General features: G+C 32.8%; 11 protein-coding genes and 1 long non-coding RNA gene across 16 annotated transcripts; 9 read left to right on the top strand and 3 right to left on the bottom strand.

The window, feature by feature from the left end:
• Window positions 1-30008: 30008 nt before the first annotated feature.
• LOC118039156 (phospholipase A1-Ibeta2, chloroplastic) lies at window positions 30009-31872 on the top strand. Its single transcript, XM_035045768.2, has one exon. It carries the CDS (start codon window positions 30105-30107, stop codon window positions 31641-31643), a length of 1539 nt encoding a protein of 512 aa, XP_034901659.1. The 5' UTR covers window positions 30009-30104; the 3' UTR covers window positions 31644-31872.
• Window positions 31873-43088: 11216 nt separating this feature from the next.
• Window positions 43089-47014, top strand: LOC118039155 (RGG repeats nuclear RNA binding protein A). Its single transcript, XM_035045767.2, has 7 exons — window positions 43089-43498; window positions 44183-44498; window positions 44615-44680; window positions 44788-44941; window positions 45957-46115; window positions 46193-46249; window positions 46491-47014. Exons 1-7 carry the CDS (start codon window positions 43315-43317, stop codon window positions 46659-46661), a joined length of 1107 nt encoding a protein of 368 aa, XP_034901658.1. The 5' UTR covers window positions 43089-43314; the 3' UTR covers window positions 46662-47014.
• Window positions 47015-49315: 2301 nt separating this feature from the next.
• Window positions 49316-51865, bottom strand: LOC118039154 (GTP-binding protein YPTM2). Its single transcript, XM_035045766.2, has 8 exons — window positions 51622-51865; window positions 51106-51178; window positions 50856-50903; window positions 50712-50759; window positions 50318-50389; window positions 50057-50212; window positions 49840-49943; window positions 49316-49643 (listed from the first exon to the last, which is right to left on the bottom strand). Exons 1-8 carry the CDS (start codon window positions 51633-51635, stop codon window positions 49547-49549), a joined length of 612 nt encoding a protein of 203 aa, XP_034901657.1. The 5' UTR covers window positions 51636-51865; the 3' UTR covers window positions 49316-49546.
• Window positions 51866-55712: 3847 nt separating this feature from the next.
• Window positions 55713-57426, top strand: LOC118039153 (uncharacterized). The gene is made up of 2 exons (XR_004685893.2): window positions 55713-56063; window positions 57026-57426. It is a non-coding gene; the product is annotated as an uncharacterized lncRNA (long non-coding RNA).
• Window positions 57427-60129: 2703 nt separating this feature from the next.
• Window positions 60130-63237, bottom strand: LOC118039152 (monooxygenase 3). The gene is made up of 6 exons (XM_035045763.2): window positions 62938-63237; window positions 62638-62784; window positions 61981-62046; window positions 61726-61888; window positions 61158-61386; window positions 60130-60851 (listed from the first exon to the last, which is right to left on the bottom strand). Exons 1-6 carry the CDS (start codon window positions 63189-63191, stop codon window positions 60310-60312), a joined length of 1401 nt encoding a protein of 466 aa, XP_034901654.1. The 5' UTR covers window positions 63192-63237; the 3' UTR covers window positions 60130-60309.
• Window positions 63238-77680: 14443 nt separating this feature from the next.
• LOC118039151 (uncharacterized) lies at window positions 77681-79123 on the top strand. Its single transcript, XM_035045762.2, has 2 exons — window positions 77681-78201; window positions 78312-79123. The coding sequence occupies exons 1-2, from the start codon at window positions 77731-77733 to the stop codon at window positions 78954-78956; spliced, it is 1116 nt and encodes a 371-aa protein (XP_034901653.1). The 5' UTR covers window positions 77681-77730; the 3' UTR covers window positions 78957-79123.
• Window positions 79124-96718: 17595 nt separating this feature from the next.
• Window positions 96719-97909, top strand: LOC140956139 (uncharacterized). Its single transcript, XM_073412607.1, has 2 exons — window positions 96719-97082; window positions 97179-97909. Exons 1-2 carry the CDS (start codon window positions 96719-96721, stop codon window positions 97907-97909), a joined length of 1095 nt encoding a protein of 364 aa, XP_073268708.1.
• Window positions 97910-101160: 3251 nt separating this feature from the next.
• On the bottom strand, window positions 101161-106035 carry LOC118039149 (putative glycerol-3-phosphate transporter 4). The gene is made up of 3 exons (XM_035045761.2): window positions 104588-106035; window positions 102755-103300; window positions 101161-101730 (listed from the first exon to the last, which is right to left on the bottom strand). The coding sequence occupies exons 1-3, from the start codon at window positions 105606-105608 to the stop codon at window positions 101693-101695; spliced, it is 1605 nt and encodes a 534-aa protein (XP_034901652.1). The 5' UTR covers window positions 105609-106035; the 3' UTR covers window positions 101161-101692.
• A 2028-nt stretch (window positions 106036-108063) lies between these two features.
• On the top strand, window positions 108064-110565 carry LOC118039148 (large ribosomal subunit protein bL19c). 4 transcript variants are annotated; one of them, XR_004685890.2, is made up of 6 exons: window positions 108064-108235; window positions 108328-108693; window positions 108794-108880; window positions 108986-109119; window positions 109791-109967; window positions 110115-110565. XR_004685890.2 is itself a non-coding variant. In XM_035045760.2 (5 exons), exons 1-5 carry the CDS (start codon window positions 108212-108214, stop codon window positions 109897-109899), a joined length of 720 nt encoding a protein of 239 aa, XP_034901651.1. In that variant the 5' UTR covers window positions 108064-108211; the 3' UTR covers window positions 109900-110060. The 4 variants fall into 4 exon arrangements, 1 of the variants encoding a protein (XP_034901651.1); XR_004685892.2 differs by having other exon boundaries at window positions 110070-110565; XR_004685891.2 differs by having other exon boundaries at window positions 110049-110214.
• Window positions 110566-113166: 2601 nt separating this feature from the next.
• LOC118039147 (vesicle-associated protein 2-1) lies at window positions 113167-119977 on the top strand. 2 transcript variants are annotated; one of them, XM_035045759.2, is made up of 8 exons: window positions 113167-113459; window positions 113626-113718; window positions 115172-115242; window positions 115333-115414; window positions 115774-115889; window positions 115989-116126; window positions 118259-118327; window positions 119613-119977. In XM_035045759.2, exons 2-8 carry the CDS (start codon window positions 113658-113660, stop codon window positions 119745-119747), a joined length of 672 nt encoding a protein of 223 aa, XP_034901650.1. In that variant the 5' UTR covers window positions 113167-113459; window positions 113626-113657; the 3' UTR covers window positions 119748-119977. The 2 variants fall into 2 exon arrangements, with proteins under 2 accessions (XP_034901650.1, XP_073267535.1); XM_073411434.1 differs by having other exon boundaries at window positions 113581-113718.
• A 5206-nt stretch (window positions 119978-125183) lies between these two features.
• Window positions 125184-129219, top strand: LOC118039146 (vesicle-associated protein 1-2). Its single transcript, XM_035045758.2, has 8 exons — window positions 125184-125422; window positions 125516-125586; window positions 125797-125878; window positions 125978-126093; window positions 126187-126351; window positions 126446-126496; window positions 127416-127493; window positions 128815-129219. Exons 1-8 carry the CDS (start codon window positions 125371-125373, stop codon window positions 128923-128925), a joined length of 726 nt encoding a protein of 241 aa, XP_034901649.1. The 5' UTR covers window positions 125184-125370; the 3' UTR covers window positions 128926-129219.
• Window positions 129220-131598: 2379 nt separating this feature from the next.
• On the top strand, window positions 131599-138486 carry LOC118039145 (uncharacterized). Its single transcript, XM_035045757.2, has 15 exons — window positions 131599-132130; window positions 132209-132270; window positions 132627-133517; window positions 133682-133748; window positions 133834-133896; window positions 134872-134935; window positions 135037-135130; window positions 135206-135289; window positions 135374-135463; window positions 135584-135611; window positions 136012-136506; window positions 136591-136652; window positions 137124-137233; window positions 137324-137411; window positions 137493-138486. The coding sequence occupies exons 1-15, from the start codon at window positions 131695-131697 to the stop codon at window positions 137805-137807; spliced, it is 2949 nt and encodes a 982-aa protein (XP_034901648.1). The 5' UTR covers window positions 131599-131694; the 3' UTR covers window positions 137808-138486.
• The last annotated feature ends 4426 nt before the right edge of the window (window positions 138487-142912 follow it).

The raw sequence follows: 142912 nt of genomic DNA, 5'->3' as shown, positions 1-142912 counted from the left end.
TGTGAGCACTATGTTATAAGTAAACAACATAGTTTGAAGTTTGGTACATCAACAACTAAGAGTAAATGCATCTTAAACCTGATTCACTCTGATGTTTGGCAAGCACCGGTTGTATCCTTAGGAGGAGCAAGATACTTTGTATCATTTATAAATAACTTCTCTGGGAGATGTTAGGTGTATTTAATTAGAAGGAAGGTAGATGTGTTCGCAATCTTTAAAACTTTCAAAGCGCGGGTAGAACTTGAATCTGAAAAGAAGATCAAGTATTTGAGGACTGACAATGAAGGAGAATATACTAGTGATGAATTTGATAACTTCTGTCAACATGAAGGTATCAAAAGGCAATTCACAATAGCATACACTCCACAACAAAATAGAGTGGCAGAGCAGATGAACAAAACTCTATTAGAAAGAACAAGAGCAATGCTGAAGGCTGCAGGTCTAAGAAAGTCATTCTGGGCAGAAGCAGTCAATATTGCATTTTATGTAATAAATTGATCTCCATCAACTGCAATTAAGCTGAAGACACCAATAGAGATGTGGACTGGAAAACCAGTTGATTATTCTCCATTGCATATATTTGAAAGTCATGTGTATGTGATGTACAATACTCAAGAAGTTAGTAAGCTAGATTCAAAATCCATAAAATATGTATTCTTGGGATATACTGATGGAGTGAAGGGGTATCGCTTGTGGGATCCCACTACCCACAAGGTAATCATCAAAGAGATGTCATATTTGTAGATGATAAAACGCAAATAGAAGAACATAATAACATTTTAAAGGAGACTACAACAGTCTAGATGGAAAATACTTAAAATCAAAATCATACTTCTTTTGAAGCTATATGACACGACCAAAATATTGATGTCTTCTCCCAAGTGCAGGAGTGTCGAAGTAATAAATAACCCGGCAAGACCGGGGTCGAACCACAGAGAGGTTAATTGTACAAATTATAAATAACAATACTACAACAACAACAACAACAACAATAATAATAATACAAAATAAAATAAACAAGAGGCGGTAATACCGGCCAAGTACTTCAGACAATAAATAATCAGTACGTGGCGTTGTTATACCTGAGAATGATCTAAAGATCGGGTCACAGGTTTCCAGCCTATATACTGAATTTATGAAAAGATGAAAAAGATATATTATATAATATAAAGAGAATGTAAATAATAACAATAATAATAGTAATAACAATAACAATAACAATAACAACAACAATAACAATAACAACAACAACAATAATAATAATAATAATAACAACAACAGTGATAATAATAATAATAATAATAAAAAGAGGAGGAAGAAATTAATGAGAACTTTGAGATGGAAGATTAATGTAAGGATTAAACAATAATAAAAACAAATGTCAAGCTTAGAGGATCCACCAATGATATTTCAAACAAGTATAATATAAACTCTTATTACTCAATTTGGAAACCACACACGAGGGAGGTTCCAATCAGATGATTTGTCATTAATAGCTCATTATAAATTATTAACATGATCATATTAATTATCTCATTTACATAACACCAAACTTTTAAATATTATCAGGAATTCATGATGTTAATTGATGTTAACAACAAATCAAGTACCTTTCATAGCCCAGGTGTAGGTAATACCATACGGTTGGGCTATGAGAGTGCCAAGCATTTGTTGTACCAAATATTATACAACACAAATTTAGATTAACCATTTAACAAGCAAGGTATTAAGAATTAGTAAGATAAAAAGATAAGACATGTTAATATTAAACATTAAGATTCATATTGAGTTTATACCATACTTGTTCTTACACCATTAGTGTAACCTTTTCAACTTGACATAATAAACTTAGCCAAACATAATGAAGAAGAGAAACATAAATAAACAAAATAAGAACATAAATAAAATACAAGTTAACTAAGGAAAGGAAAGGAAATGAAAAGCATAAACAAGAAATTAATGAAAGCAAAACTTAAGAATTACAAAAAATATAAAGAGAGAAATAAAGAGCATGAACTTGATCTGAACAACTAAGCCCCTAAATACATGGCAAATGCCTCCTTTTATAAGCCAAAATTCGGAATTATTGCTTTGATGACTCATTGTTGAGTGGGTGGCCAACTTTTGACTTAGTGAAAATCCTTATCATCTTGTCTAAATAAAACGAAAATGCTAGCATCAGAACTGGGTCCAGATGTCCAAATGAAAGTTCTAGGAAACTCTCTTAGCTTTCCAGGAAAAAAAATATGAGGTCATTTGGACTTCTAGAACTCAAGATATGGGCTGAACACTGAACAGTGTTGGGCTGCAGGACAGATTCGGACTTCTCCGTTGTTGCTATAATTTGGACTTGAAAACGGCCTTCTTAGATCTTGATGTCCAAATGAAAGTTGTAGGCCTATGTTTTATCAAATCTCTGTAAAACTTTCAGATCATTTGGATATCTAGAACTCGAGATATGACCCAATTACCGAACAGTGTTCCAGTTTGGACTGCACCAACGTCTCTTTTCTAAGCTTCACCCTTCTTTATCTTCAAAATTTCAGTAGTTGAATTCATCAATCAATCCTTTGATTTATGTGATATGCCTGCATTTAAGATGAACATTTACCATATATTAGGGTAATTTATAATATTAGACTTGTTATTATAAAACATGCTTTAGTTAAGGAGTTATTGATACTTTAAGTGCAAAATGATGATATAAACCCTTGATAAACATGCACTTTTAAGTACTAATCACACCCCCCAACCAGCTTATTACTAGTCCCTAGTAATCAAAGCGTTAAAATAGAAAAACAATTTGCAAGTTCCACAAAGCAAGGCATTCATCATTCAACTTTCATTAATCTATCCAGATAAACAAACTCTCATTTCTGCTTCATATTTCTTAAACAAGATATTAATAAACCTTCTTTTTATGTGCTCAATGTATGAAAACATATATGATGGGGCTATTGTTGGAAGAAAACAATATGATGTTCTAATGTTTAAGGTTAACTTCCTTGGGTTGAGATTATTTTTTTTTTTTTTTTTCTATTTACACATACAACTTAAAACACAATGCATCTTTAACCCATGTAACGAGCTTTAGGCTAATGACTCCCAGACTAGTTGGTCTTAGGGCATTAGGTGTTGAGACACCTCTACGAGCTTAGTAACTCGGGTTGCAGATACTGATACGTAGATAGTGCAATGTTTGATTCCCTTAAGCTTTTCTCCTTAACCCATGTAACAAGCTTTGGGCCAATAGCTCCCAAGTCAGTTGACTTTAGGGTATTAAGTGTTAAAACACCCCTTCGGGCTTAATTGCTTAGGTTAGGGAGGCTACGAAACCAAACTTATCTACGTTTTTATTCATCATTATTATCAAATTTTTTTTCTTTTGTTTTTCTTTTTTTTATGCAAATTATGTACTATCCCTTTCCCTTAGTTGTTACCTTTAACAAAAGAACATAAATAATGTAATAATCCAATGTGCAACCCACAATCATATGTTAAAGCGTGTGTGTGTGAAAATGAAGATTTAAGAATACTTGTTAAATGAGCATATGAGCAGAATCAAGTGTTAACAATATGAGAGTTTGTAAACTTAGATATTTCAAGAAGTATTCTGATAGACCTTGTTAAGAATGTTTACTAAGATGCGTCTCAAGAGTCACTTTAACAAAAGAACTCCTTTTACTCTGCCATCCTAGCAACAACAGTTTTGCAAATAGTTTATGAAATAGAAAACACAGTTTTTTTTTTTTTTAAACCCTTTCCCCCCAACCAAAATGAGACATTGTCCTCAATGTTTTAAGGTAGAAAGATAGAGTATAGAAGACATCACCTGAAATAACGAACACTGGCAAACCTGAAACACACTTAAACAAATAGAAGAAACAACAAAACACAATAATAAAACCAAAAGACACAAAGTTTTTACAAACGAAGGCTCAAATCCAATCTAAGCTTTTTATGGCTTTCCTGAGTTGACCAATTTATGCGACTCATTGAGGGATTAATTTCAGGGATGAAAGATTGTAGTTGGTCAATCAATTGTTCAGCAGTACCAGCAGAGATTATGATTTGTCGTGCTGAAGATGTTAGAAATTCTTGTTCCACAACATGATCAAGAAAAGACAACAACTTATCATAAAAACCATTAACATTTAACAAACCTATGGGTTTATGGTGAATGTGCAGTTGGGCCCAAGAGAAAATATGAAAGATTTCTTCCAATGTGCCCAGACCACCTGGTAAGGCAATGAAGGCATCAGCATGGTTAAACATTGCATTCAGTCGATCACACATTGTGGGGACTTGTAATTCCTCTCCAATTGTTTTTCCAATGATGTCCCCTTGTGCTAAAGCTTTGGGGACAACCCCCAAAACTTGACTACCTCCTAAAGATGCAGCTATTGACACTCCCCCCATTAACCCAAGGTTGCCTCCTCCATACACTAAATGAATCTTTCGCTCAGCTAGTACTTGACCAAGATGATTTGCTGATTCTAAAAACTCTTTTCTTTCCCGGGACTGGATCCACCAAAAACACAAATTTTGTTTATGTGATTACTTGAGGAACCTGCCATTTCTACACACGTCTGTATTTGATGAATGTATGGGTTGAGTAGAAATGAAGGGAAGGAAGAGAAGAATTTATAGATGAGAAATTGAAAATGCAATCATACCACCTATATGTAGGTCAGCTGTAGTCTCTCTCTCACACACACACACACTCTCTCTCTCTCTCTCTCTTTATTAATTATTTATTTTGAAAAAGCATATGTATGTACAGGTAGTTGTGATTATGGCTCACATCTTCCCTTGATTTTACGTCCAAGAACGGCTTAAACGCCCTCTATGGGTCGGGGATAGGCTTCCCATCCAGTTTTCTTATAAACTGGCAAACATGGTCTTTTTTAGTCAGATTCCCAAGACTAAGTCGAGCATGTTCTTTATGGAATTGGGGCCATAAATCATAAATTGCACGATGCACATCTCCACTAGGATGCGTCTCAAGAGTCAATAGAAGATTATCTAAAGACCCCTTACTCAGGCCATCCTTAATGAATTGTATTTTATCTTCACGGTTTACAGATACCATTCCTAAAGAACGACATGTCGCATTACAAGTCCATCTGGCACATCGGTGACAGACTTTCAGTCGTTTTGCACGACGTTTCTTCGCAAAAGTGCTTTTACCTGTTCCAGGCATGTATGAAATGAAAGAATTGGAGGACTCACCTGATAATCGGACCTTTGCTTCAATCAGCCAGCGAATATCTTCAGGAATTCCATGGTTCATTAACAACCTCAATCTTGCACATCTAACACGATAAATTTTTGTAATCGCATTCTGAGGCAGAGCGGGAAAATACTTTTTCAATTTTTCAAGAGTGGTGTCCATTTTCAACTGAGAATTGGGGGAGAGATTCAAAGAAAGAAGAAAGAGCAGAGAATTGCACAATTATATACACAGATATCAGTTATCATGGGAAACTGAAAGAACCGACTTAAAAGTCACGGAGTACCGTTATCCGCCATTTGACCGGGGTGAGAGAAACTAGCAAAACAAAAGATATACCAAAACAAACACAAAACAATATGAGAAAAAGAATCAATCTTTATATACAGGATCACTCAATTCAATAGAGTCATTTTCAACTGAAAAATTGTCAAAATAAACTTTCAACCGATGCCCATTTACCTTGAAAACATTGCCATTCTTTGGATTTTCGATATCACAGGCCCCATATGGATACACATATTTCACAATAAAAGGACCACTCCATCTTGATCTTAGTTTTCCAGGAAATAAATGGAGTCGAGAATTATAAAGCAAGACTTTTTGACCAACATTGAATGTTTTTCTCAGTATTTTCTTGTCATGAAACTCTTTGATTCTTGCTTTATGAATTCTTGAATTGTCATATGCATCATTTCTTATTTCCTCAGGCTCATTTATTTGCAATTTTCGCAGCTGACTAGCATCATCAATGTTTGAATTGAAAGCTTTGATAGCCCAATAAGCTTTATGTTCAATTTCCACAGGCAAATGACAAGGTTTTCCATAGACTAGTCTATAAGGTGACATACCTAATGATGTTTTATATGCAGTTCGATAAGCCCAAAGTGCATCATTAAGTCTTAAAGACCAGTCTTTCCGATTAGGGTTCACCGTTTTCTCCAAGATTTGTTTGATCTCCCTATTAGCAAGTTCTACATGTCCACTCGTCTGAGGGTGATAAGGGGTGGCAACTTTGTGTGTGATTCCATATTTCTTCATTAAAGATTCAAATGGCTTGTTGCAGAAATGTGTTCCACCATCACTTATCATGGCTCGAGGGATTCCGAATCGACTTAAAATGTTTTCTTTCAAAAAATTTATCACTATTTTGTGATCATTGGTTCTACTTGGAATTGCCTCTATCCATTTTGAAACATAATCTACTGCGACCAATATATACAAGAAACCAAATGATGGAGGAAATGGACTCATAAAATCTATACCCCAACAATCAAAGATCTCAATGACAAGAATAGGATTTAAAGGCATCATGTGACGTTTTGAAATAGATCCCAACTTTTGACAATTTTCACAAGTCTTGCAGAATGCATGTGAGTCTTTGAACATGGTGGGCCAGTAAAATCCACTTTGTAAGATTTTTGCAGTTGTCTTTCTTGATGAGAAATGACCCCCACATGCCTCAGAATGACAAAATTTAATGACACTACTTACCTCATTGTCAGGAATGCATCTTCGAAATATTTGATCAGGACAATATTTGAATAAATAAGGGTCATCCCAATAAAAGTTCTTCACTTCGTTCAAGAACTTTCTTTTGTCTTGGGTACTCCAATGAGCTGGCAATTGTCCTGAAACAAGAAAATTAACAATATTAGCAAACCAAGGCATCATAGAGATAGAAAATAAAGATTCATCAGGAAAGTAGTCATCGATTGGTGTGATGTCAGATCTCGAATCGGTTGTCAATCTTGACAAATGATCTGCGACAACATTTTCGGTGCCTTTCTTGTCTTTGATTGTGATATCAAATTCTTGAAGTAACAAAATCCACCGCACCAATCTAGCCTTAGAATCTTTCTTAGAGAGAAGATATTTCAATGCTGCATGATCACTAAAAACAACAACAGGTGAGCCAACAAGATAAGATCTGAACTTGTCACATGCAAATACTACTGCAAGTAATTCTTTTTCAGTGGTAGTGTAATTCATTTGAGCACTATTTAAAGTTTTACTTGCATAGTAAATCACATAAGGTTTCTTATCTTTTCTTTGTCCCAAGACAGCACCCACGGCATAATCACTAGCGTCACACATTATTTCAAATGGTAATGACCAATCAGGAGGTTGAATGACAGGAGCAGAAGTAAGCAAACTTTTAAGTTTAACAAAGGCTTTTTCACATTGTTCAGTCCATTCAAAAACAGTTTCCTTTGATAGAAGGTTACACAATGGTTTAGATATTACACTAAAATCTTTGATGAACCTTCTGTAAAAACCAGCATGTCCTAAGAATGATCTAACATCTTTAACAGATTTTGGTGTTGGTAAGTTGGCAATTAACTCGATTTTAGATTTGTCAACCTCAATTCCTGTCGATGAAACAATGTGACCAAGTACAATGCCATTTGTTACCATAAAGTGACATTTTTCCCAATTCAATACAAGATTCTTCTCTTCACACCTGTTCAAAACCTTTTCCAAGTTAGTTAAGCAATCATCAAATGAATCACCAAAAACAGAAAAATCATCCATAAAAATCTCAAGAACACGTTCAACCATATCACTGAATATGCTAAGCATGCATCTTTGAAACGTGGCTGGTGCATTACATAACCCAAAAGGCATTCTTCGATATGCAAAAGTACCAAATGGACAAGTGAAAGTAGTCTTCTCTTGGTCTTCCAATGCAATTTCAATTTGATTATAACCTGAATAGCCATCTAGGAAACAATAAAATTCATGACCTGCAACTCTTTCTAGGATTTGATCCATGAAAGGTAAAGGAAAATGATCTTTTCTAGTCATTAAATTAAGTTTTCTATAGTCAATGCACATGCGCCAACCAGTAATAGTCCGAGTTGGAATTAACTCATTTTTCTCATTTGTTATCACAGTGACTCCAGACTTTTTGGGTACAACTTGGGTAGGACTTACCCATTTGCTGTCAGAAATAGGATAAATGATTCCATTATCTAGAAGTTTAATGACTTCATTTTTCACTACTTCTTTCATATTAGGATTAAGTCTTCGTTGCATTTCTCTAGATGGTTTAGCATTTTCCTCCAAATAAATCTTGTGTGTGCAAATCAAAGGACTAATTCCTTTTATGTCAGCTATGGTCCATCCTAATGCATTTTTGTGCATTTTCAGAGTCTGTAGTAACTTACCTTCCTGATGTGCATTAAGTTTGGAAGAGATTATTACCGGAAAAGTTTCATTTTCTCCCAAAAATGAGTATTTGAGATTGACTGGTAACGGCTTCAAATCAAGTTTTGGTGGTTGAACACTTGAAGGTATAGACTCAATTGATCGTGATGGCAATTCTTCAATTTGTGGTCTCCAATTACATGCCTTTGCTTCTTCCTGAAAATAAACCATTTGCAACTCGTCAGGTTCATCAATCTTAGTTTCACTAGAAGTGGTTTGAAATTGATCATGAACTAATTTTTCAATAAAGTCCACTTCCTGTAAATCATTATCATCTCCAGGTTGCTTGCAAATGTTGAAAATATTCATCTCCAATGTCATGTTTCCAAATGATAGTTTCATTAGTCCATTCCTACAATTAATCAATGCATTAGAAGTTGCAAGAAATGGACGTCCTAAAATAACAGGAATTGAATTACATGCTTCAACAGGTTGTGTATCCAAGACAATAAAATCTACAGGGTAAATAAATTTATCAACTTGTACTAACACATCCTCAACTATTCCTCTAGGCACTTTTACAGATCTATCAGCAAGTAAAAGAGTTACAGAAGTTGGTTTTAACTCACCTAGATTGAGACTTTGAAAAACCGAATATGGAAGTAAATTCACACTAGCTCCAAGATCAAGTAAAGCTCTTTCAATTTTATGTTCTCCAATAAAGCAAGAAATTGTAGGACAACCAGGGTCTTTATATTTCAAAGCATTATTGTTCTGAAGAATAGCACTTACTTGTTCGGCTAAAAAGGCTTTCTTTTTCACATTCAGTTTTCTCTTCACAGTGCATAGATCTTTCAAAAATTTAGCATAGGAAGGTACATGTTTAATAGCATCCAACAAAGGTATATTGATCCTTACCTGTTTGAAAATTTCAAGGATTTCAGAATTGTGATTGACTTTTCTTTGTTTGGTCATGGCATGAGGAAATGGAAGTGCTGGTGGAGAATCAGTCTTTTCTTCACAATGTTCAAATTCAACCCCTTCCTTACCCTCAGAGATTGACTCATCATCTTTCTCACAAGGTTCAAGAGTGGGTTTTTCAATAACCTTACCACTGCGAAGAGTGATGACTGATTTGACTTGATCCATGTGTTGGCTTTCGGAACTACTTGCATTTGCATTGTATTGCCCCTTTGGATTTTGCTATGGTTGAGATGGAAACTTACCTTTCTCTTGAAAACTGAGAGCAGATGTGAATTTTGCAAGAGCATCTTTAAAATTTGTCATGCTTTGAGTAAGTTGAGTGTTGATTGTCTCTTGCTTTTCAATGAATGCATGCAATGTTTCCTCAAGATTTCTTCTAAGAGGTGGAGCATAAGGAGGTGCATATCCATGAGAATTTTGGAAATTATGGTGTGCTTGAAACGGTGGCTGTGAAGTTTGTGCATTATTGTTATCACTCTTCCAACTGAAATTTGGGTGATTTCTCCAACCAGAATTGTATGTTTGCGAGTATGGGTTATGATTGGGCCTTTGGAAACTGTTTGATGCATGAGCTTGTTCATGGAGACATTCCTTGAAAGAAGGCAAAGTTGGACAGTTATTGGTTGCATGTTCATTTGTTTCACAGATTTGACACACACTGTCTTGAACAGATTTTAATTGACCACTCTTTTTCAATTCTAGTGCCTCGACTTTTCTAGCTAAAGATGTAAACTTGGCTTGGAGGTCATGATCTTCCCTAAGGTTATACATACCTCCACTAGATGTATGAGGTTGGGTTTTACTTGGTGCCTCATAAGTGCCCTTAGTGTCCCAATTTTGCGCATTTTCAGCTAGCAAGTCTAAGTACTCCATTGCTTCATTAGGGTCTTTATCTTCAAAAGTTCCATTGCACATCAATTCAACCATTTGCCTATCTTTAGGTGTTAATCCTTCATAAAATTGTGAAACCAATCTCCATGTTTCAAAACCATGATGAGGGCAAGTATTAAGCAAGTCTCGATACCTATCCCAACATTGGTAAAATGTTTCACTTGGTTTTTGAGTGAAAGTGGTGATTTGTCTTTTGAAAGAGTTGGTTCTGTGAGATGGAAAAAACTTCTTTAAAAATTGTTGTTGCATTTCATCCCAAGCACGAATGGATCCTGACCTAAGATTTTGTAGCCATGTTTTAGCTTTATCTTTTAATGAAAAAGGAAAAAGCTTTAATCGAATGGTGTTCATGCTACAATTTAAGTCATTATAAGTGTTACAAACTTCTTCAAATTCTCTCAAATGCAAGTATGGATTTTCTAGATCTAAGCCATGAAAAGAAGGTAAAAGTTGAATAATGTCTGGCTTAAAATTAAAATGGGATGCATCAGGAGGGAAAACTATGCATGAGGGTGCACTTGTTCTTGTAGGATTCATGTGGTCTCTAAGTGTCCTAACACGGTTATTCTCATTATTCTCATTATGAAGTGACTGGTTATCTTCTTCGGCCATATTTTCTGAAAATGATGAGGATACCCTAGAAAGTCTACCACTTAATGTACGTGACCAAACACTCATGCACGTGTAGAAAGAGAATAAAAGGAAGAAGAAAACAAAAGAAAAAGAAACAAAAAAAAAAAAGAAAAAAAAAAAGAAACAAAGTTAGATACAAGAAAAGTGAAAAGAGAAAACAAAATAAATACTATGATTTGTACAAGAAATTACCTCCCCGGCAACGGCGCCAAAAACTTGACACGACCAAAATATTGATGTCTTCTCCCAAGTGCAGGAGTGTCGAAGTAATAAATAACCCGGCAAGACCGGGGTCGAACCACAGAGAGGTTAATTGTACAAATTATAAATAACAATACTACAACAACAACAATAACAATAATAATAATAATAATAATACAAAATAAAATAAACAAGAGGCGGTAATACCGGCCAAGTACTTCAGACAATAAATAATCAGTACGTGGCGTTGTTATACCTGAGAATGATCTAAAGATCGGGTTACAGGTTTCCAGCCTATATACTGAATTTATGAAAAGATGAAAAAGATATATTATATAATATAAACAGAATGTAAATAATAACAATAATAATAGTAATAACAATAACAATAACAATAACAACAACAATAACAATAACAACAACAACAACAATAATAATAATAATAACAACAACAGTGATAATAATAATAATAATAATAAAAAGAGGAGGAAGAAATTAATGAGAACTTTGAGATGGAAGATTAATGTAAGGATTAAACAATAATAAAAACAAATGTCAAGCTTAGAGGATCCACCAATGATATTTCAAACAAGTATAATATAAACTCTTATTACTCAATTTGGAAACCACACACGAGGGAGGTTCCAATCAGATGATTTGTCATTAATAGCTCATTATAAATTATTAACATGATCATATTAATTATCTCATTTACATAACACCAAACTTTTAAATATTATCAGGAATTCATGATGTTAATTGATGTTAACAACAAATCAAGTACCTTTCATAGCCCAGGTGTAGGTAATACCATACGGTTGGGCTATGAGAGTGCCAAGCATTTGTTGTACCAAATATTATACAACACAAATTTAGATTAACCATTTAACAAGCAAGGTATTAAGAATTAGTAAGATAAAAAGATAAGACATGTTAATATTAAACATTAAGATTCATATTGAGTTTATACCATACTTGTTCTTACACATTAGTGTAACCTTTTCACCTTGACATAATAAACTTAGCCAAACATAATGAAGAAGAGAAACATAAATAAACAAAATAAGAACATAAATAAAATACAAGTTAACTAAGGAAAGGAAAGGAAATGAAAAGCATAAACAAGAAATTAATGAAAGCAAAACTTAAGAATTACAAAAAATATAAAGAGAGAAATAAAGAGCATGAACTTGATCTGAACAACCAAGCCCCTAAATACATGGCAAATGCCTCCTTTTATAAGCCAAAATTCGGAATTATTGCTTTGATGACTCATTGTTGAGTGGGTGGCCAACTTTTGACTTAGTGAAAATCCTTATCATCTTGTCTAAATAAAACGAAAATGCTAGCATCAGAACTGGGTCCAGATGTCCAAATGAAAGTTCTAGGAAACTCTCTTAGCTTTCCAGGAAAAAAAATATGAGGTCATTTGGACTTCTAGAACTCAAGATATGGGCTGAACACTGAACAGTGTTGGGCTGCAGGACAGATTCGGACTTCTCCGTTGTTGCTATAATTTGGACTTGAAAACGGCCTTCTTAGATCTTGATGTCCAAATGAAAGTTGTAGGCCTATGTCTTATCAAATCTCTGTAAAAATTTCAGATCATTTGGATATCTAGAACTCGAGATATGACCCAATTACCGAACAGTGTTCCAGTTTGGACTGCACCAACGTCTCTTTTCTAAGCTTCACCCTTCTTTATCTTCAAAATTTCAGTAGTTGAATTCATCAATCAATCCTTTGATTTATGTGATATGCCTGCATTTAAGATGAACATTTACCATATATTAGGGTAATTTATAATATTAGACTTGTTATTATAAAACATGCTTTAGTTAAGGAGTTATTGATACTTTAAGTGCAAAATGATGATATAAACCCTTGATAAACATGCACTTTTAAGTACTAATCACTATACCAAAGCATGAAGAACAAGAACAAATAAAGTTTGAAACTCTTGAAGTTCGACGGTTAACTTGTGAAAGAAGACCACCGACTTGGCACTCAGAATATGTTACTAAAAGCAACATTGCATACTATTTTCTAACAGAGGATAGAGAGCCATCAACTTTCCATGAGGCTATCAAAAGCACAGATGTATCTATATGGATGACAACAATGCAAGAGGAGATCAAAGCTCTACACAAGAATAACACTTGGGATCTTGTTCCTCTACCATAAGGAATAAAGGCCATTGGCAACAAATGGGTTTACAAGATAAAATGTGATGGCAATGATCAAGTGGAGCAGTATCGTGCAAGATTGATGGTGAAAGGATATGCTCAAAAAGAAGAAATAGACTTTAATGAGATATTTTCTCCAATGGTATGACTTACTACATTCAGAGTAGTCTTGGCGATGGTGCTATATTTGATCTTCACTTAGAGCAGTTAGATGGAAAAACTGCAGTTCTTCATGGAGAAATTAAAGAAGAAATTTATATGCTCCAACCAGAGGGTTTTGCTAAAACAAGCAAGGGAACTTGGTTTGCAGGTTGAACAAATCTCTATACAATCTCAAACAGGCACCGAGGTGTTGGTACAAGAGATTTGATTCCTTCATAATTAGCCTTGGGTACATCAGACTTAGTTCAGACCATTGTACATATTACAAGAGGTTTGAACAAGATTTCATCATTTTGTTGTTGTACGTGGATGACATGTTGGTAATAGGCCCTAACAAAGATCGAGTCCAAGAATTAAAGGCACAATTGGCTAGAGAGTTTGATAAGAAAGACTTGGGACCAGCAAACAAGATTCTAGGGATGCAAATTCACCGAGACAGAAGTAAGAGGAAGATTTGGCTTTCCCAGAAGAATTATTTGAAGAAAATCTTATTACGTTTCAACATGCAAGATTGTAAGCCAATTTCCACCCCACTTCCTATTAACTTCAAATTATCCTCAAGTATGTCTTCTAGCAATGAAGCAGAGAGGATGGAGATGTCTCGAGTACCGTATGCAACAGCAGTGGGAACTTTAATGTTTGCCATGATATGTACAAGACCAAACATTGCACAAGTAGTGGGAGCAGATAGTCAATACATGGCAAATCATGGTAGAGAGCATTGGAATACTATTAAGAGGATCTTGAGATACATCAAGGGTACCTCAGATGCCGCATTATGTTATGGAGGATTAGAATTTACTATCAGAGGTTATGTTGATTCAGATTTTGCTAGTGACCTTGAGAAAAGAAAATCCACTACAGGCTATGTGTTTATAATTGCAGGAGCTGTAAGTTGGGTCTCTAAACTTCAGACTGTTGTAGCTTTATCCACAATAGAAGCTGAGTATATGACAGCTACACAAGCTTATAAAGAAGCAATATGGATGAAGAAACTTATGGAGGAGCTCGGGCACAAACAAAAAAAGATTCTTTTGTATTGTGATAGTTAGAGTGACTTGCATATTGCAAGGAATCCAGCGTTTCATTCAAGAATAAAACACATGGATGTTCAGTATCACTTTGTTCGCAAAGTGGTGGAAGATGGAGGTGTGGGTTTTCAGAAAGTTCGCACAAAGGAAAACCCAGCATATGATTTGACCAAACCAGTCAATACTGACAAGTATATATGGTGCAGATCCTCTTATGGCCTAACTGAAACGTAAGCAGCGTGAAAATGACAAGTATATAAAGGATAGAAGAATCATAAATGATCAAGTGTGAAGACTTGATTAAATCATCAAAGTCTTCAAGTGGGAGAATGTGAAGCCAGCTAGCTTGCTAGCTAGCAAGCATCAATTAGTGCCACTTGCAACACTAATTAGTGTCAATTATTTTGTCACTAATTGGTGCCACTTGCCACTCTTACTTGTGACTTGTCTTTTACATGGATGATTGCCTATAAATAGGCAATGCATCCAAGCTTATTAGACACACCATAAGAGAGAAATAAGAGAGAAGAAGAGGAGAGTGAGAGAGGGAAAGTAATCCCATAAAGTTGTGAGGTATTTATGAGGAGAGTAAGTGAGGTGTTTTTTCTCCTAGTAATAGAGAGATTTCAGTTGTTCTCCTATTAGTAAAGAGAGGTTGAAATTCTCACATTATTTAGTAAAATCCTTCTATACTTGCCCGTGGACGTAGCCAAATTGGGTGAACCACGTAAATTCTTGTGTGCCTCATTCCTCATTTTATCATATCTTTTACCTTTTATCTTGTCAGGTTTGCATGTCAGTATCCTAACATTAATCATGTGATCTATTAATTTCCATTGAATTTAAACCAGGGCATATCGAATTTTATCATACAACATTTCACCATAATTCTTTCGTTATTTATTTATCCCATTTGGTTTTAATTCACATTTATATGTTTTTATTATTTCAGTTATTTTTCACATAAACATTTTATTTTAACTTCTTTTATCTATCATCATCCCTATGAGTTAAATATTCCTTTTACACACTTAGCATAATATTTTCTTCATTAGTTAATTTTTTTTCCAAGGGTTTACAACTTGGATCAAGGGATTTACAGCTATCTTGCTTGTGATCTTGGTATACATCGATGGTGAATTTTGGAGTTGGTTTTTATGCTGATCATCAATTTAATCACAAAGTATCTTAACAAAGTGAGTTAATAGAGCGAAAGGAGATCATGTCTAGAAAATACGATGTTAGAGTTCAACATATATTTAAAGAGGCCAATACGACAGGAGATTGGTTAGCAAACTTTGGTTTGATAAAATGTCCATATAGTAAGGATAATTGGATTATAAATGGTCCAACCATGGTTTTATTTTCAATTTTGTATTATGATATTATTAAGTCTTATTAACTCAATTAATCTAATTCAGGGTGGTTAAGCCATGATATTCACACACACAAAAAAAATAGAGAAAAAGTAAAAGAAAAAATTAATGGTTTTTTTTTAAAAAAAAAAACACGCATAACAAGTTTTTAATTGGGCTAACGGGCTGGATCATAGATTTGAGCTTAAATTTTTGACTAAATTAAGTTAAGTCAATTATTTTTTTTTAATCTAAATTGATATAGGTCTCAGGTTGCAGCCATAATAAGTTTTATAACTTTACATTGGACTTTGTTCATGCTACTCGTCGAGCTACCAAAGCCTATAAGCCTTGGCCTTTCTTTCGTTTTCTTTCACTTTTCTCCTTGACCTATACTTCCAAAGTGCATTTAAAATTATCCCGACTCCTGAGCCGTGGGGGGGGGGGGGGGGGAATTGTGCTATGAATCTTTCACCGTACTGTTACTATAGTGTCTATTGACTTATTAATTTTTTAGGGCGTACGTAACACCCATTAAAATGTTATAGTGATCTGCTCCTTGTTCCTTCGGAAACAAGCAATGAAACATTGTTGATGATGCATTGGAGGCACCAGCAATTGCATGAGCAAAAGAGGAAAACTAATGTACTTTTGCTATCAACTCTAAATAAATAAAAATACAGGAAAAATATTAAAGATTTTGAATCATGGTACAGATCTTGTACTTCTGTTCTCACGGTGGCTTGGCCCTTCATTGTGTACGTGTTTTATTGTTGACATTGCCTCAATTCTCCACCAGTCCAATTCAATGCTTATGACTTGCCAGAGCAGCAACTTTGCGAATACTTTAGAAACCCTTTGTGGAAAGAATTTAATATTTTATTGATTTCTCTAAAAATTAGTTGGTTTGACTAGACTACGAATTGTCCATATTTCACATTGGGATTCTCTAATTCGTGCTCCGTTGTTAATATTTAGAAAGAAAAAAAGGGGGGTTCTATTTCCCTGTCGGGGAAATCATCAAATTACTTCATATAGGCTTTGTCATTTTCTTGATAAATATAACCTTTTTGTTTTGTTGGGGTTCCTCGACACTTCTTCGTGTCTAATGTGCTTACAAGTATGCGGTAATGTTTTCTATCGTGAACTAGTCGCTTTTGTTTTCTGTGCACGCAACATAAAAGAGAAATTAAGGAATAAACAGCTAAATGTGAAAGAGTGTACGTATCTTATTTTATTGACTTTTCCCTTTTGAATTTTGCACATTAATTTCCAATATATATCCTTAATTATAACATGGGAGGGGGGAAGGAAGAGTTGATTACTTGAAAAATCTTACTAAGATAGTAGAGAAGAAATTAAGGAAGATCAAAGCAGCATGCATGAAAACAAAAACGAAAAGAATAAAAGAATCCCTTGCCTATTTTTTTTTCACTGTCATGATTTTTGCCAAACTATGAAGATTGGAACAAGACAATTTTTATTTTCATTCGAAGAACATGATCCATCAAATAAGGATTCAGCAAGAGTAATGGTGCCTTTAAGTCATTGGAATTTCTTCTCTTACCAACTAAGATCTGTCTCTTTCATTTTATTTTGTTTGAAATGTATATGAATCGTCCTTTGATCTGAACACCTTCCCCTTTACAGCTTAGACTGGTGTGCCTTTTCCATCAAGATTTAATTACGCCAATCAGCTTGGACGGTGGAACTTCCTTTCTGACTAGCCATCCTCAGAGCACCTTCCCCGCAAGTCTCCACTTTTGCTGATCTTTTTAATTGCAGTGCTTGTTATCTACTGCATGCGTGCGGTGCAAATATAATTAATTTCTTTAGTCAATCCTGCAAAATTTCCTCAGCAGAGCCCTTCCTCGTATGTCCGTTGACTTAGCTACAAATTTTGAAAGGGAATTCAATGACCAGGACATGCAAAACACAAAAGAGAAAAAATAAAAGAAAAGAAAGAAGAAGAATACTTCTCGTGAGAGACACTAGCTATTTTCTTTTGCATGCACTTAATTTCATTCTATTGTATGGTATATATCGAATATCTATCTACTGCTTACCTTTACACATTTGACATTAATGCTATCCTACCCAATTGTCAAAATGGTTTTCTCACTGCTTGCCAGGTGCCCCCTCGCACTCAAGGAAACAGGCAGCATGTAGTGTGATTTCATAGGACAAAAGCCTGGCACCGACAGTCGACTAGATTGTCAACCAGCATGTCGTCTCTAGACAATCGCTATCTTGTAAGAAATACTATAAACTATGCGATGAAGGAGGACCAGATAAATCAAAGTAATTAACACTTGCCGGTTAAAGAAAGATTTTTCCTTATCTTTGAAGTCTTTTAATATAGGTATATATGGTAGCTGATTTTCAACCTGCAGTCACGTCATTTAATACAGTAGTGGATGTTAGTTGGCATTTCTAAGGGGAAGATAATCGTCTTCCTCCTCTTGTTCTAGTTGTTGTTGATTAATCCATTTCAAAATAATCCCTTAGACTCAGCCTTTTCAATGAAGTGCCCGTTCAATTCCATTTTCAATATCACGTATATAGACTCAGCCTTTTCAAGGAAACTCTGGGATGGAATATTTATACAACTTATATAACTAATGGATCAGAATTAAGGCTATTTTTTTCTGAGGAACTATTTAATTTCCATTGGCAAGGAACATTAATCCGTTGCCGACGAAATGTTTCCTTTGGTTTAAAAAAAAAAAAAAAAAAGGGTTCTCTTGTGAGGCACGTAAGATTGAAATAGTAATGGAGATTCTTGATACACGTATAAAGCGTAATTTACACTCCCTGAGAGGTTAAGTGTGATGTTGCTGGTATTTGGCTCATGATCATGCTGCTGTGCATGAGATCTGGTGCTGGCAAATTCAAAACCGACGTCACACTGATCCAATCTAATTAAATGCACCGGTAAACTTTGGGTCATGGGTGTAATATTTTCAACCCAAGACTTTTCAGTTGAGTCAGCCTTACCCATGGATAATTTCTCGGGTCGCTGATCCAATCTAATGTGTTTAATTACTTCATATAAATAAAATTATTTTTTAGTTTTATTTTAGATGAAATTGAAAAGATATATATTTGTAATTCATATATATGTATATAGATATTAGTTTACAATAACATTTCAATTCTTTCTTTTACCGCCGCCCCAATCTATGGGTCAGAATTTGAATAAAGAATATTAAAACAAAAACCAAAAAGATAAGAGATTCAATGTCCACCGAGACACAGTACATTTGAATACCTATTCAGGGAAAATTAATTTTTTTAATGGGATTTATCATTATCATATTAATCCCATATAAATCACTCTTTTAAAATTTTAGATGCACAGTAAAGTGATTTAAATAATTTTAAAATAAAAAAATAAAAATTATAGCCCAAGAGCTTTTCGATCATTTAATATTCTGATTGTAGAGTGAAATGACTTCATTACCCTTAAAGATAAAAATAAAAATGCCTAGGAGCTTTTGAATGTTTTAACACCTTGAAATTTACTTTGATTTGGATCATTTAATATTTTGAATGGGTTTTTTTTTTTAATTTTTATCATGATTTTTTTAGTTATAATCAATTTGGACGAGGAGAAAATAATCTCTTAACAAATATAAATATAATTAAAAAAAAAAGATGGTTGGCGTCTACTACATACTCACCAGCAAGTGAGAGGCCCACACACTTTTTAGGGGGGCATATGTGGTATCTTTCTATGGTCAAATATCACGTTCCATGACTACATTGAAAGATTCGTGTGGTCCTCTTTCCTGTGATCAGGCATGTGTGCTTGGTGTAGTGGTAGTTAGACTCCAGTTAATTTTTTTTCTTCATCTTTTTCTTTTTTTATTATTATAGATTTAATACCATTCATTTCAAAAATTAAACATGTTCTATTAGTTGATATTTTTCATTTTTTTCATGTTTCTTTTTTTATTATATATATATAGACACACACATAATAATTTCTATGAAAATGATAAATCAAGGAACGTTAGTATTTTTTATTTTTTTTTCGTAAAAAGCGAGGTTCATGTTTACGCGGAAGATTGGATAACACAATGCAACATGGAATCATATATATAATAATCTCTATAAAAATAAAAATAAAAACAGCGATGTTGTCTTCGAGCATAAAAAAGAATACTAATATACTCGCGCTCTCCTTTTATTCTTCATGAATTTGGGTACGAGCACGACTACCCACACACTCTATCTAACTTGGTGCTGCACGCTTTCCCCCCTGTTGGTGGTTCGTCAACCTGCATCTCATGTGATTCATACTTCTTTTTGTTAATTTTTCTTTGAAAAAATAATTTAAATAATAACAGGAGACAGCCCCTTTCTTTCATTGACAGATAGATGTGTCTCTGCAATAATTATTTCCCGAAATTCTGCACCAGACGACGTCAAGCACAAGCATGTTATCCATCAAGTCTTTCTCCCTTTCCATACAACGGCATGGTCGGTAGCCAGAACCCAGAGTTTTCCCTCTTACATCTCTATACCATTCTCTCGTCGTTAAAGTTTTTTCAAAGAAAGTAGGGCGTCGCTTTGCAATGGCCAATTGCTTGCTGTTCTAGCTAGCCAAGCAAATCAAAAATAAGTAGCATGCTGATGATATATTTAATGCAACTAGTAATTATTAACTAATTCTTGCCGTGTCCCACGTTTTCCGTCATACACTTAGATTTTATAAGCCCAAAAGGGTTGATGATTATCTCCGACCATGTATTACGTTAAACCCTGTCATCATTAAGAGCTAAGAAAGTTAGCTATTGTCAAATGGAGCACGATCAAAAGTCAGCAACAGGGGATCATGAGACACGCCAACAGGATTTACAGTAGAGGAGAGACCCGTAAAGAACGAGACATGATCATGTGTTTGTACTGATCTAAACGAGAAACTCATTTAACGTTCATGTGTTGTTTCTGTTCAAGAATTTACCCAGTTGCTTCGCTTATATAATTAACGCATTGATTGAATGGTTTACATATAAACTAGCTAGCTAGTTATATTTTATTTTCTTTTAGTCTGAATATTAATTATAATCAACATTATAATTCTAGAGATTCATAAGTTTCCCTTCAATAAAAATAAAATTCTCTAAACATAATATCATGATAATTACTCAATCATTCATATGTTCCAAAATTATGCAAACTCAGAATCATAATGGTATGAAATATATTGTTGTGCACCTTTCAACTTCAAAGATGAGGATATCGTAGCAAAACTTTACTTTAGCAGTATTTACTATGAACCCAAGCCATAATATTTGACTAGATTATTATATTTTGGTTGGTATACAATCTTTTTAAATGAGTTTGAGCTTGTCGTGTAGAACCATCTCTTTTAGGATTTTATCATATGTGATATCAAACACAACCTTTTAGTAACTACCATTTATATTTGTGCAATCAAACACCAACTCTAACAATCACTATTTCTTAATTTGTCAAAAATATTTTTCCCTTTCCTCTATCCCTAATATAATGAGATGGTAAATGTAGAAAACTTTCTCTTACCTTATCTTATAAGCATGACTGAAGCTTGCCTTTCCACTAATGGGTTCCATATAACATCAAATAAAATCACTCTTGAAGCACCAACAAGATTTATCCCATTAGAACAAGCCATAGTTAATGTGAGCAACATTTTTACCTCACTATTTAATTGCAATATTAAAATGTTTGATCAATGTATGACGTTCATCTACTTTAAGCTTTCCATGCTTATATAATACATCTCATTGGATATAATTGAACTTTGATTCATACTACTTGATTATCATGAAAAGGAGGATTCTAATTAAAAGTAGTTTAATTGATCTAGATATGATGTTTCATTGTTTAATAAAATTGAAATTGTATAAGATAATTGTTTATGCTTTATAATGCATCATCTTTACAATTTTTGGCCTATGTTTTATGTTTTTTAGAGATACGTTCCTTGTTTCAATAATTCTATAAGTGTTTTTTTTTTTATGGTTGTGGGTTTAATATGAGCAATTAATGGCTTGAAGATGTTTGGTGTTGTTTTATGTTTAAGTTGGCTAAGAGATTATAACAACTAATAAAAAAAATATCGATGGAATCATTGACAAACAGCTTTATTCTATTGGCAAAGTCACACCTCTATTATTGGAAAGTTGCAAAAGGTTTGGCCATTTTTTATGAAATTAATGATTAAAAACTCCATTGAAAATTAATTTTTTATAGACTTGCCGATTAAAAATTAGTTGTGAAATCTATTTTTTTAGCATGAATAACATTCTGACATAACATTAGCATTTCCATGGTATTTGAATTGTTGTCTAAGATGCCAATGGAACAACAATCCCCGACAAGCAATTTATCAATGACAGGTTTTCATTGAAAGTTGTATTGGTAACTAAAATATCATTGGAATCTTTTCCTAAACACCGATGAAATATTTTGTTAGTTTTTTTTTTTATTTTTTGGTATTGATTAGCTAATTAAAAATGTAAATAGATGTTAATTAAATATTGCTCACTAGTATGTAATTAGGAGGATTTATTGTAAGGATAAGGTGAGTTATCCTAAATAATAGGATTCATACAGTAAACCACAAGGCACTAACTTGAGTGTGACCAATAAGTAGTCACCCTTAAAAGGCATGCATTAAAGAAAATAAAAACAAAAGAGTTTTTTTGTAAGACTTTTGGTAAAATAATACAATTAAAAACTTATTTGTAAAAATAGTATAGTTAAATGAGACATATAGTTCTCACTTGTATAAAAACAAGACACAGAAGTTGTATATACACGACCATAAAACGCACATGTAAGACTTGTATGACCAATCAAATAAAAAATTAGGCAGAAATCTTTTTTTTTTCCTTTTATTTCTTTTTTCCTCCTTCTCCTTCCTTATATCACCTTTCTCTGCCCTTTCTTAATCTCTCTCTATCATGACAAACCATTCTCTCTCTCTCCCTCCTCACCATGACAGGGCACATCTCTCTCTTCACCATGTTCTTTCTCTCTCTCCTCACTCACAGTAACAATTATGATCGCCACCATCAGTGCCACTTTTGCATACCACCACCATTTACAACACCTCTCTCTCAAAAAATTTTGGTATACTGCCCCCCTTCACTATATCAATGTGATGTTTTTATTGTAATTATTTTTATTACATTAGGGTTAAGACTTTTTTGTTAGTTTAGGATTTTGTTGACTTTGGTTAAGTTAACTATATATTATGATAATTAGATTAAAATTACACTATTGAGTTGATAAATTATTTTATTTAAGGAGAGATTTTATGAATTATAGTTTTGTTAATTATGTTGGGGTTTAGGGTTTTTTTGTTAATTTAGGGTTTTGTTGATTAAAGTTTTATAAAAATTATGTAACTTGATGAGTTTATGATAATGATAACTTAACATTGAATTTTGTTGTGTTGTTTGACAAAATGTCTCAAAGCATGAGATTATTATGTTATTATAGTGATACTATTATTAATATTGATAATGATATTACTTACAATAGAGGCAGTAATGAGTTTCTTACTTGTAGATTAGACATGTCATTCTTTCAACTAAAAATAATAATTATGGAGGCATTGGATGGGGGTTTTTTAAAATTAAAGTTGAAATGGAAAATACAAGCTGGGACACATTCAAATTTTTATGTCCATGTGTCTATTTTTAATGATGCAAATTATAAAGAAACTCCTCTGGTATGGAACTCACTCAGGTTCCAAGTTATACTTAAGAATCACACAAACATCATATACAACTAGTATGTCTAGGATCGATAGTGATACAATGAACTTAACACCAATATGAGAAATTATAGAAATGAAAGCTGAGTTTTTCTGAAAATTGAAGTTGACACAAGTTAGGGCACATCTAAATTTTTTATATCGATGTGTCTATTTTTAATGATAGAAGTTTAAATTCAATGGTTAGGTTCACCATTGAAAATAAAATGGAAATTTTAAATCTTTACTTGAACCTAAACAAAGAAACTCCTTCGGTATGAAGTTCACTTGAGTTTCAGTATGAAGTTCACTCGAGTTCTAAGTTATACTTAAATGACCACACAAACATCACATACAGCTAGTATGTTTACGATTAATAGTGATACAATGTACCTAACTCTGATATGAGAAATTATATAAATGAAAGCTTAGTTAGGTATAATAATTGCTCCATATTGTTATAACACTAAACCAAATGATAAGGAAGACAACCATTATGTTGATGAAGCAATTGAGAAAAATGAGTTAGTTGGGTCAATAAGTTAATTCATATGACCTTTTATTCCTAGATTTAAGGATATTAGTGGGCCGAATCAAATGATATGCAATTTACTAGGCTTTGAGTTGTAAAAATTTAGAATTAATTATTGAATTGGAGGTTAGACAAACCTTTCAATCCAAGTTTAAATTAATTATTGTAGTTAAGTGGTGGCATACAAGGAATTCATTATATCATAATGTGCAACACTCAACCATAATTTATATGTAGTTACAGTGTATGTATGAGCCAATTTATTAATGGTATTTGTGTAGTGTATATCACAATAATTCTAATTCATTTGAGATCTTAAAATTGAAAGAACTACACATATTTGAATCCAATGATTATGCAAAGCCACCATCAGATTGATTCGGATTTTATCATTAATGTAATGTTGACCATTGTCAAAGCTAAAATAAGTATTAAAATAGCAATCATTCAAGCTACCATATATAAGGATTTTATTATATGATGTCTCATATCATAAGGTATTGGTAGCTAAACAAAAACTATTTGAGCAATTATTTGGTTTGCAAGAGTCCTTTTAAACATTTTCTACAATTATAAAAATATTTTTAATAAATTATTTTTTAGCATGTTACATATATAATTACATACAGAATTGAGTTAACTTTGTGATGTTACCGATGATGTTGTGTGTGCCACTCTCTTCACTTGGTTCTCATCATGTTATTTTGGACTTGATCAGGCTTGGAAGGTTTGATCCTCTAGACATTGAAATAGAAGAGGATGAGCCCTTCTTTCATGCATGACAACATGTTCATGATTTAGATGATGCAAGCCCATCCAAGAGATAATTTATTAGGTATAGTTAAATGACGTACTCGAATATTATGAGAATTGATTTTGTTGATATAAAAAGATTAATTGAGTTTGTTTTTATTATGGATTGACTTGAGATGAAATGGAATTATAAATCATGTGAATTGTGTTAAAATGGTTGTGAATTATGTTGAATATGGCTAGTTGAGTTTGTCAAAAAAATTTTTTCTTTTTAACGTAGAATTGAAAGATTGAAAAAACATCATTGTTACTGCAATGTTCAGATCATGCATGTCACACATGCACATCTTTGCTAGTTGTGAAGGTCTCATCCAAGGTTGTCAAAAACGTATTTTTGACACGACACGGAAAATGTAAAATAAATTCGGATCATAAAATCATAAGGATATTTTTTTCATATAAAGTTCAAGCATATTAAAATATATGGTTCAAATAAAAATTTATATATAGTTTAAATACCTTAAAATACATGATTCAAATATAAATTCATATATAATTTAAGTAAATTTTCATTAATTAATAATTAATAATTTTAAAATAAACAATCTAATTGATAAGTAATTTAATAACCAACTCAAATCAATACTATAAAGCATTTCTATCTCAAGGGCACCTTTACCAACATCTGTAAAGCAAACCTGACCAATTGGAAAGCATTGGTGTCAAACTTCACTTCATTAAATATAAAGTTGATAGTGGCACTTTTACCAACACTCAGCAACACAATCATGAACCAACACCTGTAAAGCATTTCTATAACTTCACTTCATCAAATATAGAGTTGATATTGGTACTTTTACCACCACATGTCTTTCCAAGAACCATAGTTGTACAAGAGAAATCAAGGGATTCTTGCCCAACAACCTCAAGATGCTTTGTTATGGCATTGGCACGATCAAAACCAGCAACATGATCACCATTTCTACCTCGCAGGTGCTCAGCTAATCCTAGTCTATATAAAACATATGCAGCAGCAACATTATAGGGACTCTGTCCAAGTCTATATGCAAGCCACAAAAATTTCACCCTGATCAACTGAAGTGTTTCACGCGTTTCATCAAACTCTTCTGATTCCCCATTTGTAGGATCTTCAATTTGTTGGGATTGCATATGAGAAACAGTTCCAATAGCACGAAGTTGCGAGGTTGCTCTGGGTGTAGGTTCCAATAGGGGTGCAGTGTGCCCAGGGCCAGCTGGACGAGGTGGTGAGGGGGTTGCACTCAGAGACTTTGCAGTTGAAGATGCAATCTTAGAGTGAATGATTTTTGTTAATTTTGTCAAACTCGGTAAACTTGGTCCGAGTTTACCAAGTTTGACCCATTTTAATAAAGTTTGACCGAATTTTTTTATTTTCGAATTTTTTACCTGATTTTGCATGTTATATCTGAGTTGACTTGTAAAATTGCATGATTTTACGAGTCAACTCGCGAGTTTAACAATCTTGGTCTCACCTATGTCTTTTATTGTCTTAATTAATTATATTATTTTTTATAAATAAGTTTTTAAAGGTTATATTTTGCCAAAAAAAAAATTCCACTATACTATTTTTCAAAAAAAAAAAAAAAACTCAAAACAAAACATGCTGAATTTTTCTCCGCCAATGCTTTATATCACTAGTAAATGGAACTCTGAATTAAAGCCTGCAGAATGTTGTGGGGTGCTGTTCTTGTCAGTATAGATAGTGGGAAATAAAGTGAAAAGGAAAAGCACTATTCTCGTTCAGTGCCTTTACCTCTCCTCCACATCCTCTCGAGACCTCAGAGCAATAATTTTGTACTCGGTTCTTTTCGAAGAGCGAGATGGATAAAAAAAAAGGTAGATCCCCAAAGCGCAGAAATATATAGAAAAAATATTGGCATGTTTTTTACATGTGATGCAGCTGAACTACATATGATGTTTCTTCTCTTTGACAACAAAAAAGATCTTACGTGTTTTTATTAAATTACTGGTTCTAAGTGCTCAGATAGCAAATTTCTTTGTAAGCGGGAATCTTGACCTTTTGTGTCTTTTTTTGTAAATATATTGTTTAAATATATAATATTTGTCCATATTGATCTTAAACGTAGCTTCTTGTCTTGGCATAGTAATTGATATGCAAATGCGCGTCTTATCTATTTAATTAGCACGTTTTAATAACAATTACAGTAGGAGTGCTAGTGGCTAGAGTTAGATACACTTACTATATGAACGGATGAAATCAGCCTCAACTATTTTTTTGTTTTTATTATTATTTCATAAGCTGAGGGATATATTAACAGTAAAAGCGAGCTAGCTCACAACGATAAAACACCCACAGTAAAATATGGAAGAAAAAAAGAGAAGCAGCATGCGAGCGAAGCACTGTGTACTGCAAGACCAACTTGCATGAAAAGGAAAAGGATCCCGAGGAAATTAAATTTAAGAGCTTAACCTAATATCTTTTGTTCTGAAAAAATGATGGAGAAAGGAACACGATAAGTGTTTTCTAGCTAGGTTCATTTTAAATCCGGTTGATGTGCTATTTTCTAGCTTATTGATCATGTAGTTATTGATATGCATGTATCTCCGTGTCTTCCTTTTTAGAATATGAAAAATAGTTTGCACGTTTTAATAACAATTACAGCAGAGAATTGATGTCGCTGGAGAACCTAATTTCTGTTCTGAAAAAAAGATTGGAGAAAGGAAGGCATATCTGTTGAATATCTAGCTATATAAGCTACGTACTCGGTATACGTACAGTAGTCTAAAAAAAATGATTAAATAATATTTCCAGGAGACCACTCCAATTTAGAGCAACTTCTGCGTATCTTCTTCAATGTAAACTTCAAGCCGTTCCATGTAGTTAACAAGAACTTAGAGTTTGATTTTGTTTTCTTGATTGAAAATTGGGAAAAGACCATTACGTAATGCAGTAAGTTGCATTTCATGACTTTGGCCGAGCACCGATGAAACAGTTAAACAATTCAAAAAAATAAAAAATAAAAACTATGATTTTATTATATTGCATGATCACAATAACCTAAAAGAATAGACTAAACTGGAAAAAAAAAATATTATTCTATATTTAATAAATAAAACAAAAGAACTTAATAGTTCTTGAGCAGAAACATATACAAATACAAATTCTCCCGTCAATTGGTTGTCTAAGGTTACGTTACATGACCACCAAGCAATGGAGAAACGTCCAATCTGTTTGGATAAATTAAGGTACGTCACAGAATTATATTTGACTTGAATTTTCCTCCTGCAGCTCTTTATTAATAACTCATTCAATATTCAACATTTGCAGTTTGGTAGATTTTCTTACCATGTGCACTCCTGTCATAGGCTAGTTCAGAGAATATTTGCCAAATGACTGGACTGATTAAGCTGTTGACAAAACTGAGATGAATCAAACGAGGATGTTGGTGGCATAAGCATGCCAGTCTTGGGAAAATCATGTAGCAGAAAACTAATCAACAGCATGAATTTTATCAGACAACTTCTGCAGTTTACGAGTTCTGTTTGAATACTCTGTGCGTGCTCCTTGTCTCCTTGAAGGAAAAGTCTCAATTTCGGACTTGAACTCCATTGAAATAGAAAAACGAAATTTAATGTGTATTTATGGAAGAAAAATGAGTTTGAGAATGAAACTATGTTTGGTTTTATATGTTCCAAAGTTGTTGGGAGACTGTGTGTGACTCTATACATGACGCGTTCAAGCTTAACCTCTAATGACGTGCATAAGTTTGAGAATATTGCTTCTTAATTAACAAGACAAGACAGTACTGGAGATTTCCCATTTTCCTTCCGTTCATGAAACTATACATTTGCATGGTTTTTTGTTTGTACCTCAATATTTCTTCCTTCTTTTGATTGATAAAATATATGCTGCTAGGGAAATAAATTTTAATAAATAAATAAAAAATATTTTAATATATTTTCAATAAAAAAAATATTTAAAAGAAATTACTTTAAAAGAAAGGAAAGTGTAGAAGATAAAATATTACACAGCAAGTCTTCTCTCTGTACAATTTTTAATTGCAAGGTAGATGAGAAAGGTAGATAGAAGATAAAATATTACATAGCAGTTATTTTTTTAGTACATTAATATAGGTGTTTTATTAGCTTATACATATCTCAATTAAATTCATAAGTTTTTATTATATTAATAATTATATAAATCTTTAATATTTATGAGATTTGTAAGATTAAAATTGATGATTTTTAAAAATTAAATTTAAAATTTGACCAATTAAACGTATATTTTAATTAATTTTATGAAATTTTTTAAAGTTAATTATTATATAATTTTTTAATAATTTTAAAGTTTAAAAAAATCAAATTAATAATTTTTAAAAAGTAAGGTTACAGTTAGGTCTTCTGTCTGTATAACGTTGTTTAATATTTGATACATCAAATGTCATTTCGATAGCTGATGAAGATTTCCATGACAAATTTTGAACATGGTACGTACAGCCAGAAAAGAGTAAATCCATAATTGACTCCCAGTTGTTGAGTTAAAAGGGAATTATGGCGGATCTATAAAAAGGAGACAAAAAAATTCTTTCGTTTTGCTCATTAGTTGCTTGTCCGATCATCGGTTAAGAACTAAAAATGAGAATTATTTTAAATTATATATACTATTTTTTTATTTTAACTCAATTATAAAGTATAATTAATGTTGTCGCTACAAATGTTCCTCGTAATCTCGTTAATATCATTTTGTTATTAATTATGATTATTGTTTTTTGTTTTCGCGTGTTCTTATAAAGTTGACAGAGAAGATCATACCTTTTAAGTTTAAATTTTTAAATAAAAATTACCTTTAAAAAACAATAACTACCACGTTTACAAACACTACCTTCGACCTTCAACGATTCTGACTTTTTGCTTCAAATAATATAGTTAACTCAAACGCGTAGCTCTCCTCGTTTCTTTATGAGAGAGATGGGGTCCACAATTTTTTAACTCTTTTACAACCATACCCCTCAATCTAAGCACAGAGTTCTGATATTATTTGTTGTCAACAATATGGTTCGGGGATGTAGTTAATTAAATACTAATAGTCGGAGGGCTTTTAGAGAGCCATGACTCTCTCTATATATAGAAGCTAGCTCCATTGATCTCTTCAATACCACTAGGTTCAAGTATCGGTACATATTCCTAGTCGACTCTCTCTCTCTCTCTCTCCCTCTCCATATCTCTGTCTCTCTGTGGCCATGCAGATCAGCTCAACAGTTCCTGCCCAAAATCTCGATCTCTTTCAGGCCAGACGTGCCAGCTTCAAATGCCAACAATCTACATTAAAACCCGCTTCAACTCTAACTCATTCTTTAAAATCTGTTGGTACCGAGTTAACTAAAAAGCACCTCGCAAATCTTGAAAAACTCCTCCAAAAGCAAGTCCCCGAACCAATTAACCAGACTGTCTCGCAACCGACTCCCAGAGTTTCTGATAAGGGGCCGGTGGCCACTAATAGACGAAAGAATTTATTAGAAGATCTTAATTTGGCTAGAATATGGTCTGAAGCGAGAGCAGCTGAGGAAATGTCACCTAGACGTCTAAACAGGCTACAACGTTTGTTATCCAAGACGGAGGAGTATTCTCCGAGGAACCATCTTGGTTCTCGGTGGCGAGAGTATCACGGAAGCAATGATTGGGACGGGCTTCTTGATCCACTTGATGAGAATCTCCGGCGAGAGGTGGTGAGATATGGAGAGTTTGTTCAGGCAGCTTATCATGCTTTTCATTCTAATCCCGCCATGTCGGCAGGGAAACCCCCGTCACCCCAACAGGTCTCACTTCCCGACAGGTCCTACAGGGTGACGAAGAGTCTTTATGGGACTTCCTCGGTTGGATTGCCTAAGTGGGTGGACGATGTGGCACCGGATCTAGGGTGGATGACCCAACAGTCTAGTTGGATCGGCTATGTTGCGGTGTGCGAGGACCGGAGGGAAATCCAACGGATGGGAAGGAGGGATATTGTTATCGCATTGCGTGGGACTTCTACTTGTCTTGAATGGGCTGAGAATATGAGGGCCCAATTAGTTGAAATGCCCGGAGACCATGACCCGACTGAAATCCAACCCAAAGTGGAATGCGGGTTCTTGAGCTTGTATCAAACTTGTGGGGCTAATGTGCCTAGCCTAGCCGAGTCGGTGGTTGAAGAGGTGAAAAGGCTAATAGAGCTATACAAGGGTGAGGACTTGAGCATTACAGTCACCGGACACAGCCTCGGCGCCGCCTTGGCTGTATTAGTAGGTGATGAGTTGAGTACATGTGCACCGCAGGTGCCACCAATCGCAGTCTTCTCCTTCGGCGGACCCCGTGTAGGCAACAAAGGTTTTGCAAACCAAATTAATGCCAAAAATGTTAAGGTCTTAAGAATTGTGAATAACCAAGATCTTATCACCAGGGTCCCAGGGATACCCATGGTAGAAGAGCTCAATGACAACATGCCACTGGCCTATGCACACGTTGGCACGGAGCTACGCGTGGACACAAAGATGTCACCGTATCTCAAGCCCAATGCCGACGTGGCATGCTGCCATGACCTGGAGGCATACCTGCACCTGGTCGATGGGTTCATGGCTTCGAACTGTCCGTTCAGAGCAAATGCAAAGAGGAGTTTAGTTAAGTTGCTAAATGAACAGGGATCAAATGTGAAGAGATTGTATACAAGTAAGGCACAAGCCTTGAGTTTGAATTTTGAAAGGCAAGGACTGGCCGCTTCTGGCTGTTTGCCCAGCCCTTCTTGACAGACTCACCCACGGGTGCATGTAACCTTGTTCATAAGGAAATGTAAAGTCATTTTTTAAAAAGCAAAATTGGCAAGGCATACACTTTTGGTCCGTATTTCATGTTTGGACAAAATACTTCAAGATATTGTTCCCTGGATTCTGCTTTTTTTTCTTCTTTTGAACTGGTTTGCCCAGCATGATTGAAAATCTCTTGTGCTTTAGCACCAAAAACAACAATTTCATATGCTTTTACTGTTTTCTTTATCCATTCTTTTAATTAAGATCATTATTTAGTTGCCATTCAATTGCTTTTTAAAAAAAAAAAAAAACTTGTAAGTGTTTTGGTCAGTTTACATGCACCTCGACTAATCTCTCGATGCCCTAAAATTAATGATCAAGTAAGTTTCTAGTGACCTTAAGATTTACGGTACTCAAACTATTGATATTTGAAAAGCAAATTCAGGAGCTAGTCAATTGAATTACATCTTTTAGAATTCATTCAATTGCTTTGTATTTTTTTTAGATTAACATGGGTGTCCGAGTCAGCTTGCGCACATCTTAACTAATTTCACGGATCCTGAAATTAACGATCATGTAAGTCTCCAATAGTCTTGGAGTTTGTAAGACTTGAACTGATGATCTCTGAAAAGCAAGCACAGGATCTAATTAGTTAAATTATACCATTCAAAATTAGAATTCATTCAATTGCTTGGTTAATTGGATCTGGAATGGATAATTAAACAAGTTTCAAAGTTCAAATAAGAAGAAGATTTAATCCATGCAAAAAAAATTAAGAATATCACTGAAATCCTAAAATACTCGTATGTTAATCACCCAACCATATCATCCTCATTCTCTACGTATAATATAATGAGACATAAAATGTCAATTCTAAATCTTAAATATTCTTGATGTTTTTCCCAAAACAACTATAAATTAATCTTAGTCAAATCGCAAAAGAACTCGAGCTATTTTGTATGTAAGAATAAGATTTACAAAATAGAAAGTGTTATTAAATAAATTTAAAATAATCTAGACAAATACAGGGAAGGAGAAGACAATATACTTGAGAATACTGTTCGTATTTCCAAATGTGGCAAGAACATTTTAAACTGTTGGGGCCTTTAAGGGAGGATGCGTCATCAACGGTAGATGGGATGATGATGCAACACATCATCCCAAACCGCGGATTTGGTAGATGTGGAGATACCACCTGTCCACTTCGTATTTGAGTGTACACACGAGAAGAAGAAAAGGCATGTCCCTTCCTCGCCATGCGGCTTTCGAAGAAAAAACACAATGTCAAAGCCTTCAACATCTATTAAACACAACCGACCGTTTTAACAATTTATTTTTATCTTTGACGATATTACAATGGTTTTACATCTGCCGACCAAATTGTCTTTGTTTAGGTATATAAAGTTGTTTGATGGTATGCTTGTGGGATATAAAGTTGTTCGAGTGTACTGTGATGGTGATTATTTTTAAAATGTTTTTTTAATATATTAAAATAATATTTATTTTATTTTTTATATTAACGCGTTAAAACGATTAAAAAAATTTAAAGAAATAATTTGAAGTAAAAAAATAAAAATATCTTAATTTAAAATAAAATATTTTTGAAATGTAAAAATAAATAAGGTCTATGTTTTTTATTTTTAGTTTAACCCAAAAAAATATGAATTTAATCTAATAATACATTCCCTCCATCCTAGTGCTTTGGAAAATTATACAAAAATGGAAACACTGTTTCACAGAAGAAATTACGATTTAGAAATAATATCTGGGATTTTGGCTGTTTTGGAATGGTGATTTGGAAATTACGTATAGAATTTTGGCTACTTTAAATACTGTGGCAATGACAATTTTATAATTATTATTGGACTATCAACAATACAACTAAAACAAAACGTTTTTCTTTTGTTTTCGGTGTCTCACTGCATATGACACTTTGTTGGTCCGGAATTAGTTTGGTAATGTAATTATAGTTATTTTGTAACATGTTTTTAGTGTTGAAATATATTAAAATAACATGTTTTTAGTACTGAAATGTATTAAAATGATATTTTTTTATTTTTAAAAATTTATTTTTAAATCAACGCATCAAAATAATCCAAAACACATAAAAAAATTATTTTTTAATAAAACAAAAAATTAAATTTTTGAACACGGCGGGCGTTCCCAAAAGGTGCCTTAAAAGGGCAATCTATGATTCCAGGGAAGGCTTCAAATGGCATTTTATTAATTATCATCTAGTCTCTGTTTCTGTTTTTTTTTTTTTTTTTTGGAGTCATAAACATAGACTTGATGAGGCTTCAGATGGCATTTTTATAATTATATCGTCTAGTCTATGTTTCTTTCTTCTCCTTTATTCCTTGGAGTCATAGAACATAGACTAGATGATATAATTATAAAAATGTCATTTGAAGTCAATCATAGATTCCCTCCAATCTTGTCCTTTTGGAAATTATACATGTACTAAAATAAAAAAAACAAAACAACACAGTGTTTTTCTAGAGAAATGACAAAATTGTAGATTTTGTCAATTTTTTTATTGTAACAATAACAAAATTATAATTTTTAGATTTTGTTGTTTTTAGAGAAAACAAGTTCTCCTTGTTTTTTTTTTTTCCTCCTTATAATTGATTTTTTTTTTTTCATTTTAAACCTTTCCTATTTATCATCATTTTTTTATCGTTATTTTTTTAGTTTTTCCTTTTTTTTCTTTATATTGTTTTTGAAAAAAAAAATATTTTTATTATTTTTAAACTTCTAATATTTATCACTCTACACTCGACATGTCTATACCATACCTTTTGTTTTTATCTTTGTTATTTTGTGATTTTTTTTAGCTTTTTTTTTTGTTTTTTGAAAAATTATTATACATGATGTTACATTTTTTAGGGCCCCACTTAAATAGAAATAAAAAAAGGAGAGAAAATACAAAAAAAATCAAAAACTTGTTGGGAATATATATATAAGAAGAGTATACTATAACGCCTAGGATATTGCCGAAGATTGACCGAGGAATATAAAATATGCACTTTTAAAAAAATTATTATAAAAAAAACTAAGAAAATGGTGTTTTACTATAGCAATTATAACATTATTTTTATTATTATGATATGTTAAAAATTAGCTTGAAATTTTATATATTTTTTTATTAGCGCATATGTTTTTTCCTATATATTTTTTATATGTAAGAATAAGATTTTGACTCGCGGTTATATTTATTACTCGATATCAAAAAATATATTAATAACACATATTCAATAATGTTTTTGCATTAGAAAAAAAAAAGTTGTTCAACCTGCAGCAAAGCGAGTTAAATAGACACATTAACGTTTTGTTTTATTTATTTATTGGTATAAATGGTTCTCGATGTATTCAATTAAATGCATCCATAGATTTTTTTAATTTATAATTAGATTTAAAAAACACATATAAAAAGCTTGCATGTTCATTTATTTATTTTTCAAAAATATTATCCAACCTGTAGTGAAGTGCGAGTCAAATAATTAATGAAAGTTTAATTAGTGTTGCTTTCAATATGTTAATTATTTTCTACCTCTAAACCGTATAAACATTTTATGCATTCTTGAATTATAAATTTAAAATATATTTAAATAATATAAAAATAAAAATAGTATTTATAAAACCTCGACTTTTAAAATGAGAGGTAAAAAACTAAAAATTACAACAGCAAAAAAAGCAATAAAAATGGAGTGGCTGGAGTAGTTGAAATGGCCCATAAAATAGAGAATCAGGCTTGAGCTGATAAGCCTAAGAGCAAACAAGATTTTGGCCCACTCTATAGGAGATTTTAGAAATCATTGTTTAATTAACGGTGCAAAAGATGGCCTCCGGCCGCGGGGCAAAAAATGCTATCAGAAATTATTTTTTGGGTTCATCTATTCGGTTTGTGGGCTATTAGATACCATTTGTTTTTCTGATTTAAAAATGTTTTAAAAAAATTATTTTTTTAAAAAAAATTTTTAGATCGCCCTGATATGTTGATATCAAAAATAAATTTTAATAAATAAATAAATAAAATATTATTTTAATACATTCCCAAGCGAGAAGCACTTTAAAAAATAATTGCAACTACAATTCCAAACAAGCTTTTAATATCTCAATCCTCCTAACGCTTCAAGTATTTTTGGCCTCCCCATGTTTAAAGTTGAAACCTTAACTTCAAAAGTTATATTTTCTCCACCTTTATGGAAGTCCGAATAGTTTTATTCTTCTTAGTTTTCTTTCCTTTATTCCTAAGAAAAAAAAAATCCTTGTCAACCATAAAGTAGATTAGCTGGATTCGATGCAAATGTTAATTTTTTTTTTATTGATGATAAATGATAAAGACTTGGGGTTCATTATAATACCTATTATATTATATCAGATACCTCTACATGACCTATCAAAAACATCTTTAGACTGACCACTTGTTCCCTTATAACAATCATACATCCCTTTACAACAGGACTTGGTCACATGTCCCTCTTTTTCGATAGACTAATTGCTCATCACTTGAACTAACCTTACGACCACACATAATAAGATTTGGATGCGCACACCCCCCTTCTCAATGGACTAGCCACATGTTTCTATTGGATTAGCCTCACAAGCTCCCACGGCGAGACATGATAACAAACGTTTAAAGTTTAGGCAAATCTAAGAGGATGTGAACTAGGTTGCCAATTAAAAACTTCTTCTTAACTTAAAAGCAAAATATAACACAACCTAATGATTAATCCAAATAAACAGCTCAAATATCAATAGAAACAAATTTAAATAAGTATCAATACAATCAACACTTCAAGACGACCACAAATAAATATAAGAGATAGTTAAGAAAGAGTGTACTGAGATTTTTATAAAGGTTTGGAAAATCACATGCTCCTCTCTTTAAACCATCGTTCAAGAGTTTCACTAACACTAACTTGATCTGCTTCATGGATAAAATCAAATTTTTACACAATCTTTTTCACATGTCAAGTATTGAAACCTTTCTCAATACTTTTTTAGGCTCAAGATCAAATCAAATCCTTTTACAGGTTAAGGATCAAGCCTAATCTTTTGATAGGTAAAAGATTAGCAACCCCTTTCTCACCAATACTTGTAAATTGACAAGTATCAAACAACTTTAAAAGCTTTTAGCAGACTTCCTTAAGTGCTTTAGTGTTATTTATATTTTTTAAAATATTACTCTTTTAATAAAGTTAAATGGAATACAAGCAAAGTACTAGAAAGAATTTTGTCAATAACAATTCAACCTTGTTTTATGAAAAATGAAGAGTAAAACTATGATTGTAAGAGGTTGTTAAAAGTGAGAGTATGATCAAAACTTTGCTTTAGATGTTCTACTTTATTTTTTTGAAGAGAGAGGTATTTATGTCCGTTGGGGAATCGAATATACCCTTATTAGAACCAATTAGATTGTTTTAAAGTTGTTGGATAAATTTTGGAATTTTTAGAAAAATAGTTAAACCATTTTACAAACCGATTAGATCATTTCTCAAAACGGTAACCTATTTTCTAAATCAACTAAACTAATTTAGGTATTAGGAAAATTCTCTTTGTTTTGTGTACTTCGATCTTTTCTTAGTTTCTTGTATTCTTTTGGGTTTGTCTAGGTTTTATATGTATGAAAAATGATTCCTAAATAAATTAAAAGTTATTTGGCAAAACCTTCTTTATAAGATCTTGGTCTTTAAAGTTAAAAGTCATTATTATCTAAAGATTTTTGTTTGAAATTGAAAAATATTATGGCATCACTTTATATATCCATACCTTGTTTCTTTAATGATTTCCCTAAATGATTCCAATCTCTTGAAGCTTGTCTAAATCATCACAAAGCTTATGCAATATACAAATACAAATATGTGAGTGTCATATTAATTAAGTAGAGTTACTTATCCTAGCTTTTATGCATGTCTTGACTTTTTATTTAATCATTATTTAACTTAATCATTAATGCATGTTTCATATAGGCATTCAAATAAATAAATGATTATCTCACCATATAGAAACATAAAGATCCATGTATGATATCATACGCTTTAAGCATATAGGATAAATCAAATTAAATTTTAAGTTTAAAACACCTTAACTTTTAAGTATAAAACAAGTTAAACATCAAGTTTAAAACAACTTAACTTTTAAGTTTAAAATCAATTAAGTACAACTCTTCAAGATTATTGTTAAAATACTTAATTGCAACTCATTACTCATATCAACTTGAACATAAAATACTTTCAATCATGACAATATATTTATTTCTCCTCATATTATATGCAATGATAACATAAATATAATGCTACAAAATATATATCAAATATGTGTCATCATTAAAAGATATTTTAGAGATAAAAGATCAACCAATTTAAATTATCTATTCCACAAAAGTATAATTAAGATAATCATGAGGAAACATGGAGTCAAATATTATATACCATTTTTCAATAAGCATACATACAAATAATTAAGAGGATAAGAAATTTATACCATGAGTCCTTGATAAATGATAAGTTTTTATTTTTTATATCTATAATTTCTCTTTTGATTTAATTGCTTCATCATACTTAAGATAATTTATCATGTTTTTTTCAAGAACTTTATGTGTATCTTACAAATCTTAAAAACCTTGTGCAATACCAAGCAATATATCCATAATTGCATAATTCACTTGTTCATATAAAAACATTATTCAAATCAAAATATTACTTAACTAACATATCAATGCAACAAATAAAGTCAATCAAAACATTACTTTTTTTATGCTAATTTAAGACATTAATGTAAAACATTTACATGAACTTACATTAAACAATATCAATCACATATTTTGTTATCATTAAAACATGGTATTATACATAAACATGTATTAAACAACATCAATGATATATTTTATTATCATCAAAGTTATACAATATTAATTATAAATTTTATTATCATCAAAATCTTTCAATGATTTTTGTGTATTTAGACTAACAAATGTTCCCCTCTATAATGAACTAACCATATGTCCTCCTCATTAATGAATTGACTATATGTCCTCTTAACATGACTTATACCTCTGAATCTAACTATTACACCATGGACGCCCTATCTCCTGTCAAACCTAGTTTATTCTCCATTAATTACATAGATAAAATATACTTATACTTAAAAACACAATTGTGCTATTCTTGGTTAAACTTGATCGTGCATCCTCCCTCCTCATTGGACAAGTCACACATCCATCTCTTTAGTGGATTGGATACATATCTCTATATTGGCTATGCATCCCTCTACAATGGGACCTGGTTGCACTCCTCTTTTTTTAATGAATAGGTTAAGTTTTCTCTTCTTGACGGGTCAATTTAGCATCCTTCTTAACATGATTTATACCTCCAAATCCAACTATTACATCATATGTGCATCATCCTTGTCAGACTGAGTTAATATGCACCATTTAGGGAAATAAAGTATATATACATTAAACACCCACATATTTTTTTTCCATAATGAATCCCATATAATGGCATCATGACATGCTCATACCTAGGAAATGACTTATATGATGTCTTTATTTATACTCAATATGAAATTTCTAAACTTATCTCCATGCAAGTTGGTGTGGCTCATGGTTATAAACATTCATAAGCCATTATGTAAAAGTTTGGCATGTTTTAACTCATATTATCTTTTTTAGCATTTGGACATTTATTTTTTTACATCTTCTTTATAAGCACACATAACATAATGTATAAAGATTTGCTTCTCCCATAATAGTGTTGTCTTAAGCATTGAAGGGTCTTTTTAAGCCCAATAAAAGACTTGTTTTGTAGGTGTTCATAAAGCTCAACTCTAACAATCTCGATCCCTTAGTCCATTGATCAGTCTTAGAAAAAACTAAATCTAATAAATTTTTCTCTGAATATATTAGTGGTGATGTTTAGACATTGTACTTAATCTTCAATATAATCAATCAATTGTTGAATTGATATTAAATTAATTTGTTTAATTATTTAATCATATTTTATTTAGGATTGTGATTTATATTTGTGTTAACTTATTAGAGAACCTAATAGGTCACAAACATAAGAACTATTGGTTAGAAATTAAAATGAGATGATTAATCAAGTGTGACTTGATTGTAAATAAATTTTAGAATTTAAGGACTAAAATGTAATTAATATAGGGAGTTGCAATTTTAGACTTAGAAACAATCAAGTAAGGAATTGATTAAATAAATTTTTAAAATTAGCCTAAAATAATGTGTGATATTGTTTAATAGGCAAATTGATATATTTTTTTTTTCATTTATAAAGTTTTTAGGTTTTTCTTATTGATAGAAATTTATACCTTTTATTTTTCAAGAATAAAGTATAGTAAAAAAAATACCTAAAACACAAAACAAACGAGTTAGCACTCAAAGTTATAACAATCACTCTCTTCTAAAAGGGTTTAGGAGATTTCTCATTGGTGGTTTGTGTGAATTGCAGTTAACGGTTTGACACTTTAATGACTTGTGGTTTGCGACAACTTAGTCTTGAATCAATTATTTAAAGACTAAAGGAACATTTGATCTTCATATATTTTTTGTATAAACCATAAACAACATTGACCTGTCTAACGAGATCCTTACAACTTCTAAAAAGAGTTTAAATTTATTATTTTTATTATATATGTGTGTGTTAGAAAACCCAACAAAAAAATAAAGTTTCTAGGTTTTGTAGGTGCATTGACATCTTTATTTTCATGGTTATATAAACCACAAACCATCCTTACAGAGTGAAGGTTGTTTCTCCATGAGTCTTGAAACATAGAAAAAGTTGTTGATTTAAGGGTTTCCATGGTATGTGTATTATATATTACACATTGAATCTGTGTATTGTAAGGAATAAGAAAATCTTTTTGGAGAGTGGATTAAAAATTAATTAAGGATGGTTTTTGGTGAAGAAATCAGTGATGGTATACGACTGGGATGTAATTTAACTAAATAAAAAATCATTGACAATAACTAAATACATAACTGAAAAAATTAAAAAACAAATATAGATTAAGATATTTGATCTCGCAACACGGGTAATTTACTAATTATGTTCACTAATTCTTTTTATTAAAATTAATTTTTTATTACTCAAAAGATAGTAGAAATAGACACGCGCGTAATTAATTGAATAAAATAAAAAAATATTTTTTATTTTAAAAAATAAAGTTCATTTATATAAAACATAAAGAAAATCATAAAGATTATAATAATCTTTTTTTAAAATTAAATATATACAAAGTAATTAACAACAACAAAAAAAGCTAAAAAAATCTGAGAGAAAGAGGAAAGTTATTTGGAAAAACTATATATTTAAAAAATCATCAATTTTTAAAAATAGGAAAAATTAGAAGAAAAAAAAAGACTAGGTGTTACTGGGTAAAATTAGAAGAAAAAAAATTGAAAAAAAAAGCCTGATGAAAATTCATCTACTTTTCCCTAGATTTCAGCCATGATGGTGGTTAGAAAATCGAGATTTGTTGGTTTTTTGGCATAGAAACCCATTTTCCAACCCATATTTGGCTTAAAAACACTGTAAATACCTTGATAAACCCATAAATAACTTTAAACAACCTAAAAAACCACACAAAAACTTGAAATCAACTCGAAACCAAAAATCTTCCTAAGCTTACATATGGTATCTAGGTAATGTTAAGATAAAAAAATATATAAGTGTAACTTTTCTCACCAAATGTAACCCGTTAACACCAATACCGACCATTTTGATGGCTAAGATCGGTGTCAACGCCAATATTGTTTTTTACCATCGAAATCCAGCAATTTTCTTTATATTTCTCTTTGTCTCTCTTTTTTTAAACCAGAGAATTAAAAATAAAAAAAATAAGGTTTTGAATTAAAATTGATTCTTTCTAAAATTTTAAAAATTAGAGGGATACAATATTTATAATTTGGAAAGTATGAGAACTATAATAAACACTTAACCCAAAGTTTTAAAAAAACCATCTATTTTCTTTGTATTTTTTTATTTCAATCCCTTGTCTTTCAATCTCAATCATTCTTAATAAAATGAACTAAATTAGCCTACAATTTGAGGACTATAAAGGCTGAATAAATATATTTTTTTAAATAAAAAAAATAAAACACCTATGGGGACTGCCATATCCATGAGAAATATAAACTAAAATATCTATGAGATTAAGAGTGGAATAAACAAAGAGAATTAAAAAAAAACCAAGAAATCCATTTTTTTTTAAGTTTATGGAATTCAAAATTCTTGGTTTAAATTAATTTTTTATGATATATATTTTTTTATTTTTAAACAATAAACTTAGTTAATCTCTAGGTTTTATAGCTCCTGGGTTGATGTTCAATTGATTTTGTTAATCAACATTGATGAAAAGTGGATGGAATGGTAAAATAAAATACCTATAAAAATTTATTATATTTATTTAAATATATCAAACTAAATTGGAGGCTTGCTTTGCGGATTATTCGAGGAGGATCCTGGTTTTAATTAACGATCAAGTTAGCTCAAATATACATTTACTATTAAACCAAAAAAAAAATGAAATACCAAACCAGACCATGAGAAATAAAACTCAACCAAACATCAATTATGGTGGAGTTTGGGAACACGGCTTAAATAATGTTTGATAAAAATTAAATATATTTTTTATATTTTTAAGTTATTTTAATATGTAAATATTAAAAATAAATTTGAAAAAATATAAAATATTTTTTAATATATATTTAAATAAAAACACTTTAAAAAAGTTACTACTGTATCATTTATTACAACCTACTTTATAGGAATTCATTTAAAAATCTTCATACCGAACACCTCACAATGCCCTAACATATTCTATTATTGTGATTTGACCTATGGTTGTTATCCTAGGGATCCTAGGAGTTATTTTCAAGTCTATTATAACAAATTACGAGGAATATTTTTTTTTTTTTTAAAAATTAACATAAAATTTAAACCAAACATGCTTGAATTAAATCTATTTTAATCAATCATCAAATATCTAATATTATTTATTTATTTATTTAATTTAATAATTTACATTAATTTTTTCAATTAATTTAACTAATCAAATTTGTATAAATGTTATTTCTTTTATTTTATTATACTTCTTATTTTATTCTCTTAATAAAATAATTAAAAAAGTCAAGAAATTACCAAAAATAGTAAAATCTTGTCTAAAAATTATTTTACTTATTGTGTGTTTAGTATCATAATATTTTTTAAGTATTTTTTAATTATAAATATATTAAAATTTTTTTTTTATTTTTTTATATTAACACATAAAAAAACATCAATGGAGCTTAAAATAAAGAGATGTCAAATTTACATCAGTGGGGCTTAAAATAAACAAAGACGGCAAGCACACATGATAAACATACACCCTTCCTTACATTAACATTGCATACTAGGGTTTTTAAGGATTAGGTTTCTCCACTCTAACACTCTCATCTTCTTTCTGCCGCATTGACTAGGGTTCCAACGCTACTCACTCTTCTCGCTCCCTCGTATTTTCCCTCTTATTTTCTCACCTCCCAAACACTCCTAACCTTCAACTACTCTCAATAAATAATGGCTTTAATCAATCAATAGGGTCTCTTGTTGTTTGAAGGTAAACAAGCTGAAGGACTATATACTTATCCGTGCTTATCAGAAACTCAAAGAGACAAATGGCAACAGCGAACCCTTTTGATATCCTTGGCGACGATGACAACAATGAGGACCTTTCTCAACTCGTCGCCGCTGCTCAGCTTAAGGCGGCCGAGAAGCCCAAGAAGGCGGATAAGTCCGCTGCTGCCCCTGCTTCTCAGCCTGCTAAGCTTCCCGCCAAGCCTGCCCCCCCTGTACAAGCTGGTGAGCTTCGATTTACTAACCGTTGTTTGTGTTGATTAAATTTGTTGCTCTCGGTTCATTAACGAAGAAATTTGCTTTGGAGGTGTTTAAAGTACTGAGCCTTTTTATTTATTTATTTACGTTGGTTTTTGTTTTTTTTTTATGTTCGAAGGCTAGAACATGAAGGGATAAGTGTTAAATTTATTGAAATTGTTAATTGATTAGTTGTTTTAACTTTATTTTTCTTTGAGTACTTCTAATAGTGTTAAATTGTTCTGGTTGTTGAGGGATGAAGGGAATAGAAGAAAAGGGAGGGCATGTTTATTGAACCTGTTGGTGTTTCGTTATTTCTTGAATGTTAGTTTGTCAGCTGATCACCTGTTTGCTTACTTATCTCTGTAATTTTTGTTAATGGTGGAGTTCTAGATGATTGTTTAATCTTGTTTTGATTGTTGGAAGATAAAATTGTTGCTTGACTCCACCCAAATGCCCCTGTTAGGTATCTCCTGGCCATTTTTTCTCTCTATTTTTGATAAATATTTAACAGAGTATTTCTTTTGTGTTTTTAAAATTACTTTCTTTTGTCACCTTTTATTGCGTTCTTTGTTATTTCATGGATTGGTAGCACAGGCTGACAGGTGGCACTGATTAATGTTGGAGCTGTATTTCATGTTCTTAATACTGGTCTTTTATCTTCTCAACCAGTGAGGGAGGCAAAGAATGAAGGTGGACGTGGAGGAGGCCGTGGAGAAGGGCGTGGCTATGGGCGTGGGCGTGGTCGTGGTGGCAGATTTAACAGAGAATCAAATAACAATGAAACGCCCTTCATTGGCAATGGTTTTTCTGGAGGATCCAGACCATCTGAAGATGGAGAGGCTGGGAGAACTTCTGAGAGGCGTGGCTATGGTGCCCCTCGTGGTGGTTTCCGTGGTGGTCGCCGTGGTGGTTATAGCAATGGGGAAGCTGGAGAAGGTGAACGCCCTCGAAGGCAGTATGATCGCCACAGCGGTACCGGTCGTGGGTTAGTATTTTATCACTGAAATATCCATTTTTATTTTATGCTGTTTTGACCTTGAAATTTCCTTTGTTACTTGTTATAATTTGCCATAAAAATTTTCATTGTATTTGCCATGGCAGGAATGAGCTTAAACGTGAAGGGTCTGGCCGTGGTAACTGGGGAACTCCTGCTGATGAAATTGCTCCGTGAGTTTCTGTCTTTGTGCTCCCAGCAATTGTTTTTGGAAATTTAACTTTATATGTGATGACTTAGCTGTGCACACATGTATGTATACTTGTGTAACTGAATTCAGAGAGACTGAGGAACCTGTTGTTGACAACGAGAAGAGCGTCATTACTGAGAAGCAGCCAGAAGAGGAGGATGCTGCAGCTGCTAGCAAGGATGCTGCAGATGCCAGCAAGGATGCTGCTGCGAATGAGCTAGAAGAGAAGGAGCCTGAGGACAAGGTGAATTTTCCTTTTTAAACCTGGATCTTGGGATGTCTTCACAAATAAATGGAATAGTGCTATCATCTAGAACTTCAATTTTTATTAACTTTTTTACTTTTCACAGAGGTATGACTGTTATACTGGATTAGTATGACAGGATTTATTAGCTAATGTGAAGATATAAGGTTCAAAACTGACTTAAATGTTGTTTGCTTGATCACTAATTTCATCCTCTAAATTTTGACAAGATATTTCTGAAGTGTTCTGTATACAATCGTGAGTTTTTGTAACTGATGAATTTTTTTAACTTGGTTTAATATTGTCAATCAAGACCTCTTGTTTCATACACATTCAGTAAAATTGATGACGTGTTTCCTATGTAATAAGCAATCTTATGCAAGCTTCATTGTCAAGATTCAGTCATGCTTCTTTGTAAAGTCACTGATAAAAAGCTTATATTTTATTGGTTAAAATTTTCACTGATAAAAAACACATCTTTTTTTGGTTAAAATTTTCTTATATATGTATATTTGGATTCATTTTACTGGGAAATGACAGAATGAAGGCATTGATTACTTATTATTGATCTAGATATTTCTGTTCAAGCAATTCTGTTTTTGTGCTTTGCTTGCGTTTTGTAACAGTTTCAATTGTAGTTATGTACTTAACCTTCACATATTCTGCACGTATGAGTTCTCAATTAAGAGATCAGTCAATTTAAATGTTGATTATATTGATTAACTATCATTCAGAACAAGTTTAGAATTATAGGGTAATTAGCCTGTTTCAGTTGGATTCCTCTGGAAAGTCAAACTCCCCTGAATCATCATTTATCCTAGATCAAACTTTTAAGCTATGTGATGAAATGACATCACTTTAATGATATTATGCAGCTCAATTTCAAAGTCCATTGAACATATGACCAGCTTCGGTGCATTGAAATTGACTTTCTGGTTTTGATGCATAACTATTTTGTGTGTTTTCTTGTGCTGTTGTATTTTTTTCAATAAATCCCTTTCCTTTTGTATTATAGGAGATGACACTGGAAGAGTATGAGAAGGTTCTTGAAGAGAAGAGGAAGGCTTTGCTTTCTATGAAGGCTGAGGAGAGGAAAGTTGGCTTGGACAAAGACTTACAGTCCATGCAACAGCTGTCAAGTAAGAAGAGTAACGATGAAATTTTTATCAAGCTGGTAAGAATCATTTCTTTCTTTGAATGTGGAATTGTATTTCATTTGGTAGATTGCTAAACAAGCATTTTAACTTATAGGGTTCTGAGAAGGACAAACGAAAAGATGCTGCTGACAAAGAAGACAGAGCCAAGAAGGTGTGTTTTTGGTGTCAGAACTTTTGGTTTTTTGTTCGTGCCATGTTGATCATGGTTCTCTCTAACTTCAGTTCCTTTTGATATGCACCCCAAAGTACTTGTCAGTTTTATATGTCCTTGGCTCTTTCTTATTATCTATTTTTTATTTGATGAATAACTTTTTGTATGACCTAGAATTTTTTTAATCCATCTATGCAAGTATTGATGATGGGAAAGCCCAACTATTGTTACTTGAATGCAGGCTGTAAGCATAAATGAATTCCTGAAGCCTGCTGGAGGTGACAGGTACTACAACCCTGGTCGAGGTCGAGGCCGTGGCCGTGGAAGGGGTGGATATGGAGGCAATACTCGTGATGTGGAAGCTCCCTCTATTGAAGACCCTGGGCAGTTCCCCACCTTGGGTGGCAAGTGATACTTGCACTGCCTTTCATCATCGCATCGATTCCTTGTGATCTAATTCTTGATTTCTCTTGTGGAATTCCTTAGTGTGATCTAATTCAAGAGTTCGAGTCGAGGGTTATCAATGGGAATTATGATTTCCTATGTCAAAAACCATCTCAAACATCTAATCTTTTGGGTGTAAATTTTAGATTTATTCCTGTGATTCCTTCTCAACTTTGGTGTTGCATGCATAACCCCCTTTTTTTGGTTTAAATTAGGGCATATGGAGTCGTTATTGTGTCTTTGACTTAGTGGCATCAGTTTTGGTTTGTTTTAGGGTAACAGCTTTTTTACTAGTATTTTCAATTTTTCCTGTTGTGTTTCTGATCTATTGTCATTATTTCTTTAAAAGAAATGAATGAGTTGCTTTTAAGGTTCCCCGCTATTCAGGTATTAGCTTCAGCTTAGTATATTGTCGCCAAATGTCTGAGATACATAGGAACTGGAATGAAGTAGCAAACTGGGTATGTGATATTTAGGCAACTGTTGAAATCCTACTGCCTGTCTGAAAATGTATTATTTACCAACAAAATAGAAAACTCACTTTCCCTCCCTCTCCTTAAAACCATGCTTCTTCTCTTTCCAGCTGCTCCATCCAAAACCATGGTTTTAGATGTAGATTAGATTTAATATGTTATTGTTTTAATATTTAAAAAATATATATATTTTTTAAATTATATTATATTTTTACTAATTATTCAACTTCTGAATTCATGTTAAGGTAATTCTAACAATAAATTTAAAATTTTAAAATATGTACTTGTAAATAATCTGGTTAAAAATCTTCAAGTTTGATATACAAATAACAATGAAAAAGAATTCCTCGAATCATAGACATTCTCTCTCTTTTACGTTCAAAAAATTTCAAGTCCCATCCACAGGCAATAACCTAGTTTTATATAATTTAACAAGATGAATACATTTTTAAATTATTGAAAATACTATCATCATCAACTGTGCAATGTAATCTCGCATCATGGGATAACATTAGCTAATTTATATGAATTTAGCGTTTTATCTACAAAAAAGGGGATTTTGTGGTTTTATTTACTAAAAGGGTTATTATTATATATATTTCTAGCAAATACAAAAGAATTAGCTGTGGTTTTTAATAGTTGTAATTACAATTTGCCCCTTCTTTCTTTTAGACAGCCAAGTTCTTTTTCCCTTTGTAATAGTTATGGGAAGCTCTTACGTCACAACAATGGATTAGCTATAAACGAGTGAGCTTTGAGATCTTGCGGGTTGTAAGGGGTTTGGGAGGAATAAAGAGTTTTCCGTGCTTCATTTATTTAAATTGAAGGATTAGAGTTTTTTTTAAGAAAATAAAACTGGATTCGTTTCTGATTTTACTTTTTTTTTTTTACATGATTTGGTTGATGAGTATGGTATTTTGGACATGATCTCTTTGATCTTAATTTGGCCACTTATTTTTAGAGTAAATGGTGTCCATTTGTTTGAAAACGCAATAAAAACTGTGTTTTATAAAAATTTAATTTTTTTTATATATATTTTAAATAGTTTTGATGTGTTGATCTCAAAAATAATTTTTAAAAAATAAAAAAATTATTTTAATATATTTTAGTATGAAAAACTTTTTGAAAAACAATTGTAACCACTCTTCTAAACAAATAAAAATAACAAAAAAGAAAATAATAATAAAAAAAGAAACAAGTCATTTTTCATTGTACATTACATATTCTAGATTAGAAAATCATCCTAAAATAAAGAGAGTATTATTAAATTCTTGGAGAGAGAATTACATGGCTTTCTTTATAAACTTCATTATTCATTGAATAGTGATTGAAATAGTAGAAATTTTATGATATTCAATAAGTAATATAATATTTTATTAGTTATTATTTGGATCAATTTTAAAGGAAAAAAATAAATACAAGTAAAGAGAAATTCTATGTGGAGATATTATTACTATTTATTGTGGGTCATGTGTTTTATTCTCTCTTTTCTCTTTATATTTCTCTTTTTTTTTTTTAAAGATGAGTTTAGAAAATAACTAATAAAACATAATTATTTATTCCATAAACACCATAAAAATTTCTATGAAAGAGATGATTTTATATATATATATATATATATATATATATATTATCAATTTCATTCTTTTAAATGTATGTATTTATAAATTGTTTGGATTAACTTTGGTTTTACTTTCTATAAAAATTATCACAATCTCGAATAACATTTTAATATTTAGTTTTTATTTGGTTTATACTTGATTTGATAAAAATAGTTTTTTGTTATAAATAGTTTTTTTTAAAAAAAATATTTTGAAATTCAATAAAGTTCATCACATCATAAATTTAACATGCAAAGTCATGAAATTCAAATTAGTGTAATATATCTTCATCTAAATATATATTTTTTAAATATCGTTAAAAAATTAAAACCAATCTATATTACTTGTCAATCCTTTAAGCTGATCAAGTTATGTTAAAAGTAATTTTCATAATTTAATTTTAAATCAAGATCAGAAAAAAAATTAAATCGAGAAGTTTTATAATTAACCTGGATTTAATATCAATACCAGCCTAAATATTTTTTATGTATATTTTTTTAAAAAAATGATTTTAGCCACAACGTATCCATGTAACGAAGAGAAGAAAGTTTCAAGGAAAAGACAAGGCAATTACTGCTATTCACCGGTACTCCTATTTTATACAGATGTTTTTAAAATCAAATACATTTAAAAGAATGGAAGTTTTAACAAAGGTGTTAGCTGGCAAAGAAAACCAAATCATAACAAATAACCTTCATATTAAAGGATTGGGAGTAGACGAACTAGTTTTACATGCCAACATGGTTAAGGTCACAAGCCACCTTCACAACGGCTCTCTTCTAAGATGAGCAGCATCCAGAATTCTGGTTCACAGGCTGTCCTCGAATCTGCACTGTTGGGGGCCTTGAGTTGTTCATGGCTGGCTGGCTTGCCATCCTGATAGACAAGAGCAAAAATTTAAGAGGTCAATTGTCTAAAACATGCCCATGTTAAAAGACCCCACAATAAAGAAAAAGTCAGTTGAATTTGCAAGGCAAAACGGCCTCTAAATGCGGGAACTGTTCAGCTAGTAAATAATGGATTTCATTTTTCAAAAAAAGTTTGGGCAATATTTGAATGAAATTAAAAGCACCTGTTCTTGATCTCTGCAGCCATAGCCATGAAAGCCTGCTCAACATTGGTGGAATTTTTTGCGCTTGTCTCAATGAAAGGGATCCCAATTTCATCCGCAAATGCCTGAATAAAGATGCAAATTCCATATTAGAACTTCCAAGACTCGTCAAATGGTAATGTGAACCAATACACTTTAACATGCAAAAGCAAAAAAGAATGTACATTACTTAAATTACCTTTGCTGTCTCATAGGAGACGACTTTGTTTGCTGTGAGATCGCTCTTGTTTCCAACTAGAAGCTTGTTCACATTTTCACTTGCATAACGGTCAATTTCACTCAACCATTGTTTAACATTGTTGAAGCTCTCTTGATCTGTGACATCATAAACAACCTAACCAAGATGCCACAGAAATAAGACAAACCTCTCAAAGAGATGAAAAGTAAGGTATTATGTAAACAAGGAGAGAGAGAGGAAGAGATGAAGAGGCAAACTCACAATGATTCCATGAGCTCCACGATAGTAACTGCTTGTGATTGTCCTAAAACGCTCTTGTCCAGCTGTGTCCCACTACACAATTGGTTAACCAGGAAGCACAATTAGTAATTGTGTATAGAAGATTGTCATGTCCAAGGAATTTAAACATTGCCATCTATGCACCATATCTTTATATGATAAATAGAACAAGCAGCTTAAATAAACCATTGTGTATCAAAGATAGTTGCAACTACTGCAAGCTTGAACCACCCTCCCCACCCGCAAAAAAGAAAGATAGAAAAGCTCCATACAGCCATTTAAGTTGGATACAATTTCAATCAAAACCAATACAAATGTTGAGACTGAAATCCAGAAAAATAACTCAAAAGGTCATCAATATGATCTTATAACTTACAATTTGGAGTTTAATTGTTTTCCCATCCTGTTCCACAGTACGGATTTTCTACATAATACAGCAGAATTAGAAAAAAATCAATCCCATAATTATATTATTGAAGTAAAAGGAAAAGCAAAAAAAAACGCCAAGATAATAGCTTACAAAGTCCACTCCAATGGTACTGATGTAACTATCCAGATATGAACCATCCTGGTAAGAAAACATATAAAAATAATTAAGAAACCATCATCAACGGTACACAATGCAGTGGATGCAAAAATATATACACAGAGGATTGAATGATTTATTGAGAAGAACGCATATGCAAGTACAAATCGCCGAGCTTAAAACCTCACATGTTATTTAGATGAAATTGAAACAAACTAAGAAACCATGAATATAAGAAACTTACAGCAAACCTCAGAAGTAGACATGATTTTCCGACACCAGAATCTCCAATAAGCAAAAGCTTGAACAAATAATCGCTGCAAAAAAATAAATCAAAATCACATAGTTTTTTTTTTTTTCCTTTCCATTTAGTAAAATCGTACTACACGCCTTCTCGCAATTACCTATTAAAATCAAAACCATTACTTGTTACAAAAAAAAGACATTTGTCTTCTAATAATTTCCCAATTAATATGCAAGTTGCAATCAATTCAATAACAAATTGGAAAGAAAAGTCAACGGATCTGAAGTCAAAGTACATGGATCTAACTAATCAAAATCCACCATACTATCAAAACATAATCCAGCCAAAAGAATTTCAAAGACCAAACAAACAAATTTGCATTATTGCAAGTTAAAGAATTAATCAATTAACTACATTCAGATCCGGCATAATTGCATCCGTATGTAACATGATTATATATATATAAAGATTCGAGTTTAACTGAAAGTATTTGATGATGATAGATTAAAAGCTTACTATTCAGGATTCATGATTTGCGTTGTTAATGGATCGATTGAATCGCGTGAGTTAGGGTTAGATACTGGAGAAAAGAGGGGTCTAGATTGCTGGTTTCGGCGAGAAATCGAACTAAAATACGAGTTGATCGCCGGAGAGCGAGAGCGAAAGGATAGAATCGAGGAGAAACTGGAGTTCCAGGAGAGAGCCCGAGAGGCAAATACGTGTTGTTCTCTGTTGTATCGATTATTTATTTATTTATTGCAGGAACTCGATTTTGTCGGAATTTATTTCAAGTGGTTGTGATGTATCCCTTTGGTTTATTGCTTGCCACGTGCTCTACACTCTCCACCCATATTAGCGTGCTGTTATTGCCCCTTCCCTTGATTAATTGCTCATTCGCGTCAAACATAATAATTAATAATTATAAGAAGTTTTAATAATTATATTAGTGGTAGTTTCATTAAAAAAAAAACATCCATTTTTTTTTTTTATAAATATTTATTAGTCTGTAATCGCTCAAACAATGATTTCTTTACAGCTTAAATAGTTTTCTCTCTCTCTTTGATGACAAGATTTTTTTTTATTTATTCTTAATTGTACAAAACGTTTTTTATTGGATAAAAATGTATTTTTGATTTGTAATTCTACAATTCTACTAGTAATAATTATAACTACGAGATAATTAATTAAGTGAGCGAGTGATAAATAAACTTTATTATGATATAATAAATAAAAATATTCAATAGTATTAGTGTCACGAAATAATTAATTAAGTTAATGAGTGATAAGATAAATTATTATAATACAATAAATTGGTTTTACTGTATAGTTGTTAAACGTTAGTAATTAGGATACTTAATCCTGTCAATTGCCTGCAAAATCCATCCAATTACTTGGAGAGGCTAATTCAGCATCAGATTTCCAATATCGTTTTTTTGTGGATTAAAAATATAATGTGTTTATTTAATAAAATAAAATAAAAAATTATATATGTCAATAAATATTAAAAAAATTATTAACACTCACTAAAAATTAAATTATGAAGCTAAAAGATTGAGGAGCCTTTCAAAAGTCTTTTATTTAATTATATGAAAAATATTTTTTTTTTCCTAAGCCAAAACCATTATAGAGGGATGTAAAAATAGAAACATGTGATAAAAAGTAATGCCATAAAATTTTATGAAAAAAAAGATCAAACAATATTTAGTTAAACAAAATAAAACAATATAGCTACAACATAAAATAAAATAAAATTATCATGAAAGGTTGTTCAAAAAGAACATTTGCTTGTATATTAAAGAGTGGATGATACATCTATTTACCTTTATTTTTTTAAATAATATAGATGATGCATCGTCTACTAACCTAATTTTCAATGATCAAAGTTTTGCTAGAAATTCAGGCATGAATTTATTTATTTTTTAATTATTTTTAATTTATCATTGACCAAAACACTTAGGAAACACCTTTAACATATTAATAAACTTATCAATAACCTCAAATAGCCCAAAAATTTAAAATTAACATGAAATAAAAAAATTTTACTTTTCACCCAAATTAAACTTTTCACCCAAATTTTTATATCACCACTTATTTTCTCTGTCTTTTTTACTTTGGTTCTCTAATTTTAAATCATATCATTTCTTAACAAATTTACTTGAATAGGCCATCAATTTGGTCATAAAAAAGAAAAATTAAAAAATATCAAGATGAAAGGAAAACAAAAGTATAGTAGCAATCCACAATGTCCCGTGTTTGGGTGAACAGTGGCGTGTGCTAAAATGAATTTCCCATGCCTTTTAGTATTTCATATAATAATAAAAATATATCAATAAATTTAAGTAGACAACTTTGTTAATACGATAATGAATTATTTATTATATTAATAAGTACTAGATAGGTGGCTTGTGTTACGTCTCGAGTTGCATTATTTTTTTAACTAAAAAAAAGAATGTCAAACCAGGTTTTGTGGCCTTCCCCATCATGATTTCTTAGAAGAAAAAGAAGTGTCCACCCAAAGCAAAATTATTTTTAACCAAAAAAAAAAAGAACCACAATCCCAAGATTAAAAATTGTTTTATTTTTTAAAATATAGAGACATCTCGATATATTGAATTGACCTGTATTTTGCTACCTAACTCATCAAAGGAATTTTGAAGTAACAAAAAACAAAAAAAAAAAACAAAATCCAAAGATGATATATATTTTTTTTTTAATACTGAGATGACAAAATATTAGATTGATCCAGGTTTTACAACCTAACCCATCAAAGTCGTGAATTGGGACTAAGATTCCAACATGTTTTATTTTTTAAAACTATTTTTTATTTGAATATATAATACAAGAGTCTGGTGATGGGCTCAACTTTGTGTAATTACCTTATCCTTTCTAAAACTATTTTTTATTTATTTAATTATACCACAAAAAATAAAAACACTCATGATTATCAAACCAAAATAAATAAAAATATTGAATCATAAAAAAATTAGATAAAATCAATTGAATCACATGCAGGTTTAGGGTAGCTCATGTATCTAGGCCATTTATTTATTTTTTAATAATTTTTTTAGCCCCACCTAGTAAAAAATATAACAGGCTACACATTTTCTATTGTCACAATTTCCGCCTGCCATTAGTGGCTGGAAAATCTAGCAATTGTCCCTTAGGTTAAAAACCCATTTTTTGTAGCTCAAAACAACTAGGAAATATTTGAAGGACTTGGAAAACCTCATTTTTAGTATTAAATTACCATTTAATTGCTTTAAAAAAACAACTTGAATAAAAAAAAATTTCAAAGTTTGATATATTTCTTTGGGCAAGATAAATTGAAAAGAAGACCTAAATGGAACATCTATAAGCAAATTGAACTCTTTGATACAAAAAACAATGAGTTTCGTTGCTGAAAAGTGATTGTTTACCAACTTTTTTTTTATTTATTTATTCTAATTCAACGATTTTTTCTCATCTCTCATGCTCAAGGACCAAAATAAAAAAAAAAAGATAAAGTTTTGGATATAAAAATGTAATTTCAAAGCTAAAAGGATCAAAAATTATTTTTTTAACAAAAAAGAGCACGAAGACGGTAACAATTTTTTTTAAAAAGGGACTTCAATCATTTCACAATATATAATGTTAGTCCTCTCATTTTTAATCCTTCTTAGATAATAAAATTGAATTATTTTTTTTGGAACCAAGTACAAAAAAAATGAAAAGATGAGATTTTATGTTCGATATAACCACATAAAAAATATATTAAAATAAATTATCAACTTCAAATCCTAATTAACCCAACATTAAAGGATTTAGTTGAAAAAAAAAGATCAATTAATGAAGGGCTAAAAAAAAAAGAAAAGGGCCACATTTGACATTTTTTTATAAAAATAAAAGGAAAACTATTTTTTATTTCCTTTCATTTTAGTCTCCTCACTTTTAATTCCTTGAAAACAACCAAATATAGTTTTTTATTGCTAAACCAAGCATTAATCTGATGACCGGTTACCTCCTGAGACCTCGATAATCATATAAAAGACATACAAATAAATTTTAAATTTTAAATTCCAATCAATATAATATTAAAGAATTAAATTAAAAATATCAACAATGAAAAAAAAATCAAAAAAATACTATTGCAATTCACAATTAATTATCTAACCATCCATAATGGATTGTTTAATTCTTTTAGCTTTTTTAATTTTAATTTTAATGTTTACATATGTTAATATATATTAATATGATAATTAATATTTAAATCAGTTATTTATCATATCAATATTTTTTTTAAAGAACTTTGATACTTTATTTATATAATTTTTTCCATGTAACGCTTTTAAATTTATTTTAAAAAAAATTTACGTGTTTTTTTCTCACATTGAAAATGCTTTTTCTAAAGTCTCAATTTATTTTGTATGTGTTTTGTATTGTGATGTAAGATGATTTTTAATTGAAAATATATTAAAATAATATATATATATATTTATTTTTAAAATCAACTCATAATAATTAGTATAAAAACATCTAAAAATCATTATTTTTTTAAATAAAAGATAATTTAAAAAACGTTTTGAAAAAACATCTTATAACGCAAATAGGCGTAACCCTCTTTTAGAAGCGCAACGTACGTCCAAGAAAAAGAAAAGATAAGAAAAGAACAGAAAAGAAAAACTAAATTGCGTGCATCCATCTCCATCTCTTTCTGCTTCCCTACCTCCCCCTCTCCCTCATCCTCTCTCTTACTAATTCACAAGATGCAGAGATCATCGAAAAGTTCCAGAGTGACTGAAGAGTTGTTCAAGAACGCAATCACAGACACAGACCAACAAGAACTTCCCACGTATGATCCACTTTCTCACATGGAAAGAAGGAAAAGTCTCGTCTCAGATCTGCTGAGTATGCAATCCATGTCATCCCTCTCCTTCTTGTTCTCTGTGCCATCATCCTCTGGTTCTTCTCCAACTCCCCAGGTACTCAAGTCCTCACTTCTTTCTATTTTGCTATCCTCCCTTTTGTTTAATTTCTCAAACGATACAGTGACTAATTGATTGCTTTATTTACAGCTTTATTCTTTAATCAATCTAAACATTTTTATTCAATTCATGTACTTACCTGTACAGTGATGCTATCTTGTTAACTAACCAATTAGCTTAAAGGTTGCTGTTAGACTGAGAATGGCAGCAAATCTATAAAACGAACTGTTTTAGGAATACACTAGTTATTTAATTTTAACCCATCGCCGCTGCTCGAATATATTTTTTTTTAAATAATTAAGTACAATTTTCAAATGTGTTTTCTTACAATAACAATTCAAATTATAAATAAAAAATCTATACGTACATTTAATTAAATAAATCGCAAATTATTTGTGCTAATACAGTTTCATCTTTTTGTTGGTTGATGAGATTATATGGAAGAAGATTTGTCGAACAATAGTTTCTTTCATTTTTTGGATTGCAGAATTTTACATTTTTTTATATATTTCTTTCATTTGCTTTTTGATTCTTAGTCAATCCTGGTGTTTATACTAACTTCCCTGTGAACCTTTTGCCTATTTTTATCCTCTGTTCCGACCTGGGCTTTCAAAAACCAGATTTCTCAATGCTACGGAGGTCACACTATCTTGGACCACCGATTTGTATTTGGAAATTATTTTCCTTCCTTTTCTTTTTGTTTTGTTAGTTAACCCATTTGTTATTTTTTCCCTAATCTTTTATCATACTGAATAATTACGTGATTGCTAGAATCCCACGCATTGTAAATTTTTCAACTGATATGGCTTCCACAGAGTTATCGTAGTTTGGAGACAGATAGTAAAATTTTAAATTGCTGGATAAAAACCATTATATTGATTAAAGCATGCGCATATTATGCAATTATTTTTTTAATTAGATCATTTTCTGATCACGCAGTTTAATTAATTTTTTGGCAGAGCCAAGGATTTGAGAATCGATAACGTCGGCAATGGTGTTAATTCATGGAACAGGTTGCTGGCTGGCTTTCCTCATGGCCAAAAGAAGAAAAGAAGCGAAGGGCACTCCAAACAATCTTCCAAAGAGCTCGGATTGGAGCCTGGTGCCGGCGACAATTATGGAGGAAGGTGGTATCAAGGCAGATTACTCTCAAGCAAATCCACCGGACTCCTGGCCTACGGTCATGATGATTCTTACCAAGACTAGTACCTTTGATTACCATAATTTGTGCTGCAGAATTCTAGCCAACAGACTTGTGTTCTTCTATATTTAGCTCACTGTAATTCCTGCATTAGTGTAAACAATCTCTATAAATTAGATACCAAATTACAGTAATAAGATGAGGAGAATTTCCATTGAAGCGCTCTCTGTGCAACTTCTATATGGTATCAGAGCTCCACCACTCCGACGAGACTACAATCCTCTTATTCGACATGTCTTCCTTCTTCCTCTCCAATCGAAACACCACTGGTTGCAAATTAAAGAGAAACTAACTCCCTCCATCTTTCCATGGTGGCGTGCCCAATTCAAAGCTCTTCTTATTGGGTACGACCTGCTGGATTATGTCACTGAATGTTTGGCGTATCCATCCCCTGATGAAACTCCCACATCTGCCCCAACAAATACCCATTGGGTTTGGTAGGACAAGTTAATCTTCAGTGCCATTCTTGCCTCAACACTTACTTTTTTTTTTCTTTTTTCTTTTTTATGGAATTGACCCTAAATTAACTTTGTAATTAAAAAAAAAAATCATCGTAAAAAACTTAAAACACCCCTTGACTTCAAATTATTATTATTTTTATTTTAAGGGTATTTTTGTACTTTCTTTGTGTATTTTAATTGTTTATTATTTTTTATATTTATGCAAATACCAAAGTATCCTTCAGCTTAAATTATTATAGCAAATTTTTTTTTTTTTGTAAAAATACGAAAAAAGCTCTTGACACCTGGTTTAGTTTTTTTTCCTTAACATTATTTTATAGGTACAATCTCATAATTAAGGGGGCTTAATGGTGCTTTTGGTTTCCTTACCTACAATCTTTTCTCAGCTTGGTCCTCTTATAATCTGTTTTGCTATTGTCACCCTCATACTACCTAATTTTGTCATTGTCATGTCATTCAAACATTAAAAATAACTTGAACTGAAAATATTAGTAAACAATTATCATGGAAATTTGAAAATTCTATTAGCAGGGACCGAATTCAAGAAAATATTTTTAATTGTGGACAATGATTAATGTCGAAGTTTGAAAATTTTGGAGTGGCCACAACAACACTTTTGTTGATGGATGCTAGAAAGCAAAAAAGACTATTATTACTTTGTTTGTTTACGTGGTTGCGTTTCTGTTTAGCTGTGTCTATAATTACAATGTGTTTGGTTAATAATGGGGCACACTTTTTAATACATAAGTCCCATACAAATATGTATTCCAAACACTGGAATAACTTGCTTTTGCCGTGGTTGTTGTTTAGAAAGCATGAAAAATAGAAAATGAGAATAAAAAGAGAGAAGCTTTTGAATGCAGAGATTCCAAATTTGTTGATGTCATTGTTTTTTTATGATATTTTTATATTAAATAAATATGATAATAACAACATCTTATTACTATTTTAGAAAAAATTATGATAGCCTTGGAAAAGAGATATATTTCTCATATAAAATTTATTTTAAAAAGTAATTTATTTTGTGTATTATTTATTAAAAAAATATTTTTCAATTTTTAATTCATTTCCAAGAAAATACGTAGAGAATAAATAAATAATTTTTAAAATAAAAAGGTATTAATAATTAATTAGTTTGATTATATATATAAAAAAATCAATTTTGGATTATATGCGTGGACCTAACACTTTGATTTATGTTTTGAAATTAGGTGGTAATTATGAATAGGTTTTTGTGATATTTAGAATTGTGTGTTTTTTTAATTAATTATTTTTTATATTTTTTTATCTTTTTAATGGAACAATAAAAAACTACCAAATGTGTTTGTGCGCGTCAACCACCACATTATATTTATGAATTTGTTGTAAGTTATGGAAACTATAGTTTTTATCGGATGAAATTTATATATGATAGAATTACAAATAGTTTAATAGAATAATAAAAAAATACTTTATATAAAATATTATTTATTTCATGATGTAATAACAGTAGTTAAATGTATAATATTTCAATTAAAAACTATCAATATTAATACATATATTTTTTAGTTATTTTATATCCTCAATTTAAAAAGCATTCTTAACTAAACATATTTTTGTTCAACCTCAATTTTAACCATAGTTTTAACTAAACATATATTTTTTAATCAACTTCAACTAAAAGTACTTTTTATAAAACAACTTTTTTCAAATCATAATCACAACAGTAACCACAATATCAAACACAACCTAGCATTAGGAAGAGCCGAAAGAGCAACTGCGCTGGATGTTCATTCTTGCATTCATGCTATTTAATATTTTTTATTTAAAAATATATTAAAATAATAATTTTTTTTAAAATTTTTTTTTTAATATTAATACATAAAAGAACTAAAAACAACAATAAAAATTAATTTAAAATAAATAAATAAATTAAATTAAATCTTTTTTAAAAAAATTTTAAAATACAAAAACAAATAGTTTCATGTATAAAAAAAATTATGATATTGAATATTTTTTAAAAAATATTATTTTTAATATAAGTATAAAAAAAACTGAAAAAAATAATAAAAGTTAATTTAAAATTAAAAAATTAAAAAAAAATTAATTTTTTTTTAAAATACTTTTAAACATAAAAAGAAACAATCTGATCTATATATACATCAGATGTCATTTTGCAATGATAACCATCAGATCCTCCAAAATGCCTAAACTGTCCTGATGGGATAAGTTCTGTCATTAAATTTTCTGTAGAAGGGGTGATTGAACTTTTACTCGTGTAACTTGTTAACCACTTACTTTTCCTATTTGAAGTCATTTGTTCTTCAAACTTGCAAGGAATTCTTCTCGAAAATGAGGGAGCTAGACATAAGATGTGCAAACACCATTACCTTACTAACTTATCAGAAAAAAGGGGGAAAGATACACAAGAAAATTCTTTGCATAGCTATATATTAGAGGATGACACTAAATGCTGTAAACATTATGAACTCAAAGTGACAATTCATCTGTAAAATAAAGTGTATAAAGGTCTCTATACAATGGAGAGAGAGATTTTGCTGGCAGCTATGATGGTGAATCCTCCCTGTTGTTCTTTATTGTATCATTGTTGCTTTGGGACTTCAGAAGTTTGTCTTTTTAGCGAAGGTTCACATTCAAAGTTTGTGTGTTCCAAAATTGGACCAAGCCTAACTAGCTTAGGTATGACTACATTGTTCCGAACAGAACAGACAACCGGGTTCTCCCACTGCAAAAGTGACCCCACAAGATTGGCTCGTACGGTTAAAGGAAAAACACGAGGCCATCTTTCGATTCCATATGACTTCATAGCATCCTCTACAGATGTGGGTCCAGAGTTGATTGCATTTGCAAGCTTTCTTGCTAGAACTACTGCATCCTCCAATGCACAACAAGCACCTTGCCCCAGATTAGGAGTCATTGGGTGCCAAGCATCTCCAACCAACACAGTCGTTCCGGTTGATGGGGGAGGGCTTATGGCTGGCCACAGCCAACGATCCACCAGAGGAGTTTTACTGATTGTTTCATCCGGGGTTAGATCTATTAAGTTTAGTAGCTCAGATGGCCAGTTCTTGACTAGTTCTTTAGCCTGTTTCTTCAACACAGATGGGTCGATTGTCTTTGGACCTAAGTATTGTTGAAAAACGTCAAGTCATATACGAAATGAAGCTACGTTTCATGGATATGCATTATGCTGTTCTTAAAGTGATATGTAGAACCAGAAACCCCATGAACACGTCATCTAAATGACATCAGTGAAGAGTTCAGAAAAAAGAACCATTGGTAGAAGGAACTTTGATTGCACTAACCAAAAGCGTGCTTTATTTTCTCGGGCTAAAAATCTTGTTTCTATCTCAACTTACCAACTTCCTTAGGTGAAGAATCAGCATTTCATTGAATTAAAAGCAGATCACCAGGATTATGATCACTGACCTGGAGATGGGCTGTTGAAGCAGATAAACCAGTACACTTTTGTAGGAGAAACTGGAACATATCCAGCACGCAATCCCCTCCCGTAGACATAATTCACTCGTGGTTCAAACGGCTGCCCATTGGCGTAAAATCCAAGCCCTCGGAATGCACAGTGCCCTACATACCTGGGCTCGGAGAACCCCATCCACTTTGCAACTGGAGACCGAATGCCATCACAGCCAATAACAATCTGTTGAAGGTATAAAGTAAGCACAGATTAGATAATAGAAGGACTGACATATGGTGTTAACTGGTGTTTATTTAGTTTCTATATATAACTTTCTCCCGCATTATGTCGAAATGATTATAGTTCATGAAACGCTCATCCAAGCACGGTAATGGAATCGATCATTCGGTACAGTGCTCATTTCAATTCTGGTGAAATCGCAACTCGTTTCTTATTATTTGTAAATGTAGAGGCAGACAAGAAGCATGACCAATTGGCAAGGCCAACAAGTCTTAGTTAGGCCAGGACTAAGCTCTCAGCTTCGCATACAGTAAATTTAACAAGATATTGAAATTGATTAACCTTTGCAAGTAGCCTAGTGCCGTCCACAAGTTCCAGAAGCATTTTCCCATTTTCTCTTCTCTCCATCCTTGCCAGCCCTGAAGAGAACTGAACTGCTGCTGATGGCAGCTTAATGGCGAGAGTCTCTAGAAGTATTTTCCTCTCTACCGCTCGAACTTCTTGGCTGTGCGATAATGTTATGAAAAAACCCAAAAATTATTTCCTTTTTGTGACTAAAAGAAAAGGGGAAGTCCAAGCTTTTGAAAAAACCAATACCTCTCATCTTCATCTTTGAATGTGAAGGAACGCAGTTCCCTTCCATCGTCTGACTTCACCACCATCCTGTAGAGCTAAGAACAAGTTCAGGAGAGAATAACAAAGGCATGGAAGAGGTTTTCAATGTTGGGTAAATTTCTTGTCAGGAATTGGCTTATTTCTTCTATGGTAGAAAAAGGGAGGATATAGAGTAAGCTCGAAACCCAACCCTTCAAGGCAGACCATAAATTACCTGCCTCAAAGTGCAAAAACCATTTCCGCAAAATAGCAAGCATTACAGAACAAACCTAACTATATGTACTTGAGTTTGCATCCAGGAAATTAAACACCAAAATGACCCATTTTGTTATGAAACATGTATCCTGAAGGATCGTCCTCGGCCATCGTGGTATTTGCACAGGAATGTAGCCTATTGTTTTTCATGTATGTGGTTAAGTTTATGGTTTGCTCAGCAACTTAGACAAGTCCAAATTAGAAGTCCGATTTACTACTAACATTTATCCAACTGAATACACATTGGAGAATTTACCGATCAGTAAATAACAGAGAATGCAACAATCGAGTCCTTCAAGCAATTTCTAAGAGTTCGTGGATTAACAACGGAAATAATGATGGTGAACTAGCATGTATAATTCGAACCAGAAATGGAAGATATACCCTTGAATTTCAAGAAATTGGCTCCTAAGGTCACTTCCAACCCCAATGGCATCCAGTACCCTCCATCCATTCTTGAAAAGGGTAAGTGAGGTCCCACCAGTTCTTAGTGATTCTGCTTGCTCAAGCACCAATGACCGAACTCCGAGCCTATATAGTAGTCTCAAATTAATTAGCTAGTCAATTAGCAGCCATTTAAACCATTCACCTTCTAATTGTTTTTTTAAAAAACACTAAAATAATAAAATCAATTAGTTCAGAACATCCTTGTGTGTTATTCTACAGTTTGGATGATGATATAACCTTTGTAGAGACACTGCAGTGGCAAGTCCAGCAATCCCAGCACCCACAATGACAATGTCTTCTTCACTAACATCATCGGTACTTGTTTTAGCTTCAATGACTGACAAAGAGTTGGTTTTCTTATTTCTTGCTCGGACAAGAAGCCAGGATTTTCTTCGTGAAAACGGTCTACCTCTGTGAGGGGAACGGTGCAAAGAAGATGCGGATGAGATATGAGACTTGAGAGAGAGAAGAGGGGGGGAAGCTATAGCCATGGATGGACGTTTTTAAGAGAAACAAGTGGTGGAGGAGAAATAGAGTTTACCCGGGAAAAAAGATATTTTTATTTGGATTTATAGGCGTGAGCCAAGTGGGCTCATATGGGCCTCCTAGCAACGAAATCCAACAGATTTCTACAATTGCTAAATATTGTAGGTATATGTCCTCTCATGTTATAACTTGATTTAAAAAAAAATTGGTGATTTTATTTTCTTGGAAACTAAAGATCGAAAATGAAAAGGAAAAAAAAGCTGAAGATTCAGCTGATCATTTACAGCTAGGGTCAGGAGAATAAGAAATGTATATTAGAGATGCTAATACGTTACAAATAAATTAGGATTGTTGCTCGTCAAATTTTGGCTTAAAATTTCTTGGATCGGCAAGAGGTAGAGTAAGGTGCTTTAGATGTAGTAGCTAACTTAATTGTAATTTATCGTAAATAGGATAAAAAATTATTTTTAAACATAAAAAAGTGCCAGCAATTTCTATATATTATTTAGATTGAGATTTTATTATGAATCAAAAAGTTAATATTGTTATTTTTATAAGCACTTAACTACACAAATAAATGTTAAAAGCAAAAGCATTATAATTGCAGTAGAAAAACTGAGGCTTTATGTCAGTCTTTACACAACAGGAATGCAGAAAAAAATGGAACCACTAAAGACGTGGTCAATTGGTTACATAAGAATCAAATCTAAACCGAAATCCTAAAAATCAGGACATTATTAACCAAAACAGAAACAGCCAAAAGACTAAATCAAATTGAACTTAGTCAATAAAAGAACCTAACAAACTCTCCCTTGAACTGACTTGCAATTTGCAATCAATTTACATTTGGTGCTAGGCAAACTCCAAGCAGTTCTTTTAATCTTATAAACACCTCAAGCGTCAAAGGCTTAGTCATAATGTCTTCTAACTGATATTTGGAACCAGAAGACTCTAACTTAACAATTCCATCCATTGTTAAGCCACGAAGAAAATGAAATCTAACATCAATGTGCTTGCTTCTTCCGTACATAATAGGATTTTTCGATAATTTAATAGTAGAGCTATTATCACAAAATATATCAGTGCACTAACTTTGTTTAAGACCAAGCTTTTCAAGAATCCCACGCATCGATATACTTTGACATGCACAAGAGGCAGCTACTATGAACTCAGCTTCAATAGTGGAAAGAGTGACTAATGATTGTTTCTTTGAAGACCATGCTACAACACCTGAACTGAGCAAGAATGTGTACCCTGATGTACTTTTTCGGTCCTCAACATCTCCTGCGTAGTTGCTATCCGAGTAGACTACCAACTTCTCTTCTTCACCTTTTTTTGTAAAAGATTACCAACTCAGTAGTCCTTTTTATTTAACGAAGAACTCTCTTTATAGCTTGTTGGTGGAACTCAATTGGCTTTTCTATGAATCTGCTGATTAAACTCACCATAAAAGCTAAGTCTAGTCTAGTGGCAGTCAAACACAAGAGACTGCCCACCATTTTCTTATACGTCGTTACATCAACACTTACCCCGCCTTCATCTTTTAGCAAAATGAATGCTTTGAAAACTAGTTCTTTGAAATACTCAGATTAGATTTTGAATCTATTTTAACCAATAAAACATCATTTCATATTTTCATCAAAAAAAAATTCAATGCTCATGCAAACCTATCCATGAGAAATGCTTGAATTTTTCAGAACAAGTTTGTTTTGAATGAACATCAAAATGATTTCTTTGGAATAGCTTTGAAATTCCAAAAATTCTTCATGAAAGCAACTCTTTGTAAATAACAAAATCTTCTTCCACATAGTCTCAACCCCAAAGAAAACCCAAATTGAACACTTGGAGACATGATCAAACTGGGGGGCAATCCACCAAAACACATATGGCTAGCTCCATGATTCCTTTTCTAAAAAAACATGAGATATAGTGCATAGCTGGCAATCCTTCAGATAAAGGTTTATGGGGAAACAAGTATGTTGATGTCCTACCCCTTCTAGAGGTCAAGCTCACAAGATATGACTCGAGTAAGCAAGAGCAGAAAGAGCCATAAAAGCTTACTATTAGAGACTTAAACTTTTAAGAAGATGACAATCCTATAAAGAAAAGGGGACCAATATTTCTCATGTAAGTATACATGCATATTGATCATGATGCATTACTTTCATTCCTGATAGATCGGTGTCTTATCATCACCTCTTTTTGAGCAAGCTGTTGAGCCCTCATCATTCAGATAGTGTGCATTCTAGCCCTACCTCATTTTTTAATGCGCCTATGAGCCATTATCTTCCAAGTATTGTGTTTTCTAACCCTATCTCATTTTGATTACACCTTAGAGCCCTCAACCACTTTAGGTAGTGCGTTTTCTAACCCTACATCTTTTTTAGGGCGCCTTTGAGCCCTCGACCATTTTAGGTAGTGCGTTTTCCAACCTTACCTCATTTTCAGTGCGCCTTTGAGCCCTCGCCTCATGGGTAATGCGTTTTCTAACCCTACCTCCTTTCGAGTGCGCCTTAGAGCCCTCGACCATCTTAGGTAGTGCGTTTTCTAACCTTACCTCTTTTTGAGTGCGCCTTTAAGCCCTCGAACACCTTAGGTAGTGCGTTTTCTAATCCTATCTCTTTTTTAGTGCGCCTTTGAGCCCTCACCTCTTGGGTAGTGTGTTTTCTAACCCTATCTCATTTTGAGTGCGCCTTAGAGCTCTCAACCACTTTAGGTAGTGCGTTTTCCAACCCTATCTTTTTTTAACTGTGCCTTTGAGCCATTATCTCTCGAGTAATGTGTTTTCTAACCATACCTCTTTTTGAGTGCGCTTTAGAGCCATCAACCACTTTAGGTAGTGTATTTTCTAACTATACCTCCTTTCGAGTGCGCCTTTGAGCCCTCAACCATTTAAGTAGTGTGTTGTCCGACCCTACCTCTTTTGAGTGCGCCTTCAAGCCCTCACATCAATGGTAGTGCATTTTCTAACCCTACCTCCTTTCGAGTGCGCCTTTGGGCCCTCGACCATTTTAGGTAGTGCGTTTTCCAACCCTACCTCTTTTTAACTGCGCATTTGAGCCATTATCTCTTGGGTAATGTGTTTTCTAACTATATCTCATTTTGAGTGCGTCTTTGAGCCCTCATCTCATGGGTAGTGTGTTTTCCAACCCTACCTCTTCTTTTTTTTAGTGCGCTTTCGAGCCCTCAACCACTTTAGATAGTGCGTTTTCCAACCCTACTTCTTTTTTAGTACGTTTTAGAGCCCTCGACCACTTTAGGTAGTGCGTTGTCCAACCCTACCTCTTTTGAGTGCACCTTCGAACCCTCACCTCAAGGGTAGTGCATTTTCTAACCCTACTTCCTTTCAAGTGCGTCTTTGAGCCCTCGACCACTTTAAGTAGTGCGTTGTCCAACCCTACCTCTTTTGAGTGCACCTTCAAGCCCTTATCTCATGGGTAATGTGCTTTCTAACCCTACCTCCTATCAAGTGTGCTTTTCAGCCCTCATTCCCTTTCGAGTCCTATCTCTTTTCGAACACTTTTTTGAGCTTTCATCTCTTGAATAGTGCGCCTTCGAGCTTTATTATGTCATCTCTTCAAGACATTTTACCCGGGTAAATCTCCCATCACAATTAGACTTCTTTGAAAACTCCTTTCATGTTCTATTTGGGCCGGTTGCCCATTACAATGAAACCATTTTTTTTAAGAAATTCTTGCATCTTTCATTTTGGGCCGATTGCCCATTACAATGAAACCATTTTGAGAAATTCTCACATTTCTCACCTCCTCCAAAAATTTCATATGGGCAGTTTGCCCATTACAACAAGACCACTTTGAAAAATCCCTGCATTTTTCACCACTTTGAAAAATCCCTGTATTTTTCAAAACCTTTCACCTAGGCAGGTCGCCCATTACAACAAGACCACTTTGAAAAATCTTAGTATTTTTCAAAACATTCACCTGGGCAAATCGCCCATTACAACAAGACCACTTTGAAAATTTTTCGTATATTTCATCACTTTTAAAAATCATTGTATCTTTCAACTAGGTAGGTCGCCCATTACAACAAGACCACATTGAAAAATCTCTGTATTTTTCACCACTTTGAAAAATCTTATAGTTTTTCACAAGGGTAGGTCACCCATTATAATAAGACCACCTCAAAAATAAAAACCCTTTTTTTTAATTTTTTCTGGGTAGGTCACCCATTACAATTCGACCACTTCAAAATCTCTGTATTTTCTTCCAGTTTTTACTCTGAGTGCGCTTTATAGCCCTCAAAAAGAGTCGTCATTTCTCAATATGATGAGTCCATCATCTCTCATTCTTCTTTTTCTTCTTTACAACGCTTACTCTAAAGTCTCTTACGAGACTTTCTATCGTAAGCATTGTAAAGAGGGGGGCAATTGCCATAACTTAATTATGAGTTATTCCCCAAATATCAATTTCTTTTTTAAAATAAAAATAAAAAAGGTTGGCAACAATGAGAAAGCAGGCTGGGGAATCAAGCTATAATTTTTAGAAGAAATTCAATGCCTAATTGTACCCCATTATGCCCAAAAAAGAAGGAAAAAAAAATGCAAAATCAAGGTCAAATTAAATGATTGTTGGACGAATTTGTATAAAAATTAAGCCCCATGACATAATTAAATTTTTAATAGGCCAATTTGATTTAATCATGGGTCAAATTGAATTTTAATTATGTTTAAGAATAAATTTGGGTCCAATTGAAGGATTTAATTAAGTGCAAGGACTTAATTATACTTTAAATAGGTCAAATACATTTTATTTGGGGCTTAATTGGTGAAAATTTAAGTTTGGGAGCCTAATTTGGGCTTAATTAAGAAGATTGGAATTTTAAGAGACCAAATTTATTTTTTACTAAGTTAATTGATTGAAATTAGGGGCCAAATTGCAAGAAAATCAAAGTTTTTGGGTCAATTAGGAGCTAAATTGAAGAAATTCGTAGCCAAGGACCATCTGTAAAAGCCGCCAAAATTGAGGAGCTTAATTGACAAATATCCGGGGGTGAAATTGTTGAAATTTAAAGTTTAACGGTCAATTAGGGGTTAAATTGACAAAATCCAAGACCAAGGACCATATTGTAAAAGGCTCGTAACTTCGGGGTTCCAATTGAAGTTCATCAAGGGCTTAATTGCATTAAATCAAAAGTTTAGAATCAATTAAGGGTTCAATTGAAAGCTAGAGGACTGAATTGAAAATCAATTAAAATCCCTAATTCAATCCAAAACGGCGCCGTTTTGCATTTTTTTTTTAAAAAAAGGACCAGACGACGCGTCGTCTGGTCACTGTTCATTGTCTTCCCCGTTTTACCCAAAACAAACAGCATGGGAGCCTAAACTGTATTGTCGTTCCAGCCACCAACAAGAGTCACCATCAGCTTCTCCTCTACCAACATACGGCGTCTCAGCCTCCCCACAAACCTAAATCCTCACCGGTGATAGGGGTAGCCACCGCAAGGTCTTCCCTCTTCCCTCTACAGATTTTCTTCTTCTACTTCTTCTTCTGTCTTCCTCCGCCACAAGCAGCCAACACCGCCACCATTTCTTCCACCAGCACCTCCACCAACTTCACATCAGGCCAGTGATAGCAGCTCCTTCTCCTCCACAAGGTTGCCTCCCGCTTCACTTCACGGTCTGCAACTGCAAAGTTGCATGCAGAACGTGAACTTACTGTGATTTTCTAGGTCTGGCCCTGAAAAATATTCTAGGCCGATATCGGCCCACTGTTTTCTAGGTTTATGTTTGGCCTAGTTATCTAGGCCAGCCCGGCTCACATGTTTTAATAATATTTAATTAATTAATATATATATATATATATATATATATATATATATATATATATATATATTTCTTTTTAAAACAAAAAACAAAAAGAATCCAAAAAAAATTCAAAAATCCTTTAAAAAAAAATTGTGATTTTCTCAAATATTTTTCTACCAATTTTGTATAATATTGGGTTGTATATTTACATTGTAAAATACAAATCCGGTATTAAAATACCTGGTTTTCTCTAAGATATTTCAAAAAAAAAAACATTTAAAAAAAAAACTCAAAAACTTTTAAAGTAATTTTTCCTTTCAAAAAAAAAATATATTTTCATGAATACGACCAAATGCTAAAGATTTTCTAAGCATGTTTTCATTATAAAAAAAAAATTGCATCTTTCTCATGTTTTGAAAACCCAAAAAAAATGGATATCATAACTAGTTTATGATCATCCATTAAGGTTTGACCAAAATATCAAAAACCTTTTTTTCAATTTTTTTTTCTAAGATCTAGATGTAGACTTTTAATATTTGTGGGGTGTAAAATTACACGTTAAAGTACACCTTCAGGTATTAAAGATACAAGGTGTAAATAAATGTCATGTTAAAATTCAGACTTTAGAGTGGTTAGGATTTAACCCGATAAGGTAGAGACTCTCTCATGAAGAGAGATCTACCTTGAACCTTAAAAAAGACCAACAAATAAAAACCTGACTTAGAAAAAAACAATCAAAGAACAATGCAGTTTATTTTAGGTAGAGTGTACTAGGGGTGACGTGTCTTCCTTTTACAACTAGTCCCTTACCAGACTCTCGCGGACTATAGGTTCCTAATGACCATAATACTAGGTGGTGACTTCTAAACATTAATCATAATTTTATGATTAAATCCAAAAAACTTTCCAACACACCACACCTCATACAGGAGGCACGACAAAAAGCCTGCACCATCGCCAGACGACATCACGACCCCACGACAATAATAATAATAATAATAATAATTAATATTGTGATAGCGGTGGTTGAAATTATTACTAATCGTGAATGTTACATGTTAGTAGGTAAAGGAAAATATTTTCCTTTCTCTAGTGAAGTTAAAATATTTTCAAAATTCATGCAATTTTAAGTGTCTTTTTATGGTTAAAACACATGATTTGCTTATATGTTAATTTTAGTTAACAATTTTTTTATCTTGAATTAAGAGGGGAAAAATAGAATACAAAACGAGTCACTCATGTGACTCACACAAATAAATAAATAAAATAATTATCTAATAGGTGGTTCAGTAGTAAGAATTTAGGATCAAGGAGTTTACTTTTCCTGTGGTCTCATGTTCAAGTCACGTGATTACTAATATTGATAGCCACTAGAGACTTACCTGGTCATTAACTTCAGAATCCGTGAGATTAGTTAAGGTGCACGCAAACTAACTTGAACACCCCACGTGAATTAAAAAAAAATTAAAACATTGATATCAAGTTGAAAAACAAGACAAAAACTTTTAATGAAAAAAATTGAATTATAATTTTTAACATATATTGTAGATTGTTTTTAATGAAACTAATTGAAAGCTTAATTATAACACAAGCTTTTATTTAAGATTCATATTAAATATTATTTTTTGATGAGATGCAAACGCAAGAAAACTATCGATCAGCCCATATCAATTTGGTCTTTCAATTATATGTTATTTGGATCCTTATTACTTTTCAGTTAAGTTGAAATTATGAAATTAAGTGATGTAACAATATTTTTTCTTTTGAAAATCCATAGTAATTAAAAATTAAAATTCGACATGCATCAAAAAAATAAATATATTACATGTTTTTTTAATATGTACTACTTTTTTATTTATTTTTGGGATAAAAGTATTCTTAATTCAATTGCAATCATTAAATAAATTTAAAAAATGAGTTGAAAAAAATAAATGTTATAAAAAATTAATAACATTTTAGGTTATATATTTTTAGCTTGTATGTATATGTTGTGCTGTGGGGAACTTAATTTTTTTAAAACATAAAAAATAAATATAAATATATGTCTTAGAAAAAAATTTGGCATTGTTATTTTGAAAAAAATGATTGGCTCGGTTTAATTTTGATTTTATAAGTTTGAAATAAAAAAAAAATCAAACCAAACCAAACTTAAACTGAAAAAAACCAATTAAAACCGGAAAAAACTGAGTCAAACCAAAAAATCTAGTCAAGCTGGTAAAAAACCGAGCAAAAGTAAAAAAACCGAGTCAATCTGGTTTGAAATAGTTTTTGTTCTAAAATAACTTAAACTTGTTGGTTTAAATTGATTCTAGTTTGATTTTGATTTTTTTCTAGAAAAACCAGTTTAATTTTTATTTTAATATAAACCTAACCAAATAAAAAATAATTAACTCTAATAACAACTAAAGCTCACGGACCATAAATTTTTTTTTTAATATAAACCAAACCAAATAAGAAATGGCGCGCTGACTCGCTAGTTAAGTGGTGAATTCGTTTGGTAGTGAAATTAAATGCATACGAACAGTGATGCCGACAATGGACATGATATGTGCGGCTGAACAATAAGCCTATATTAATGTTTGTTTTCAAGCTTTTGTGCAGTGATTTTGAAAAAAGATATGGTTTGGTGTGGTGTATTGGATTTAAATATGTGTTTGATAAAAATTATGATTGTGGTTTATGTATAATAAAAAAATATATATAAAATATTTAATTATGATTGCTTTTTAAAAGTGTTTTTTACTTAGAAATGAATTAAAATATTTTTTTATTTTTTAAAAATAATTTAGATATCAGTGCATCAATTTAAAAATATAAAAATAAAATAATTTAAAGTAAAGAAAAAAATAAAATAAAAATTCAAATTTTTTAAAAAAATGCTTTTAAAATACAAAAACAAACAGAGTTTTACAAAAATTAGTTAAAAAAATATGTAAAAATTGTTTTTTAAACTCAATTTTTTAATTGGCTCCATAATATAAAATACAGTTTGATGTATTATTAAAAATCTAAATGTATTTTTTACACTACAACTAAACAAACACACCCTGTGAGTCACCATCAACATGCGTATTTATCATGAACACGTACACCCTCCGAACAAGTCGAGTTAATACATTGTAGAGTTCAAGAGGGATGGCAATAGTGATCAAATTGTTTTTATTTTTGGTAAGAAATGGTGGGTGATTAGCTGTTAACTAAATGAGATCTTATCTTACTATCTTCCAAAACACTGTTAATTCCTACATGTTTTTCTTTTTCATGGTTTTTAAATAATATTATAAGTTCTTATGGGAGGATTAACGATTATTTTTCAATTAATGTGTATCTACATGAAAAAATAAAAAGTAAAAGATTTCTTATCTATATTCAATGAAAATAAAATTACTTTTCTTTCAATTTTTATGTAATCTTTATATTACTTATAACATTTATTTTTTATCCTTCAGTGACATACAAAGTATTAAGACAATGTCTTGAAATTTTTTATTACAAAAACTTGCTTTTAAGATTGTGATTGGAAAAAAGGTTTTTGATATTTTGACCAAACCTTAATGGATGATCATAAACTAGTTATGATATTTATTTTTTTTTTGTTTTCAAAACATGAGAAAGATGTTTTTTTTTTTTTTTTTTAATGAAAACATGCTTGGAAAATCTTTAGCATTTGGCCGTATGCATGAAAATAATTTTTTTTAAAAGGGAAAATTAATTTAAAGGTTTTTTAGTTTTTTTTTTAATATCTTGGAGAAAATCAGGTATTTTAATACCGGATTTATATTTTACAGTGTAAATATACAACCCAACATTATGCAAAATTATTAGAAAAATATTTGAGAAAATCACAATTTTTTTTGAAGAATTTTTGGATTTTTTTTAAAAGAAATATATATTATAATATTATATATATTAATTAAATATTATTAAAACATGTGGGTCGGGCCGGGCCAGATAACTGGGCCAAGCATAAACCTAGAAAAACAGTGGGCCGATCTCGGCCCAGAATATTTTTTTGGACCAGGCCAGACCTAGCTAATTGGGTTGGGCCAGAAGTTGCCCTACCCAATTGCAAAATGTATTATTTGCAGAACTTGAACAATAAGTTCACGTTCTGTATGCACCTTTGCAGTTGCAAACGGCGAAGTGAAGCAGGAGGCAACCTTGCGGAGGAGAAGGAGCTGCTGTCACTAGCCTGACGTGAAGTTGGCGAAGATGCTGGTGGAAGAAATGGTGGTGGTGTTGGCTGCTTGTGGTGGAGGAAGACAAAAGAAGAAGTAGAAGAAGAAAATCTACATAGGGGAAAGGAAAGACCTCGCGGTGGCTACCCCTATCACCGATGAGGATTTGGGTTTGTGGGGAGGCTGAGACGTCGTATATTGGTGGAGGAGAAGCCGGTGATGGCTCTGGTTGGTGGCTGGAATAGCCAAGAGAGAGAGGGAAAGAAAAAAACTGCAGAAATAGGGGCAGAGGGGCGGTTTTTGGCCGACTTTGGACCCGATTTTCTCCTCTCTCAAGCCATCAATGGAGCATCTATTTATAGGCGGTGGAAGGGGGTAATCTCGTCTTCACCGGGGTAAAATTTAAGCCCTCTATTATGTTGGGAAGGATCCCAACCGTTGGTTCAAAGTAGCCTCCCTGAGTTGTCAAATCTACAGGAAAAGACTGCCTGAGTTGACCTCTTCATGTTGTCGCCGGCGTCATCGTACTATCATTCATCCTGAACCGTTCACATGGAATTGTAGAGGAACTACAGGGGATCAGTTTCATGCAAGTTTTGTTCGATTTGATAGAGAAATAAAGCATTAAATGCACCTACAAAATAAACTCTCACGCTTTTTTTTTTGGTAAAACGGGGAAGACAATGAACAATGACCAGACAACGTGTCGTCTGGTCCTCTTCTTTCTTTCTTTCTTTCTTTCTTTTTAATGTAAAATGGCACCGTTTTGGATTGAATTAGGGATTTTAACTTATTTTCAATTTAGTTCTCTAGCTTTCAATTGATTTCAATTGAATCCCTAATTAACCATAAACTTTTGATTTAATGCAATTAAGCCCCTGATGAACTTTAATTGGAACCCCGAAGTTACGTGCCTTTTACAATATGGTCCTTGGTCTCGGATTTTATCAATTTAACCTCTAATTGACCATTAAATTTTTAATTTTTTCAATTTCACCCCCGGATATTTGTCAATTAAGCTCCTCAATTTTGGTGCCTTTTGCAGATTGGTCCTTAGCTCCGAATTTTTTCAATTTAGCCCCTAATTGACCCCAAAACTTCGATTTTCTTGCAATTTGACCTCTAATTTCAATCAATTAACTTGGTAAAAATTAAATTTGATCTTTTAAAATTTCAATATTCTTAATTAAGCCCAAATTAGGCTCCCAAACTTAATTTTTCACCAATTAAGCCCCAAATAAAATTAATTTGACCCATTTAAAGTATAATTAAGTCCTTGCACTTAATTAAATCCTTCAATTGGACCCAAATTAATTCTTAAACATAATTAAAATTCAATTTGGCCCATGATTAAATCAAACTGGCCTATTAAAAATTTAATTATGTCATAGGGCTTAATTTTTATACAAATTTGTTCAACAATCATTTAATTTGACCTTGATTTTGTATTTTTTTTCTTCTTTTTTGACATAATGTGTACAATTAGGCCTTGAATTTCTTCTAAAAATTACAACTTGATTCCCCGGCCTGCTTTTTCTATGTTGCCAATCTTTTTTTATTTTTATTTTGAAAAAAAAATTGATATTTAGGGAATAACTCATAATTGAGTTATGACAATTATCATTAGTGCAATAATAAAATTATGTGTAATTCAAAATAACATATAATTTAATCCCTATATTATAATTTCTCTTATCATCTTTATTAACATCATTATTTCACATCAACCACCAATACAACAATTATTCTCATTGTTGCAACCACCACCAGTCCCCCCCTCACCTTCACCTTCATTAATGCTTTTATTATATATCTTGTTGCCTTGTAACAATCATTTATTTATCACAATTAACACCACTCTCACCATTGTCGCTAGCATTCATTAATCCTAATCATGTTACCGTCACTCCATAACCAATATATATATATGTGTGTGTGTGTGGGGTAGTGTTTTAAAAAAATATGCTTAAAAATATATATTTAGGAATCTATTTTCTTGCAAATCAAAGACATACTAAGCATAATAACTTACTTTTTTTTTTTTGGGTGTTTAAGAGTATTGTGAATATTGCTTTTTGAAATATTTTTCACTTGAAAATGTATTAAAATAATATTTTTATTATAAGTAAATCAAAACGATAAATGATAATAATAATAATAATTTTAAATAAAAAATTATCAAATTTTACTCAATTCCTGTTTGGAATGCAATACCAAACAGTGTTTTAAAATCAAACCTCAACTCTAAACATGAAAAGAGTGTTTGAGAGTATGATAGTGATAGTTTTTTAAAGTGTTTTTCATTCTAAAATACATTAACATAATATTTTTTTTATTTTTTAAAAATTATTTTTTGTATTAGCATATCAAAATAATTTAAAAATATAAAAAAATTATTAATTAAAAATAAAAAAAATAAAAATTTTTTAAAAAAATATTTTTCACTCGAAATGCCAAACACACTATGAAAGTGTCCATCTCTTTCCATTTATAAAGAAGAAATTGGCAAGGAATGCTTAGAAAGAAGCCAAAACACGAGACAAGAACGTATGATTCCATGCACACCAAACTAGCATAAATCCTTTGATTTTAAAAATATAGTTGCAATTATTTTTTAAAATATTTTTTATATAAAAATATATTATAATAATTTTTTATTTTAAAAAAATTATTTTTGAGGTTAACATATTAAAATAATTATAAAACATTAAAAAAATATTAATTTAAAATATAAAAAATAAATAGCATCTTAACTCGAGATGTACAACCTTTTCTGCGGACAAAGAAGGGCACCGATACAGTACAGGTGAAAGAAAATACAAGACACCTGACAGAAATTAAATTATGAGTGACCACTTGCGTGAACTTCTTTCTTTATCTTTTACGTACAATTTTTTCACATCTGCACGCAAAATCTTAAGAGCAAATTCAATGATAGGTTGTAGTTGTTGATTGTAGTATTTTATTACATCTCCCTTCAATGAACTACAATTTTGCCAACGATCTTCGCTGTTGCAGTCCCCTTTATACCCTCGCTCCCCTTTGCTCTAGGCAAAGACTTGCGACTTCTGGTAAACGTTTGAACTAGATATGTCAGTCACTTATTATTATTATTTTCTTAATGTAAAAACAATGATGTTCATTTGATGTAATATTAAAAAGAAATAAAAATAACTATCCGGACTGGTGATTAGGAGTTTGAAATCATGCTGATTAAAAAAAAAAAAAATTATGATTTGATATGACTCGGCTGACCCGGTAAAACCCGGTTAAAAACTCGATTACAACACGTTAATTTTTATTTTTTTTATTAAAATAACTTTGTTTTGATTTTTTTTAAATAAAATTAACCCAGTTAAAACTCGGAACTTAGGTCTTGGATCGAGCTGGTTTTAAAAACTATGTGTCTACCTATATATTTTATAGTTATAAAGATGAATTTGAAAGGGTAAAATGACCTATTTAATTTTAGAGAGCACATTCAAAACATTAGAAATAGTATTGAATTGGTGATCTAAGATACTACGGCATGAATAAAATTCTCTCCATTTTTTATGGGTCATCCCGAGCCTAGAACCATAATCTAGAACCAGACTCTATATATAGCTTTGCTGACCTGTATCATAAGGTAATTGCTTGCGTCAACATTAATATACCTAATACGAGATGTCAAAAATGTAAAACCAGATTCTATTTTATAAAATTAATCTTTAATTTAATTTTAAATTTTTGTAATACTTTACACGAGCGAATCCATATATATAAAAAGAAAGAAATCCTATGCATAAAATGATATCAACATAACTTGCGAGAGTGAAACTCAAAAGAAATAAACTATATCTAAAATCTACACTAAAATAGTGTATAGTTTTAGTTTTATTGAAATGTAATTGTAATATGATGTAATTATTACCCTGCAATATTGTCTTGAAATGTAGGTGGTTAATTAACTTTTTTTTTTGTTACAGTTAATAGGTGGTCAATTTAGAATATAATTAACAATTTTATAATCTTAATTTTAACAAAATCATAGAATATTGATAAATAAATTGAAGCATGGTTTCTTTTTTTTTGGTTACCAAACTCCGTGCAAGTAAAGACTGCAAGAAATCTTTTTCCACTTACAACTCCTGATCAGAGTTGTTAGGTATACCAGCAAACCAGTCCGCTTTAAGCTAAAAAATTCAGCCAATTGAAAATTGACAAGTCTTTTTATTAAATTGAATTACAACGGCCAATCACAATCACTCGTACTTTGTTAATTTATTTTAAATTTCTCAGACATGGAGGATCACGACTAAAACCAATGCACATGATTTCTTTCTTAAATTATGGTTTGAGATTGTTTTTTTTAATATATTTTTTATTTAAAAATATATTAAAATGATTTAAAAATACTAAAAATTTATTAATTTATAATAAAAATTATAAAATAAAATAAATTTAAATTTTTTTAAAAATACTTTTAAAACATAAAAACAAACTTATAATTATTCCAAAATCATTTTCAGCCCAGGGGTGTAAAGAAAACTTTTATATATATCCCCACTCCTCTAAGATAAATAGCACACCAATTTTCATCTTGTCCTCGTGCTAGAGAAGATGGCAATGGCCCAGGTCGCTTGTGAGTTTGCACGTAAGGTACAAATTGAATCTGTGCAAACAGTGGCACCCTCCTCTGTGACCGATCCAAGGGAGATATGCCTGGTGTCAGTGAAGGACCATGTTGGCTCAATTATTTTCCGGGGGTGCCTAAACATAGTCCTTTACTACAATAAGGCCGGGGAGGAGGATTCCGGTTGGCTAGTTGCCGGATGGATTAAGGAGTCCCTAGGGAGGGCAATGAGTGACCAACCGATGCTTAGTGGACGGCTATGGAGAGGTGAAGATGGTAATGGAGAACTAGAGATGGTGTCAAATGATAGCGGAGCTAGACTTGTTGAGGCAAAGATTACAATGACTTTGCGAGAGTTTCTTGGTTTGGAAGAAAGGGAAAAATTAGAAGCTGAACTCGTCCTCTGGAAGGATATTGATGAAAAGAATCCCCAATTCTCTCCACTGCTCTATGTTCAGGTGAGTCAAGTAGTAATTTGCAGCCAACTACCTTGATTAAATACATAATTTCATGCTTATGTAGAAAACTGGTGCGTAGCAGAACATAAGGGTGTTCTTTCCCTTTGCAGGTAACTAACTTCCAGTGCGGTGGGTACTCGATTGGGATTAGCTCTAGCCTTCTTTTGGCAGACCTTTTAATCATGGACAACTTCCTCATGAGGTGGGCAAGTATTCAAAAGAATTTACTGTCCATCAATGGTGCTCTCAAGATGCCCATGTTCTACCTCCCCAATCTCAAAAGCCCTAGCCTGTCTCCTAATAGCACTATTATCCCCACGCCTAGCGAACGCAGCCGGCAAACAAAGATATTCAAGATCTCAGGCGACACCGAGACTGAGGGTGCGAAGAGCGAATTGTTCAAGAGGGCTGCGTCACTTTGCATTGAGAAGGCAGAGCGCGAACTGGGCAGTGAAATGTCAGCAGGGTTTTCTTTGTTTGTGAAAGAATCTTCTAACGTTATGAGGGTCCAAAGTTGCAAGAAAAATGACCTTGTCAAGCCTCATCTAAACCCGAGCACTCAGGTCAACTCTTCGAGTTTGGATGATTCAGGGATCAGAGAATTAGCTTTCCACGATGGCAACGAACCCGTTCATGTTTCCTGTTGGATTGGATCTGTGGCTGATGGATTTGTAGTAGCAATTCCATCTCCTAATGGGAATACTTCCTCTGATATCAACGTTATAGTTACAATCCCTGAAGGAAAGGAGTTTTAAGTAAGCTTTGGTTGAGCCCACTGTGGATGTCTTTTTTTCTTTCTGCTTCATTCAAATTCGGAAGTGTGCATCTGTAATGACATTGCACGTATTGTTGTGTCCAAGTTAATCTCTATTTTTAATTGATATGAATTAATTACATAATGTTTGTATGATTTAATCCTTAATTCTTCCCTTGTTTTGGAGATTAATGTTTGATCAAGAGTGTGTGAGCTGTTCATGAATTGTTCGCCTTCCTTTGAAAAAATATGATGCCTTGAAAACAACAGGTTTGAACATTCATCCAGAATGAGATTTTCTTGATTCTAGGCCAAATTAACTCAACTGTCTTTTTTAACTTGTGCACCATCTTGGTTTTTTTTTTTTTTACATAATTATTTTTCTTAACCTCCTTAACTTCTTAACGTTTTTCTATTTATGAGTAGCTTCAATGAACAGCTTCATAAAAATAGACATAATTCTTAATTCAGTTGTATCAAGATGAAATATTGCTTGAGTGTCTAATGAAAACTAGGATTTTTGTTTTCGGACCCAAATTAGGACCTACGATTACTGTTTTGTAATTTTCTTTATTGTTTTTTAATTATTTTTCCTAATTAAATTATGACTTTCAATATAATTAAGATTTTACTATTTCAAACGTTTTCCTTGTATTTAAATAGCTTGTAGGATATTTCTCGTAAAGGAATTTATAAAATATAAACTTTTTAGAAACTATTCAAGATTTGAGAGTTTTCTATATAAATAAAGACTATAACCTTATGGCATGATAACTCTAATGTCTTTCTCTTCAATTTAAAGGACTGTAAAGCTTTAGAGATAGAGGCCTAATATTATATATTACGTTAATTGGTATCAAAAAATATAAGTAACATTCCATAATGTCAGCAAAGCATGTGCAACAATTTCAAGCTTGATTTCGACCTTGATACAACTAGTATATCTCATAACTCGTAAATAAAAGTTGTGGAGCCTTTTCATAGCATTACATAACATCTTAAATCATCTTGATCCGAACTTGAATCACAGAGTTATTCTCATATTACAAAGCAATGTTGAAATTATTCGAAATTGTTCAGTTAGCTTCGTTTTTCATTTAATGCCTTTAATTGCATCCTAAATCAAAATATAAAAATAATGAGTACATTTAAAAAACAAATAAGTATAAAAGACTAAAACATTAAAGGAGAAAAATGTGACATTTTGCATTCTCATCAAATTCCCCCATATTTTTTGCTCGTTCTCGAGCAAAACTAAAATTCACTTTTCCAAAAACACCAAGGTTGCAACGATATCAATAAAGAACAACTAAGCTCTTCAAATCTTATAGCATATTATGAAAACTTCTTTCTCTAACAAATCAATCACATCAATAGAATAAACAAGATTATCATCACTAGGATATTTTATGAAATCATAAATATAGTGCTTAACAATTTCACCATCAAATTCCATGATAAGTGTGTCATTATGAACATTTATCTTAGTCTTGAATGTTTTTAAGAATGGTCTTTCTATCAAAATAGGAGCATTTTGATCACCCTTCTCCATATCAAGCACATAGAAATCAGTAGGAAAAACCATTTTATTAACTTGCACGAGAACATCATTAACTACACCTTTAGGATCATATGCAATAAATCTATCAGCTAACTGAAAGACAACACCAATTTTATTCAAAGTTCGAAGTTTAAAAAAAAACATATATAAAGTATGGCATGACATTGATAGAAGCCTATAAATCCATCATGGCCTTCTCAAATCTAGCATTACCTTTTGTACAAAGGATAGTAAATATACCTGGATCTTTACGCTTCACATAAAGTTCTCTTTTAATAACTGCGGAAATATTCTCCCTTACTCTCACTTTCTCACATCTTTTAAGTTTCTATTTCCTCTTAATTGTACACATTTCTTTTAGAAAATTATCAAGTTCCCTTTAATATTTTCTAATCCATTATCCAAAATATTAGTACTTCTATGGAATATCTCAAGTGTTTTGGTCCATTATCATGAATAATATTGGATATTCTTAATAATTGGCCTTGTGATAGGTTTGCTATCCTTTAAATATGTTGTTCTCGGTAACCTTCTTTCACCTTATCATTATCTAGACTTTTGATAGCTGAAAACCAATATTTAACATTCCAGGCCTTGCAATGAAACATGGGGCAGTGCAGAAGATTCAAGCTTGTCTTCAAGCTGGTAATACTATTACCTTGTAACATAAATAATTTATGCATACTAGTTTAATATATCATGTAGTTAATTGGTTGGTTATATATGGTGTTATTATATTCATGTTAATATATATTTATTATAAATAAAGGCTTAATTAATTTTTAATACTCATATAATATAAATTAATGAAACTAATATTTGATTTATGAATCTAGAGTAAAGATAAAGTCTATAAGACAAAAATATTTTGCAAAGAAAATTATAAAGTAGTTATAATTATGAAATTCCTATTGCATTAAAGAATTATTTCTAAAATGTTTCTATCTTTAATACTAGATATTTATTAGAGTTGTAGAAATTGATACATATTATGTTCATTTGTTTATGAAAGGAAGCAATTGTTCTCATAAGCTAAGGTATAAGGGATACCTAGAACTAATATGTAGATGATTATCATAAGACATATACATTGAACTGACCCGTTTGAGAATTCATATGGAGAGATCACCTATGTCTATGGAAAGGCTCACTTAACGGTTATGTAAGTGATTCTTAGACCTGAGATCACTAAGTTATATTATATAGAGAATGTTATGCTTTGATCATATTATATGTTATCTTAATCGAGATAATGAAGAGGCTGACATTGGGTATAACATGAACTATATGAATGTGTTTGATTGATCAAGAGATGATTCATCACCCTAGATGAATTAGGAAAAATATTTCATTTGTTCCAAAATAGTATTGATTGAGAAATCCTTGATCAAGGTTGAATAAGATTTAAATTTTTTTTCAAATCTTATTCAAACGATCAATGACTATTGTGTAGATACCAAACATGATTTAACATGAAAGACATACTCTATGCTTTAATGCCAAACCAGAATATTATTGATGAAATGATATTAATTAGACTGAGAAATTGGTCATTGAACGATTAAGTCAAACCACTAATTATCTTTTTTTAATATTTGGGGGATCATTACACGTTACTAGACGATCAATGCACCTGATCTTCAAATATAAATTAATCAATTGTTAAATTAATAATAAATTAAATTATTTAATTAATTTAATTCTATTTAATTGGAATTAGAATTTATATGTTGGCCAACATATAAGGAACCTAATGGGTCACACACATTAAAAACCATTAGTCAAAAAATTAAATTGCGATGATTTAATTAAGTGTGATTTGATTAAAATATGTTTTAGAAATTAAGGACTAGAATATAATTAGTACATGATTTATATTTCTAGAACTAGAAAAAACAAGTAAAGATTTGATGAAGTTAATTTCTAAAATTATCTTGAATTAATATATGGATATTATTCAGAGGCTAAATTGATATTTTGCTAATTTATAGGGTTTTTTATATCTCTTTATAAATAATAAGTTATGCTTCATATTTTTAAATTTGATTGTCTTTAAACAAAAAAAGTAGTAAGTTACAAAATAAAAATATAGCACTCTAAGCATAGCAATCCTTCTCTTCTAAATATGAATTTAGAGATTTCTTACTAGTGTTTCATGTGGATTACTATTGAAAGCCAGACAATTGGACAACTTATAATTAGTGACAATCCAACCTTTAAAGAATTTTTCAAGACTTAAGAAGATCAGGTCTTCAAGTGATAAATCACAAAACAACTTTAGATTTGTCTAATAAAATCCTAGAAACTCTTTAATAATTTTGTTTTACTGTTTCTGCTGATGCAGAGCATGTAATATTTGAGAACCCAACACATGTTATACAATATGTTTATTTCAAGTTCACAACTTGTTTATCTGAGATTGGTGAAGGTGCCTTTTTGATGTCTTTGCAAAGTGGCATAAGCATAGTGAATGAATCTGATGTCCATTGGGCAGTATTGTCCAATTAGCAACAAAACTCCCAGACCAAACATCTTAAGGCCTGTATGGATATGGAAATGTTAGTTCGCATTCAAGTTATGAAAGTTCTGGGCTAAAAGGCTAATATTTTTTTGGTAGCCGAACAAAGAAGGTGATTAACAATTTTCTGCAAAATTCTATTCTGAAAGATGATGGCACTGACATAAATGAAGAGGTAAGCATGATAAATATTTTCCCCTCCTGCTTGATTAATAGATGAGTGATGCAATCAGAACTTGGGGTGTTCTTTCTTAGAACTTATCTACCTATAGAAATTGCGTGTTGGAATTCACCCCTTCAATGCTTTGATTATATATTACTAAGCCTTCACGATGCCGTTTAGTAGCTGTAATGCTGGTTTTTAAGTTCAAATGTCTTGAAGTAAATTGAGTTTATAAGAGGCTTTCAAAAATTTAAGGTATAGTTTTTCAATGACTAGTTTAACTTAATAATTAAAGCCATAGGAGAAACTAATTGGCAGGCCCGAGGACATCAGCTCGAGGCCATATATTTCCTTTTCCTCTATGGACAAAACCATTTTCATTTTGATTGTGGAGAGTAAAATTATTTTTGGAGGATAAAAATGCCAATTGAACTATAAAGTAGACAAGTTTGTTTTTTCAAGTTCAAAACAAGAATATGGAAAGCTTTTGTCAGAATCTGTCTATATATAAACTTTAAAGGAAAAATTTTAAAGCAAAGATTTAGTGTTGGTGTTCTATGCTCGCCTTATATCCAACAATTTAGCCTTGCACAAATCTGAAAACTATTGGAACTTTTCTCTGGAATTTGTATGTATGGAACATATTCTTTTTTTTTTTTTTTTTGATTAACCTGGGGTGGCCGGGCCAGCTTGCGCGCACCTCGACTAATCCTCAGGGCCTAACTGAACACCCTGCAAGCCCAGAAGGCAGGTAAGTCACCGCGGGGATGGCAGGAAGGTATACAAAGGGGTTCCAACCCGTGCGGTATAGAGAGGGAACAAACGCCTCTTCCACTAGCAGAACCCCCAAGTACATGGGTGAGCTTGGGAGTCGAACCCAGGCAACTGAGGAGACTGCTGTCTCCCCAGCCGCTGGGCTGGGACCTCCCGCTCGTATGGAACATATTCTTTACTTGTAAGCTGCTGGTTCAAGTTATTCAGAGCACAAAAACAAATTATTACACAATTCTTTTGGGGGGACAATAGAAGGAACCACTATTCGTAGATCCTCAAAATTTAGCACCTTAGTGCGAGCACATTTTCAGCTAAAAGTTCCATGTCATAAACATAACAAAACCTTTAAACAAACGTAATTTGCACTGGATTTCGGATGCTAATAACATGGACTGAAGTATTACAAACTTCCATCTGATTCATGGATCATACATGTCTACAGGCTAAACATTTGTGGTTAGGAAACAACATGCTTTAAATGGTAATCTTTTCATGTTGATCAGCATTTCCCCATGCATCATGAAGCTATTCTATCAACTTGATGTTTCTTCCATGAAAATTGTTATCAGCAATGGAATTCTGGTAGAATGCCCTGGCTATTTGATATAAAAAACTTTCTTTCTTTTTTCTTTTTTTCTTTTAAGGATAGTTTTTAATAAATCATCATTAACAAATCATAATTGGAGTTCTTAAATTTGTTTTGAATGTTCTCAACAGATATGACGAATATATGACTACATTATAGGATGCAAAGTCGTCCATCAGTTAACAATTATTTAGTTGAGTATCTATAAGTACATTGTTAAATTTTCTATCAAGTTAAATTTACTATGTTCATGTGTTGAGACACTAGCAAATCATCCAAGATCTTATGAAGAAGAATCAAAAGCTTCATCAGATACTAGTGAAAGACCTAAAAGTACCACCCAATAAGCTCCAAGCCAGTCACTCAACTAAAAATAAGTCTCCTGTGTTGTGATCGTTGAGTGCCGAAGAAGAAAAAAAAAAGTAGATGATGATTGATGTAATTTTTCAAATTCTTAATCACTAAGTTCTCAATTAACGCCCCTTTCAACATATTTGGATGTTTTGTATCAGTTTCAAAATACTATTTTAAAGAACAATTCTTAAGAGGCAGCAACTCCATACAAAGAGAGAGGAGCTATGAGATTACTTAGGTAGATACAGATATCCTTGCATACAGTTCTCAAGTTGGTTAAAGATTGTCATTCGGATATGGGTTGCCATTATTTAAGGCTATAGGATTATGCTAATTATATAGTTGTATATATTGTTTTATATATTGTCATTAGGGATTTATTATGCTATTTGGTTCTATATAATGGAACTCTTTATTAAGAGGCATGCATACAAAACTTATTGATTTTGTCATGATATTAGAGCCTAAACATTCAAATTAAGAATTGTTAAGTGTTTGCTATGAGGGTGGTTTAAGATCATACCATTGAATTTTTTTTGCTATCGGCAGATTTTATAGATCGTTTTAGTTGTCGGCGCAATCTTAAAAGGTGTTGTTATCAGTATCCGGTGTCAAAGTTGCTTGGGCTTCTTCGAGTTGTCATCTACCAAACTTTGGACTTTCTAGTTGTCTTTCTTTTGCATGCTCGAATGTTCTAAATAAAAGTGAAGTCTGGCATAAACGTTTAGGCCATCCAAATTCTGTTGTTTTATCACGATTGTTGAATTCTGGTTTGTTGGGAAATAAAGATAAATTTTCTTCTTTCGATGCTTTGATTGATTGTTCAACATGTAAGTTAGGTAAGAGTAAAACTCTTCCTTTTCCTTCTCATGGTAGTCGTGCCACAAAATGTTTTGATATTATTCATAGTGATGTTTGGGGACCTTCACCGATACTTTCTCATGCTCATTTCAAGTACTTTGTAACTTTTATTAATGATTATAGTAGGTTTACTTGGGTATACTTCCTACGTTCCAAATCGGAGGTTCTTTCCGTCTTTAAGACATTTCTTGCCTATGTTGAAACCCAATTTTCTACTGGTATTAAGGTATTAAGATCTGATTCGGGTGGGGAATATATGTCACGTGACTTTCATGATTTGTTACTAAAAAAGGGCATTATTTCACATCGTTCTTGTCCATATACACCTCAACAAAATGGGGTTGCTGAGCGTAAGAATCGACATTTGTTAGATGTCACTAGAACCTTATTGCTTGACTCGTTTGTTCCCTCTAAATTCTGGGTTGAAACATTGTCTACTGCTGTTTATTTAATCAACCGTTTGCCCTCCCAGGTGTTAAATTTCGACTCCCCTTATTATCGTCTATATCATGAGGCTCCTATCTACTCTAATTTGCATACTTTTGGTTGTGTCTGTTTTGTTCATTTGCCTTCTAATGAACGCCACAAACTTTCTGCTCAGTCTGGTAAATGTGCTTTTCTAGGTTATAGTATTTCTCACAAAGGTTTTGTTTGTTATGATTTAAGGTGTAGCAAATTTCGTGTCTCTCGAAATGTGGTCTTCTTTGAAAATCAATATTTTTTCCCGACTGCTACTGCTACTCCTGCTGCATCTTCATTGCATGCTCCTATTCTTCCTCATTTTGAGGACATGTCGTCATTTGAGCGGTTTAAACCTGGAGTTGTGTATGAAAGACGGCGCCCAATTTTGGCTCTTCCGGAGACTAACCCACCATCTGATACTGCTACTGAGACTGCTTCGGTACCTTCCCCTCTGCAGCCTGCACTTCGTCGCTCTACGAGGGTTTCTTATCCTCCTGATAGGTTTGGTTTCTCTGCTACTCTATCCAATATTATTGTTCCATCATGTTACTCACAGGTTGTCCAGCATGAGTGTTGGCAAACCGTCATGCAGGAAGAACTTTGTGCGCTTCAGGATAATCATACATGGGATCTTGTTTCATGTCCTCTATCGGTTAAACTCATTGGGTGTAAATGGGTATATTCCATAAAGCTTCGCTCTGATGGCACTCTACACCGCTATAAAGCTCGGTTGGTTGCTCTGGGGAATCGACAAGAATATGGGGTGGATTATGAAGAGACTTTTGCCCTCGTAGCCAAAATGACTACCGTGCGCACTATTATTGCCATTGCTGTTTCACAAGGTCGGCCACTTCATCAAATGGACGTCAAAAATGTGTTTCTTCATGGTGATCTCAAAGAGGATATTTATATGGCACCTCCACCGGGTTTGGTTTCATCTTCTAAATCGGTTGTTTGTAAATTGAAGCGGTCCTTGTATGGTTTGAAACAAGCTCTCCGAGCATGGTTTGACAAGTTTCGCACTACCTTGCTTCGCTTCTCTTTTGTGCAAAGCAAATATGATTCTTCATTATTTTTTTGCACAACATCTACTGGGTATGTTTTCCTACTTGTTTATGTCGATGACATTGTCATCACAGGCACTGATTCGACATTGATTAGCAGACTTCAGCAACATCTTCGGGATTCCTTTCATATGAAGGACCTTGGTTCTCTCACTTACTTCTTGGGTTTGGAGGTTCATTCTTCCCCTTCTGGTATTTATGTGCAACAACAGAAATACACTCATGATTTGATTGCTTTGGCCGGTCTTCAAGCTTTTTCTCTAGTAGATACTCCTTTGGAGGTGAATGTTAAGTTTCAAAGTGATGATGGGGATCTTCTTCCTAATCCATCTTTGTATCGACAACTTGTTGGCAGCTTGAATTATCTTACTATTACTCGACCTGATATCTCCTTTGCAGTTCAGCAAGTCAGTCAATTTATGCAATCTCCTCGTCACCTACACTTAGCAGCAGTCCGTCGTATCATTCGATATCTACTTGGTTCTTCTAACCGTGGTCTATTCTACCCCGTTGGATCTCCTATTAGTCTTGTTGCATACAATGATGCAGATTGGGCTGGTTGTCCTGATACCAGACGCTCTGTTACAGGTTGGTGTATGTTTCTTGGTGATTCCTTGATTTCTTGGAAAAGTAAGAAACAAGATCAAGTCTCCAAATCCTCGACCGAATCTGAATATCGCGCCATGTCCGTTGCCTGCTCAAAGATTATTTGGCTTCGTGGCTTGCTTGCCGAGATGGGATTTCACCAGACTACTCCTACTCTCCTCCATGCAGACAACACGAGTGCTATTCAGATTGCTACGAATCCCGTCTTCCATGAACGCACCAAACATATTGAAGTGGATTGTCACTCTATCCGCGAAGCCGTCGATGCTCATGTTATTTCTCTTCCACATATCTCCACCGATCTCCAGATTGCTGATGTGTTCACCAAATCCATGACTCGACAGCGACATCAGTTTTTGGTTGGCAAATTGATGCTTATTAATCATCCAGCATCAATTTGAGGGGGGATGTTAGCATAGGCAATAGTTGTTATTGATAGAAATACAGCTGAAATAGGAGTGTAATTATAGGATAAGTATCTTCCTATACTTTAGGCCTAAATTATAGGAATGTGACGTAAATCAGGATTCCTTCCTATTTAAGGAACGGGACTCTCATGTAAAAAGGCATTCAGACTTTTAGAAAAACAGAGAGTGGATTCAGCCAATTTTGTCACAAAGCACAAAAACAAATTACTACACAATTCTTTTGGGGGGACAATAGAAGGAACCACTATTCGTAGATCCTCAAAATTTAGCACCTTAGTGCGAGCACATTTTCAGCTAAAGTTCCATGTCATAAACATAACAAAAACCTTTAAAACACACGTAATTTGCACTGGACTTGGGATGATAATAACATGGACTGAAGTATTACAAACTGCCATCTGATTCATGGATCATACATGTCTATAGGCTAAACATTTGTGATTAGGAAACAACATGCTTTAAATGGTAATATTTTCATGTTGATCAGCATTTCCCCATGCATCATGAAGCTATTCTATCAACTTGATGTTTCTTCCATGAAAATTGTTATCAGCAATGGAATTCTGGTAGAATGCCCTGGCTATTTGATATAAAAAACTTTCTTTCTTTTTTCTTTTTTTGTTTTAAGGATAGTTTTTAATAAATCATCATTAACAAATCATAATTGGAGTTCTTAAATTTTTTTTGAATGTTCTCAACAGATATGGCGTATATATGACTACATTATAGGATGCAAAGTCGTCCATCAGTTAACAATTATTTAGTTGAGTATCTATAAGTACATTGTTAAATTTTCTATCAAGTTAAATTTACTCTGTTCATGTGTTGAGACACCAGCAAATCATCCAAGATCTTATGAAGAAGAATCAAAAGCTTCATCAGATACTAGTGAAAGACCTAAAAGTACCACTCAATAAGCTCCAAGCCAGTCACTCAACTAGAAATAAGTCTCCTGTGTTGTGATCGTTAAGTGTCGAAGAAGACAAAAAAAAGTAGATGATGATTAATGTAATTTTTCAAATTCTTGATCACTAAGTTCTCAATTAACGCCCCTTTCAACATATTTGGATGTTTTGTACCAGTTTCAAAATACTATTTTAAAGAACAATTCTTAAGAGGCAGCAACTCCATACAAAGAGAGAGGAGGTATGAGATTACTTAGGTAGATACAGATATCCTTGCATACAGTTCTCAAGTTGGTTAAAGATTGTCATTCGGATATGGGCTGCCATTATTTAAGGTTATAGGTTATGCTAATTATATAGTTGTATATATTGTTTTCATATTTAGCTAGGTTGGATCTAGAAGCGGACTTGTAATTAGGGATTTATTATGCTATTTGGTTCTATATAATGGAACTCTTTATTGAGAGGCATGCATACAAAACTTATTGATTTTGTCATGATATTAGAGCCTAAACATTCAAATTAAGAATTGTTAAGTGTTTGCTATGAGGGTGGTTTAAGATCATACCATTGATTTTTTTTTGCTATCGGCAGATTTTATAGCTCGTTTTAGTTGTCGGCGCAATCTTAAAAGGTGTTGTTATCAGTATCCGGTGTCAAAGTTGCTCGGGCTTCTTCGAGTTGTCATCTACCAAACTTTGGACTTGTTTTTTTTTTTTTTTGTATATGGTGTCAAAGTCATAAAACAATCACGACCTGAGTTCAAGGTTGCTAGGTCTAATTTAATTAATCACGATCCCTCTCCTTTTTTGAAGAGCAATGTCTTGCTACACGGGCTACCTTCTAGCAAGACAAATTACACACTAATATCGTTGATTGTGTTGCTCAAGTGAAAGGGAAAGGTAAAGACATTGAAAAGTTTGATGTTATAGCTGCAAGGAATATTGGCATATTCATACCCACCGTGTGAACCGCAAAAAGTCATAACATATTATTAGAGACTTCCTTTTCTATTTTTAGAATCGCCAGGCTAATGCCTATAAGGCTACAATTAGTTCTTCATCTTCTGTTGCTGGTGATTCATCTGCCTTTACTTCTAAAATGGTAAATGATTATTTCTGCTTTTTAAACTTTGGGATTTCAAGGTAACAATTTCCTACCATTAAAATCTTGACTTGTTGATTCTGATGCATCTAATCATGACTAGTTCTGTTGACACTCTTCATAATATTCAGCCATATACAGGATCATTACAGATTACAATCATTAATGGTAGCCAGTTATTTATTCAAAATGTTGGAGATGTTAATTTCATTTTTAGGGATGTATTTATATCTTCTAAACTTTTCACTGGTCTTATGTTAGGAGGTCAGTTGATTGATGATAATTATGATGTTTTGTTTTCTTGTTATGATCATCTTGTGTAAGATCAGATGTCAGGAAAGATACTCGTGAAGGGTCTAAGGATCGATGGATGATTGTTTTTATGCACTTTTCCATTCCTCAGTTTTTTTATATGGTTTATACTACTGTAAACCATAAAACTGAAATATGGCACAAACGTTGTGGCTGCAAAACAGTATTACTGGTAGCAGCTGGATGTGAATAATTTCTGGTCACCAAGGCCTAAACTGGACGTATAGGAGCACAAAAGCAGGTGCAGCTGCAACACCGGGTTGAAAAATATCTTATACAACTCATTTTAAGTAACACGCCAAGACCAAAAAAGAGTTAATTAAGCTTAAATAAAAATGACTGGTGACTTGCTGGTCATTGACAGCTGCTTGGTGGTGTTAATGGTGATGTGACTTGTTCGGGTCACTGTACTATATTGGATTTTGTGACCTGGAGATTCCATGTCAGCATGAGTTGTGGCATGAATCAGTGTTTGTATTTCTGCTAAATAGCTCAAGAACATCTTCGTTCACCACATCTAAAATATATGGTAAAAGTGATTGTTGCAAGAGCGAAAGTTTTTCTTCTCTCAGTTTTCACAGTAAAAAGAGGCCTAGATGTAGTGTTCAATTACTGATGTCTAAAAACAGACAGATGAAAGATGCGTTGTTTCGTGTGGTGAAGTGGGATGAAAAGGTATCATACGCTCAAGTATGTAGACTCGGGATTTCACTGTCAAGAGTGACTAGCTAGCTAACCAGAATCAGTTAAGTTTGCGAGTTTCTCAAAGAATGCATGCTTTGGCATCATACCTTTGGTGGAGAAAAAGGTAAAGATAAAAAGGTTCTCATGATTCTTACTTTGAAGTGGAATCCAATGCTTATTCGTGACCTTTTAGTATCTTTTGTGTATGTGGCATGAGATTCCAGTCTCTACTACCAGACTGAATCTATTCTCTATTGTCCACGCGTAGTGAACGAACAATAATGTCACCATGTCGAAGTAGCAGTGAAGTTCTGAGAGATGACCAAGGACTCCATTTGTTTGTCGAGTTTACCAAACTACATGAATATTACAGTTTATAGGTGATTGGTTAGCGTTGTAATTCACGTTCATTAAGCATCCATGATTACTTATTGTGAGAGGGGAAGCATCTTAGGGATGGGAATTGGATGATTGTAACAGAAGGAATATTGAAACACAGGGAGTGAACAGAATGATGGTGCCTTGATCTCACGGTTTGTCCCTCTGTGTTATATATGGAGTGCTTTTGGTTCGCGTCTTTGTTTATTGCCATACTTAAGTGTTTAAGTTTCCTGTATGCTTTCTGTTTTGTCTCAAGACTAGTTTTTGAGGTTAAGAATGTTCAGGCACTCAAAAATCTCCTCCCCCCTCATGTGCACTTACTTTACTTTCCCATACATGTTCATAATTTGTTTCAAAACAGCCCCACCACACCAACCATCCTCCTCTTCCAATGCTTCCACCACTATTCCAATTTCCCATGACTCGTAAGAAAAGTTCAAAGGACACCTTCCCATTTCCAAAAGTTACTCGCCTTATCTTCCATCCACGTAAATTCTACCTTACAGCTAGCACCTTAACCTTTTCCTCTCCACAGCTTCCCCACCACCACCAGTCACGCCTGTTCTTCACTAGCGTCCATCTACTCACATCACGCACCTACCTAACTTTTTCCCACTTTAGCACTAGTTGTAAGAGCACGTTTAATGTCATAATTGAGATCAGTTAATTAGTAAGTTTATGACATGAATGATCATTTAACTATGATTAGCACTTGGCAAATTATCTTTCTGGCTCAACATCGATTAATTACCAGAGTATCTTTCTTGCTTGCTAGAGTAACCGTACATTAGTTATTGCTTTCAGAATCAAACCAAATTCCTTTAAATTAAGTTCAGCTATCAATGAGTTCGAACTCTTGCAGGTAAAATAGCAATGCAACATGATGGGAAAGAGGCAAAGATATTTCAAAGATGATCAAGAATAAGTCTTTATTCAGCTGAAGTCAGAATGCTACAGAAGAGCTGTAACACTGAATTAATTAAATCACTAAAACATCCAAATCACAAATGCAGCTCATTCAAGAGTCAACCAAAAGAAACAAGAAAAGCAAATTTAAAAGACAAAAAGAATACACAAATAAATATTATGACTAAAATCTACATCAAGTTAAGCTCTTATATGAAATGATGTAATTAAACAAACAGAAATGCCACTCCTCCAAGCAATGCTGACAAGGCCATGCTACTTCCATGAACAAAAGCTGCATTTCCTGGAGATGAAGTTGGTGATGACATGGACGCTGGTGCTGGAGGAGGAGAAATTCCTGGTGTTGGAGACTTAGGCGCCATTGGAGAAGGCGGCGGGTTTGAACTTGGGCCAGGGCTCATTGAGGGGCTTCCTGAGGGAGGTGAGGGCATCATTGGTGGAGGTGATGAGACTGGGGGGACAGCTGGGGAAGGTGTCATGGCAGGTGGTGGGGTGGATGTGGTTGGTGGAGGTGCAGCACTGGTAGCTGGTGGGGTTGAGATACTCGCTGGTGGCATTGTTGGTGGTGATGATGTTGGGCCTTGAGCAATGGAGGTTTCTGCAAGAGCTAGCATTAGGGTTAGCATGAGCATGGCACGTGAGAGATCCATGGCTCTGATGTGTATAGGATGTGAAATGAGTGAGGGTTTGGGAAGCTAGAGAGCAAAGAGGCTGGAAATGTTTTAGGAGCAAGGTGTATAAGAGGAACAGTACCGACGTTGATATATAGATGCAAGGATAGAAAGTATGGAGATTATGTTGATTAGATCGGTCACGTGTTGGTGCATGGATATTTCATATAGCCCAAACACAGAGGTTAACACCTGTCATGAGAGAGTGATTTGTTGTCCTCTGTGTGGGAAAAACTCTCTATTTTTTCTTTTTCTTTTCTTTTTTGTGGTTTTAAAACTTGGATAAATTTATTATAAGTCTGGACCATTTTAATTAATATTTTTAATTCTCAAGAAAAAAAAAAAAACCATAATGATAAAAAAAAAAAAAATTACGGGTTATTACATCATTGGAGTCTATCATTAGCTCCCATCTTGCTTATAGTTTCACACACACGCGCGCAAAAAAGCAAGAATGTGATACCTCAAGCAAAAAGAAAATAAACATATTAAGTCTCTTTGATATAATAGGAAAAACGATAATAAAGATTAATAGAGAAGTTCAGTAAGTGTCATCAGTTGTGCATCAACAGTACTGATAAGGCTACGGATAGCCAAAACAGAAGAAAACAATAGGGAAATGAACTGGGAGTTGACGTTTGAGAAGTTGATGCTAAGATGGCAACAAAGCTAGCAAGGAAATGCCTTGCGAGCTTAGTCAAAAAATGGTAAATGCTTGGATAGTCCTCCTCCAGAGCTGGGGAGCTTGGTGGTTCTTGATCCTGCAAGGAAAGGGATTTGTTAAAATTAGCTGTCAAGAAAGGGTAAGCAATGTAATGCAATGGGGTTGCAGCGAGGCCAACAAATTAGAGGAAAAACAGCACAGTACTTGAGTATAGGTTAGTAAAGGCCGATGAAGCCATGAAAAAAGGTTAAGAAAATGACAGGAAGACAGCCAACTGGAAGCAGAGGCAGCTGATAATCCTATAACACAATACTTCAGGTAGATAGCATCAACTTTCACAGTACTGTAATAGAAGGAAAGGCCAACAAATGACAAATAAATTGATTGTGAGTTGTGCAGAGATGGTGAATTGGTTGATAACAGGAAAATGTGCAACACAAAACATAATAGCTCAGTGAAAACAAACATAGACAAGAAAAAAAAAAACTACATAGATTGCTAGTGTGTGCTTGTTATGGATATCTATTAGATATGCACTTAGCGTAGTTTAAATTCAAAAGGATTAGATTATGATTATCTTATCTAATAGTTCAAACTCTTACTTGTAATTTGTATTTATAAACAACAAATCCAATGAATAAAGATGATGAGTTCTACTGTCCAACTTTCTCTACTTAAACATGGTATCAGAGGAAACACACATGGCAGTCTCATCTTCTGTTTCTACAGCTTCTCTACCTTCTCCTCATTTCTCATTCACCTTTATCCCCTCACCAATGCCTAACTCTTATCAATCTTTCTCCATCCAATTATCTTATTTAGAGTACCCAATTCACATCACTCTTTAACTGCTACAATCTCAACTTTCATGTTGAAGACACTAAGTCAGCACCTTCTCCACGGGTTCTTAATCCTGAAACCAATCAAGAAGAGCCTAATCTAGATTTTCAAACCTGATTTCACATGGACTAGATGTTGCTAAGTTGGGTTTTTTCTTCCTTAACAGAAGATGTTTTTCCATATATCATTGGAATGACAACAATTTATGATGTCTGACAAGCACTCCAACAAGCTTTTGGTTCTGTCTCCAGCAACAGACAACTTCAGCTTCATTTATCTTTGAAGGAGTTGACCTTAGCATATAAAACTATGACTCTGTTCTTAAAAGAAACCAAGTTCATTGTTAATACTCTTGCCTCTGCTGGATTACCTATGTCGTCCAATGCAGAATTTAATATTGATAATTTCATACTCTTGCCACATGAATACCATCCCATTATTGCTGCCATTTCTGCCAACAAGGATCATGTTCCATTTCATGAATTATCCAGCTAATTAATTGCCTGTGAAATTTTGTTGAACAGTTCTATTCATTCTCCTGCTCCTGCTGCTAATGTTGCTCACTCTACTGCCACCAACATCAAAAAGCCTACTACAAATAGCAACCCACAAGGCCATGGCTTTCGAAACTCTAAGAAGCTCAACAAGGATCCTTGTCAAATCTGTGGGTGGCAGAATCATTCAGTCAAGTTTTACAAAAGATGATATGAACGCAATGTTGATCCACCTGCTACCAACTTGACCCCTTCTACCTTTTATGTTGGTGGCTCTTATTGGTTTCTTGACACTGCTGCTAGTCATCATATGACTCCAAATCTTTCCAGACTGTACATCTCTGACGATTACAAAGGTAATGATATTGTCATTGTAGGTGATGGTACTGGTATCCCTATCCAACATGTAGGCCAATCCACTATATTAAGTGCCACTTCCAATCCCCTCAAACTCCAAAAAATTAGACATTTGGTCGATACTGGTCTCACCTTGCTAGCTCATGGTAATGTTCCGTTGTGGTTCTGGTCATATGCCTTTGCAACTGCATGTTTTTTGATTAATCGAATAATGCCTTCCCCTGTGTTGCATAATGCTAGCTCTCATGAGAAATTGTTTAAGAATACACCAAATTATGGCTTTCTTACAACGTCTGGTTGTATTGTTTATCCTCTGCTCAGACCCTATAATACCCACAAGTTTGCTTATAGAAGTAAACTTGTGTTCTCCTATGCTATTTCCTTGACCATCTTGGTTATTTGTGTTCTAATTCGGATACAAACCAAGTTTACACCTGCAGACATGTCAAGTTTGATGAGAGTTCCTTTATGTATGAATTGTTGAAGTTTGGTACCAAAAAGCTGGAATAGGATTACTTAGTAGTAAATCTACTACATTTTTGCTATTTATCTGTTAGCTGATAGCTATCTATTTGGTTAGCTGATAGCATTATCTAGATTAGGATGTTTCTTTCAATTCATTTGTTTAAGCTTATCTAGGATTAGACTAGCTTGTTATACAACTTCTTTGATAAAGAAGAACATAGCTAGTACGTTTCTTTAGTGTTTTATTTTTCTGTAATGTTTGTTTCCTTCTATAAATAAAACACTGGGGATGGCAGTAACCAATAGAGACATTTTCTGCTCCTTGTTCTTTCAATTGTAAAGACTTTAGACTTTGTTCTTTGTTCTTTGTTCTTTGTTCTTTGTTCTTTTTCTTAGTTCATCAACAATAATTTGTTCTTTATATATTAGTTTTTCCAACAATTGGTATCAGAGCTCTTTTCTGATCTTTGAAGGGATTCTTTGTGAGTGAGAAACACGAGAGTACTGTGAGGATAAATCAAAGTTTTACTTTGAGGGTTTGTGAGTGATACACGAGAGATTAAGTGAGTTTTTTTTAAAGCAATGGATTCTGCAAATTTTCCAGCAAAAACACCACTGTTTACGGGGCAGAACTTTGGTGTGTGGGCTGTAAAAATGGAAACCTATCTCAAAGCTCTTGATTTATGGGAGATAGTGGAAAGTGATAAGCAACCTACTCCTCTAGGCAACAATCCCACAATTGCACAGATGAAGTTCTTTAATGAAGAAAAGGCAAAGAGATTCAAAGCTCTTTCTTGTCTTCATAATGCTGTAAGTGAAGACATCTTCACGAGGATCATGGCATGCAAATCTGCCAAGGAAACATGGGATAAATTAAAAGCAGAGTTCCATGGTGATGAGAAGTCAAGAAGGATGCAAATTCTGAATCTGAGAAGACAATTCGAAGGTCTGAAGATGAAAGAAAATGAGAGCATCAAAGATTTCTCTTCTCAAATTTCAAAACTTGTGAATCAAGTAAGACTCTTGGGAGAAGATTTTCCAGACTCTAGAATTGTAGAGAAAGTCCTAGTGAGTTTGCCAGAAAAGTTTGAACACAAAATCTGTTCTTTAGAAGATTCTAAAGATTTTTCTGAGATAAGCCTGCAAGAATTGGTGAATGCATTACAAGCTGTGGAGCAAAGGCAAGCATATAGACAAGAAGGATCAAGTGAAGGAGCTCTTGTTGCAGTTTACAAGGAGAAGAGTCGGGCTAAGAATTTTTACAGAAACAATCAAGAAGAAAAAAGAGAAAAAGGGAGAGGCTGGCAATCCAATAACTGGCAACAGAACAACAACATCTTCACTGAAGGGAAAGAGAAGAAAGAACATTTTCCTGCTTGCAAATTCTGTCAGAAAACAAATCATCTTGAAGCCTGGTGTTGGCTCAAGAATGCACAATGCCGAAACTGCAAGCAATTTGGTCACATTCAAAGATTTTGCAAAAATAAAGCAGAACCAGAAAAACAAGCTCAAGTAGCCGAGAGTTCAAAAGTGGAGGAAGATTTTTTATTCATGGCTACAATACAGGAGATGTGTAACACAGCCAAGGCAAATGACTCATCATGGCTTATTGATAGTGGCTGCACTAATCACATGACTGCAGATCTGAGCTTATTCAAAGATTTGGATAAAAGCTATCTATCTAGAGTTAGAATTGGGAATGGAGACTATGTGAAGGTTGAAGGAAAAGGAGCAATTGAAGTAGAAACTTTATCAGGGTACAAAAACTCTTAAAAATGTTCTTTATGTGTGCCTAAGATCAATCAGAATCTAGTTAGTGTGGGACAATTAATTGAATCTGGTTACTCAATATTCTTTAATGATGGAGTATGTGATATTAAAGATAAAAATGGAGTGCTACTGCTTTCTGCTAAAATGATGAACAGAAGTTTTAATGTTGATTGGAAAGAAGTATGTTTGAGTGCTAACACTTGTGAAGACAATGAATCTATTCTTTGGCACAAACGGTTGGGGCACTTCAATTATGCAACTTTAAAGAAAATAGCTGACCTGCAGATGACTCACGATTTACCAGATATACAGGAACAAAAGAGTATTTGTGAAGCCTATCAGTTAGGAAAACAAACTAGAGTTGTTTTTCTTGACAATGCATTCAAAGCACTGTCAAAACTCCAGCTTGTACACACAGATGTGTGTGGGCCGATGCATAATGAATCATTGAATGATTCAAAGTATTTTCTTTTATTTGTTGATGATTATAGTAGATTCTGCTGGATTTACTTTTTGAAATCAAAATCTTATGTGTTTGCTGAGTTTGTTAAATTCAAAGCAACAGTTGAACTAGAAACAGGAAAGAAGTTTGAAGATCTGAAAGGAAGAATTGGAATGTGTAGCTTTGGAACCAAGGAGGAGTGTTGAAGTTTGGTACCAAAGCTGGAATAGGATTACTTAGTAGTAATCTACTACATTGCTATTTATCTGTTAGCTGATAGCTATCTATTTGTTAGCTGATAGCATTATCTAGATTAGGATGTTTCTTTCAATTCATTTGTTTAAGCTTATCTAGGATTAGACTAGCTTGTTATACAACTTCTTTGATAAAGAAGAACATAGCTAGTACGTTTCTTTAGTGTTTTATTTTTCTGTAATGTTTGTTTCCTTCTATAAATAAAACACTGGGGATGGCAGTAACCAATAGAGACATTTTCTGCTCCTTGTTCTTTCAATTGTAAAGACTTTAGACTTTGTTCTTTGTTCTTTGTTCTTTGTTCTTTGTTCTTTTTCTTAGTTCATCAACAATAATTTGTTCTTTATATATTAGTTTTTCCAACATGAATCACAAGGTTGTTTGAGTCTCTCAATTCTCGGCAAACCATCTCCAGACCAGCCTGATAGCACCCCATGGCTGACTATTTCGCATCCAATCCTAGATGCCTCCAATTATTCCTTAGGTATACTTCCTTCACCCTCTTCCCTTACCTCTGTTACCACCATTTTAACACCTACAAATATTGTTCCTACTGACCATCTTCAGCCACCTACAAGTGTGGACAGATCTGCGAATTCCACTACTGCAGAGACCACCAATCAGGCATAGCTCCTCCCACATCTTCTCCTCAATCATTAGTGTGGACAGTTCTGCAAATTCCACTAGTGTGGACAGTTCTGTATAAATCAATAATTATGATTTACCTTTGAACCTAATAATAATGACAATGCAATAAATGCAAACAACCAAAGCAGATAACACTGAAGCTCAAAAAGATGAGAAAACGAAATAAACCTTGCATGAAGTGAGAAAAACTTCAGAACATGTTTTACAGCCAGTGGGAAGCGCCAAGAAGGGGATAGACTGTTCCCTCCTTGCTAGTTAGGGTGTGTTGAAGAGTTTCGAAAGAGAAAAGGTGTGAAGCACCTAAACATGCTAGTGCAAAACCATGAAAAATCTTCTTTCAATGCTCATTCCTAACATGGCATCATCTAAAACTGAAGAAACAAAAGGAAATAATGAAAACAAAGAAAGCAACAAAACACGATAGAAAACTGAAAAAATAGATGTACTTTTGCCTTGGCCTCAGATTAAAACCATGATGAACGTTACGTATGAACCTTTTCATCCATATATGTTGGGTAGAATTGATCCAAATTCTATGTTTTGTTAAATCTTTCATGGTTGAACTGTCATGTACTAACATTAATGTAACATTTTCCTGTGCTGCAGAGGAGGAAGATACATCGAGGAAGATGCAAAAGCTGTAACATAGATCATCTCCACCTGCCAAATCAACCTTTTCAATTATGCTAAAATCGTGAAGCAATCTCTTCTGCTCACGTGTAAGAAATAATCACAAGCAACTAGCTCAATCTGAGAGCGACAAATATAATCAAGGGCCGCAGAAATCTCCTGCTCAAACTGATGAAAAGGTCCGCTCTCAAAATCCATCCTTTTCAGCTTACATAGTCCCTCTCCCAACTCCATTGTTTCTTTATGATTCTACACACCACTAATTTGCAGCCACTAAAGATGAAATATTGATGGATGATTTATAGCGGATCGACGAAAGGACATAGGAACCAGGTGAAGTGGATAATGTTGGAGATGGTATTGGTGGAATTGCAAACACAAACTGAATTAAAAACCATAATTTGCGGAAGACAAGTCAACACTTCCATCGTTACAAGTGAACGAACTGGATCATTTGATCCTATTAACTCTCTCAGGACTCGGTACCCCTCATGCACCCACATAACCTTAATGTCGACTTCAAATGATTTTTGTGTTCTATATCATCTTAAATAATCTGGGTGTGTTCTGGGTTATCCCTTCTTTCTTTCATTTTTTCCTCTTCATTTCTCTTTCTTATCGTATCATTGTATCTCCTCTCTTTTTTATTAACTATTAAATCTTAGAATTTTATTTCTTGATTATTATATTTTCATAAAATTTTGGTATAATTTAATTTGAACGAGAAATAACTCTTAAAACAAACAATATTCTGTGATTGTGTAACTATGTTCTTGTTTTATTGTCCATAAAGTCTTATGATAAAATACCCGCATATAGAGGCTGAAGCTTCTCTCGCTCATAATTATTAATCATACTTGCTAATTGTCAGTCTGCCCCACATTGGTCCAGACTTGTTTCACGGGAATCACAATATTGACAACAGCTGCAACCCACTGTTAAAAGAACCATTTAGAGACTTTATTTTTATTTTTATTTGTAAGTATGCAGATCAGTTTATACGTTCTTAATTAATTTTTTAAAACTCTAAAATTAATAATTATATAAATTCCTAATAATTATGAGATTGGCTACAACTAGACCATTTAACTTAAACTCTTTTATACTATCCTTTTATATGTGCTATAATTCTTCTATATTGACTCATTAATTACACAAACGAATTTGGAGAAAAGCAAAAATTGGATGAAATAGCCTATAAAAGAAATAAGAAACAATGACATAAGAATTGATTTATAGCGTAATTGATCATGGCTTTAAAGTTTATAGCTTCACTTCATAGTGTTTCTTTTCCAGTGAAGACAAAAAAGAGAGAGATTTATTGAATTTTTTTTTCCTGAACCCAGCAAGACACATCTGATGAGATAAATGCAAGATGGGATTATTTATAATTCCAGGACTCATGATCCAGGTTGATGGATATGTCTCAGTTGCTAGCTATTGCAAGTATAAACTTGCTCTCGTATTTCACAGGAATGCACCTTAACATATACGTTCAACGTTACACTAATTAACCGGGTGCTCTGTATAAATGGTGACAATTTACAAACAGTGGATTCCATCTTCTGTCAGTTTACACTCAGGGTCCTTCAAACCAAAATAGACATACCAGGCATATACTTCATCAGTAGTATTCATCTTGCAGAAAAAAGAGCACTACTAACCATATCCATATCTATCAAGATTTTACAGAAACATATCTTCGAGCCCATTATTGAAGACAAATAATTGAGTAGTCTAATAAGCCTGTCTTGTAACTTTGTTCTTGATTAACTCGTGTTGGAAGAGCTTCATGAGGTTATACCTGGTTTTCATCTTTGATCACTTAGAAGTGGTTGAGATGGAGGAGCTGCAAAACAAATGGAGAGCACAGATTATTTAGACTTGATGTCCTTGTATAGAAGAAACCATTATACAATGACATGAGTGGAGCTGGAGGCAGGAAATTCAGTTCTGCCACTGAAAGAATTGAAATGATTAGCAGTGACCAAATAAGAATCATAGAAGCAAAGTGAAAAAATGTATCACTTTTAGTTTACTTTTAACTACTACTCATTCCCAAACTAGTTGGAGTCAGCTACAAAAGTAAATACCTCCATACAATTTTACCTTGGATTGAACTTCCTGTATTGGGTTAACGTTATACTAAATGAATTTTACTAGCAGGCATCATCATATATTCTATCCCTCCCACCACCTACCGTTTCTTACTCCTACCACTTCAAACCATTAACTCTTCTTCACAGGACCATCAATAGGCTTGTGGATGCTGAGAACCACGTATTATAAAAATACAGAATATTTTCTCCAGTTCAGAATTCCATGGAAGTTGTATTGCCATACAAGGTTTACTGGCCTATAACTTGAGATTAATGTGGATTTCAGAATCTCTCAGGATAGCTAACCCATAGATAGACATGCCAGGAAAATTGTTTGTACCTCATATACTCACCCTTTCAAACTATTAGTTGCTTGAAGCTTTATATGAAGGATGTGGGGCCTAAGACAAGACGTAGAAAAAGAAAACCAAAATTGAGTTCTTTTACTGAAATGCAATGTGGTTTAATCCTAACTTATAAGTGATAGAAGGAGAACGAAGCTCAAAGAGACCATGCGTTAACATATTTAGAACCACAGTTGACCTTCTTCATTTTTGGCCGATTTATCACATCAGCAATTTCCTCAAGATTGAGTTTTCTATTATTATTATTTTCTTGTTTTTGTCATTCTCATGGAACTTGGGTTATGCTAGGTAAGTAGTATTTAACTCAAATAAACCTTACGGACTCAGATAAAAAGTTATATATAACTGTACTCTGTCTGTGCCAGTGTGTGTTGTGAGGGGGATTATCTCAGTCAGTTCATTGCATTACCTTCAGAACTTTTCTGTCCACTGGATGAACGCATCGATTTACAAGCTTTCTCATTAATTTCAACGACAACCTGGCGTGATAAAAGAAGCCCCGCAATAAGAGCACCGAGCATCAGCATCACAAAAACTGTATCCCATCCTTTTGTTGAAAGGAACCCAGTGAGAAGAGGACCAAGAGCTGCACCAATGGATCCAGTACCATCAATTATGGCGGTCACTGTTGCCAGGGCTCGAGAATCCCCTCTAAGAGAACTGTGCGTGCCAAGGTCAGCAGATACTGCAGTTGTGATAAGTGCATATGGCCCATTTATGAACAGGCCAGCAATCATCATGAGTACAATGTTCACAGTCCGTGATAGATTCCCATATAAGCGGTATAAAAGCATAGAAGGAATTGCAGCATACATGAAACTGGCTGCTGTGATAGCCCGAGCTCTAAGTTTATCAGAAATATGGCCAGCAAGAATTCCACCAACAATACCCCCCACATCAAACAGGGTTGAGAGATTTCCAGCTGACTTCACAGACATGTATTCTCCACCAATTTCTGCAGTTAAAAAAACTTGGACTCTTAAGTCCACAGAACAGGATCATCTTGTAAAGATTTCTGACAGCTGCAAATACTTATTTTGACAAATATAAGGGTTCACAAGTAAACATCGCCAATTACTGTGAATGCTCTGTTCCAGTGACAATATCCTTATGCAGATTACATGCTTGATCTTATTTGATATATAAGGATTTCAGTAATGAGTTTCATCTACTTCCTCAAGCCTAGCTAGCCTCATGTTCTACTTCTCAATATTAGTAACAAGTGGCAAAGCAGCTCTATAGTGAGGCTACATGACCATTCTCATAACCCCTGCATGACTGAACTGGGAATTTTTATTAGTCAAACAATTGTACCACAATCTATTACTATTTCAAACTTGCAACTGGAAGTTTGAAACTACTTTTTATAATGGTCCCCAAAAGCTATGTGCAACATGATGTAACAAGATTTAACCGTTTGCAACAAGTCCTCAAGATGAACTGATAAGCATGTCAACAGATATAGTAAAGTGAAACTGGTACGAAAGCAGATGACATGTTAGAATTTAAAATGTCAACAAGAAATTGCAGAATACAACACATTTTAATTTAAACTTTAAAGTCGATATTTTAGTTAAACGAAGATAAAATGATGACCATAACTCTTCTCTTACGTAATGCTTCAATAAGAATTGATAAAGGACTAATCAAAACTTTGTTTTCAACATATGATAAATGTGATGTCACAGTAGCAGAGAACGAATTAAACAGGCGAGTCACAAATTGTTCACGTGATCCATCATACAGCATTGTTTCAAACAGGCCACACAACTGTCCAACCTACGGTCAAAAACATGTTCCGGGCTTCCGGAATTGTTCTGACAGCCTCCATTAGTAAAATAAACCCCACCCCCCTTCCCCCCTCATTTTTTTTTTTTTTATTTACTTTCTTTGATAAATCATTTCAAGTGAAAGCTGCAGAGTGAGGAAATCTCATTTGAGCAAAAAGGAGATAATCAAGCACTCAACAGATTGAGTGATGAAATAGGTGCTCCCTACTGAGTAAAATCATTAAGTTCACAGACGAGATCTTAGCCCCTAAGAGCCCTTCATGGCTAGCTTGATGCTTGATTAATTGTAGCGAATTATTGAATCCCTACAACTTGAAATCCTTTCTGTATTGCTAGTCAAAATCCAAGAACAATATAGCACAAACCAGCAAACAAAATCTTATTCAAGAAACAAGGTTAGCAACCAATGAAATACAAATTTCTAATAGCAGAAATTGGATGCATGATGATACCTGTCTGACTCAAATAAAACGGCAACCAATACAAAAATGTGTAAGCCACGAGCTTGGAGAAGAACAGGCAAAATGCAAATGGTATCACTCCTGGTATCAAGCAAGCTTCAAGAAGCCCAACACTTCTCCTAGCCCCGGATCTGTCTCGGATGGGAGTACTCTTCCCCTCTTCCACAGTACCTTCATTCTGTGTCTGAGCTTCTCCATCACGAGGCACTGCCTCTGCCCTTGCTGGGCAAGGAAATCCAATATCCTCAGGATAAGCAGCTAAGAACAAGAAAACCAATATCCCTGCTATTGCAATAAATGTGCCCGGAGCAATAAAAGACCATCCCCAACCGTACTCCAAAACACTTGCAGCAATAAGAGAGCCAGTAATATTCCCAACTGAAGTATGTGCATTCCAAATACCCATTATTAACCCTCTCTTCCTTTTCCCAAACCAATTACCAATCACAGCCACAACAGAAGGCCAACCCGTGGCTTGAAACAACCCAGCAACCATTTGCATAACCAAATAAAACCCGAAAACATGAATGCTCCAAAAGTATCCCATACCAAATAACCCCACAAAAATTCCACTACCAATCATCCCACAAGTCAAAAACAACCTCAAATCCAATGTATCCCCTAAATGGCCAGCACCAAACATTCCCAAGGAATAACAAGCAAGAAATGCAACATCAATCAAACCCAATTTCTCTGTCCCATCTTTCCCATTAAATGGTTCCCAACCTTTATGTCCAAACTTATCCTTGTTTTCATTCAAGAATTCATCTTTAACAAAGACACTTCCAATTGGCCAAGGGTGCACATTTGTGGTCTTGTTGGGTTCAGGATCCAATGCACTCTTGACTATGCTACTGGGTTTTCTTGATGCATGGTAACTAGTATATGCAATAAAAGTAACCAACAAAACCATGTATCTATGTGTCTTAAGACTACAGTCTTTGCCTCTTATTTTCCTTATAAGCCAAATCCCAGGTGGGATTTTCCTCATTGCGTCTAAATTATTAGCCATCTCTAAATTCACAAACAGGATTACCCAATCACTAAACCAAGACAGAGCATACTAGATATTACCACATTCTTCGAGAAAGAAAACAGATATTGCCATGAATAAAAGCAATAGCACGTATATTCCAAGAAACAGAATCAAATCCTCAAGAAAATCGCCTACTAGCAAGAAACAAATAAGATTTTGTTTTGATAGCAATGAATGGTCGAGAGGGCAGCTTCCAGCGTGTATCAATCTGTAGTTGTTGAATTCATTAAGTTCGAGAGTCAAGAGAGTGTGTGAGGATGCGGGTTTCCTCAAGTTCTGGTGTTGGAGCGAGAGAGGGGTTATGTTATGTGAGAGACGAGAGGAAGGGAGAGAATGGCGGGAGAGGAAAGAGAGAGCAAGGAGGGCGGGAGGGCAGGGCAGAAGGAAACGGAGGGCACGTGGCGAGAGGTGGGAATTCGAAACTGGAATTATACGCTTTTTGGTGCCACGCAGATGCAGTCAACCGTGATGACACAACTCCTAGAAAGCAGTTAATATGCTTACGCTGACCTTTCTTATTTCCGCGTGGCATGTGGCTCTCCCCTAAAATAGGATGTGTCATTTTATAGCCGCGATCCTAACGAAGTGCAATGGGTGCATATTACTTTTTAAAATATTTTTTATATTAAAATAATTATTTTTTATTTTTTAAAATTAATAAATTATAACAATTCAAAATATATTAAAAAAATTAACTTTTAACAAAAAAAATTAAAAGTTTTTTGAAAATAATAAGCACAACCGTGTGTTATTCGACATTGATGTTTCTTCTCTCAAAAAATTATTATTAGATACAATAAAATTAGTATCAATTTTATTTTTATACAAGATTTAAGAGTATTTATTTCAATATTTTAAATAATTTCTCTCATTTTTTCATTTTATGTATTGTTAGTTTTGTTACCCGCACTTCTTATAAATCTAAATAACATGGATATAAAAAAATATTTTAAAATAAACTCAAATAAATCTTAAAAAAAATACATTTAAGGAACATAGACTTGGGCATGGTAGCCCGAACCCAGCTCCCAAAAAGCATGGGCTTTGATAAAGAACTCGAGTCCATGCATTAGAAATTGCCCGAGCTCACGCTCCCAGCATAGGTGCATAAATGACAATGCATCCCAATAAACAAACACCCATGTAAGGCGTGTTACCTAGCACCAAGAGTGGTAGGCATGCACCCCCAACATCCTCGTGTGTTTAGATTATCATGCCCGAACTCAGTGTGTTTAAGTCCAGGCTCGAATCCATTTGCACTTATAATAGACTCGGGCACCTTACTCGAACCTAGCACTCCTCATATAAATTTTTCCACAACCCAGGATCTTAAAAAATATTATAGGTTTTAATAATGTTATTTTTTTATGCATAAATAAAAAATAAAAAATAGTGCACATGAATATTCAAAAAAAAAAAATATGTTCTTTATATTTTTTTTTTTGGTTTTTTACATGATTTTAGCATTTTTTTTTCTTTTCTGTGCAAATTATTTAGAAATTTATTTGAATATTTTTAAAATTTATTTTTGATATCATGCAAGTTTTTTATTAAAAAATAATGTTCACAATAAAAAAAAAAACATGTTCTCATTAAAATAATAAAGATATGCATTAACAAGAAAATAGAGTTTTAATTAAAGAAATAAATCTTCTTCATAATTTTATTCTTTATCTTTCTTGCAAATGTCTCTCTTTATAATTATTTAATTAAATAGAAATAGAATCCAAAAGACAAGGTTAATAAATCTGGGCAAGGGTATGATACAGGTTAAAGTTAGGTAGGTTAAACTTGTTTAACTTGAGTGTATTTAAAACATTGTCATTCCAATATTAAAAACAAATATATTAAATCATTATCGTTTTATTTTTAAAGCAAATCAGGTTTTGAAAGGAACAATTAAGTCATAGGTATACTTGTCAAATCAACTGAAGTACACTAGATAAATTTCTATTTGATTTACTTTAAAACTCGGTTGTCCACCATCCTATATCTTCTTTACATGGAAACAATCATAGTTTTTTTTTTTCCAATATCGAAATTTTGCTATGGGAGACATTATCATGCAATTACAATGTATTTTTCTCCTACTCACGAAAAAAATAAAATATTTATAAATAAATTTCTTGATAGACTGTGCATTTAATGAAGTGAAAAGATTATATATTTGGGGTTCAATAAATTTGAAAAATATCAAATATTTTTCATGCTGCTGGAGCCAAAGCCACCAGCATTTCATTTTATGCTGGAGCCAATGAATAGTCGTGGAGGGCTCCGGAACCTAACAATACATGTCAATTCATTAGCCCAAAGGAGCTTTATGTGCGGCCCATATCCGAAATATGGAGCCCAATTGGGCTCTCACCATTAACGTAATATAAAGCCCAAAAACCAAATAAATAAAACACGTCACACGTGTACAAGGGATAGAACAACCTGACATATCCTCCCTCCCTCCCTCCCTCTCCCTCTTCTTATTCAACGGATAAGGCATTCCTCCTCCCACCTAAACGAAGAACATGCCTTCTCTTTAATTTTCCTCCCCCTTCCATATTATTATAGTTTTTTCCTCTCAAAACATGGGCTCTAAAATTCTCCCTCAGGTACTCCTTCTCCTTTACCTATTCACAAAAACATTTCGATGTTTATACAATTTTCTTTTACTTTTTTTTTTTTTTTTTGTATCTGTTTGCAGGCACTTGCTGTAATACCCAGGAATCCTACTCAGTTTCATGTCCCGAAGAAATTAGGTTTTTCTTCAACAATCAATCGCAGCTCTTATCTTTCCAACTCAGCTTCTTCTAGTAGATTTTCAGTCTCTAGGGTTTCTTCAACCTCATTAAGTTCGAATCATGAAGCATTTTTTAAGGAATTTGCGAGGCAGAGTTTTGTAACGAGAGCCGAGTCAGAGTCTGGAGGTGGAGAAGTTGTGGAAGAAACTGAGAATGTTGAGGAAGAAGTAGTTGTAGAAGGGAGTGAGGAAGAGGAAGTTCAAGCTGAAGTTGAAGGAGCTGTGAAAGAACCCAGAAAGCCTCGAGTTAAGCTTGGAGATATAATTGGGGTACTTACTTTGATCTGTTCTGGGTTTGCTTCTAGAGTAATTATGTTAAGAACAATCGCCTTTTGTTTTTAATTTTTTGTTCATTGATTTATTTGAGTAGATTTTGAATAAGAGAGCCGTGGAGGCTTCAGAGATGGAAAGGCCGATTCCCGATATAAGGACAGGGGATATAGTGGAGATTAAATTGGTAATTGCTTTCTATTATTGTTCTTATTCGCATTAGCTTGTTGATGTTTGGTTTGTGGTGAAATGAAACTCTTTTGAGGTGTGATTTTATGTGGTTGATTTACAGGAAGTTCCTGAAAATAGGCGTAGACTGTCCATTTACAAAGGCATTGTCATATCTAAGCAGAATGCTGGTATCCACACAACTATTAGAATTCGGAGGATTATTGCTGGTATAGGAGTTGAGATCGTATTCCCACTGTGAGTACTCCTTTTGCCTTGTCTTACAGTTCTATGTTGGCTATTTGTTTGGTTTGCGTAGATGATCTTATTAGTTGAATAACTTCTGTGTAACTCCTAAATGAAACCTGTGATTACACTGCTACTGTCTTTCATTTGGATGAGAGCACTGATTTTTACAATTTCTGCTGACTATTATTCAGTATTCTGTGTATAATACCATTTATATTTGTTTGAAATGCTATATGAATCTAAGAATATTTGACACTGTAAAGTTGGAAGTTAATTTTTTTTTATCTTTTTTGCGTAGTTAAGATTTTAATGAGCTTGTTATGCGATCTGCAATGAAATAAACATTACTGAAAGATTTAGTACATATTCACTTGGGATTTCTATTCATAAAATCGCAATCATTGAGCTTTGAAAACAGTAGTGGCACTAGGTTAGAAGCTCCCCTGCTTTTGTTTTTTGACACATTCCTCATCCATCCTGTTGATGCCAAGAGATAAGGCAATGCCAAGCATGTAGATTCATGATCATGATCAAGATGCTTCTAACAAATTTCCTTGTCCTCATAACACCAAAATCTTGAAGTTTTCTTTTGACCGTGTTTATCTAATGTTACTTCATAATTTTCCTGGTTCAATAATTAGCGGTTGTGACATGATTAATGGGTTCTTTTACTACCACAGCTACTCGCCAAATATCAAGGAGATAAAAGTAATTAAGCACAGGAAGGTTAGGAGGGCAAGATTGTATTACCTGAGGGACAAGCTTCCCAGACTCTCCACTTTTAAATGAGAAAACATGGATACTGTCATTCTCTGGTTCTTTTCTTCTTCAAACGAGTACCATGACTGCAGAGAATTGTAAGAACTGAATTTCTCTCACTTTGTGAAAATTTGTGTATGCCACATTTGATATGCTAAAATGAGACTACAATGTTTCAGTTTTTTTACCAATTATTTCAGGCTATAGCATTTTCTGATGCCATTGCTGCAATTTTGTCCTGCCAGGGCATGGGATTACAGAATGTGCTTTGATCTATATTTTTGCACCCTTAATTGGTATGATGAATTTTATCTTCAAATATACGCACATCAACATTAGCTGCTACTGTTTTTTTTTTATATATAAGCATTGAAAGAGAGTGATAATATAAGATGCAATATGCTATTAGGATTGTGGGTAAGCCCTTTATGTGGGATCAACCTCCAGTGTTCCTCGTTATTGTCCGCTGTTCTTTAGAGAGATTGCTGTAATCCAGCCGTTTGGATTGTTCATTTTAGGCTGACTAGGTGCTACGTTCAATTTTTATCCGTAGTTTTATTTGTTTAATTATAGAAGGCCACCTTGGAGGTTGAAAGAATTCTGATCCTTCTAATAGAAGGCCACCTCCAGTGGTCTTTGTTTTTACTACCTTATGGACGAAATATTATTGGCGATAAGAACATGTTTTTTATGGTACTGAAATATCTATGATCAATTAAATGCATTAGACATGACACCTCCGAACAGACACAACGAAAGTTTATTCCACAACGGTATGTTACTTATCTGATGCTAAACAAGTATTTGTTCGATGATTCATGTTTTCCTTTCCCAAATGAGGATCAACTAAAGAATTAAAAGGTTAAACTATAGGCATTAAGAAAAAGAAGAGTGATGAAAGAAGCTTGAGTGAGAGGTTCAGACAAAGCATTGTGGAGCTGCTGCACCTGGTGAAGTAGTTTGCATGAGCTCTTTGAAACTGTCCTGCTAATGGTGGTGCTTATCCTGACAAGTAACACCCATCTGATCATGCCTGTTCTAGCTGTTTAGTTTTGAAGAATAGGTTTACTTGATCTCAAAACTTTCGTACCAAAAGCAAGGTTAGGTGTCTCTAGATAGATTATATCCCCACTTAAAGAGATAAAAAGGGTACTGGTTTAATCATATTATCTCAAAACTGTGTTTTTTTTCATCCTTTTTTTAATAACCATAAGTTTTTTTATTTTCATTTCAGTCCTTTCACATTTATTGTTTTTGAGAATTGACTTTATAGTTTGCTTTAGTTAGCTAATTATCAGGTTTTCGTTTTTCGTAGAGTAGGAAAACATCTCGACTCGAAGTTGAGTTGATGTTGAAATTGCAAAAATTATTTCAGATTTTTTGTTTAACAAATAATTGGAAATAAAAGGACTAGAATTGAGCATGAGTCAAGAAAAAAAATCATTTTTTTGTAATAAAAAGGTAACCAAATGCAAGATGCAAAAGTCGAGAAAAAGATGGGAGATAAAGAAAAGAGTAAAAAAGGAAAAGAGAGGAGGAATTACTTGTCGGAGGAGATAGATACACCGGGGATATGTGCCGCATGCACACACCACCTTCCAAGAAAGCTTGGACCCCAAAAATTCCAATAACATGAAGTTAGGTGATTTTCTAAGGTTGGAGGAGCTTTTACGCCCCACCACAATGTAGTGGCTCCTTTAAAAAAAGAGGAATTCTTGACGTGTATCAAAATAACTACCATTGTCTCGTTAGCATCATCGTTGTCACCATTAACACTTGTAATCAATGAAATTGTTCAAGCCTCGTAATCATTATTAATTTATTACTACTATTTAACTATTGTCCCCGGGACTTTTATCATTGCAATCACCTTATCTTAATCTAAAGCTTACAATATGATATTTAATTTGGTTTAAACAAAGATAATTAACAGCATATATATTTTTAGCAATAAGGTTTTGGTTGAAAAATAAATATACTAATTTCTCCAAAAATAAAAATAAAAATTAAATACAGTATCTTTACATTTAGATATTAAAACTAGCCTTAGTGTTCGTGTTCTGCCGAGGGGTTTGATTATTTTTTTTATGGTAAGCAGGGTTGACCCTCCTAGTCAGTGACTTGAAGATAATAACTATTTTTATCTATGCATTGACTCGAGTCAACCCGTGTTGACCCTCTCAACCTAATACTTGAGTCTTACTCCTATCGACCTCCAAGTTAGGTTTTAGAATTATGATAATAACAATTTTAGAATTATGATAATAACAATTTTTATCATTACATTGACCCGAGTCAACCTCCATTGACCTTCCTAATATGTAACCCAAGCTAACTCTCGAATCATGTTTTAAAGCTTTGATAATAATCACCTTTTTATTTTATGTTGATCCAGATCAATCCCTAAATCATGTTTTAAAATTATGACAATAACTATTTTTGTCTTTATATTGACCCAAGTCAACACTCAACCCCACTCGTGACCTGAAACTTGCCTTAAGTCGATTCCCGAATCATGTTCAAAACTATAATAATAATAATTATTTTGTATTCTTACGTTAACTTGGGTCAACCCGAATCGTGACCTGAGCTCTGTCCTGGATCGACCCTTAAGTTGGGTTTTAAAAATACAATAATAATTATTTTTATCTTTACATGTTTTAATTGAATAATTTTAAAATTGAGTTTTTTACAATGATATTTTAAAAATAATGATAATAAATATTATCTCTAAATACATGTTTTTTTACCTACTATTTTAGAAGTATAACAAATCACTCTAAAATTATCTTAGGGACAATTTCTTTTTATCTCTATTATATTTATTCTTTCTATTTCATGATAGTAACCAAATACGGTCAAGGTTCCAAGTCTTTCCAATGGTTGCTATAATTATAAATAGGGAAATAAATATGCCACGAGATTTGAAATCTCAATTTTATGAATGGGCGATGAAAAAATCACTTACCGTAATACGAACTCACTATTGAGTATTGACAACTAAATAGCTTTTGATATTGTAATTTTGTTCCCATTTTAAACCTCAAATCTCTTTTGCAAATGGAAATGAGTTTATGAAAATGACTCACTGCGTGAAAATAAAATAAAATAAATTGTTTAATTCGGGTTTAAAGTTTAAACCACAAAAGCAATACGTAAGTAAATAATTAAAAAGTTTTTAGAAGTGACACGTCATAGGTACCCGATTCCAGTCTGGGGAACGGGGATATCCCAAAAAAAAAAAAACTTTTGAACAGAACCTCCCTCGGTTATTTATTATATACACGTGTCAGTTCCATCACACACACCCTCTCTCTCTCTCTCTCTCTCTCTCGGATGTTGAAGAAGAAAGAAAGCTCTGCCCATTCTGATTCCAGGTTGCACGAAAACCCCAAGCTACCAACCCTCTCTGTCTAATTCTCTCTCCTTTTTAACAGAGAGATTCTTTGCTTCTCTCTCTAAACGGAGCGCATAAGTAAGAACAGACCACCTGAACCGATAAAAAAGCCGAAATTAGTGCCTGAAAGTTCGATCCATTCATTCACTCGCTGCTTTTAACTAATCCTTCACATTCGTTTAACCACGCACATGTTAGTTTTCTTCACTATTAATGTCACTCTCCCTCTCTCGCACTCTCGCTGTCTTTAATCTATCACAACTTTTTTACATCAATTTCTTCGATTGATTTGGGCGTTTTAATTTTTTTTATAGGTTATGTTTGTGCTCATTTGATTGTTTTGATTTGGATTTTTTTAGTGGAAGATTTGGTGAATTGGTGGGGGGGGGATATGACAACCGGTGGTGATAAGTCGTTTATCTCTGTACATCCAGATGACCTCAAGTTCATTTGTAAGCTTCTCTCCCTATATAAAATCTGCATGACGTATATTTATTTTTTCTTTCGTTAATTTAACTTCCTTCGTTGCATCTTTCTTTCTTCCTTTTGTAAATAACGATTTTAATTTATTGATTTATGTGCTATATTTGCTATTTAATTTCTTTCATCGGGTTCTTATTTATGGCAAGGAGATTAAAATTCGTTACACTTAATTCTACCAATCCATGCATTAACTGGGAGAATTAGAGCAGATTTAAGGTTGCGTGCTTTGCTTAGTATCTCAACTAGACAGTGAATCGTTATTTAATTTACTTTGATAATCCATTAGGCTGCTCTTGATCTGGAACTAATTGGGATTCTCTATTTAATAATGTCCTTGTTCTTAAAATGGAATACGTGTTTTCTGGCAGTCCAAGGTATTACCTAACTCTTCCATGAAAGTTATGAAGACATTCAAAATGCTTTTTTTTTTTTTTGTGTGTGAAATTCCACTTGGATTTTTGTATAACTGCTGCAGCTTATAGAGGTTCAGGGCAGTTTTATAGCCTCTTGTTAAATTTTCCATGGCAGGGATAACTGAAGTAGGTCCACTGCAACCAAGTGTGGTAATTTTCAAGTATTGTTGATGATATTTTCATGGACTTGCTTCAGATATGTAATAAACTAGACAAGTGATGCCACTATAACCCGACCCCAACTTATATTCTAGCTCTCTCTGAGCATGGCGGGCAGTAAAAACTCCCTTTTGCAAATCACAGTTTTTGGTTTTAGGTACATATCAATCACATTTATTCTTTATAAATCCATTTATAAAGAAAAGTAACAAGTTTATGTTCTGACACCTCTGTGTCAAGTGGCTGCTCTCGGGTCTCAAACCTGCTTGCAAAATTAAGATTTCTAGCCTAATATTTGACTACTGTACCAAGCGGCATTCTCAACTTCTAACATGTTATCAAATGTTTTTTAAGTCATCTGCATCAATGAGATAGATGCCTAGTATTCAAGTGATTTCTCTCACGACACAGTAAAGATGATTAGTTGTTCAAAGAGGGAGGATGGGGATTTAAAGAAGATCAAATTGATGGAGCGCAATTTAATTAAAAACCAAGCTGGATCTGATCCACTTTTCTTGATACTTAAAAGCTTTGCAGGCATAGAGACTTCAACTATTAGAACCCAAATTGATTGGCTGAAGTAAGGAGACGTGCTTGGTCAAAAATAAAAGAATATCAAAAGATAGAAATTAAATTATTTTGCAAACAGATCCATGGCAAATATCTGCTGGCATCAAGTATGGATAACTGATGCAAATCTTAATGCTAATCTTGAATATTATAAGTTGTATTCTTGAAAATGTTGATACCTTCTAAAAGTGTTGATATACTTATGTATTATAAAACTTTCAGATTCGATTTTTTCAATAGAGTTCATTTGGACTTATGATTGTGTTATATATGTAATCAGTTGAGCTGGAAAAGCAAAGCTTTTGCGATCTTAAAGTTGTGAACAACACAGAGCACCATGTTGCTTTTAAGGTACTCTCTCAACTACTGTATTAAAACCGTATTGATGTGCATTGGTGGCCTTTGATGGATTCATTTTTGTAATACTTCACTTTTTGCCAGGTTAAAACCACTTCACCTAAGAAGTACTTTGTGAGGCCCAACACTGGTGTCATACAGCCTTGGGACTCTTTTGTCATTAAAGGTGCCACTTGTTACCCAGTCACTATCTTTTTGTAGGACTTTCTTGTCCTTTTAAACTAGGAATTATTTATTCAAATGTGAATTTATGTTTGATGTCCACTAAAGGTTACAATTCTCTCACATCAGAGTTGTGGGTAGAGTGGTAACCAGCCATTTGTGAGATGTTTATTAGGTGATCATTTAATAGCTTTGGATTGTTTTTTTCCTTGATCACCTATTAAAATGAAAGAACCAAGCATCATAATTTTATCCTTGACCAGAATATATGGAATTTGTTTATGTGCCAGCCAACACATAATTGTTGTAAAGTTCTTAATTGGTTAGAATATATTTGATGTTTACAAACTACTGGATTTTCAGTTACTCTTCAGGCTCAGCGAGAATATCCTCTAGATATGCAATGTAAGGATAAGTTTCTCTTACAGAGTACCATTGTGCTTCCACCTGCTAATGTTGATGAGCTCCCACCAGATACTGTAAGGGTGTTAACTTGAAGAAGAAAAGTTATTCATGCTTCATTAGCTTGACTTTGCAAAATGATATTATATTTGAACAATGATTGATTTTATTGCCAGTTTAATAAGGATAGTGATGGCAAGGTGATACAGGAGATGAAGCTTAGAGTTGTATACATGCCCACCTCTACAACTCAAGGAAACTTGGAAGATGAAGTGTTGTTGAAGGGCTCCGAAAAAATTCCTGATGCTAACTCTGTGAGTTTTATTGTATTTGGGGTGTGCTAATTTTAGCTAACAGCATGGACTTATGTGTACTTGAAGACAATTAGTATTCTCTGGAAATCAGTTTATTGACTTCATTCAAAATAGTCGGCAAAAGGTTCTTAATTAAAGGAGAATACAAGGCATGAAATCAGGAACCAAATCAAATTATCTATCCTAATTAGGATGACACCTAATTTATAGGAGTTGATTAATACCAAATATATTTTCTAATTTATAGACAACCTAATCTACAATCTTTTATTTTACAACACTCCTCCTTAAGCTAGCTTGAAGATATCTTCCATTGCCAGCTTGTTGATCAGGTAGTCAAATTGTTTCTTGTAAAGTCCCTTTGTAAGTACATCAGCAACTTGCTCGGTGGTTGATATATATGGCATGCAGATCATTCTTTGATTAAGTGTTTATCAACTTGCACGCTCTTTGTTCTATTATAAGGAACTGGATTATGAGCAATTGAGATAGTTGCCTTATTGTCATGGTACACCTTCATGGGCGAGGAGTTAAGAATCTTCAAGTCTTCTAAAAGCATTTTAATCTACGCAACTTCACAAATCCCATGTGCAATTCTCTAAACTCGACTTTTGAGCTACTCCTTGCTACAACATGTTTTTGCTTTGCTAAGTAACTAAATTCCCTCCAACATAGGTACAATAACCAAAAATTGATCTTCTATCAGTTATACTTTCAACCCAATCTGCATCGGTGTAGACTTCAACATGTAAATATCCATGTTTCTTAAACAACAAACATTTTCCATGAGTTCCTTTCAAGTACCTCAATTTATTGACTTTATTCAAAATAGTCTGTACAAGGTTCCTATTTAAATGAGAATACAAGGTATGAAATCTGGAACCAAATCAAATCATGTATACTAATCAGGAGTGGAGTTGATTAATATCAAATCTATTTGTTAATCTATAGACAACCTAATATAGAATCTTATATTTTACAATAACACAATCAAATCATATATCCTAATTACGAGTGGAGTTGATTAATATCAAATCTATTTCTTAATCAATAGACTACTTAATATAGAATCTTATATTTTACAATAGCACTCATATCTCTGGAGTTTGACTGACTTCATTCAAGTTGGTGTTGCGTAATTAACAGAATCATTACAAAGGCAACTAAAGGCTCCTTAAAGAAAGTACTAGATGGATAAAAAATGCCATATTGACCTCTATCACAAGGGTTTGATAGTGAAGTGTGCTGATGAGAAAAATTCTTGATCGTAAACTGATAGTTGAACAAAGCTTAGACACAATGCTCCTGAGCAAAAAATGAGAATTGTTATGGATGCTCCAAGAGTTGTTTGAAAATGATGACAGAATAAAACTTGATAGAACATGTTAACCACCTATTATTTGCATTTAAATAATTATCATGACAAAAACAAAATTGTGATGATTTTGCAGTTGTGAGTGTCATAGTGAGCATGTTGCCCCTCTCTTCTTGAGAAAGAAGTGGGCTATTTCTTTACAGAATTGTGCTCAATTTCATGTAAGGGAGTTCTGCCAAGACCTCTTCATTAGTTGGGGGCATAATCCGCATGAAATCAGATTTTTTGAGGAACATATAGAGAGAGAATTGGATCTGGTTAGACAATGTATGGTTGCTAAACAAGGATCGGTTTTTTAGCAAGGTGTGGAATATATCGTCAATTATCCAATATGATTCCACAAGATCTAATTTCATTCAAGGAAGTTAACTGTATAAAGTTGCTGCAGTTTTGATTGGTCTGCTTCTAGTATGTGACTGCTGTTATTGCTTTGCACTTGGAATATGCTAGAATGGGGCTCCTTCTTGGATTCTCCAAGATTGTGAATAACTGTAATGGATTGTCAGTTTTAACTACTCAAAGGAAACACATCTATATATGGACGTCGTGTCATTCAACATGCACTATGCAACTTGATCTTGTTTAGAACTGTCACAATCTTGTAAATTTGCTCTGTACCATGCCTTTTTTCAGGAAAAGCATATGAGCATATCCTTGAATTAATTTCTAAACAGGTTTTTTTGTTATACACGTACATGCACCCATATACACACATGCATATAAGATTTTCAAGTACACTGTTTTATGTTTGAATCAGGCTGTACAGCTCCTGGAGGATGAAAGGGATGCAGCTGTTCGACAAACCCAGCTACTGCAGCAGGAACTGGTTAGTCACTTTGTGCTTCAGCCTGGTTATTTCATTATTATTTGTTTTCTTTTTCTGTTGAATTGAGAATATGGAGCCAGTGTTCCTCCTACCATTTTGGCATTTAAATGTCCACCATCCCTAAGGGTTAAAAATGTTGGTAAAGAAACAATGGGGGAAGAACAGGAGCAAGATGGAAAGCAACAAATAGAAAACATGAGGCGTGTTACAAACACTGTTCTTAAAGTTATTTCCTCTACAAAAAGCTATACTTCAGGATTCAACAGGTTCCTCCTCTAGAATTGAGGGAAGTAGAAACAGCAAGGCAAAGCAAAAGAAAAATGTCCTGCAACCTAAAATGAATTATATATTCCTCTTTAAAAAGTGCAGGTGTTTATATATAGGCCTAGAATCTGTAACATCCATGAAGAAATTAAATAAAGAATTCAAGAGTGTAACCAGTCTTTAAAATATAGTTGTTAGAGAAGATAAAATAGCTGTCGGAGAAAATAAATAGCTGTTGGAAAAAAAATATAATTATGAAAATAAATTGTAGGAGCTTCAAAAACTGTGGTTTCAGTTTGAAGGTTAAAAAATAAATTATTATCGGAGACGAGGCTTAGAAAATATCAGCGTTGCCTCACGTGGAAACGGAGGTTTTTCTCTTGCTCAGCCCAACCTTATACGTACGAGCCTATCACCTTTTCTAGTTGGTTAGTAGCTCATATCATAGTTCACTATATAAATAATAGAAAAAAGGTCTTGTGTTTCCAATGTGGGAATGGAAGCCTATTAGATTTAAAAACTTCAACTTAAAAAGTAGAAGATGTTGTCTTTTCAATGTGGGATAGAGATCTTTTGAAATAATATTAAATTATATTATTTACAACAAAAAAATCCTTCAATGGACTTTTGCAGGCAATGCTTGATCAAATGTGATAATGCAATTGAAATGAAGCAGAGCAGGAACTTTTTAATTAGATGACTTGTAGGCATGGAATTTGTTTATCAGATGGCAGCCATGAGATCTTGAAAATGTAAGAAAGCTCATTGGATATGTGAACAGTAAAAAACACTGGGAATATTTTAGATTTTTTCTGTTTGACAACAAATGGTTTCGAATGAATTATATCTAATGCTAAGAAACAGCGTTATGATACCAAATTTCCCATATGTTAGAACCCCGACACCCCACCACACGTACGAAAGAGGTTTTTGTGTACTGGCTAATATGTGTTTACTGCCATTTGTAGGATAACACAGGAAACCTTTACAACAATTTATCTAAGCTTTTTCTTTCCAACAGGATTTGCTGAGGAGACGAAGATATCGAAAGACTGACCCAGGCTTCTCCCTCATGTTTGCGTTCGTGGTTGGACTTGTTGGAATTATGATCGGCTTCCTCTTGAACCTTTCTTTGTCATCACCGTCTACAGAATGACCTGACACTACCAAGGACCTTAGGGGAGAATTTTTTTTTTCTGTCTATTTTACTATATAATCTCAGGGGTTCTGCTGGATGGTAAGGACATCGATCTATTTCCTCCATATATATTTGTTGTTGCAAATTTGTCGGCTGGCCAAATATATTTTCATTTCATTGATATGTTACTGTTAGTGTGACTTGGTAAATATTCTGTTGTAGTTTATGAAGTCTTTCTTCGCATGGTATCGAAATTTGCATTTCAAATTTACTCTTAATCTTTCTTGAACGCTTTAGCTGGGTGATGTAGCAAGGGGTTGAACAAAAATGGCTTCAGAAAAAACCCCAGGTAATTTCTCGCAATAGAGAGAATTTTTTATTTATTGAATCGTTATAATATGGAAGTTTATTTAAAAAATAAACTAATTAATTCTATTAGTATAAGATTTCAATAAATAATTATTGAGTTAATATAGAATTTATTTAATATTATTACTAATAGGAAAATAAATAAAATTAACATAAAAAGAGTAAAACAATTCATCTTCGAGTTGAAATTATTCTTGCACACTCTTTCTGATTCATGACGTATGTTCTATAAGAATACATACATATATGCATGTACATATATGTATTCTTATATGTATATATAAAAACTAAATATCACCGATAGAATATTCCATAGATGTTTGAGCTGTAATTTCATCAGAATCAGTAAGTGTCCCGTCCATTGATAAGTCCACCGGTGATTTATTTTCTGACAGAAAAACTGATAGGAGGTTCGTGTCAAAAAACAATTGGTATCGACCATTACTTTGGTGGTCAATCCGGTGATAAAATATTATTGATGGAGCACCGATTGACTAACCATATGTAATAAATTGTGTATTACCAAGAAATTGACTGATAGAATTATTGAGATACTATGTTGGTGAATTCTCCTATCTATATCAAAACATTTCACAATTCTTTGTAATTATTTAAAGAACATAGGTTTATTTTATCAATAGAATTACCAATATAATTTTTATGGTTGTTTGTGATTCTGTGAGTATTTAAGTAATTGTTTTTTTTTTAATGCATGCTTATTTGGATAAAGTATTTTGACATTAAACAACTAAATTAAATTAAATAACACATTTTAAATTATTAATTTTACTGTAAAATCAATTACAAATGTTTTTCTACATTAGAAAGAAGTTTGAGCTACATATGAAGATGGAAAGGGATGAAAATCTTATAAAAGTCTATAAGAAGAAGGATAATGAGTCGACATGTATGCCATTATTTGCTCTCATTGCTTCCTACTTCGTTCTCCCTGCACTTCCAATTCAATCCTCAGATCAGTCATCACATTAGTTATTTGTTATTGAACCAACTCCTGAATGGTTGTTAATGGCTAACTTGGGCTAGATTGTTGGGTTTCTACGTTTGATATACTATTACTCGCCGGCTATAGTCATAGAGATATTATAAATTTGATTTCTATTTGGTCCACTGGTTGCTCTAGCCTCAAACCACAACTCCAGGTAGTATTTTGAATGGGTTGAAGGATCCTCTTCATATTTGGCACATATGTCAGCATTATATGTTTTTTACACAAAAAACAAGTCAAAGATGTTGACAAAAAAACTTTTGTTCGAAAAAATATTCAAAATGTTTTAAAGTTTACTTATAATAAATGTTTCGACCCAGCTGTCCATAAACAGTTGCACCCTTTTCTGCTTATCCTCCTTTTGAATATGTGTTTTCATATATAACTTTATTGAAGTTAGATCACACCCAAATTGTGTAGCCTATAAAATAAATCATTAGTTTGCAGATGTCACAAATAATTACTAACATTTAAATAAAAATATTTAAAAATAAAGCAGGCTCTTACTAAGCATTTTGCATGTTTAATAAAAGGAAATGATTCACATGTATACTTGCTAATGTTACCATACATCTCTTTGTTTCTATTTGAGGATCCACTTTATGTCGCTTTCTAAAACCCTCTAACATTAATAAATCTAGATATCTCTTCTAATTACTCTAAATGACATGAGGAAGTCTAAAATTCTTTTACACCTCAAAATCATTTGACTTGGCATATCTCTCTGTGTAGATGTGCACGTTATACTAAAAATCACGCAATTTGGTTTACAAATTTGTTAAATGCAAAAAAAATTACATATTTACAAAAATATAAATGTTTACCCAAATATATATATATATATATATATATATATCCTTAAACTTTCCCCACCAAACCTTGACAACCGGCATCCATTTAGGATGCTCTTTAAGTTGGCTTTATTGAAACAAAGGCACTTCCATCAATGTTTTTATCATTAATGTTATTGTGCGTGCAACTTTTATATTTACGAGTCTAAAAATAAATTAATGAATAAAAAATATATAAACACTTTAATCAATTTTTTAATGTTATTTTCAAAAAAAATAGATTTTCTTACATGCTTAAATCCGACTTTAATTCCACTATTAACTTGTCAAAATAAGGATTTTTGGCAGATGGAACAACAAATCTACAACCCGTATTTGATAAACATGTGTTGGTAATGTGTGCAACAATTTTCTCTTCATAATCAACATATAAATGCACTGCAATCTCATGAACACTATGGCTTGAAGAAGTAGAACTGCTTTTGTCTCGACATTAAACTTTTTCTTGGTATTTTAATTATCTAGCTAAAACATAATACAAAAGAAAGTAAATAATGTAAGCATATTCAATTAAATTCAAAATATATGGTTTTATGGGTTTTTGTATTAATTCATCTATCTATTTTTAACAATATTTCATTAGCATCTCCTTTTATTTGACCCTACCCAAAGTTTTTTCAAAACTACAAAAAACACACATTCTCAAACCATTTATCATACATAATGTATATTGGACATTAATAGTCAATATTATTTATCCAATTTTTTACATGTACATCATTATACCAAACATATATTTGTATAGATTTATAATTCATATGGCTTAATTTGTCATTCCACATATCACAAGACTCAAACATGTGAGAAGAAAAGGCATTATTATTACTCTTCTTATCCATAGTTATAATGGTCATTATACTTATTTTGAAGATGACATAACTAAGATACCCATTTCCTATCAACATTTTATTTTTAGAAAGTATAAATTTATTACTCTCAAATATTAATTTAAAATTATTTTTTCTCAACAATGAACCAAATATTAAGTCCATCTTAATATCAGCAACATGAAGCATATTGTTAAGAGTTAGAAGCTTTTTGAATGTCATCTTCATTATAACCTTTTCAACACCTGGAAATTTATAAATTCCTTATGTACAAGTGTTCACTAACCACTTTTTTACAAGTGGATAAAATTATATTTTCAATGCATACATGTCTAGTTGTATCAATGTCAACACATCATTGCTCAAAATTTTTTATCAGGTTGACTTTGAAAAAAAACAACGATTATGTCATTTTCAAAACTTAATCAATGAGGTGACCAACCTTGTTGATATTGACTTGGGTTACTTTATCAAGCCCTATTTATGCAACTTTTGGCTAGGTGCCCTATTTTGCTACATAAAACTACTTGCCATTAAAATTTTTGGCAATATTCATCCTCCTCGTATAAGGTTTTTTCTTATGGATTATATCATAAGAGATAGCTCTTCTTTCACGAATAACAACAACAACAACAATAATAATCATACTAATAACAACAACAACCATGCCAGACCCAAGCACCCTGAGTCTGGAAAACCATGAAAACCATGCTAGACCCAAGGTGCTTGGGTCTGGCAACCATGCGTGATCTAAGTTTACTTGGATGTGATAACAGTAAGACCCACATTATTTAAGTCTGACAAACATGTCTTACCAAAGTTTACTTGAATGCTACTACTACCACGACCATTAATAATAATAGTAGTAGTAGTAGTAGTTAATAGTAATTGTGATTGTGATACTACTACTACTAATAATAATAATATTAAGAATAAGAATAAAAAGTATAATAAGAATAATAAGAATAATAGCACTAAAAAAACAATAGCAATAATAATCATATTAATAATAATAACAATAAACAATAACAACAACAACCATACCAGACCTATGCTAGTTGGGTTTGGCAACATGCTTGATCCAAGTTTACCTGGGTCTGGCAGCCTTGCCAGACTCGTGTGTCTTGGGTCTGACAGTCATGTCAAATCCAAGCAAACAACAAATAAATAGATGATAATTGTGCACTTTAGTTGTCAGGAGAGAAAAAAAAAGAAAAAACATAAATAATCAATCATCGACGGCAATCTAACCATGATGTGTCTACACGTGTCACTCCATGTTGAAAAGGACACGATTGTGCATCTAGTTATACGATGGATGACTCGATTTAGCCTCCAAGACATGTCTCACGCTCCTCCTTAATGGTGTGAGCGTCGTCCACTCTCTGGGGTGTTTGGAACACACATCAACAACTTTTTGATTAAAAATAAAAAACACAACGTTAAAATACTAAAATGCCCCCCATGGTCCTCTTAATTACATAAAATACCAATTTAAAAACACCAAAATACCCCCAAAAGCAAAGTTTCTTTATTGTCTTTTTTGAGGTTAAAAGCATTATTTGATTGTGCTTAGAAATTGAAAAAACCCGATTAGCCTTTTGGAAGAAAGCTAAAGAAATGTTTATCTTCTCATGAAAAAATGAGAAATTAAAAGTAAAACTACTATTACAATCCATGATGAAGAGTCTCGTAATCCACAATGATTTCCCAAGCGTTATTTGCTTGTACTTTGAAATTTGGAAAACCTGATTATCTTTGTGAAAGAAAGCCAAAGAAACATTTATCCACTCGCAAAAAGATTGGAAATTAAAAATAAAACTATTATTACAATTTACAGTGAAATGTTTCTTGATCTAAAATTATTTCCTCATATTATTTAGCTTTTGTTATAATATTAAGATTTTTAAAAATATATTAACACGTGTGTTATTGTTTACATGGACAGTAAAATACTATATATAAAAAAAACCTTAGTTTTTTCATAAAATTATTATAATCTCATCAATAAATTAAGTGAAGAAATATTCGAAAACAAGAATTAGGAAAGGATAATTTTCTTTTTATATCTAATATAGTAATGAATTATAACATTATCAAACGTTATTAAACAGGATGTTATTTAAACTAAAATAATTTTGTTGTATTTTATTGGTCATTAAAATGATGTTTGAAAATATAGTACTAGTTGCTTTTTAAAGTATTTGTTATTTAAAAATATATAAAAATAAATTTAAATATAAAAAAATTAAATTTTAGCCCTAAACACAATACCAAGTATAGCCTAAACAATCGGTACCGGGGTTAATTTGATAGTGATGTGAAATATAATTGAAATTGTATTTTGTTCACATTATTATTTTAAAAATATTTAATTAATTAATACATCTTATTTTGATTTGATTTTCTTGCTCTTCACTTGAAAGCCCAACCCTTTCCTCGTGTCTCGCTCTCACTTGATCTGTCCGCCATTCGATCTATCTGGTTTACAAAACCAAACAGATTCTTCTTGCTTTTCACGCTCATATTTTTTTCGGATCTTTTCTTCTTCCGAACACTAGTAGTACTTTGTTTTGTTTGACGGGAAGATGATCACGGGAGAGCTCCTCGGCATCGAACCTCTTGAGCTCAAATTTCCTTGTAAGTCACCGATGCATGAAGTCCTTCACTCCTTTATCTTTCTTTATATCTGCTTTTGCTTTGTAAATTTATGTCTTCGTTTTTTGGGATTAGTTGAATTGAAGAAGCAGATCTCTTGTTCTCTTCAACTGTCTAATAAAACTGATAATTATGTCGCTTTCAAGGTAAATTAATATTTCCTCTCCATTTCTTTCTCTCTGTTTTGTTTTATTTTTTTATTCAATTGGATCAAAAGGGTTCTTGTCAGGGGATGAATTATTAAATTTTGTGCGATATGATAGCCTAACACAAGAACAGTATGTAACTCAAATCTGGAATTTTACAATGTATATTTTTGTGGGATATTCAAATCTCTAATTATATTTGATGCTTAGGTCAAAACAACAAATCCCAAGAAGTACTGTGTCCGACCAAATGCTGGGATTGTGTTGCCTCGCTCCACATGTGATGTTATAGGTGCCCATTTCGTTCATTTTGTTATCATGGTTTTTAAAATCGAATTTGTGATTTAATTTTTAGTGCTGCGTTGTAATTTTTGGCATTGATTTGATTTAGTCACGATGCAAGCACAAAAGGAAGCTCCTCCTGACATGCAATGCAAGGACAAGTTTTTGCTTCAAAGTGTTAAAGCTAATGATGGTGTCTCTGCAAGGGATATTAATGCAGAAATGGTAGGTAACTTGCATGTAATTTGTTTATTTTGCAAGTGGGGTTAGTTATGGACTGTAGGGGTTATGGCGCGTATGGTAATTGTGGCTGTGCAGTTCAGTAAGGAGGCAGGGCATGTTGTCGAGGAGTGCAAATTGAGAGTGCTTTATGTTTCTCCCCCTCAACCACCTTCTCCTGTTCTAGAAGGGTCCGAGGAAGGGTCACCCCCCTGGGGTTCTGTGTCAGACAATGGGAATGTTAATGGCACTGATTTATCTACTGTGAGTTCATGAAGCAATCTTTTATTGATGTTGTCATTTTAACTTCCCATTAGCCTAAAGATATTGATGGCTTGCTTTTTGTTGGTGAATTTAGGGAACAAGGGCATTTGTTGAGCATCTTGAACCTCAAGACAAACCTTTGGAGGTAAAACTCAGCTGCATTTGTTTACCTGATCATGTTTACATGCTTTGTTAGATAGGAGCTTCTATATAGAACCCTTCATTCAGCTTCTGTTTAACTTATGGTTTCTGAAGCAGTTAATCATCCATGTGATTTTAATGAGGCCACTGCCAAGTCGCTGACTGCTAATACATTATACATCTATGCTGGAGTGATTATGGAGTTCTATCTCATAACTCACAAGCAAGCTTTTAAGTTCTGATGACATATAGCTTGGTGTTTCAATTATATGGGCGTTGATGTCTAACTTTGTAATTTTAATTAAGCTTATTGAGACGGGGAAAAGAATTGGGTGTAACTTCAGTCTGGTCAGGATTTTAGTTATGCAACTGTCTATTCTTTCTTTAGTTATGACTGCAATGGAATATCCATCAAACTGGTATTTTCTATCTTCTTATAGGAATACTTGTCAATTTTCTGGTTGAATCTTTATCTAGCGTTAACTCTACTTCAATTTTGTCTCATTGTAATCCTTCTCTGGAGTCATATTTGCCTTCTATTTCTTTCAGTAAATCATCCTAGATGGATATAATGAACTCCTTCTCATTTTCATCTGTAAAATTAGATTCTGATTCTATCAATTGAAATTTAAGGTTTATTGTTTATACTTATCAAGTGATTCATCTGTGAGGAAGCATAAAAATAATAATATATTGGATTCTGATTCTATCAATTGTAATTGTCTCTCTCTTTCTCTCTCAAAACGCACACACGCTTACATTTACTTGTATGTTGTAATGTGCTTTAACTTGGCTTTGAATACTGTATTTGCTGCTATGCTACAGTGGACATGCTTTTGGCGATTTTTTTATATGAATTCTGTGTCTTGATATCAAGGCTGTGATAAATTACCGCCTACAATAAATACCTGGCCTAATTGCAGGCAGGAGCTCTCATTTCAAAGCTGACTGATGAAAGGAATAATGCAATTCAACAAAATAACAAGCTTCATCGAGAATTGGTGAGTCATTAACAAGTTTATCATTTGACCATTCTCTTGTAAGTTCAGATTTTATGGAGATTCAATGTGCTTTGCAAATAAGTCTTGATCTCTTTGTGTTGTGGGATGGTTTTGTCTACTTGCCCCTCATTTTCTATATTCGTGTAGAATGTTTGGTTTGTCATGGAAAGTCATAGAAATTGAAAAAACAAAACTATGCGATCTGTCTCTTCTGTCTTTCATAGTTATGAAATTCAACCAGAGGTGCTTAATCTCTGAAATCTGAACATTACTAACTCTCTAAAATTATATGCATTACAAGGTATATAGACTTGTAGGTTTTCCAAATCTGTAATGTGCCTGTTACATTTCCAGCAAAAACCTACATCAGTATTCAGTAGCTTAACATTTTTTTGGTATTTTTCAACAATCAAACAGTATCTCCAATGCATTTGTTTTCCGTTGTGCTTAATTATTCGACTTCCTGCTATTTTTAGTGAAATTAGCTGACATGGCCAGATGTGGGATGAAAATGATACTTGTAGAACTTGTTTGGTTGTACTCATGAGCTGTATCTGGTCCATCATATTTTGTTTGTAAACTTTTGTTTGAAATTCAGGCTGACTTTACTGAATCTTTTGCTATGTATTCTCTTTTCTTTGTCCATCCCTAATTAAAATGCTTACCGTACCTGTAATGACTGCTTTGTTACACGATTTTATGATGTGAGGTTAATCTTTCATAATATGGGTGCCTTTTCATCCAAATATTAAGAGAAATTGAAAAGGAAAGTTAAAACAGGATGTGAAGGTGCCTTGTGGGCTTCATGGCTCTATCAGAATCTGTTCAAGTTTGAAACAGCAAGTTGATGCCTGTTATAATGTGATTAATACAACAATCATCACAAAACCGATTAAAGTAAAAGCACATGTTATGCATCTGGATACTTGGATGGGATATGTTTGGTTTGTCATCAGGCTTGATTTCTGTAACTTCTGTTGCACTTCTATCCATTATACTTTCTGCTATAATCTCTACTATCTCACCTTTCTTATATATTCTTGCCTTCTGTTTCAGTAGATCCCCATTTTAGCTTTTTGTTGATTACCCTGTTGTCAGCTTACATCGTAAGTGAGTTTATTAGCTGCAAGTTTGTATGGCCTGTTGCTTTAGGACTGCTTGTTTCTTGGCTCTTTAGATCTCTTTAAGTCAAAAGGTTCATATGTAAGAATGAGAATTTTGAAGCTTCTTGATGCGATAGTTGATGTGCTCTGATATGCCTTTCTGCGATTCCTAGCATCTTCAAACAGTGGTAATTGCTTAATGACACATTACAATGCAGGAGCTCCTGAGATGCCAAGGCAACAAAAATCGCTCTGGTGCATCATTAATGTTCGTCATCATTATTGGCTTGCTTGGCATATTGTTGGGGTATCTCATGAAGAAGACGTAAGCAGCTATGCCTCATACATCTCGGGCTTCCATTTTTCCTGATCCTCACCAGTCAAAGAATGATGATGAAAGGAAAAGAAACTAATGAACAGACTATGGTGGATTTCATATTTTTCTGGAACTAGCAAAATTGTTCATATCAGGTGATATGTTGTAGCTGCTTAACTGCCATGCGGGGTGACCTGTGCTTTTATTGACCTTCACATAGATTCTTTTGTGCTTCAATTTAAGAGATTTTGGTAATGGGATGCTGAAGACTTTAATAAATCTGCCCAATTTCGGCATGCTGGAAAAACCGGTGATGGAGTATCATATTTTTATCAATGCTTGTCTGTCTGCCGATTGTAGCCAAAAGAGGAAGTAGGTGGATTCTCTCGTCTTTTCCCACGCAAATTTCCTGACCTTTGATCATTTCTTTTTTATTTTTTTGGCTTCTCACACTAATCAATTGTAAACACAGGGAAGTTAATAATTGTAAATTAATGTACTTTAGATGTAATATCCATTTTCATTTGCACACTCGTAAAAGAGAATCGGTCAATTATAACCTCTAGAATATACACAAATAACCTCTTGAATATACACAAATACTAAGCTTTATGGCAGTGTTTAGCATTGTTTTTGAAAGTGTTTTTAAAAAAATTTAAATGTTTTATATATATTTTTTAAGTTAATATATTTTTAATATTTTTAAATTATTTTGATGTATTAATGTTAAAAATAAATTTTAAAAAATAAAAAAATATATTATTTTAATATGTTTTAAAATAAAAAATAATTTGAAGAATTATTATCCTGATAAGTTGAACATTGTGAAACAAAAACCCTACCATGAAATCAAGAATTCAATATAGGAGAGTTTTTGGATAGTGAAAGTGGTAGATGTAAGGGTGTTTTGGGATTGGAGAATTGATAATATTTTGTTTTTGTTTTTTAAAGTGTTTTTTATTTAAAAAATATATATTAAAATAATATTTTTTATTTTAAAAATTAATTTTTAATATTAATATATTAAAATAATAAAAATATTTCTTTTGAAATGCACCCAAATACCCCAATAAGTAAAATGTATAAACGCAGTAATTGATTCTATAACATTATTTCAACTTTCTTCCGAGACTTTTCCCTTCTCCTCACGGATATATATTTAATATAATTTTTTATTTTTAGATATTTTTCAAAAATATTTGATTTTAAAAAATATAAATTAATATTTTTTAATATTTTCATGATTTTAATATGTTAATATTAAAAATATTTATATATTTTTAAATAAAAAATTATTTTAAAAAATACTTTTACTATAATATCAAACACCTCCTTAAACTCCAACACCAAAACAAGCAACACGTCTCCAGTCCAATACAAAACAAGATGGCACCATCTATTGCTCTAGTGCCGCAGCTTTTCCTCTGCTTTACTTATTTATTTTTATATTTTAAAAGTTTTATTTTTTATATTTTTTAATTTTAAATTAATATATATTTTTTTAATATTTTCATATTATTTTAATATACTAATATTATAAATATTTTTTTTTAAAATAAAAAAATATTATTTTCATATATTTTTTTAAAAAATAATTAAAAAAACAATCATAACCATAATTTCACCTCTCTCATGAAATCGCTTCTGTCTCTGTTTTTCCTTCCTTCAACACTATCAGTCTCTGGTCACCACCACTGGACTGACTATGGTAGTAGTGTCCAGCTTGATCGCCGCAGCTCTTCTGGTCGGAGCCCTGCTCTCCGAGGCCATGCTACTCCAAGTTTCTTCTCGGCTATAATTAAGCTACGATCATTGAACATTTTCAGTAGTTCTTAATAAGCATAATCAGTAATTAGAGAGTAATACTCTACCAAACCAGGAAATTCTTGGGCGAGAGCGTGATTTTATTGAAGTTATACCTCTCAGTTAAACCTCGGGATCATAAAAATGTATTATTAATTAAGATATTATTTATTTGATAAATTGATAAATTTATTAATTTATATATTAGTTGATAAAAGATTAATTTATCCATTTACTTTTGAAGCATTTTTTATAATATTTTTTTATTTATATTTCAATTAATATTCATCATCTGTAATTTGTTTTTTTTTTATTTAGCTATTTTTTAAATAGAAATTTGTTTAAAATTATTTTGTATATATACAAATTTTAAAAATATTATTTTGATTCATCTATGAATTTTTTTTTATTTTATATCAATAAACTTTATTTTTAAAATAAAAAATATTTATTTTTAAAAAATATTAATAATATATACAACGTTACATAATATATATATATATATATATATATATTATATATTATTCTATTCAATTGATTTTACTTGTGTACCTTTTTATATTATCACTTGAATGAATAATAAAAAATATATATATATATATATATATTTAATTATTATTAATAATTTTTTTATTTGAACATATAGTTCATAATTTATTTAATTTGATGCTTATATTAGTTTTTAAATTTACACTTCTAAATTTTTAATAACAAAAAATACATCAAAACCTGCGTAACCAATTCGTTTTCTTTTTAAAAATATATAACCCGAGATAAATCACATGGCAAATAGCGATTGCGGACAATAATCCTTTCGAAAATCCAAACTCGTGAGGATAAATAACATTGGCGGGAAACTATTGCCAAATCTCAAAACATCAAAACTCCCAAATCCGCGCCTCTCTCTCCACATCTCTGCAAATCCATTTATGTCCAAACCCTAAAACACTCTCTCTCTCGCTCACCACTCAGACTCGCTATGCAAACTCGGCACTCCAACACTCAACTCGCCCTCATCGACTCCCTCACCACCACCACCGAATCCGATTTACAAGAGAAGGCATGGCACATCCTCGCACTCCTCCTCTCAATCGGCAACCCAACTCCAGCTCCAGACCTCGCATCTCACTGTACTCTTTTCAATGCTTCACCGGATCTCATCAAATCTCTCTGCTCAATCCCTAACTCACCAATCACTTTGACATCCAACCATGACAATAGTAGCGACAACTTCCTGGTCACCATTTCTCCACTTGGTCTTTTCGCTTTGAATCAATTCCTATCCAATTTCAACTTGATTGAAGCGTTTGCGACTCGTATCTGGCATGCAATCTGCGACCTCGAGGTTCCTTTGGAGGATCTTGTGAGGATGTATTTTAGGAAACGGAAGCGAATTGGATTTGATTATGCAGATGGTAAATTTCTATTTTATTTTGGCTTTTTCGATCATTGACTTGTTAGATTATTGAATTTATGGTGGTGTTATTATGCAGTGTACGATAAGGATCAAGAAGTTTGTCCTTTGCCGAAAAGAATTCGAAATGATTGCTGGAAGGTAACTCTTGACTGGTTTACTTAATTATGATTTTTAGCAATTTGCTCGCACCTTTTTTTTTTTTTGGAGTTAAAGCTAATCACAATTTCATTGTGATTGCTTCACTCTAGCAAATTTAACATGGGCTTTACAGAACCTGGAAATGGTTTCGATCTTTTTATTTGACCCTTGTGTTTGCAAAGCAAGTATATGAGAACTGAGAAGTTTATTAGGAACTTGTGAAAGACTGTCTTTGTAGTTTCTGTTCAAAAAGAAAATCGTTGAAATAATTTTTCTGGAGCTAAGTAACACGGTCCTTGTAATACAGCCCTGCAAAATCCAATTTTTATGACATGTGTTATTTGTAAATCATGCAGCTACCTTTTCACTTAACCGGGGATGTCAGCAGCAGCATTAATGTTGAGCCAAGCTACATGCTAAACCAGCCAAATAATTTTATTCTTTCACCTGACTTTTTTGTTAAAACCTTAGCCAGCGAATTAGGTTGTAAATTAAGGAATATTGAACATGTAGAAGATGAGATGAATACAGGGGCTATTGTGGAAAGCAAGGAGGATAAGAGAATGATGGGATGTGAGCTTGATGAAGATTCTGCTCTACCCATTGTAATGTTGGATAACGAAGCTGTATTCCAAGAGGCTAAAGTGGACGAGATAGATCTTGAAAGTAGAATAGACATCAATGCCACATGTTGCTTGGCTGATGTCAAATGGAGTAAAACATTTTCTTTCGAGTTTACCAGTATTAATGGTGCTTGTAATGGTACAAATGACTGTCATATTGAAACTGTAAGAACTGAAACCAACGAAGAACTGTTAATTGATTATGGTAAAATGGAAGGGGAAGGCATAAACCATTTTCAGTCTACTAATACTACTTTTAATGTGCCACAAGAAAGCAACTTTAGAAGGATGAATGAGCTGAGTTCTCTGGATAAAGAGGCAATAACTAACCATGTGAAAAATCAGGCTAAGGTTTCAACTACTGAGCTTTGTGTTCCTCCAAAGAAGTTAAAAGACTCAAAACCCTCCACCAAGATTAGGGTCACAACTGGTGTTGCTGCTTCTCCAAGACAGCAAGCTCTCTGCCAGTCCCTAGAGCAAAAGAAGGCTGTTATCCCTCCTAAAGAGAACCAGCGCAGGAGAAAGGATCACATGAAAATCAGCATGGGGCAAAAATCAAAGCAGACATGCAATGATATTCATACGAAAGAAAGAAAGAAGAATTGCGCCCTTAATTCTCCCAAGGTAAGCTTGACTCCTGCAAATTCTATGTTCGTAAGCTTTACACATGCACCTGTTCAGTATGCCTCAATAGTATGTTCTAAATGGAGCTAATTCACTGAGAGTAACTTAGCTAGTATTAGCTGTCTTCATTTTCATTGATAGATCTATTGATGGTTTCTTTTCAGGATCGAGTGGGATCTAAAGACTTTCCATGCTTTGATTCTTATATTGTTGAAGAGGAAGGAGGATCAGGTATGAAATCCTTCATTTTCTGGCAAATCTGGCACATCATATTATGTGCGTTAATTGACAGTCACCTTTTAACCGCAACTGGCAGGTGGTTATGGCACTGTTTACCGGGCAACGAGGAAGCTAGATGGTACCACAGTTGCCATCAAATGTATGTAAGAAAATTCAAGTGTAGAATCGGATTAAGGCTAATCTACTATCATTTATAGCGTTTTCTATACATAAGTTATACAATCCATTTATTATTCATCTCCATCAAGATGTATTTGAAGATCATTTGATTGCCAAAATCCTTTATTTAAGGATGGGAGAAATTGAGAATGTTTATTTGTCTGTACTTTTTATTAGAATTACAAGTTCTGACATGAAAATTATTCAGTAAACTAGAAAATGTTTATGCAAATCTCAGATGCTGTATATTTAACTTTTTGTTTTTATTTTTTCATACTGGTGAGTTACAGGAATTTGAAAAATTTATGAACTCTGTTTCAAACTCAATGAAATCTACACTGTTGATCATGGAATTAATGAAAATAATTGGGATTTCTCCTGAGTGGATCACAGTTGCAACTCAGGTTACAAGGCTTGTTATATGCTATCATAACAAAGTTAATCATTGTGGATATTGAAAGTAGTGCTTTTGAGAGCAAAGTTCATATTTTCTTATTTTCCTTGAAATAGGTTGGAATGGTTAAGTTATCACCCCATTGAATGGAGTGGGGCCATGGGGGTGATTGGGGAGTGGCGATTTGGAAATCTATATGCTCCATTTCAGCATGGAGATGCATTCTGCCATATTGTAAATTTGTGTTTCTGCTTTATTCTGTTCAAGTGCATTTCTGCGTTTTGCCTTTTATAAATTAAATTTTAGTCAGCCATATTGTTCTATTCAAGTTAATGTGAATTCTCAAAGCATGTGAATACTCCAAGTAGTTAACGGCTACGTTTCTCATATAGCTGTAAACAAGTGAAGCTACTGTGTTAGATGTGCTTCCTGATGCATTTAATTTTTACCTGCTTATATAATAAATGGGAAATGATAAGTCATAGCATTCAGCCTGATTTTTATGTGGAGGGATAATCCAAAGCACCTACTAATATCCAGCTCCCCTTTTTGGTTCTGCAGGTCCTCATGAGAATGCTCATAGACATCATGTTAGCAACGAACTCAGGATGCTGGAGCGCTTCGGGTAAGCATATAGGGAAGTTTGCTTCACTTGAAAGATGTATATTGCATTTTGAATTAGGAAATTGATGGTCTTTAACCTGCTAGTTAATTCTTCCAATCCAGGGGCAAAAATTTTGTGATAAAATTTGAAGGCTGTCTCAAGAACCAAAATTCTGACTGCCTTGTATTGGAGTATGTTGAGCATGACAGACCAGAGGTGATTAAAAGATGCTTCAATGGATAATATTTGTCTCATCAATTAATTGATCTTGGTTTTGCTTCAACTTTTTAGGTGTTGAAAAAGGAAATAGATATTTTTCAGCTCCGGTGGTACGGGTACTGCATGTTCAGAGCCCTTGCAAGTCTTCATAAACAGGTGAGAAGTTTTGCTCACACATTCTTTTCGATTTGAAGCTTTTTCATAGAAATAAAAAATAATTAGTTCTTTTCATGCTAGTAGGGAGTGGTCCACAGAGACATAAAACCTGGCAACTTCCTTTTCTCCTGCAAAGCCAATAAAGGTTATCTCATCGATTTCAATCTTGCCCTGGTTAGTGACATTTTTTTTTTGGTACATCTACATGATTATCCAAGTGCCAAACCGTTTCACATCTTCACTGTTTCAAAAGAGTTTGGGAAGCTTATCTTGGTCTTTATTGTGTTTTGGCAGGATCTGCATCAAAAGCTTGGAACAATTAGTAAGCTTTATTCTTATTTGAGATTTTTATATTTAAACATGACATTAGCATGGAATAGTTTAGAGGATGGATTAGTCAGTTTCAGCTGAAGATTTTATTGTTAGCTGATAATAAGTTAGTAGAGTTGCAAATTGAAATGCCAACATTACACGAGTACTTTTTTTGCCACTAAAAAGCTTGAAAAATTGCTTTTCCCTTGACTTTTTATCTTTTGATCTTTTTGTGATAAACCTTCTAGTTTCAGGCGTTTAGACTTGGGAGAAACTTAGCTATTACCTGCTCAATTGCAGATTCTTTGACCATAGGTTTGATGGAGTATATCATCAAATGTTTGAAAACCTAAATTGATGGAGCTTCTTTGTATAATTTATTTATCGCTGTAATTATTTTTATTTTGCAGACAAATCAAAGGCAGCTAATGACGTAAGCTTCAATAGTGTTGCAGCTTCCAATGCCAAATATGTTCCTCCTTCGAAAAGTAGGAGGTTCCCAGGTAGTAAATTCTTGGATGCAGTTGATCTGGGGGCGATAAAAGACTTCAAGTCTACTTTGGAGGCCAAGAACGTAAAAAAGAAGGCTGTTAGGAATATTATGATAAGTCAGGGAGCAGATGGCTCTGGTATAACCTCGGTCAAGGATGCAACAAGTGCCAGGACTCCTTCAGTAGAGAGGATGAAAGAGCCTCTGCCAAGCCAAGGTAGGAAGGAGCTTATCAGCTTGTTGCATGAAGCAATGCAGAGTCCAAATCAGGAAGCATCAAGTTTTCCAGCTTCTATGAGGAAGAGGATAGCTGCGCCTCCTGGAAAAGTAGATGGAAGACATATTTATCTTACTCCAATGCCTCTGCACTCAACTGGCATAACAGTTGCTGGGATTGGCTTAGTTAAGAACAAATGTGAGTTTCTATAGTGTGCGCCTTAGAGAATACATTTGTCAGCACTTCTTTCTCTGTTTCACTAATGAGGTTGTTTGTTATTAGGTGATGGGAAGAACAAGAAAGAGGGCCCTTGTGTTGGAACTAAAGGTTTCCGGGCTCCAGAGGTAAGTATCAACTGAGATGACATGACTGCGTGTTTTTTTACGTAGAATGGATGGAATTCTACTCCAAGGTTCTTGGTAGATAGTTGCATTGTGCACTGGCCATTAAATTATGGGCATAATCGCTAACAGATGCATTTGTTCACAGTATGATCTTATATTGTATGGATTCATGTTCTGATATCTTTCTGATGATCTTCAAAATTAGTCACCAAATACCAATTTCTTTTGTATATGCTTCAAGCTCATGTTAGAAACAAGGCCTAACGTGGTCTCTAGTTAGAACTTGGTAGTATAAATTATGGTCAGGAGGCTTGCATAAAGAATGTGTTCTCCAGGCTCTACTTCCCAACGAAAGTAACGTGTCAACATTTAACGATATTGTTCTGACTCCTTAGCAAGGGCATTTACATTTTTTTTTTATGGCTGTCAAAGTGTTAAAGTCGAGTTTCTTGTTGTGTGTGGTTCACGCAGGTCTTGTTCAGATCTCTCCATCAAGGGCCCAAGGTTGATATTTGGTCTGCTGGGGTCACCTTATTATACCTGATAATAGGAAAAACGCCCTTTTATGGTGATCCCGAACAGTAAGGACAATTTTTTTTTACCTCCAATAGAATTTTGGCGCACTTCGTTTCATCCACTTCTTTTGCTAACCATATTACTGTCGTTATTAGGAATATAAAGGACATAGCAAAGTTAAGAGGCAGTGAAGATCTATGGGAAGTCTCAAAGCTACATAACCGAGAATCCTCATTCCCAGCGGTATTTACCATTACTTGTTTTGATCTTCCATGAATTATGAAAAGAAAATGGATTCATGTTCAAGAGCTCATTCTTTCTCAGGACCTGTATAATATGCAATCTTTCCCACCCACGACACTTTGGGAATGGTGCAAGCTGAACTCAAAAAGACAAGATTTCCTGGATGCAGTCCCAAGCTCCCTCGTTGACCTCGTGGACAAATGCTTGACAGTGAACCCCAGATTGAGGATTGGTGCAGAGGATGCTCTAAAACACGAGTTCTTTGCTCCATGCAATGAGAGCCTTCGAAGGCAGAAGCTGCTCAGGCAGGGACACAGCTTGGACTCTCGAACTAAAACTCCTTCACATGGACAAAGCATTGCCAGACCTATCAAGATTTCTCAACGGCAACCTTGATCAGATTTATGGACGGTATGTCCTCTTGACTCCATTTGATTTAGGCTAACCATCTACCCATATCTTTTTGATAGGATATTTGCTTATTCTACTGCTTGTAAGACAGTAAATTTAGTACCCTTGGAAGCTTGTCCTTTTTATCCATTGTAAAATCTTTTACGCGCGTTGTACCTTGACTGATTACGAGAATGAAATATATAATTGTACAAAAGTGCTTTATTTCCAGAAAAGAAAATATGGTTGCCGTACTGCTCTGACTTGTCCAGAATACCTTTTCAACTGTAGTTCCGTTACATGTGAAGTGATGCCTCTTTTTTTCTGAACCAGCTGAAATCAAGATTGTTTTCAGGTGGTGTACTATAATCAATAAATAATAATTGTTTTCTGAGGCTGCCTTTTTTGTTTTTTGGGCAAGGGCTTCCATGTGAAGGGATGCCACTTCATTTGTTATCAAGATTTTAGATCTTATCTGCACTGGTGGCATAGCGGTCCTATCAGGGAATTTTCTATTTCTATACCCCAGATTGGAACTATAGTGTGGTCACTTGTTATTTTGACAGTGTCTTGCCTGTTTATTAAACTTGCAGGATATTTAGTAGATCTGAAAATTAATTATTGTGTACATAATTTAACCTGAATATTTTAAATTATCAAAAAACAAAAGAAAAGAAAATTTTAGATCTTATCTACACTAGGCAAAATTAAAAGTGCATTTAAAAAGGGATATTTAAAAAACTAATAATAGTTAGTCCTGTTAATGGTACTATTGATTTTCAAAAACAAAAAGACTAACTTACAAAATTATAAAAAATATAGAGGATGAATTATAATATACTCGTTTTATAATGTGTAATAAGGCTATACAAGAGTTTACAATTGTGACATTTAATAAATTCTTATATATACAAAATCAATAATAAATATGATAGTTAATTGAGAGGTTTTTAGAATTTTATGTACATGAAATCTACGTGTTTTATAAGAGTTAATTAATTATTTAATTTTAGAGCTTATAATGAAAATGGAGGGGCTAATAGCCTAATAGAGGGCTTAGTTTTAATCCAAGTAGGCTTTCTACACAACGTCTTTTGTTTGAAAAAGTTAATTGCACTAGATTTTCAAGTATGCGTAATTTTAGTTTTTTTTGAGAAAAAGAATGTGAGAAATTAATATGGAATATATAATAGACTTTTTTAAGAAAATCTTGATTCATTTTTTAAAAATTAAATATTTAAATATAAGACAATGAGTATTTTGATTTAACCATAATAATTAATGAACGAAAATTTAAATATTAATGAGTGCATATATTAAGATAGGAAATGTAATAGCTATAGAAAAAAAAAAAACACTTAAATGAATGTGATCTGATTCAATGATTTAGATGCTCTATCTAATGCCATTGTGGAATGGTAATTAAAGTGCTTGCAATTAATTTGTCATTAATGAAAAGGAATTTGAAATTCATCAAACTCAAATCTGATGCAATTAATTTGCATCGTCTGTTGCAAGAGAAGCAATGATTTTTTATTTTTATTTTTTATTTTTGGCTTGAAGAATGGAAATTTAATAGGCAATGAATGCATGTGTGATGTACATGGTAAACTTGGAAATTAGAAAGATCATTATTGACAATTAATGACTATAAATATATTCACAATAAATTTGGACATTATTATTTTACAGGATGCTAAGTTGTGTGTTGAATTAAATTTTTTTAATATAATAAAAAATATTTAAATTATAAAGAATTATTTAATATTGTTATTAAATCCAACCTAGTAGGTGAATCTCAAAATCTATCAATCCAACACTTGCCAAACCTGAGTTTGAAATTAGTTGTATGAAAATTGTCTTGATATAATCCAGTCGACTTTGTTGATTCAAAGATAATTTGATTAGTTGATAAAAAAAAATTTGAAGATAAAATTGAGAAAAACAATCTTCATGATCCAACTTCATAATATGAATTTAAATTTAAATTGTGTGAAAGTTTTCATATAAACAAGTCAATCTCCATAAATAATATTAGTTTTTTTTTAGTATTAAAGAGGTGTTATGTTTATCGAAGGAAAAATAAAGCAGATAGGAACACATGAGAATGCATATTGATAAAAAAAAAAATAAATAGATGGGAATATATGCATGTGTTATATATGTTCCCATGATAAAATATACTAGGTTACTGTCCATGTTAAACTAAGGGTCAGAACAAAAAAAAATTGAATGCTAAAAAAATAAAAAAAAAATTAAAGGATAAATTAAAAAAATCTAGATAAAAAAAAAAAAAAAAACCTCAAGCAACATTTGTGTTGCATGCTTGAAGTTTTGAGAAAGGAAGTGATATATGCTAATCTCAGGTAGTGTCCTTTTTGCATGTAAAAAATTGTTTTTCTTGATTATGTTGTTAGTAAAATAAAATATAAAGATGGATGAGAAAAATGTGAAAATTATTAAAAAATGATCCATGTCTAAAAAATTTACGAAGGTAAAAAGCTTTCATGCTTTTGCTAGTTTTTATAGAAAATTTGTTAAGGATTTTAACATTCTAACCACACCTCCTACTAAGGTTGTTAAGAAGTCTATTAGCTTTAAATAAGGTTGTGAACAAGAACATGCATTTAATCTTCTCAAAGAAAAGGCTATGTTCATCATTTTTATTAGCATTACCTGACTTTTCTAAACCTTTTAAAATTGAGTGTGATGCCTCATGAATATATGATTGAAGCTTTTTTGATGCAGGAGAAGCAACCAATTGTCTTTTTTTAGTGAAAAGTTTAATGGAGCAACATTGAATTACTTAACTTATGACAAAGATCTTTATGCATTCATAAGGACTTTGAAAACTTGAAAACATTACTTATGGTCAAAATAATTTATTATCCATTTAGATCACGAGTCAATGAAACACTTGAAAGGACAAAGTAAGTTGAATATAAGGCATGTCAAATATGTAGAACTCATTGAAACATTTTCATATGTGATTAAGTATATGTAAGGTAAGGATAATATAGTGACAAATATATATCTAAGCATTACATTCTTCTTTATACTTTGAATATGAAATTACTAAGTTTTGAGTATGTTAAAGATTTGTATGTCAATGATAATGATTGTGTTAATTTGTATAATGTTCGTGAGAAATCAACTTATGGTAAGTTTTATAGACTTGATGGCTATTTACTTAGAGAATAAACTTTGTGCGTGCAATAGCTCTATACGAAATTGTTTATGCGTGACGCTTAAAGGGGTAGTTTAATTGTTTACTTTGGTGTTAGAAAGATTTTAGCAGTTTTGGAGGAGTATTTTTATTGGACTAAAATGAAATGTGATGCATAAAGGGTGTGTGATAGATGTGTTACATATAAGCAAGCATAATACAAGGTCTTACTGTATGAGTTATACACACACACACACACACACACACACACACTTATGCCTAAAAAATATTGGGTAAGTATTTCTATGGATTGTTTTAAGTTTATCTTGGTCAAAAGAGGTAGGGGTCCTATTTTTTTGGTTTTTTATAGGTTTTTTAAGATGCTAAATTTCTTAGTTACTTTTAAAAGGTTTTGTTAGGAAAGTTAGAAACTAAGTTATTATTTTCGACTACTTGCTATCCATAAATAAATGGTCAAATAAAAGAAGTAAATAAGATTTTAACTACTCTATTGCATATTTTCATTCAAAAGAATATGAAAAATTTAAAGAATTATTTGTCATTCATTAAATTTACATATAGTAGGAGTGTGTATTCTATTACTGATCATTTACCAATTAAGATTGTTTATGGTTTTAATCCACTATACCATTTGAATTTGATTCATTTACATGTTGATGAAAGAGTTAGCCTTGATGGTAATAGAAAAACACTCTATGTGAGTATTTTGCAATATATTAAGAAAAAAAAAGAACAATATGCATCTAAATCTAATAAAAGCTATCCAACATGCTATTTTTTAACCAGGTGATTGGGTCTGGAAGTACACAAGTAAGGAAAAATTTCAAGCCCATAAAAGATTTAAGTTATAGCTTAAAAGGGATGATGATAATTGAAAGTCAAATCTTTTAGAGGAGAGAGAATGATGATAATCAACAAGCATCACTAAACAATCCATTAGAGATTTTAATTAGGCATGTTACAAGATCAAGAGCCAAGAATATTAGAAAGGTATTTAATTGGCTAATTCAAAATATCTAGGCGAAACCAAGCATCAAGATGAGTTCAAAAAATGATCAAGCTTTAATTAATATAATACATATAAGAGAAGGAGTTGAGAAAGCTTAGTAGCTTATAGATTGAGTAAGAAATCTTGTTAGCTTGTTGATTAGACAAAAAGAGGCGATTCCAAACATATTTTTCTTAATACACAATTTTACACTAATACGCATAACTTTTTATATGATCTTTGGATTAGGCTAAAAGTTTTATAGAAGATTCTAAAAGCCTTTAGTTTACAGGGTTAAGATTTCGTAGCAATCGTAGTTCGGGAAGACTTTACGATATAACCTATAAGATATTGTGTGAGAATTGCATTATTTTTCTAATTGGTTTATACTTATTTTTCTTATTTTATTTAGAGCTTCTTTTTTAGTTTTGTTTATGATGTTTTACCTAGTATAAATAGGGTTATGTAGCTTATATTAAGGGGTTTTTTTAGAGATTGCTTATTATTTAAAAATAATATTTTATGTATGGCAAGATTGTTTATACTCTTGGTTTTTCATCGAACTCTTCAAAACTTATCAAATATATTGTCTTTGTGGTATTCATCCTTATACTTTAAGTTATTGATTCTTTATAATTAAAAGGTTAGATTTTTTAATCCAATAACTTCAGTTTTTTAATTAAGATAATCATTAGATCGAGTTTTATATTAATATGATTTTAGTTTTGTTTAGGTTGTTTTATATGTTGATCATGAGTTCTTATCCTTTAGATTTACATCATAATCTGACAATTAAAATCGAATTTCAAATTGCTAAATTCAAATATAAAAAAAAAAGCTAAAAACTAAGTACTTTTGATCAGATTCAACCAAATTAAAAAACTCAATTTCTAAAACATAAAAAACAATCAATTTAGTTTACCACATTCTCATTCC

Source organism: Populus alba, chromosome 1, assembly GCF_005239225.2.
Source record: "Populus alba chromosome 1, ASM523922v2, whole genome shotgun sequence".
NCBI classification, from domain to species: Eukaryota; Viridiplantae; Streptophyta; class Magnoliopsida; order Malpighiales; family Salicaceae; genus Populus; species Populus alba.
This window is presented reverse-complemented; position numbering and strand designations above follow the sequence as displayed.

Excerpts from the sequence above, each read along its gene's own strand:
- LOC118039156 (XM_035045768.2), top strand. The coding sequence starts at position 30,105 with ATGCAGATCAGCTCAACAGTTCCTGCCCAAAATCTCGATCTCTTTCAG.
- LOC118039155 (XM_035045767.2), top strand. The coding sequence starts at position 43,315 with ATGGCAACAGCGAACCCTTTTGATATCCTTGGCGACGATGACAACAAT. Across the intron at positions 44,942-45,956 it reads AGAAGGAGCCTGAGGACAAG|GAGATGACACTGGAAGAGTA; the intron begins GTGAATTTTCCT and ends TTTGTATTATAG. Across the intron at positions 46,116-46,192 it reads ATGAAATTTTTATCAAGCTG|GGTTCTGAGAAGGACAAACG; the intron begins GTAAGAATCATT and ends TTTAACTTATAG.
- LOC118039154 (XM_035045766.2), bottom strand. Across the intron at positions 50,760-50,855 it reads GTACCATTGGAGTGGACTTT|AAAATCCGTACTGTGGAACA; the intron begins GTAAGCTATTAT and ends TGTATTATGTAG. Across the intron at positions 50,390-50,711 it reads AAACAATTAAACTCCAAATT|TGGGACACAGCTGGACAAGA; the intron begins GTAAGTTATAAG and ends CCAATTGTGTAG.
- LOC118039152 (XM_035045763.2), bottom strand. The coding sequence starts at position 63,191 with ATGGCTATAGCTTCCCCCCCTCTTCTCTCTCTCAAGTCTCATATCTCA. Across the intron at positions 62,047-62,637 it reads CAATTTCTTGAAATTCAAGG|GATGGTGGTGAAGTCAGACG; the intron begins GTATATCTTCCA and ends TTAGCTCTACAG. Across the intron at positions 61,889-61,980 it reads TTCAAAGATGAAGATGAGAG|CCAAGAAGTTCGAGCGGTAG; the intron begins GTATTGGTTTTT and ends ATTATCGCACAG.
- LOC118039151 (XM_035045762.2), top strand. The coding sequence starts at position 77,731 with ATGGCAATGGCCCAGGTCGCTTGTGAGTTTGCACGTAAGGTACAAATT. Across the intron at positions 78,202-78,311 it reads CTCCACTGCTCTATGTTCAG|GTAACTAACTTCCAGTGCGG; the intron begins GTGAGTCAAGTA and ends TTCCCTTTGCAG.
- LOC140956139 (XM_073412607.1), top strand. The coding sequence starts at position 96,719 with ATGGATTCTGCAAATTTTCCAGCAAAAACACCACTGTTTACGGGGCAG. Across the intron at positions 97,083-97,178 it reads TCTGAGAAGACAATTCGAAG|ACTCTAGAATTGTAGAGAAA; the intron begins GTCTGAAGATGA and ends AAGATTTTCCAG.
- LOC118039149 (XM_035045761.2), bottom strand. The coding sequence starts at position 105,608 with ATGGCTAATAATTTAGACGCAATGAGGAAAATCCCACCTGGGATTTGG. Across the intron at positions 103,301-104,587 it reads GTTTTATTTGAGTCAGACAG|AAATTGGTGGAGAATACATG; the intron begins GTATCATCATGC and ends TTTTAACTGCAG. Across the intron at positions 101,731-102,754 it reads TGGACAGAAAAGTTCTGAAG|CTCCTCCATCTCAACCACTT; the intron begins GTAATGCAATGA and ends TTTGTTTTGCAG.
- LOC118039148 (XM_035045760.2), top strand. The coding sequence starts at position 108,212 with ATGGGCTCTAAAATTCTCCCTCAG. Across the intron at positions 108,236-108,327 it reads GCTCTAAAATTCTCCCTCAG|GCACTTGCTGTAATACCCAG; the intron begins GTACTCCTTCTC and ends ATCTGTTTGCAG. Across the intron at positions 108,881-108,985 it reads ATATAGTGGAGATTAAATTG|GAAGTTCCTGAAAATAGGCG; the intron begins GTAATTGCTTTC and ends GTTGATTTACAG.
- LOC118039147 (XM_035045759.2), top strand. The coding sequence starts at position 113,658 with ATGACAACCGGTGGTGATAAGTCGTTTATCTCTGTACATCCAGATGAC. Across the intron at positions 113,719-115,171 it reads AGATGACCTCAAGTTCATTT|TTGAGCTGGAAAAGCAAAGC; the intron begins GTAAGCTTCTCT and ends ATATGTAATCAG. Across the intron at positions 116,127-118,258 it reads AAATTCCTGATGCTAACTCT|GCTGTACAGCTCCTGGAGGA; the intron begins GTGAGTTTTATT and ends TGTTTGAATCAG.
- LOC118039146 (XM_035045758.2), top strand. The coding sequence starts at position 125,371 with ATGATCACGGGAGAGCTCCTCGGCATCGAACCTCTTGAGCTCAAATTT. Across the intron at positions 125,879-125,977 it reads CTCCACATGTGATGTTATAG|TCACGATGCAAGCACAAAAG; the intron begins GTGCCCATTTCG and ends GATTTGATTTAG. Across the intron at positions 126,497-127,415 it reads CTCAAGACAAACCTTTGGAG|GCAGGAGCTCTCATTTCAAA; the intron begins GTAAAACTCAGC and ends GCCTAATTGCAG.
- LOC118039145 (XM_035045757.2), top strand. The coding sequence starts at position 131,695 with ATGCAAACTCGGCACTCCAACACTCAACTCGCCCTCATCGACTCCCTC. Across the intron at positions 132,271-132,626 it reads TTCGAAATGATTGCTGGAAG|CTACCTTTTCACTTAACCGG; the intron begins GTAACTCTTGAC and ends TAAATCATGCAG. Across the intron at positions 133,518-133,681 it reads GCGCCCTTAATTCTCCCAAG|GATCGAGTGGGATCTAAAGA; the intron begins GTAAGCTTGACT and ends GTTTCTTTTCAG.